This window comes from Symphalangus syndactylus, chromosome 20, assembly GCF_028878055.3.
Source record: "Symphalangus syndactylus isolate Jambi chromosome 20, NHGRI_mSymSyn1-v2.1_pri, whole genome shotgun sequence".
In the NCBI taxonomy this organism is placed as follows: domain Eukaryota; kingdom Metazoa; phylum Chordata; class Mammalia; order Primates; family Hylobatidae; genus Symphalangus; species Symphalangus syndactylus.
In genome coordinates this window covers 72,531,791-72,675,969 of record NC_072442.2, presented here as the reverse complement: position 1 = coordinate 72,675,969, position 144,179 = coordinate 72,531,791, and positions in this window count along the sequence as shown.

Here is a 144,179-nt window from a genome sequence, read left to right as displayed (position 1 = left end):
AGTTTCACACAATGCTTCTGTGTAGTTTATATTTGAATATATTCCTTTTTCAACTATTACGCTCTTAGCGCTCCGAATGTCCACTTGCATTTTCTACAGAAAGAGTGTTCAGAACGGCTCAATCAAAAGTATGGTTTTACTCTGTTAGTTCAATGCACAGATCCGAAAGAAGTTTCACAGAATGCTTCTGTGTAGTTTTTATTTGTAGATATTCTTTTTCCCAATATAGGCCTTTTAGCGGTCAGAATGTCCAATTGCAGTTTCTACAGAAAGAGTGTTTCACAACGGCTCCATCAAAAGTAAGGTTCAACTGAGTTAGTTGAATGCACAGAACTGAAAGAAGTTTCACAGAATGCTTCTGTGTAGTTTATAATTGAATATATTACTTTTTCCACTATTAACCTATTAGCGCTCCGAATGTCCACTTGCATTTTCTACAGAAAGAGTGTTCAGAACTGTGCAATCAAAAGTATGGTTTAGTTCTGTTAGCTGAATGCACATATCAGAAATAACTTTCACAAAATGCTGCTGTGTAGTTTTTATTTGAAGATATTATTTTTCCCAATATAGGCCTCTTATCGCTCAGAATGTCCAATTGCAGTTTCTACAGAAAGAGTGTTTCAGAACGGCTCAATCAAAAGTAAGGTTCAACTCTGTTAGTTGAATGCACAGAACAGAAAGAAGTTTCATACAATGCTTCTGTGAAGTTTATATTTGAACATATTACTTTTTCCATTATTACCCACTTAGCGCTCCGAATGTCCAGTTGCATTTTGTACAGACAGAGTGATTCAAATCTCCTCAATCAAAAGTATGGTTTAACTCTGTTAGCTGAATGCTCAGATGAGAAAGAAGTTTCACAGAATGCTTCTGTGTAGCTTACATTTGAATATATTCCTTTTTCCACGACTACCCTCTTAGCGCTCCAAATGTCCAGTTGCATTATCTACAGAAAGTGTGTTCAGAACTGCTCTATCAAAACTATGGTTTAACTCTGTTAGCTGAATGCATATATCAGAAAGAAGTCTCACAGAATGATTCTGTGTAGTTTATATTTGAACATAATATTTTTTCCAATATTACCCTCTTAGCGCTCCGAATCTCCACTTTCATTTTCTACAGAAAGAGTGTTTAGGAACGGCTCAATCAAAACTAAGGTTCAACTCCTTTAGTTGAATGCACAGAACAGAAAGAAGTTTCACAGAATGCTTCTGTGTAGTATTTAGTTGAAGATATTCCTTTTTCGAATATTACCCTCTTAGCGCTCTGAATTTCCACTGGCAGTTTCTACACAAAGAGTGTTTCAGAACTGCTCCTTCAAAAGTAAGGCTCAGCTCTGTTAGTTGAATGCAGAGAACAGAAAGGAGTTTCAGAGAGTGCTTCTGTGTAGTTTTTATTTGGAGATATTCCTTTTTCCACTATTACTATCTTAGCGCTCCGAAAGTCCACTTGCATTTTCTACAGAAAGAGTGTTTCAGAACGGCTCAATCAAAACTAAGGTTCAACACTTTTAGTTGAATGCACAGAAGAGAAAGAAGTTTCACAGAATGCTTCTGTGTAGTTTTTATTTGTAGATATTCTTTTTCCCAATATAGGCCTCTTAGCGCTCAGAATGTCCAATTGCATTTTCTACAGAAAGAGTGTTCCAGAACGGCTCAATCAAAAGCAAGGTTCAACTCAGTTAGTTGAATGCAAAGAACAGAAAGAAGTTTCACAGAATGTTTCTGTGTAGTTTATATTTGAATATATTGCTTTTTCCACTATTACCCTCTTAGCGCTACGAATGTCCACTTGCATTTTCTACAGAAAGAGGGTTCAGAACTGCGCAATCAAAAGTATGGTTTAACTCTGTTAGCTGAACGCACATATGAGAAATAAGTTTCACACAATGCTTCTGTGTAGTTTTTATTTGGATATATTATTTTTCCCAATATAGGCCTCTTAGGGCTCAGAATGTCCAATTGCAGTTTCTACAGAAAGAGTGTTTCAGAACGGCTAAATCAAAAGTAAGTTTCAACTCTGTTAGTTGAATGTACAGAACAGAAAGATGTTTCATACAATGCTTCTGTGTAGTTTATATTTGAACATATTCCTTTTTCCACTATTACCCACTTAGCGCTCTGAATGTCCAGTTGCATTTTCTACAGACAGAGTGTTTCAAAACTGCTCAGTCAAAAGTATGGTTTAACTCTGTTAGCTGAATGCTCAGATCAGAAAGAAGTTTCACAGAATGCTTCTGTGTAGTTTATATTTGAATATAATCCTTTTTCCACTACTACCCTCTTAGCGCTCCAAATGTCCAGTTGCATTTTCTACAGAAAGAGTGTTCAGAACTGCTCAATGAAAAGTATGGTTTAATTCTGTTAGCTGAATGCACAGATCAGAAAGAAGTTTCACAGAATGCTTCTGTGTAGTTTATATTTGAATATATTGCTTTTTCCAATATTACCCTCTTAGCGCTCCGAATGTCCACTTGCATTTTCTACAGAAAGAGTGTTCAGAACTGCGCAATAAAAAGTATGGTTTATCTCTGTTAGCTGAACGCACATATCAGAAATAAGTTTCACACACTGCTTCTGTGTAGTTTTTATTTGAATATATTATTTTTCCCAATATAGGCCTCTTAGGGCTCAGAATGTCCAATTGCAGTTTCTACAGAAAGAGTGTTTCAGAACGGCTAAATCAAAAGTAAGGTTCTACCCTGTTAGTTGAATGTACAGAACAGAAAGCTGTTTCATACTATGCTTCTGTGTAGTTTGTATTTGAACATATTACTTTTTCCACTATTAGCCACTTAGCGCTCCGAATGTCCAGTTGCATTTTCTACAGACAGAGTGTTTCAAAACTGCTCAGTCAAAACTATGGTTTAACTCTGTTAGCTGAATGCTCAGATCAGAAAGAAGTTTCACAGAATGCTTCTGTGTAGTTTATATTTGAATATATTCCTTTTTCCACTACTACCCTCTTAGCGCTGCAATTGTCCAGTTGCATTTTCTACAGAAAGAGTGTTCAGAACTGCTCAATGAAAAGTATGGTTTAATTCTGTTAGCTGAATGCACAGATCAGAAAGAAGTTTCACAGAATGATTCTGTGTAGTTTATATTTGAAGATATTACTTTTTCTAGTATTACCCTCTTAGCGCTCAGAATGTCCACTTGCATTTTCTTCAGAAAGAGTGTTCCGAACGGCTCAATCAAAAGTATGGTTTTACTCTATTAGTTGAATGCCCATATCAGAAATAAGTTTCACAGAATGCTTCTGTGTAGTTTTTATTTGAAGATATTCTTTTTCCCAATATAGGCCTCTTAGCGCTCAGAATGTCCAATTGCAATTTCTACAGAAAGAGTGTTTCAGAACGGCTGCATCAAAAGTAAGGTTCAACTCAGTTAGTTGAATGCAAAGAACAGAAAGAAGTTTCACAGAATGCTTCTGTGTAGTTTATATTTGAATATATCCCTTTTTCCACTACTACACTCTTAGCGCTCCAAATGTCCAGTTGCATTTTCTACAGAAAGAGTGATCAGAACTGCTCAATCAAAAGTATGGTTTAATTCTGTTAGCTGAATGCACAGATCAGAAAGAAGTTTCACAGAATGATTCTGTGTAGTTGATATTTGAAGATATTACTTTTTCCACTATTACACACTTACCGCTCAAAATGTCCAGTTGCATTTTCTACAGAAAGAGGGTTTCAGAACTGCTCAATCAAAAGTATGGTTTAACTCTGTAAGCTGAATGCACAGATCAGAAAGAAGTTTCACAGAATGCTTCTGTGTAGTGTTTATATGAAGTTATTCTTTTTACCAATATAGGCCTCTTAGCGCTCAGAATGTCCAATTGCAGTTTCTCTAGAAAGAGTGTTTCAGAACGGCTCAATCAAAATAAGGTTCACCTCTTTTAGTTGAATGCACACAACAGAAAGAAGTTTCACAGAATACTTCTGTGTAGTATTTAGTTGAAGATATTCCTTTTTTGACTATTACCCACTTAGCGCTCCGAATGTCCACTGGCAGTTTGTACACAAAGAGTGTTTCAGAACTGCACCTTCAAAAGTAAGGCTAAACTCTGTTAGTTGAATGCAGAGAACAGAAAGGAGTTTCAGAGAATGCTTCTGTGTAGTTTTTATTTGGAGATATTACTTTTTCCTCTATTACAATCTTAGCGCTCAGAATGTGCACTTGCATTTTCTACAGAACGAGTGTTTCATAACTGCTCAATCAAAAGTATGTTTTAGCTCTGTTAACTGAATGCACTGATCAGAAATAAGTTTCACAGAATGCTTCTGTGTAGTTTTCATTTGAAGATATTCTTTTTAACAATGTAGGCCTCTTAGCGCTTAGAAAGTCCAATTGCAGTTTCTACAGAAAGAGTGTTTCAGAACGGCTCAATAAAAAGTAAGTTTCAACTCTGTTAGTTGAATGCACAGAACAGAAAGAAGTTTCACACAATGCTTCTGTGTAGTTTATATTTGAATATATTCCTTTTTCAACTATTACGCTCTTAGCGCTCCGAATGTCCACTTGCATTTTCTACAGAAAGAGTGTTCAGAACGGCTCAATCAAAAGTATGGTTTTACTCTGTTAGTTCAATGCACAGATCCGAAAGAAGTTTCACAGAATGCTTCTGTGTAGTTTTTATTTGTAGATATTCTTTTTCCCAATATAGGCCTTTTAGCGGTCAGAATGTCCAATTGCAGTTTCTACAGAAAGAGTGTTTCACAACGGCTCCATCAAAAGTAAGGTTCAACTGAGTTAGTTGAATGCACAGAACTGAAAGAAGTTTCACAGAATGCTTCTGTGTAGTTTATAATTGAATATATTACTTTTTCCACTATTAACCTATTAGCGCTCCGAATGTCCACTTGCATTTTCTACAGAAAGAGTGTTCAGAACTGCGCAATCAAAAGTATGGTTTAGTTCTGTTAGCTGAATGCACATATCAGAAATAACTTTCACAAAATGCTGCTGTGTAGTTTTTATTTGAAGATATTATTTTTCCCAATATAGGCCTCTTATCGCTCAGAATGTCCAATTGCAGTTTCTACAGAAAGAGTGTTTCAGAACGGCTCAATCAAAAGTAAGGTTCAACTCTGTTAGTTGAATGCACAGAACAGAAAGAAGTTTCATACAATGCTTCTGTGAAGTTTATATTTGAACATATTACTTTTTCCATTATTACCCACTTAGCGCTCCGAATGTCCAGTTGCATTTTGTACAGACAGAGTGATTCAAATCTCCTCAATCAAAAGTATGGTTTAACTCTGTTAGCTGAATGCTCAGATGAGAAAGAAGTTTCACAGAATGCTTCTGTGTAGCTTACATTTGAATATATTCCTTTTTCCACGACTACCCTCTTAGCGCTCCAAATGTCCAGTTGCATTATCTACAGAAAGTGTGTTCAGAACTGCTCTATCAAAACTATGGTTTAACTCTGTTAGCTGAATGCATATATCAGAAAGAAGTCTCACAGAATGATTCTGTGTAGTTTATATTTGAACATAATATTTTTTCCAATATTACCCTCTTAGCGCTCCGAATCTCCACTTTCATTTTCTACAGAAAGAGTGTTTAGGAACGGCTCAATCAAAACTAAGGTTCAACTCTTTTAGTTGAATGCACAGAACAGAAAGAAGTTTCACAGAATGCTTCTGTGTAGTATTTAGTTGAAGATATTCCTTTTTCGAATATTACCCTCTTAGCGCTCTGAATTTCCACTGGCAGTTTCTACACAAAGAGTGTTTCAGAACTGCTCCTTCAAAAGTAAGGCTCAGCTCTGTTAGTTGAATGCAGAGAACAGAAAGGAGTTTCAGAGAGTGCTTCTGTGTAGTTTTTATTTGGAGATATTCCTTTTTCCACTATTACTATCTTAGCGCTCCGAAAGTCCACTTGCATTTTCTACAGAAAGAGTGTTTCAGAACGGCTCAATCAAAACTAAGGTTCAACACTTTTAGTTGAATGCACAGAAGAGAAAGAAGTTTCACAGAATGCTTCTGTGTAGTTTTTATTTGTAGATATTCTTTTTCCCAATATAGGCCTCTTAGCGCTCAGAATGTCCAATTGCATTTTCTACAGAAAGAGTGTTCCAGAACGGCTCAATCAAAAGCAAGGTTCAACTCAGTTAGTTGAATGCAAAGAACAGAAAGAAGTTTCACAGAATGTTTCTGTGTAGTTTATATTTGAATATATTGCTTTTTCCACTATTACCCTCTTAGCGCTCCGAATGTCCACTTGCATTTTCTACAGAAAGAGGGTTCAGAACTGCGCAATCAAAAGTATGGTTTAACTCTGTTAGCTGAACGCACATATGAGAAATAAGTTTCACACAATGCTTCTGTGTAGTTTTTATTTGGATATATTATTTTTCCCAATATAGGCCTCTTAGGGCTCAGAATGTCCAATTGCAGTTTCTACAGAAAGAGTGTTTCAGAACGGCTAAATCAAAAGTAAGTTTCAACTCTGTTAGTTGAATGTACAGAACAGAAAGATGTTTCATACAATGCTTCTGTGTAGTTTATATTTGAACATATTCCTTTTTCCACTATTACCCACTTAGCGCTCTGAATGTCCAGTTGCATTTTCTACAGACAGAGTGTTTCAAAACTGCTCAGTCAAAAGTATGGTTTAACTCTGTTAGCTGAATGCTCAGATCAGAAAGAAGTTTCACAGAATGCTTCTGTGTAGTTTATATTTGAATATAATCCTTTTTCCACTACTACCCTCTTAGCGCTCCAAATGTCCAGTTGCATTTTCTACAGAAAGAGTGTTCAGAACTGCTCAATGAAAAGTATGGTTTAATTCTGTTAGCTGAATGCACAGATCAGAAAGAAGTTTCACAGAATGATTCTGTGTAGTTTATATTTGAAGATATTACTTTTTCTAGTATTACCCTCTTAGCGCTCCGAATGTCCACTTGCATTTTCTACAGAAAGAGTGTTCAGAACGGCTCAATCAAAAGTATGGTTTTACTCTATTAGTTGAATGCCCATATCAGAAATAAGTTTCACAGAATGCTTCTGTGTAGTTTTTATTTGAAGATATTCTTTTTCCCAATATAGGCCTCTTAGCGCTCAGAATGTCCAATTGCAATTTCTACAGAAAGAGTGTTTCAGAACGGCTGCATCAAAAGTAAGGTTCAACTCAGTTAGTTGAATGCAAAGAACAGAAAGAAGTTTCACAGAATGCTTCTGTGTAGTTTATATTTGAATATATCCCTTTTTCCACTACTACACTCTTAGCGCTCCAAATGTCCAGTTGCATTTTCTACAGAAAGAGTGATCAGAACTGCTCAATCAAAAGTATGGTTTAATTCTGTTAGCTGAATGCACAGATCAGAAAGAAGTTTCACAGAATGATTCTGTGTAGTTGATATTTGAAGATATTACTTTTTCCACTATTACACACTTACCGCTCAAAATGTCCAGTTGCATTTTCTACAGAAAGAGGGTTTCAGAACTGCTCAATCAAAAGTATGGTTTAACTCTGTAAGCTGAATGCACAGATCAGAAAGAAGTTTCACAGAATGCTTCTGTGTAGTGTTTATATGAAGTTATTCTTTTTACCAATATAGGCCTCTTAGCGCTCAGAATGTCCAATTGCAGTTTCTCTAGAAAGAGTGTTTCAGAACGGCTCAATCAAAATAAGGTTCACCTCTTTTAGTTGAATGCACACAACAGAAAGAAGTTTCACAGAATACTTCTGTGTAGTATTTAGTTGAAGATATTCCTTTTTTGACTATTACCCACTTAGCGCTCCGAATGTCCACTGGCAGTTTGTACACAAAGAGTGTTTCAGAACTGCACCTTCAAAAGTAAGGCTAAACTCTGTTAGTTGAATGCAGAGAACAGAAAGGAGTTTCAGAGAATGCTTCTGTGTAGTTTTTATTTGGAGATATTACTTTTTCCTCTATTACAATCTTAGCGCTCAGAATGTGCACTTGCATTTTCTACAGAACGAGTGTTTCATAACTGCTCAATCAAAAGTATGTTTTAGCTCTGTTAACTGAATGCACTGATCAGAAATAAGTTTCACAGAATGCTTCTGTGTAGTTTTCATTTGAAGATATTCTTTTTAACAATGTAGGCCTCTTAGCGCTTAGAAAGTCCAATTGCAGTTTCTACAGAAAGAGTGTTTCAGAACGGCTCAATAAAAAGTAAGTTTCAACTCTGTTAGTTGAATGCACAGAACAGAAAGAAGTTTCACACAATGCTTCTGTGTAGTTTATATTTGAATATATTCCTTTTTCAACTATTACGCTCTTAGAGCTCCGAATGTCCACTTGCATTTTCTACAGAAAGAGTGTTCAGAACGGCTCAATCAAAAGTATGGTTTTACTCTGTTAGTTCAATGCACAGATCCGAAAGAAGTTTCACAGAATGCTTCTGTGTAGTTTTTATTTGTAGATATTCTTTTTCCCAATATAGGCCTTTTAGCGGTCAGAATGTCCAATTGCAGTTTCTACAGAAAGAGTGTTTCACAACGGCTCCATCAAAAGTAAGGTTCAACTGAGTTAGTTGAATGCACAGAACTGAAAGAAGTTTCACAGAATGCTTCTGTGTAGTTTATAATTGAATATATTACTTTTTCCACTATTAACCTATTAGCGCTCCGAATGTCCACTTGCATTTTCTACAGAAAGAGTGTTCAGAACTGCGCAATCAAAAGTATGGTTTAGTTCTGTTAGCTGAATGCACATATCAGAAATAACTTTCACAAAATGCTGCTGTGTAGTTTTTATTTGAAGATATTATTTTTCCCAATATAGGCCTCTTATCGCTCAGAATGTCCAATTGCAGTTTCTACAGAAAGAGTGTTTCAGAACGGCTCAATCAAAAGTAAGGTTCAACTCTGTTAGTTGAATGCACAGAACAGAAAGAAGTTTCATACAATGCTTCTGTGAAGTTTATATTTGAACATATTACTTTTTCCATTATTACCCACTTAGCGCTCCGAATGTCCAGTTGCATTTTGTACAGACAGAGTGATTCAAATCTCCTCAATCAAAAGTATGGTTTAACTCTGTTAGCTGAATGCTCAGATGAGAAAGAAGTTTCACAGAATGCTTCTGTGTAGCTTACATTTGAATATATTCCTTTTTCCACGACTACCCTCTTAGCGCTCCAAATGTCCAGTTGCATTATCTACAGAAAGTGTGTTCAGAACTGCTCTATCAAAACTATGGTTTAACTCTGTTAGCTGAATGCATATATCAGAAAGAAGTCTCACAGAATGATTCTGTGTAGTTTATATTTGAACATAATATTTTTTCCAATATTACCCTCTTAGCGCTCCGAATCTCCACTTTCATTTTCTACAGAAAGAGTGTTTAGGAACGGCTCAATCAAAACTAAGGTTCAACTCTTTTAGTTGAATGCACAGAACAGAAAGAAGTTTCACAGAATGCTTCTGTGTAGTATTTAGTTGAAGATATTCCTTTTTCGAATATTACCCTCTTAGCGCTCTGAATTTCCACTGGCAGTTTCTACACAAAGAGTGTTTCAGAACTGCTCCTTCAAAAGTAAGGCTCAGCTCTGTTAGTTGAATGCAGAGAACAGAAAGGAGTTTCAGAGAGTGCTTCTGTGTAGTTTTTATTTGGAGATATTCCTTTTTCCACTATTACTATCTTAGCGCTCCGAAAGTCCACTTGCATTTTCTACAGAAAGAGTGTTTCAGAACGGCTCAATCAAAACTAAGGTTCAACACTTTTAGTTGAATGCACAGAAGAGAAAGAAGTTTCACAGAATGCTTCTGTGTAGTTTTTATTTGTAGATATTCTTTTTCCCAATATAGGCCTCTTAGCGCTCAGAATGTCCAATTGCATTTTCTACAGAAAGAGTGTTCCAGAACGGCTCAATCAAAAGCAAGGTTCAACTCAGTTACTTGAATGCAGAGAACAGAAAGAAGTTTCACAGAATGCTTCTGTGTAGTTTATATTTGAATATATTGCTTTTTCCAATATTACCCTCTTAGCGCTCCGAATGTCCACTTGCATTTTCTACAGAAAGAGTGTTCAGAACTGCGCAATAAAAAGTATGGTTTATCTCTGTTAGCTGAACGCACATATCAGAAATAAGTTTCACACACTGCTTCTGTGTAGTTTTTATTTGAATATATTATTTTTCCCAATATAGGCCTCTTAGGGCTCAGAATGTCCAATTGCAGTTTCTACAGAAAGAGTGTTTCAGAACGGCTAAATCAAAAGTAAGGTTCTACCCTGTTAGTTGAATGTACAGAACAGAAAGCTGTTTCATACTATGCTTCTGTGTAGTTTGTATTTGAACATATTACTTTTTCCACTATTAGCCACTTAGCGCTCCGAATGTCCAGTTGCATTTTCTACAGACAGAGTGTTTCAAAACTGCTCAGTCAAAACTATGGTTTAACTCTGTTAGCTGAATGCTCAGATCAGAAAGAAGTTTCACAGAATGCTTCTGTGTAGTTTATATTTGAATATATTCCTTTTTCCACTACTACCCTCTTAGCGCTGCAATTGTCCAGTTGCATTTTCTACAGAAAGAGTGTTCAGAACTGCTCAATGAAAAGTATGGTTTAATTCTGTTAGCTGAATGCACAGATCAGAAAGAAGTTTCACAGAATGATTCTGTGTAGTTTATATTTGAAGATATTACTTTTTCTAGTATTACCCTCTTAGCGCTCAGAATGTCCACTTGCATTTTCTTCAGAAAGAGTGTTCCGAACGGCTCAATCAAAAGTAAGGTTTTACTCTATTAGTTGAATGCCTATATCAGAAATAAGTTTCACAGAATGCTTCTGTGTAGTTTTTATTTGAAGACATTCTTTTTCAAAATATAGGCCTCTTAGCGCTCAGAATGTCCAATTGCAGTTTCTACAGAAAGAGGTTTTCAGAACGGCTCCATCAAAAGTAAGGTTCAACTCAGTTAGTTGAATGCACAGAACAGAAAGAAGTTTCACAGAATGCTTCTGTGTAGTTTATATTTGAATATATTCCTTTTCCAGTATTACCGTCTTAGCGCTGCGAATATCCACTTTCATTTTCTAAAGAAAGAGTGTTTCAGAACGGCTCAATCAAAAGTATGCTTTAACTCTGTTAGCTGAATGCACAGATCAGAAAGAAGTTTCACAGAATGATTCTGTGTGGTTTATATTTGAAGATATTCCTTTCTCCACTATTACCCACTTAGCGCTCCAAATGTCCAGTAGCATTTTCTACAGAAAGTGTTTCAGAACTGCTCAATCCAAAGTATGGTTTAACACTGTTAGCTGAATGCACAGATCAGAAAGAAGTTTCACAGAATGCTTCTGTGTAGTGTTTATATGAAAATATTCTTTTTACCAATATAGGCCTCTTAGCGCTCAGAATGTCCAATTGCAGTTTCTACAGAAAGAGTGTTTCACAACGGCTCCATCAAAAGTAAGGTTCAACTCAGTTAATTGAATGCACAGAACAGAAAGGAGTTTCACAGAATGCTTCTGTGTAGTATTTAGTTGAAGATATTCCTTTATTGACTATTACCCACTTAGCGCTCCGAATGTCCACTGGCAGTTTCTACACAAAGAGTGTTTCAGAACTGTTCCTTCAAAAGTAAGGCTCAACTCTGTTAGTTGAATTCAGAGAACAGAAAGGATTTTCAGAGAATGCTTCTGTGTAGTTTTTATTTGGAGATATTCCTTTTTCCACTATTACTATCTTAGCGCTCCGAAGGTCCACTTATATTTTCTACACAAAGAGTGTTTCATAACTGCTCAATCAAAAGTATGGTTTAGCTCTGTTAACTGAATGCACATATCAGAAATATGTTTCACAGAATGCTTCTGTGTAGTTTTTATTTGAAGATATTCTTTTTAACAATGTAGGCCTCTTAGCGATTAGAAAGTCCAATTGCAGTTTCTACAGAAAGAGTGTTTCAGAACGTCTCAATCAAACGTAAGGTTCAACTCTGTTAGTTGAATGCACAGAACAGAAAGAAGTTTCACAGAATGCTTCTGTGTAGTTTATATTTGAATATATTCCTTTTTCAACTATTACCCTCTTAGCGCTCCGAATGTCCAATTGCATTTTCTACAGAAAGAGTGTTCAGAACGGCTCAATCAAAAGTTTGGTTTTACTCTGTTAGTTGAATGCACAGATCCGAAAGAAGTTTCACAGAATGCTTCTGTGTAGTTTTTTTTTGTAGATATTCTTTTTCCCAATATAGGCCTTTTAGCGGTCAGAATGTACAATTGCAGTTTCTACAGAAAGAGTGTTTCACAACGGCTCCATCAAAAGTAAGGTTCAACTCAGTTAGTTGAATGCATAGAACAGAAAGAAGTTTCACAGAATGCTTCTGTGTAGTTCATAATTGAATATATTCCTTTTTCCACTATTACCGTATTAGCGCTCCGAATGTCCACTTGCATTTTCTACAGAAAGAGTGTTCAGAACTGTGCAATCAAAAGTATGGTTTAACTCTGTTAGCTGAATGCACATATCAGAAATAAGTTTCACACAATGCTGCTGTGTATTTTTTATTTGAAGATATTATTATTCCCTATATAGGCCTCTTAGAGCTGAGAATGTCTAATTGCAGATTCTACAGAAAGAGTGTTTCAGAACGGCTCAATCAAAAGTAAGGTTCAACTCTGTTAGTTGAATGCACAGAACAGAAGGAAGTTTCATACAATGCTTCTGTGTTGTTTATATTTGAACATATTCCTTTTTCCATTATTACCCACTTAGCCCTCCGAATGTCCAGTTGCATTTTCTACAGTCAGAGTGTTTCAAATCTCCTCAATCAAAAGTATGGTTTAACTCTGTTAGCGGAATGCTCAGATCAGAAAGAAGTTTCACAGAATGCTTCTGTGTAGCTTATATTTAAATATATTCCTTTTTCCACTACTACCCTCTTAGCGCTCCAAATTTCCAGTTGCATTTTCTACAGAAAGAGTGTTCAGAACTGCACTATCAAAACTATGGTTTAACTCTGTTAGCTGAATGCACATATCAGAAAGAAGTTTCACAGAATGATTCTGTGTAGTTTATATTTGAAGATAATCCTTTTTCCACTATTACCCTCTTAGCGCTCCGAATCTCCACTTTCATTTTCTACAGAAAGAGTGTTTCAGAACGGCTCAATCAAACTAAGGTTCAACTCTTTTAGTTGAATGCACAGAACAGAAAGAAGTTTCACAGAATGCTTCTGTGTAGTATTTAGTTGAAGATATTCCTTTTTCGACTATTACCCTCTTAGCGCTCTGAATTTCCACTGGCAGTTTCTACACAAAGAGTGTTTCAGAACTGCTCCTTCAAAAGTAAGGCTCAGCTCTGTTAGTTGAATGCAGAGAACAGAAAGGAGTTTCAGAGAATGCTTCTGTGTAGTTTTTATATGGAGATATTCCTTTTTCCACTATTACTAACTTAGCGCTACCAATGTCCACTTGCATTTTCTACAGAAAGAGTGTTTCAGAACGGCTCAATCAAAACTAAGGTTCAACACTTTTAGTTGAATGCACAGAACAGAAAGAAGTTTCACAGAATGCTTCTGTGTAGTTTTTATTTGTAGATATTATTTTTCCCAATATAGGCCTCTGAGCGCTCAAAATGTCCAATTGCATTTTCTACAGAAAGAGTGTTCCAGAACGGCTCAATCAAAAGCAAGGTTCAACTCAGTTAGTTGAATGCAGAGAACAGAAAGAAGTTTCACAGAATGCTTCTTTGTAGTTTATATTTGAGTATATTGCTTTTTCCACTATTACCCTCTTAGCGCTCCGAATTTCAACTTGCATTTTCTACAGAAAGATTGTTCAGAACTGCGCAATCAAAAGTATGGTTTAACTCTGTTAGCTGAATGCACATATCAGAAATAAGTTTCACACAATGCCTCTGTGTAGTTTTTATTTGAATATATTATTTTTCCCAATATAGGCCTCTTAGGGCTCAGAATGTCCAATTGCAGTTTCTACAGAAAGAGTGTTTCAGAACGGCTCAATCAAAAGTAAGTTTCAACTCTGTTAGTTGAATGTACAGAACAGAAAGATGTTTCATACAATGCTTCTGTGTAGTTTATATTTGAACATATTCCTTTTTCCACTATTACCCACTTAGCGCTCCGAATGTCCAGTTGCATTTTCTACAGACAGAGTGTTTCAAAACTGCTCAGTCAAAAGTATGGTTTAACTCTGTTAGCTGAATGCTCAGATCAGAAAGAAGTTTCACAGAATGCTTCCGTGTAGTTTATATTTGAATATATTCCTTTTTCCACTACTACCCTCTAATCGCTCCAAATGTCTAGTTGCATTTTCTACAGAAAGAGTGTTCAGAACTGCTCAATGAAATGTATGGTTTAATTCTGTTAGCTGAATGCACAGATCAGAAAGAAGTTTCACAGAATGATTCTGTGTAGTTTATATTTGAAGATATTACATTTTCTAGTATTACCCTCTTAGCACTCAGAATGTCCACTTGCATTTTCTACAGAAAGAGTGTTCAGAACGGCTCAATCAAAAGTATGGTTTTACTCTATTAGTTGAATGCCCATATCCGAAATAAGTTTCACAGAATGCTTCTGTGTAGTTTTTATTTGAAGATATTCTTTTTCAAAATATAGGCCTCTTAGCGCTCAGAATGTCCAATTGCAGTTTCTACCTAAAGAGCTTTTCAGAACGTCTCCATCAAAAGTAAGGTTCAACTCAGTTAGTTGAATGCACAGAACAGAAAGAAGTTTCACAGAATGCTTCTGTGTAGTTTATATTTGAATATATTCCTTTTCCAGTATTACCGTCTTAGCGCTGCGAATATCCACTTGCATTTTCTAAAGAAAGAGTGTTTCAGAACGGCTCAATCAAAAACAAGGTTCAACTCTGTTAGTTAAATGCACAGAAGAGAAATGAGTTTCATACAATGCTTCTGTGTAGTTTATATTTGAATATATTCCTTTTTCCACTACTACCCTCTTAGCGCTCCAAATGTCCAGTTGCATTTTCTACAGAAAGAGTGTTCAGAACTGCTCAATCAAAAGTATGCTTTAACTCTGTTAGCTGAATGCACAGATCAGAAAGAAGTTTCACAGAATGATTCTGTGTAGTTTATATTTGAAGACATTCCTTTTTCCACTATTACCCACTTAGCACTCCAAATGTCCAGTAGCATTTTCTACAGAAAGAGTGTTTCAGAACTGCTCAATATAAAGTATGGTTTAACTCTGTTAGCTGAGTGCACAGATCAGAAAGAAGTTTCACAGAATGCTTCTATGTAGTGTTTATGTGAAAATATTCTTGTTACCAATATAGGACTCTTAGCGCTCAGAATGTCCAATTGCAGTTTCTATAGAAAGAGTGTTTCAGAACGGCTCAATGAAAAGTAAGGTTCACCTTTTTTAGTTGAATGCACAGAACAGAAAGTAGTTTCACAGAATGCTTCTGTGTTGTATTTAGTTGAAGATATTCCTTTATTGACTATTACCCACTTAGCGCTCCGAATGTCCACTGGCAGTTTCTACACAAAGAGTGTTTCAGAACTGTTCCTTCAAAAGTAAGGCTCAACTCTATTAGTTGAATTCAGAGAACAGAAAGGAGTTTCAGAGAATGCTTCTGTGTGGTTTTTATTAGAAGATAATCCTTTTTCCCCTATTACAATCTTAGCGCTCCGAAGGTCCACTTATATTTTCTACACAAAGAGTGTTTCATAACTGCTCAATCAAAAGTATGGTTTAGCTCTGTTAACTGAATGCACATATCAGAAATATGTTTCACAGAATGCTTCTGTGTAGTTTTTATTTGAAGATATTCTTTTTAACAATGTAGGCCTCTTAGCGCTTAGAAAGTCCAATTGCAGTTTCTAAGAAATAGTGTTTCAGAACGGCTCAATCAAAAGTAAGGTTCAACTCTGTTAGTTGAATGCACAGAACAGAAAGAAGTTTCACAGAATGCTTCTGTGTAGTTTATATATGAATATATTCCTTTTTCAACTATTACGCTCTTAGCGCTCCGAATGTCCACTTGCATTTTCTACAGAAAGAGTGTTCAGAACGGCTCAATCAAAAGTATGGTTTTACTCTGTTAGTCGAATGCACAGATCCGAAAGAAGTTTCACAGAATGCTTCTGTGTAGTTTTTATTTGTAGATATTCTTTTTCCCAATATAGGCCTTTTAGCGGTCAGAATGTCCAATTGCAGTTTCTACAGAAAGAGTGTTTCACAACGGCTCCATTAAAAGTAAGGTTCAACTCAGTTAGTTGAATGCACAGAAGAGAAAGAAGTTTCACAGAATGCTTCTGTGTAGTTTATAATTGAATATATTCCTTTTTCCACTATTACCGTATTAGCGCTCCGAATGTCCACTTGCATTTTCTACAGAAAGAGTGTTCAGAACTGGGCAATCAAAAGTATGGTTTAACTCTGTTAGCTGAATGCACATATCAGAAATAAGTTTCACACAATGCTGCTGTGTAGTTTTTATTTGAGGATATTATTATTCCCAATATAGGCCTCTTAGAGCTGAGAATGTCCAATTGCAGTTTCTACAGAAAGAGTGTTTCAGAACGGCTCAATCAAAAGTAAGGTTCAACTCTGTTAGTTGAATGCACAGAACAGAAAGAAGTTTCATACAATGCTTCTGTGTTGTTTATATTTGAACATATTGCTTTTTCCATTATTACCCACTTAGCGCTCCGAATGTCCAGTTGCATTTTCTACAGTCAGAGTGTTTCAAATCTCCTCAATCAAAAGTATGGTTTAACTCTGTTAGCTGAATTCTCAGATCAGAAAGAAGTTTCACAGAATGCTTCTGTGTAGCTAATACTTGAATATATTCCTTTTTCCAATACTACCCTCTTAGCGCTCCGAATGTCCAGTTGCATTTTCTACAGAAAGAGTGTTCAGAACTGCACTATCAAAAGTATGGTTTAACTTTGTTAGCTGAATGCACATATCAGAAAGAAGTTTCACAGAATGATTCTGTGTAGTTTATATTTGAAGATAATCCTTTTTCCACTATTACCCTCTTAGCGCTCCGAATCTCCACTTTCATTTTCTACAGAAAGAGTGTTTCAGTACGGCTCAATCAAAACTGAGGTTCAAATCTTTTAGTTGAATGCACAGAACAGAAAGAAGTTTCACAGAATGCTTCTGTGTAGTATTTAGTTGAAGATATTCCTTTTTCGACTATTAACCTCTTAGCGCTCTGAATTTCCACTGGCAGTTTCTACACAAAGAGTGTTTCAGAACTGTTCCTTCAAAAGTAAGGCTCAACTCTGTTAGTTGAATTCAGAGAACAGAAAGGAGTTTCAGAGAATGCTTCTGTGTAGTTTTTATTTGGAGATATTCCTTTTTCCACTATTACTATCTTAGCGCTCCGAAGGTCCACTTATATTTTCTACACAAAGAGTGTTTCATAACTGCTCAATCAAAAGTATGGTTTAGCTCTGTTAACTGAATGCACATATCAGAAATATGTTTCACAGAATGCTTCTGTGTAGTTTTTATTTGAAGATATTCTTTTTAACAATGTAGGCCTCTTAGCGATTAGAAAGTCCAATTGCAGTTTCTACAGAAAGAATGTTTCAGAACGTCTCAATCAAACGTAAGGTTCAACTCTGTTAGTTGAATGCACAGAACAGAAAGAAGTTTCACAGAATGCTTCTGTGTAGTTTATATTTGAATATATTCCTTTTTCAACTATTACCCTCTTAGCGCTCCGAATGTCCAATTGCATTTTCTACAGAAAGAGTGTTCAGAACGGCTCAATCAAAAGTTTGGTTTTACTCTGTTAGTTGAATGCACAGATCCGAAAGAAGTTTCACAGAATGCTTCTGTGTAGTTTTTATTTGTAGATATTCTTTTTCCCAATATAGGCCTTTTAGCGGTCAGAATGTACAATTGCAGTTTCTACAGAAAGAGTGTTTCACAACGGCTCCATCAAAAGTAAGGTTCAACTCAGTTAGTTGAATGCATAGAACAGAAAGAAGTTTCACAGAATGCTTCTGTGTAGTTCATAATTGAATATATTCCTTTTTCCACTATTACCGTATTAGCGCTCCGAATGTCCACTTGCATTTTCTACAGAAAGAGTGTTCAGAACTGTGCAATCAAAAGTATGGTTTAACTCTGTTAGCTGAATGCACATATCAGAAATAAGTTTCACACAATGCTGCTGTGTAGTTTTTATTTGAAGATATTATTATTCCCTATATAGGCCTCTTAGAGCTGAGAATGTCTAATTGCAGATTCTACAGAAAGAGTGTTTCAGAACGGCTCAATCAAAAGTAAGGTTCAACTCTGTTAGTTGAATGCACAGAACAGAAGGAAGTTTCATACAATGCTTCTGTGTTGTTTATATTTGAACATATTCCTTTTTCCATTATTACCCACTTAGCCCTCCGAATGTCCAGTTGCATTTTCTACAGTCAGAGTGTTTCAAATCTCCTCAATCAAAAGTATGGTTTAACTCTGTTAGCGGAATGCTCAGATCAGAAAGAAGTTTCACAGAATGCTTCTGTGTAGCTTATATTTGAATATATTCCTTTTTCCACTACTACCCTCTTAGCGCTCCAAATTTCCAGTTGCATTTTCTACAGAAAGAGTGTTCAGAACTGCACTATCAAAACTATGGTTTAACTCTGTTAGCTGAATGCACATATCAGAAAGAAGTTTCACAGAATGATTCTGTGTAGTTTATATTTGAAGATAATCCTTTTTCCACTATTACCCTCTTAGCGCTCCGAATCTCCACTTTCATTTTCTACAGAAAGAGTGTTTCAGAACGGCTCAATCAAACTAAGGTTCAACTCTTTTAGTTGAATGCACAGAACAGAAAGAAGTTTCACAGAATGCTTCTGTGTAGTATTTAGTTGAAGATATTCCTTTTTCGACTATTACCCTCTTAGCGCTCTGAATTTCCACTGGCAGTTTCTACACAAAGAGTGTTTCAGAACTGCTCCTTCAAAAGTAAGGCTCAGCTCTGTTAGTTGAATGCAGAGAACAGAAAGGAGTTTCAGAGAATGCTTCTGTGTAGTTTTTATATGGAGATATTCCTTTTTCCACTATTACTAACTTAGCGCTACGAATGTCCACTTGCATTTTCTACAGAAAGAGTGTTTCAGAACGGCTCAATCAAAACTAAGGTTCAACACTTTTAGTTGAATGCACAGAACAGAAAGAAGTTTCACAGAATGCTTCTGTGTAGTTTTTATTTGTAGATATTATTTTTCCCAATATAGGCCTCTGAGCGCTCAGAATGTCCAATTGCATTTTCTACAGAAAGAGTGTTCCAGAACGGCTCAATCAAAAGCAAGGTTCAACTCAGTTAGTTGAATGCAGAGAACAGAAAGAAGTTTCACAGAATGCTTCTTTGTAGTTTATATTTGAGTATATTGCTTTTTCCACTATTACCCTCTTAGCGCTCCGAATTTCAACTTGCATTTTCTACAGAAAGAGTGTTCAGAACTGCGCAATCAAAAGTATGGTTTAGTTCTGTTAGCTGAATGCACATATCAGAAATAAGTTTCACACAATGCCTCTGTGTAGTTTTTATTTGAATATATTATTTTTCCCAATACAGGCCTCTTAGGGCTCAGAATGTCCAATTGCAGTTTCTACAGAAAGAGTGTTTCAGAACGGCTCAATCAAAAGTAAGTTTCAACTCTGTTAGTTGAATGTACAGAACAGAAAGATGTTTCATACAATGCTTCTGTGTAGTTTATATTTGAACATATTCCTTTTTCCACTATTACCCACTTAGCGCTCCGAATGTCCAGTTGCATTTTCTACAGACAGAGTGTTTCAAAACTGCTCAGTCAAAAGTATGGTTTAACTCTGTTAGCTGAATGCTCAGATCAGAAAGAAGTTTCACAGAATGCTTCCGTGTAGTTTATATTTGAATATATTCCTTTTTCCACTACTACCCTCTAATCGCTCCAAATGTCTAGTTGCATTTTCTACAGAAAGAGTGTTCAGAACTGCTCAATGAAAAGTATGGTTTAATTCTGTTAGCTGAATGCACAGATCAGAAAGAAGTTTCACAGAATGATTCTGTGTAGTTTATATTTGAAGATATTACTTTTTCTAGTATTACCCTCTTAGCGCTCAGAATGTCCACTTGCATTTTCTACAGAAAGAGTGTTCAGAACGGCTCAATCAAAAGTATGGTTTTACTCTATTAGTTGAATGCCCATATCCGAAATAAGTTTCACAGAATGCTTCTGTGTAGTTTTTATTTGAAGATATTCTTTTTCAAAATATAGGCCTCTTAGCGCTCAGAATGTCCAATTGCAGTTTCTACAGAAAGAGATTTTCAGAACGGCTCCATCAAAAGTAAGGTTCAACTCAGTTAGTTGAATGCACAGAACAGAAAGAAGTTTCACAGAATGCTTCTGTGTAGTTTATATTTGAATATATTCCTTTTCCAGTATTACCGTCTTAGCGCTGCGAATATCCACTTGCATTTTCTAAAGAAAGAGTGTTTCAGAACGGCTCAATCAAAAACAAGGTTCAACTCTGTTAGTTAAATGCACAGAAGAGAAATGAGTTTCATACAATGCTTCTGTGTAGTTTATATTTGAATATATTACTTTTTCCACTACTACCCTCTTAGCGCTCCAAATGTCCAGTTGCATTTTCTACAGAAAGAGTGTTCAGAACTGCTCAATCAAAAGTATGCTTTAACTCTGTTAGCTGAATGCACAGATCAGAAAGAAGTTTCACAGAATGATTCTGTGTAGTTTATATTTGAAGACATTCCTTTTTCCACTATTACCCACTTAGCGCTCCAAATGTCCAGTAGCATTTTCTACAGAAAGAGTGTTTCAGAACTGCTCAATCCAAAGTATGGTTTAACTCTGTTAGCTGAGTGCACAGATCAGAAAGAAGTTTCACAGAATGCTTCTATGTAGTGTTTATGTGAAAATATTCTTTTTACCAATATAGGACTCTTAGCGCTCAGAATGTCCAATTGCAGTTTCTATAGAAAGAGTGTTTCAGAACGGCTCAATGAAAAGTAAGGTTCACCTCTTTTAGTTGAATGCACAGAACAGAAAGTAGTTTCACAGAATGCTTCTGTGTTGTATTTAGTTGAAGATATTCCTTTATTGACTATTACCCACTTAGCGCTCCGAATGTCCACTGGCAGTTTCTACACAAAGAGTGTTTCAGAACTGTTCCTTCAAAAGTAAGGCTCAACTCTATTAGTTGAATTCAGAGAACAGAAAGGAGTTTCAGAGAATGCTTCTGTGTGGTTTTTATTAGAAGATAATCCTTTTTCCCCTATTACAATCTTAGCGCTCCGAAGGTCCACTTATATTTTCTACACAAAGAGTGTTTCATAACTGCTCAATCAAAAGTATGGTTTAGCTCTGTTAACTGAATGCACATATCAGAAATATGTTTCACAGAATGCTTCTGTGTAGTTTTTATTTGAAGATATTCTTTTTAACAATGTAGGCCTCTTAGCGCTTAGAAACTCCAATTGCAGTTTCTAAGAAAGAGTGTTTCAGAACGGCTCAATCAAAAGTAAGGTTCAAATCTGTTAGCTGAATGCTCAGATCAGAAAGAAATTTCACAGAATGCTTCCGTGTAGTTTATATTTGAATATATTCCTTTTTCCACTACTACACTCTTAGCGCTCCAAATGTCTAGTTGCATTTTCTACAGAAAGAGTGTTCAGAACTGCTCAATGAAAAGTATGGTTTAATTCTGTTAGCTGAATGCACAGATCAGAAAGAAGTTTCACAGAATGATTCTGTGTAGTTTATATTTGAAGATATTACTTTTTCTAGTATTACCCTCTTAGCGCTCAGAATGTCCACTTGCATTTTCTACAGAAAGAGTGTTCAGAACGGCTCAATCAAAAGTATGGTTTTACTCTATTAGTTGAATGCCCATATCAGAAGTAAGTTTCACAGAATGCTTCTGTGTAGTTTTTATTTGAAGATATTCTTTTTCAAAATATAGGCCTCTTAGCGCTCAGAATGTCCAATTGCAGTTTCTACAGAAAGAGCTTTTCAGAATGGCTCCATCAAAAGTAAGGTTCAACTCAGTTAGTTGAATGCACAGAACAGAAAGAAGTTTCACAGAATGCTTCTGTGTAGTTTATATTTGAATATATTCCTTTTCCAGTATTACCGTCTTAGCGCTGCGAATATCCACTTGCATTTTCTAAAGAAAGAGTGTTTCAGAACGGCTCAATCAAAAATAAGGTTCAACTCTGTTAGTTAAATGCACAGAAGAGAAAGGAGTTTCATACAATGCTTCTGTGTAGTTTATATTTTAATATATTACTTTTTCCACTACTACCCTCTTAGCGCTCCAAATGTCCAGTTGCATTTTCTACAGAAAGAGTGTTCAGAACTGCTCAATCAAAACTATGCTTTAACTGTGTTAGCTGAATGCACAGATCAGAAAGAAGTTTCACAGAATGATTCTGTGTAGTTTATATTTGAAGATATTCCTTTTTTCACTATTACCCACTTAGCGCTCCAAATGTCCAGTAACATTTTCAACAGAAAGAGTGTTTCAGAACTGCTCAATCAAAAGTATGGTTTAACTCTGTTAGCTGAATGCACAGATCAGAAAGAAGTTTCACAGAATGCTTCTGTGTAGTGTTTATATGAAAATATTCTTTTTACCAATATAGGCCTCTTAGCGCTCAGAATGTCCAATTGCAGTTTCTATAGAAAGAGTGTTTCAGAACGGCTCAATGAAAAGTAAGGTTCACCTCTTTTAGTTGAATGCACAGAACAGAAAGAAGTTTCACAGAATGCTTCTGTGTAGTACTTAGTTGAAGATATTCCTTTATTGAATATTACCCACTTAGCGCTCCGAATGTCCAATGGCAGTTTCTACACAAAGAGTGTTTCAGAACTGTTCCTTCAAAAGTAAGGCTTAACTCTGTTAGTTGAATTCAGAGAACAGAAAGGAGTTTCAGAGAACGCTTCTGTGTGGTTTTTATTTGGAGATATTCCTTTATCCTCTATTACAATCTTAGCGCTCCGAAGGTCCACTTGCATTTTCTACACAAAGAGTGTTTCATAACTGCTCAATCAAAAGTATGGTTTAGCTCTGTTAACTGAATGCACAGATCAGAAATAAGTTTCACAGAATGCTTCTGTGTAGTTTTTATTTGAAGATATTATTTTAACAATATAGGCCTCTTAGCGCTTAGAAAGTCCAATTGCAGTTTCTACAGAAAGAGTGTTTCAGAACGGCTCAATCAAAAGTAAGGTTCAACTCTGTTAGTTGAATGCACAGAACAGAAAGAAGTTTCATAGAATGCTTCTGTGTAGTTTATGTTTGAATATATTCCTTTTTCAACTATTACCCTCTTAGCGCTCCGAATCTCCACTTGCATTTTCTACAGAAAGGGTGTTCAGAACGGCTCAATCAAAAGTATGGTTTTACTCTGTTAGTTGAATGCACAGATCCGAAAGAAGTTTCACAGAATGCTTCAGTGTAGTTTTTATTTGTAGATATTCTTTTTCCCAATATAGGGCTTTTAGCGGTCAGAATGTCCAATTGCAGTTTCTACGGAAAGAGTGTTTCACAACGGCTCCATCAAAAGTAAGGTTAAACTCTGTTAGCTGAATGCTCAGATCAGAAAGAAGTTTCACAGAATGCTTCTGTGTAGTTTATATTTGAATATATTCCTTTTTCCACTACTACCCTCTTAGCGCTCCAAATGTCCAGTTGCATTTTCTACAGAAAGAGTGTTCAGATCTGCTCAATCAAAACTAAGGTTCAACTCTTTTAGTTGAATGCACAGAACAGAAAGAAGTTTCACAGAATGCTTCTGTGTAGTTTATAATTGAATATATTCCTCTTTAAACTATTACCGTATTAGCGCTCCGAATGTCCCCTTGCATTTTCTACAGAAAGAGTGTTCAGAACTGCGCAATGAAAAGTATCGTTTAACTCTGTTAGCTGAATGCACATATCAGAAATAAGTTTCACACAATGGTGCTATGTAGTTTTTATTTGAAGATATTATTTTTCCCAATATAGGCCTCTTAGAGCTCAGAATGCCCAATTGCAGTTTCTACAGAACGAGTGTTTCTGAACGGCTCAATGAAAAGTAAGGTTCAACTCTGTTAGTTGAATGCACAGAACAGAAAGAAGTTTCATACAATGCTTCTGTGTAGTTTATGTTTGAACATATTCTTTTTCCATTATTACCCACTTAGCGCTCTGAATGTCTAGTTGCATTTTCTACAGACAGAGTGTTTCAAATCTCCTCAATCAAAAGTATGGTTTAACTCTGATAGCTGAATGCTCAGATCAGAAAGAAGTTTCACAGAATGCTTCTGTGTAGCTTATATTTGAATATATTCCTTTTTCCACTACTACCCTCTTAGCGCTCCAAATGTCCAGTTGCATTTTCTACAGAAAGAGTGTTCAGAACTGCTCTATCAAAAGTATGGTTTAACTCTGTTAGCTGAATGCACATATCAGAAAGAAGTTTCACAGAATGATTCTGTGTAGTTTATATTTGAAGATAGTCCTTTTTCGACTATTACCCTCTTAGCTCTCCGAATCTCCACTTCCATTTTCTACAGAAAGAGTGTTTCAGAACGGCTCAATCAAAACTAAGGTTCAACTCTTTTAGTTGAATGCACAGAACAGAAAGCAGTTTCACAGAATGCTTCTGTGTAGTATTTAGTTGAAGATATTCCTTTTTCGACTATCACCCTCTTAGCGCTCTGAATTTCCACTGGCAATTTCTACAGAAAGAGTGTTTCAGAACGGCTCCATCAAAAGTAAGGCTCAGCTCTGTTAGTTGAATGCAGAGAAGAGAAAGGAGTTTCAGAGAATGCTTCTGTGTAGTTTTTATTTGGAGATATTCCTTTTTCCACTATTACTATCTTAGCGCTCCGAATGTCCACTTGTTTTTTCTACAGAAAGAGAGTTTCAGAACGGCTCAATCAAAACTAAGGTTCAACACTTTTAGTTGAATGCCCATATCAGAAATAAGTTTCACAGAATGCTTCTGTGTAGTTTTTATTTGTAGATATTCTTTTTCCCAATATAGGCCTCTTAGCGCTCAGAATGTCCAATTGCATTTTCTACAGAAAGAGTGTTCCAGAACGGCTTAATCAAAAGCAAGGTTCAACTCAGTTAGTTGAATGCAGAGGACAGAAAGAAGTTTCACAGAATGCTTCTGTGTAGTTTATATTTGAGTATATTGCTTTTTCCACTATTACCCTCTTAGCGCTCCGAATGTCAACTTGCATTTTCTACAGAAAGAGTGTTCAGAACTGCGCAATCAAAAGTATGGTTTAACTCTGTTAGCTGAATGCACATATCAGAAATAAGTTTCACACAATGCTTCTGTGTAGTTTTTATTTGAATATATCATTTTTCCCAATATGGGCCTCTTAGGGCTCAGAATGTCCAATTGCAGTTTCTACAGAAAGAGTGTTTCAGAACGGCTAAATCAAAAGTAAGGTTCAACTCTGTTAGTTGAATGTACAGAACAGAAAGATGTTTCATACAATGCTTCTGTGTAGTTTATATTTGAACATATTCCTTTTTCCACTATTACCCAATTAGCGCTCCGAATGTCCAGTTGCATTTTCTACAGACAGAGGGTTTCAAAACTTCTCAGTCAAAAGTATGGTTTAACTCTGTTAGCTGAATGCTCAGATCAGAAATAAGTTTCACAGAATGCTTCTGTGTAGTTTATATTTGAATATATTCCTTTTTCCACTACTACGCTCTTAGCGCTCCAAATGTCCAGTTGCATTTTCTACAGAAAGAGTGTTCAGAACTGCTCAATGAAAAGTATGGTTTAATTCTGTTAGCTGAAGCACAGATCAGAAAGAAGTTTCACAGAATGATTCTGTGTAGTTTATATTTGAAGATATTACTATTTCCAGTATTACCCTCTTAGAGCTCCCAATGTGCACTTGCATTTTCTACAGAAAGAGTGTTCAGAACGACTCAATCAACAGTATGGTTTTACTCTATTAGTTGAATGCCCATATCAGAACTAAGTTTCACAGAATGCTTCTGTGTAGTTTTTATTTGTAGATATTCTTTTTCCCAATATAGGCCTCTTAGCGCTCAGAATGTCCAATTGCAGTTTCTACAGAAAGAGTGTTTCAGAACGGCTCCATCAAAAGTAAGGTTCAACTCAGTTAGTTGAATGCACAGAACAGAAAGAAGTTTCACAGAATGCTTCTGTGTAGTTTATATTTGAATATATTCCTTTTCCAGTATTACCGTCTTGGGGCTCTGAATATCCACTTGCATTTTCTACAGAAAGAGTGCTTCAGAACGGCTCAATCAAAAATAAGGTTCAACTCTGTTAGTTGAATGCACAGAAGAGAAAGAAGTTTCATACAATGCTTCTGTGTAGTTTATATTTGAATATACTCCTTTTTCCACTACTACCCTCTTAGCGCTCCAAATGTCCAGTTGCATTTTCTACAGAAAGAGTGTTCAGAACTGCTCAATCAAAAGTATGGTTTAACTATGTTAGCTGAATGCACAGATCAGAAAGAAGTTTCACAGAATGATTCTGTGTAGTTTATATTTGAAGATATTCCTTTTTCCACTATTACCCACTTTGTGCTCCAAATGTCCAGTAGCATTTTCCACAGAAAGAGTGTTTCAGAACTGCGCAATCAAAAGTATGGTTTAACTCTGTTAGCTGAATGCACATATCAGAAATAAGTTTCACACAATGCTTCTGTGTAGTTTTTATTTGAATATATCATTTTTCCCAATATGGGCCTCTTAGGGCTCAGAATGTCCAATTGCAGTTTCTACAGAAAGAGTGTTTCAGAACGGCTAAATCAAAAGTAAGGTTCAACTCTGTTAGTTGAATGTACAGAACAGAAAGATGTTTCATACAATGCTTCTGTGTAGTTTATATTTGAACATATTCCTTTTTCCACTATTACCCAATTAGCGCTCCGAATGTCCAGTTGCATTTTCTACAGACAGAGTGTTTCAAAACTTCTCAGTCAAAAGTATGGTTTAACTCTGTTAGCTGAATGCTCAGATCAGAAATAAGTTTCACAGAATGCTTCTGTGTAGTTTATATTTGAATATATTCCTTTTTCCACTACTACGCTCTTAGCGCTCCAAATGTCCAGTTGCATTTTCTACAGAAAGAGTGTTCAGAACTGCTCAATGAAAAGTATGGTTTAATTCTGTTAGCTGAAGCACAGATCAGAAAGAAGTTTCACAGAATGATTCTGTGTAGTTTATATTTGAAGATATTACTATTTCCAGTATTACCCTCTTAGAGCTCCCAATGTGCACTTGCATTTTCTACAGAAAGAGTGTTCAGAACGACTCAATCAACAGTATGGTTTTACTCTATTAGTTGAATGCCCATATCAGAACTAAGTTTCACAGAATGCTTCTGTGTAGTTTTTATTTGTAGATATTCTTTTTCCCAATATAGGCCTCTTAGCGCTCAGAATGTCCAATTGCAGTTTCTACAGAAAGAGTGTTTCAGAACGGCTCCATCAAAAGTAAGGTTCAACTCAGTTAGTTGAATGCACAGAACAGAAAGAAGTTTCACAGAATGCTTCTGTGTAGTTTATATTTGAATATATTCCTTTTCCAGTATTACCGTCTTGGGGCTCTGAATATCCACTTGCATTTTCTACAGAAAGAGTGCTTCAGAACGGCTCAATCAAAAATAAGGTTCAACTCTGTTAGTTGAATGCACAGAAGAGAAAGAAGTTTCATACAATGCTTCTGTGTAGTTTATATTTGAATATACTCCTTTTTCCACTACTACCCTCTTAGCGCTCCAAATGTCCAGTTGCATTTTCTACAGAAAGAGTGTTCAGAACTGCTCAATCAAAAGTATGGTTTAACTATGTTAGCTGAATGCACAGATCAGAAAGAAGTTTCACAGAATGATTCTGTGTAGTTTATATTTGAAGATATTCCTTTTTCCACTATTACCCACTTTGTGCTCCAAATGTCCAGTAGCATTTTCCACAGAAAGAGTGTTTCAGAACTGCTCAATCAAAAGTATGGTTTAACTCTGTTAGCTGAATGCACAGATCAGAAAGAAGTTTCACAGAATGCTTCTGTGTAGTGTTTATATGAAAATATTATTTTTCCCAATATAGGCCTCTTAGCGCTCAGAATGTCCAATTGCAGTTTCTATAGAAAGAGTGTTTCAGAACGGCTCAATGAAAAGTAAGGTTCACCTCTTTTAGTTGAATGCACAGAACAGAAAGAAGTTTCACAGAATGCTTCTGTGTAGTATTTAGTTGAAGATATACTTTATTGACTATTACCCACGTAGCGATCCGAATGTCCACTGGCAGTTTCTACACAAAGAGTGTTTCAGAACTGCTCCTTCAAAAGTAAGGCTAAACTCTGTTAGTTGAATTCAGAGAAGAGAAAGGAAATTCAGAGAAGAGAAAGGAGTTTCAGAGAATGCTTCTGTGTGGTTTTTATTTGGAGATATTCCTTTTTCCTCTATTACAATCTTAGCGCTCCGAAGGTCCACTTGCATTTTCTACACAAAGAGTCTTTCATAACTGCTCAATCAAAAGTATGGTTTAGCTCTGTTAACTGAATGCACATAACAGAAATAAGTTTCACAGAATGCTTCTGTGTAGTTTTTATTTGAAGATATTCTTTTTAACAATGTAGGCCTCTTAGCGCTTAGAAAGTCCAATTGCAGTTTCTACAGAAAGAGTGTTTCAGAACGGCTCAATCAAAAGTAAGGTTCAACTCTGTTAGTTGAATGCACAGAACAGAAAGAAGTTTCACAGAATGCTTCTGTGTAGTTTATATTTGAATATATTCCTTTTTCAACTATTACCCTCTTAGCGCTCCGAATGTCCACTTGCATTTTCTACAGAAAGAGTGTTCAGAACGGCCCAATCAAAAGTATGGTTTTACTCTGTTAGTTGAATGCACAGATCCGAAAGAAGTTTCACAGAATGCTTCTGTGTAGTTTTTATTTGTAGATATTCTTTTTCCCAATATAGGCCTTTTAGCGGTCAGAATGTCCAATTGCAGTTTCTACAGAAAGAGTGTTTCACAACGGCTCCATCAAAAGTAAGGTTCAACTCAGTTAGTTGAATGCACAGAACAGGAAGAAGTTTCACAGAATGCTTCTGTGTAGTTTATAATTGAATATATTCCTTTTTCCACTATTACCGTTTTAGCTCTCCGAATGTCCACTTGCATTTTCTACAGAAAGAGTGTTCAGAACTGCTCTATCAAAAGTATGGTTTAACTCTGTTAGCTGAATGCACATATCAGAAAGAAGTTTCTCAGAATGATTCTGTGTAGTTTATATTTGAATATAATCCTTTTTCCACTATTTTCCTCTTAGCGCTACGAATCTCCACTTTCCTTTTCTACAGAAAGAGTGTTTCAGAACGGCTCAATCAAAACTAAGTTTCAACTCTTTTAGTTGAATGCACAGAACACAAAGCAGTTTCACAGAATGTTTCTGTGTAGTATTTAGTTGAAGATATTCCTTTTTCGAGTATTACCCTCTTAGCGCTCTGAATTTCCACCGGCAGTTTCTACACAAAGAGTGTTTCAGAACTGCTCCTTCAAAAGTAAGGCTCAGCTCTGTTAGTTGAATGCAGGGAACAGAAAGGAGTTTCAGAGAATGCTTCTGTGTAGTTTTTATTTGGAGATATTCCTTTTTTCACTATTACTATCTTAGCGCTCGGAATGTCCACTTGCATTTCCTACAGAAAGAGGGTTTCAGAACGGCTCAATCAAAACTAAGGTTCAACACTTTTAGTTGAATGCACAGAATAGAAAGAAGTTTCACAGAATGCTTCTGTGTAGTTTTTATTTGTAGATATTCTTTTTCCCAATACAGGCCTCTTAGCGCTCAGAATGTCCAATTGCATTTTCTACAGAAAGAGTGTTCCAGAACGGCTCAATCAAAAGCAAGGTTCAACTCATTTAGTTGAATGCAGAGAAAAGAAAGAAGTTGCACAGAATGCTTCTTTGTAGTTTATATTTGAGTATATTGCTTTTTCCAGTATTACCCTCTTAGCGCTCCGAATGTCCACTTGCATTTTCTACAGAAAGAGTGTTCAGAACTGCGCAATCAAAAGTATGGTTTAACTCTGTTAGCTGAATGCACATATCAGAAATAAGTTTCACAGAATGTTTCTGTGTAGTTTTAATTTGTAGATATTCTTTTTCCCAATATAGGCCTTTTAGCGGTCAGAATGTCCAATTGCAGTTTCTACAGAAACAGTGTTTCACAACGGCTAAATCAAAAGTAAGGTTCAACTCTGTTAGTTGAATGCACAGAACAGAAAGAAGTTTCATACAATGCTTCTGTGTAGTTTATATTTGAACATATTCCTTTTTCCACTATTACCCACTTAGGGCTCCGAATGTCCAGTTGCATTTTCTACAGACAGAGTGTTTCAAAACTGCTCAGTCAAAAGTATGGTTTAACTCTGTTAGCTGAATGCTCAGATCAGAAAGAAGTTTCACAGAATGCTTCTGTGTAGTTTATATTTGAATATATTCCTTTTTCCACTACTACCCTCTTAGCGCTCCAAATGTCCAGTTGCATTTTCTACAGAAAGAGTGTTCAGAACTGCTCAATGAAAAGTATGGTTTAATTCTGTTAGCTGAATGCAGAGAACAGAAAGAAGTTTCACAGAATGATTCTGTGTAGTTTATATTTGAAGATATTACTCTTTCCAGTATTACCGTCTTACAGCTCCCAATGTCCACTTGCATTTTCTACAGAAAGAGTGTTCAGAACTGCTCAATCAAAAGTGTGGTTTTACTCTATTAGTTGAATGCACATATCAGAAATAAGTTTCACAGAATGCTTCTGTGTAGTTTTTATTTGAAGATATTCTTTTTCCCAATATAGGCCTCTTAGCGCTCAGAATGTCCAATTGCAGTTTCTACAGAAAGAGTTTTTCAGAACGGCTCCATCAAAAGTAAGGTTCAACTCAGTTAGTTGAATGCACAGAACAGAAAGAAGTTTCACAGAATGCTTCTGTGTAGTTTATATTTCAATATATTCCTTATCCAGTATTACCGTCTTAGCGCTCCGAATATCCACTTGCATTTGCTACAGAAAGGGTGTTCAGAACGGCTCAATCAAAAGTATTTTTTTAATCTGTTAGTTGAATGCACAGATCCGAAAGAAGTTTCACAGAATGCTTCTGTGTAGTTTTTATTAGAAGATATTCTTTTACCCAATATAGGCCTCTTAGCGCTCAGAATGTCCAATTGCAGTTTCTACAGAAAGAGTTTTTCAGAACAGCTCCATCAAAAGTAAGGTTCAACTCTGTTAGTTGAATGCACAGAAGAGAAAGAAGTTTCATACAATGCTTCTGTGTAGTTTATATTTGAATATATTCCTTTTTCCACTACTACTCTTTTAGCGCTCCAAATGTCCAGTTGCATTTTCTACAGAAAGAGTGTTCAGATCGGCTCAATCAAAAGTATGGTTTAACTCTGTTAGCTGAATGCACAGATCAGAAAGAAGTTTCACAGAATGATTCTGTGTAGTTTATATTTGAAGATATTCCTTTTTCCACTATTACCCACTTAGCGCTCCAAATGTCCAGTAGCATTTTCTACAGAAAGAGTGTTTCAGAACTGCTCAATATAAAGTATGGTTTAACTCTGTTTGCTGAATGCACAGATCAGAAAGAAGTTTCACAGAATGCTTCCGTGTAGTGTTTATATGAAAATATTCTTTTTACCAATATAGGCCTCTTAGCGCTCAGAATGTCCAATTGCAGTTTCTATAGAAAGAGTGTTTCAGAACGGCTCAATGAAAAGTAAGGTTCACCTCTTTTAGTTGAATGCACAGAACAGAAAGAAGTTTCACAGAATGCTTCTGTGTAGTATTTAGTTGAAGATATTCCTTTATTGACTATTACCCACTTAGTGCTCCGAATGTCCACTGGCAGTTTCTACACAAAGAGTGTTTCAGAACTGTTCCTTCAAAAGTAAGGCTAAACTCTGTTAGTTGAATTCAGAGAACAGAAAGTAGTTTCAGAGAATGCTTCTGTGTGGTTTTTATTTATAGATAATCCTTTTTCCTCTATTACAATCTTAGCGCTCCGCAGGTCCACTTGCATTTTCTACACAAAGAGTGTTTCATAACTGCTCAATCAAAAGTATGGTTTAGCTCTGTTAACTGAATGCACATATCAGAAATAAGTTTCACAGAATGCTTCTGTGTAGTTTTTATTTGAAGATATTCTTTTTAACAATGTAGGCCTCTTAGCGCTTAGAAAGTCCAATTGCAGTTTCTACAGAAAGAGTTTTTCAGAACGGCTCCATCAAAAGTAAGGTTCAACTCTGTTAGTTGAATGCACAGAAGAGAAAGAAGTTTCATACAATGCTTCTGTGTAGTTTATATTTGAATATATTCCTTTTTCCACTACTACTCTTTTAGCGCTCCAAATGTCCAGTTGCATTTTCTACAGAAAGAGTGTTCAGATCGGCTCAATCAAAAGTATGGTTTAACTCTGTTAGCTGAATGCACAGATCAGAAAGAAGTTTCACAGAATGATTCCGTGTAGTTTATATTTGAAGATATTCCTTTTTCCACTATTACCCACTTAGCGCTCCAAATGTCCAGTAGCATTTTCTACAGATAGAGTGTTTCAGAACTGCTCAATATAAAGTATGGTTTAACTCTGTTTGCTGAATGCACAGATCAGAAAGAAGTTTCACAGAATGCTTCTGTGTAGTGTTTATATGAAAATATTCTTTTTACCAATATAGGCCTCTTAGCGCTCAGAATGTCCAATTGCAGTTTCTATAGAAAGAGTGTTTCAGAACGGCTCAATGAAAAGTAAGGTTCACCTCTTTTAGTTGAATGCACAGAACAGAAAGAAGTTTCACAGAATGCTTCTGTGTAGTATTTAGTTGAAGATATTCCTTTATTGACTATTACCCACTTAGTGCTCCGAATGTCCACTGGCAGTTTCTACACAAAGAGTGTTTCAGAACTGTTCCTTCAAAAGTAAGGCTAAACTCTGTTAGTTGAATTCAGAGAACAGAAAGGAGTTTCAGAGAATGCTTCTGTGTGGTTTTTATTTATAGATAATCCTTTTTCCTCTATTACAATCTTAGCGCTCCGCAGGTCCACTTGCATTTTCTACACAAAGAGTGTTTCATAACTGCTCAATCAAAAGTATGGTTTAGCTCTGTTAACTGAATGCACATATCAGAAATAAGTTTCACAGAATGCTTCTGTGTAGTTTTTATTTGAAGATATTCTTTTTAACAATGTAGGCCTCTTAGCGCTTAGAAAGTCCAATTGCAGTTTCTACAGAAAGTGTGTTTCAGAACGGCTCAATCAAAAGTAAGGTTCAACTCTGTTAGTTGAATGCACAGAACAGAAAGAAGTTTCACAGAATGCTTCTGTGTAGTTTATATTTGAATATATTCCTTTTTCAACTATTACCCTCTTAGCACTCCGAATGTCCACTTGCATTTTCTACAGAAAGAGTGTTCCAGAACGGCTCAATCAAAAGCAAGGTTCAACTCAGTTAGTTGAATGCAGAGAACAGAAGGAAGTTTCACAGAATGCTTCTGTGTAGTTTATATTTGAGTGTATTGCTTTTTCCACTATTACCCTCTTAGCGCTCCGAATGTCCACTTGCATTTTCTACAGAAAGAGTGTTCAGAACTGCGCAATCAAAAGTATGGTTTAACTCTGTTAGCTGAATGCACATATCAGAAATAAGTTTCACACAATGCTTCTGTGTAGTTTTTATTTGAATATATTATTTTTCCCAATATAGGCCTCTTTGGGCTCATAATGTCCAATTGCAGTTTCTACAGAAAGAGTGTCAGAACGGCTAAATCATAAATAAGGTTCAACCCTGTTAGTTGAATGTACAGAACAGAAAGTTGTTTCATACAATGCTTCTGTGTAGTTTATATTTGAACATATTCCTTTTTCCACTATTACCAACTTAGCGCTCCGAATGTCCAGTTGCATTTTCTACAGACAGAGTGTTTCAAAACTGCTCAGTCAAAAGTATGGTTTAACTCTGTTACCTGAATGCTCAGATCAGAAAGAAGTTTCACAGAATGCTTCTGTGTAGTTTATATTTGAATATATTCCTTTTTCCACTACTACGCTCTTAGCGCTCCAAATGTCCAGTTGCATTTTCAACAGAAAGAGTGTTCAGATCTGCTCAATCAAAAGTATGGTTTAACTCTGTTAGCTGAATGCACAGATCAGAAAGAAGTTTCACCGAATGATTCTGTGTAGTTTATGTTTGAAGACATTCCTTTTTCCACTATTACCCTCTTAGCGCTCCGAATCTACACTTGCATTTTCTACAAAAAGAGTGTTTCATAACTGCTCAATGAAAAATATGTTTTATCTCTGTTAACTGAATTTACAGATCAGAAATAAGTTGCACAGAATGCATCTGTGTAGTTTTTATTTGAAGATATTCTTTTTCCCAATATAGGCCTCTTAGCGCTCAGAATGTCCAATTGCAGTTTCTACAGAAAGAGTGTTTCAGAACCCCTCCATCAAAAGTAAGGTTCAACTCAGTTATTTGAATGCACAGAACAGAAAGAAGTTTCACAGAATGCTTCTGTGTAGTTTATATTTGAATATATTCCTTTTCCAGTATTACCGTCTTAGCGCTCCGAATATCCACTTGCATTTTCTACAGAAAGAGTGTTTCAGAACGGCTCAATCAAAAATAAGGTTCAACTCTGTTATTTGAATGCACAGAAGTGAAAGAAGTTTCATACAATGCTTCTGTGTAGTTTATATTTGAATATATTCCTTTTTCCACTACTACCCTTTTAGCGCTCCAAATGTCCAGTTGCATTTTCTACAGAAAGAGTGTTCAGAACTGCTCAATCAAAAGTATGGTTTAACTCTGTTAGCTGAATGCACAGATCAGAAATAAGTTTCACAGAATGATTCTGTGTAGTTGATATTTGAAGATATTCCTTTTTCCACTATTACCCACTTAGCGCTCCAAATGTCCTGTAGCATTTTCTACAGAAAGAGTTTTGCAGAACTGCTCAATGAAAAGTATGGTTTAACTCTGTTAGCTGAATGCACAGATCAGAAAGAAGTTTCACAGAATGCTTCTGTGTAGTGTTTATATGAAAATATTCTTTTTACCAATATAGGCCTCTTAGCGCTCAGAATGTCCAATTGCAGTTTCTATAGAAAGAGTGTTTCAGAACGGCTCAATGAAAAGTAAGGTTCACCTCTTTTAGTTGAATGCACAAAACAGTAAGAAGTTTCACAGAATGCTTCTGTGTAGTATTTAGTTGAAGATATCCCTTTATTGACTATTACACACTTAGCGCTCCGAATGTCCACAGGCAGTTTCTACACAAAGAGTGTTTCAGAACTGTTCCTTCAAAAGTAAGGCTAAACTCTGTTAGTTGAATTCAGAGAACAGAAAGAGTTTCAGAGAATGCTTCTGTGTGGTTTTTATTTGGAGATAATCTTTTTTCCTCTATAAAAATCTTAGCGCTCCGAAGGTCCACTTGCATTTTCTACACAAAGAATGTTTCATAACTGCTCAATCAAAAGTATGGTTTAGCTCTGTTAACTGAATACACATATCAGAAATAAGTTTCACAGAATGCTTCTGTGTAGTTTTTATTTGAAGATATTCTTTTTAACAATGTAGGCCTCTTAGCGATTAGAAAGTCCAATTGCAGTTTCTACAGAAAGAGTGTTTCAGAACGTCTCAATCAAACGTAAGGTTCAACTCTGTTAGTTGAATGCACAGAACAGAAAGAAGTTTCACAGAATGCTTCTGTGTAGTTTATATTTGAATATATTCCTTTTTCAACTATTACCGTATTAGCGCTCCGAATGTCCACTTGCATTTTCTACAGAAAGAGTGTTCAAAACTGCGCAATCAAAAGTATGGTTTAACTCTGTTAGCTGAATGCACAGATCTGAAATAAGTTTCACACAATGCTGCTGTGTAGTTTTTATTTGAAGATATTATTTTTCCCAATATAGGCCTCTTAGATCTCAGAATGTCCAATTGCTGTTTCTACAGAAAGAGTGTTTCAGAACGGCTCAATCAAAAGTAAGGTTCAACTCTGTTAGTTGAATGCACGGAACAGAAAGAAGTTTCATACAATGCTTCTGTGTAGTTTATATTGAACATATTCCTTTTTCCATTATTACCCACTTAGCGCTCCGAATGTCCAGTTGCATTTTCTACAGACAGAGTGTTTCAAATCTCCTCAATCAAAAGTATGGTTTAACTGTGTTAGCTGAATGCTCAGATCAGAAAGAAGTTTCACAGAATGCTTCTGTGTAGCTTATATTTGAATATATTCCTTTTTCCACTACTACCCTCTTAGCGCCTCAAATGTCCAGTTGCATTTTCTACAGAAAGAGTGTTCAGAACAGCTCTATCAAAAGTATGCTTTAACTCTGTTAGCTGAATGCACATATCAGAAAGAAGTTTCACAGAATGATTCTGTGTAGTTTATATTTGAAGATAATACTTTTTCCACTATTACCCTCTTAGCGCTCCGAATGTCCACTTGCATTTTCTACAGAAAGAGTGTTCAGAACGGCTCAATCAAAAGTATGGTTTTACTCTATTAGTTGAATGCCCATATCAGAAATAAGTTTCACAGAATGCTTCTGTGTAGTTTTTATTTGAAGATATTCTTTTTCCCAATATAGGCCTCTTAGCGCTCAGAATATCCAATTGCAGTTTCTACAGAAAGAGTGTTTCAGAACGGCTCCATCAAAAGTAAGGTTCAACTCAGTTAGTTGAATGCACAGAACAGAAAGAAGTTTCACAGAATGCTTATGTGTAGTTTATAGTTGAATATATTCTTTTTCCAGTATTACCGTCTTAGCGCTCCGAATATCCACTTGCATTTTCTACAGAAAGAGTGTTTCAGAACGGCTCAATCAAAAATAAGGTTCAACTCTGTTAGTTGAATGCACAGAACAGAAAGAAGTTTCATACAATGCTTCTGTGTAGTTTATATTTGAATATATTCCTTTTTCCACTACTACCCACTTAGCGCTCCAAATATCCAGTTGCATTTTCTACAGAAAGAGTGTTCAGAACTGCGCAATCAAAAGTATGGTTTAATTCAGTTAGCTGAATGCACAGATCAGAAATTAGTTTCACAGAATGATTCTGTGTAGTTTATACTTGAAGATATTCCTTTTTCCTTTATTACCCACTTAGCGCTCCAAATGTCCAGTTGCATTTTCTACAGAAAGAGTGTTTCAGAACTGCTCAATCAAAAGTATGGTTTAACTCTGTTAGCTGAATGCACAGATCAGAAACAAGTTTCACAGAATGCTTCTTTGTAGTGTTTATATGAAGATATTACTTTTTCCAGTATTACCCTCTTAGCGCTCCGAAGGTCCACTTGCATTATCTACAGAAGGAGTGTTCACAACGGCTAAATCAAAAGTATGGTTTTACTCTATTAGTTGAATGCCCATATCAGAAATAAGTTTCACAGAATGCTTCTGTGTAGTTTTTATTTGAAGATATTCCTTTTCCCAATATAGGCCTCTTAGCGCTCAGAATGTCCAATTGCAGTTTCTACAGAAAGAGTGTTTCAGAACGGCTCCATCAAAAGTAAGGTTCAACTCAGTTATTTGAATGCACAGAACAGAAAGAAGTTTCACAGAATGCTTCTGTGTAGTTTATATTTGAACATATTCCTTTTTCCACTATTACCCATTTAGCGCTCCAAATGTCCAGTAGCATTTTCTACAGAAAGAGTGTTTCAGAACTGCTCAATCAAAAGTATGGTTTAACTCTGTTAGCTGAATGCACAGATCAGAAAGAAGTTTAACAGAATGCTTCTGTGTAGTGTTTATATGAAAATATTCTTTTTACCAATATATGCCTCTTAGCGCTCAGAATGTCCAATTGCAGTTTCTATAGAAAGAGTGTTTCAGAACGGCTCAATGAAAAGTAAGGTTCACTTCTTTTAGTTGAATGCACAGAACAGAAAGAAGTTTCACAGAATGCTTCTGTGTAGTATTTAGTTGAAGATATTCCTTTATTGACTATTAGCCACTTAGCACTCCGAATGTCCACTGGCAGTTTCTACACAAAGAGTGTTTCAGAACTGTTCCTTCAAAAGTAAGGCTAAACTCTGTTAGTTGAATTCAGAGAACAGAAATGAGTTTCTGAGAATGCTTCTGTGTAGTTTTTATTTGGAGATATTCCTTTTTCCTCTATTACAATCTTAGCGCTCCGAAGGACCCCTTGCATTTTCTACACAAAGAGTGTTTCATAACTGCTCAATCAAAAGTATGGTTTAGATCTGTTAACTGAATGCACAGATCAGAGATAAGTTTCAGAGAATGCTTCTGTGTAGTTTTTATTTGGAGATATTCCTTTTTCCACTAATACAATCTTAGCGCTCCGAATGTCCAATTTCATTTTCTACAGAAAGAGAGTTTCAGAACGGCTCAATCAAAACAAAGGTTCAACACTTTTAGTTGAATGCACAGAACAGAAAAACTTTCACAGAATGCTTCTGTGTAGTTTTTATGTGTAGATATTCTTTTTCCCAATATAGGCCTCTTAGCGCTCAGAATGTCCAATTGCATTTTCTACAGAAAGAGAGTTTCAGAACGGCTCAATCAAAAGCAAGGTTTAACTCAGTTAGTTGAATGCAGAGATCAGAAAGAAGTTTCACAGAATGCTTCTGTGTAGTTTATATATGAATATATTGCTTTTTCCACTATTACCCTCTTAGCGCTCCGAATGTCCACTTGCATTTTCTACAGAAAGAGTGTTCAGAACTGTGCAATCAAATGTATGGTTTAACTCTGTTAGCTGAATGCACATATCACAAATAAGTTTCACACAATGCTTCTGTGTAATTTTTATTTGAATATATTTTTTTTCGCAATATAGGCCTCCTAGCGCTCAGAATGTCCAATTACAGTTTCTACAGAAACAGTGTTTAAGAACGGCTCAATCAAAAGTAAGGTTCAACTCTGTTAGTTGAATGTACAGAACACAAAGTTGTTTCACACAATGCTTCTGTGTAGTTTATATTTGAACATATTCCTTTTTCCACTATTACCCACTTAGCGCTACGAATGTCCAGTTGCATTTTCTACAGACAGAGTGTTTCAAAACTGCTCAATCAAAAGTATGGTTTAACTCTGTTAGCTGAATGCTCAGATCAGAAAAAGTTTCACAGAATGTTTCTCTGTAGTTTATATTTGAATATATTCTTTTTCAACTACTACCCTCTTAGCGCTCCAAATGTCCAGTTGCATTTTCTACAGAAAGAGTGTTCAGAACTGCTCAATCAAAAGTATGGTTTAACTCTGTTAGCTGAATGCACAGATCAGAAAGAAATTTCACAGAATGATTCTGTGTAGTTCATATTTCAAGATATTACTTTTTCCAGTATTACCCTCTTAGCGCTCCGAATGTCCACTTGCATTTTCTACAGAAAGAGTGTTCAGAACGGCTCAATCAAAAGTATCGTTTTACTCTATTAGTTGAATGAACATATCAGAAATAAGTTTCACAGAATGCTTCTGTGTAGTTTTTATTTGAAGATATTCTTTTTCCCAATATAGGCCCCTTAGCGCTCAGAATGTCCAATTGCAGTTTCTACAGAAAGAGTGTTTCAGAACGGCTCCATCAAAAGTAAAGTTCAACTCAGTTAGTTGAATGCACAGAACAGAAAGAAGTTTCACAGAATGCTTCTGTGTAGTTTATAGTTGAATATATTCTTTTTCCAGTATTACCGTCTTAGCGCTCCGAATATCCACTTGCATTTTCTACAGAAAGAGTGTTTCAGAACGGCTCAATCAAAAATAAGGTTCAACGCTGTTAGTTGAATGCACAGAACACAAAGAAGTTTCATACAATGCTTCTGTGTAGTTTATATTTGAATATATTCCTTTTTCCACTACTACCCACTTAGCGCTCCTAATATACATTTGCATTTTCTACAGAAAGAGTGTTTCAGAACTGCTCAATCAAAAGTATGGTTTAATTCTGTTAGCTGAATGTACAGATCAGAAATAAGTTTCACAGAATGATTCTGTGTAGTTTATATTTGAAGATATTCCTTTTTCCACTATTACCCACTTAGCGCTCCAAATGTCCAGTTGCATTTTCTACAGAAAGAGTGTTTCAGAACTGCTCAATCAAAAGTATGGTTTAACTCTGTTAGCTGAATGCACAGATCAGAAAGAAGTTTCACAGAATGCTTCTGTGTAGTGTTTATATGAAAATATTGTTTTTACCAATATATGCCTCTTAGCGCTCAGAATGTCCAATTGCAGTTTCTATAGAAAGAGTGTTTCAGAACGGCTCAATGAAAAGTAAGGTTCACTTCTTTTAGTTGAATGCACAGAACAGAAAGAAATTTCACAGAAGGCTTCTGTGTAGTATTTAGTTGAAGATATTCCTTTATTGACTATTACCCACTTAGCGCTCCGAATGTCCACTTGCAGTTTCTACACAAAGAGTGTTTCAGAACTGTTCCTTCAAAAGTAAGGCTAAACTCTGTTAGTTGAATTCCGAGAACAGAAAGGAGTTTCTGAGAATGCTTCTGTGTACTTTTTATTTGGAGATATTCCATTTTCCTCTATTACAATCTTAGCGCTCCGAAGGTCCCCTTGCATTTTCTACACAAAGAGTGTTTCATAACTGCTCAATCAAAAGTATGGTTTAGATCTGTTAACTGAATGCACAGATCAGAAATAAGTTTCAGAGAATGCTTCTGTGTAGTTTTTATTTGGAGATATTCCTTTTTCCACTAATACAATCTCAGCACTCCGAATGTCCACTTTCATTTTCTACAGAAAGAGTGTTTCAGAACGGCTCAATCAAAACAAAGGTTCAACACTTTTAGTTGAATGCACAGAACAGAAAAAGTTTCACAGAATGCTTCTATGTAGTTTTTATGTGTAGATAATCTTTTTCCCAATATAGGCCTCTTAGCGCTCAGAATGTCCAATTGCATTTTCTACAGAAAGAGAGTTTCAGAACGGCTCAATCAAAAGTAAGGTTCAGCTCTGTTAGTTGAATGCACAGAACAGAAAGAAGTTTCACAGAATGCTACTGTGTAGTTTATATTTGAATATATTCCTTTTTTCCACTATTACCCACTTAGCGCTCCGATTATCCACTTGCAGTTTCTACACAAAGATTGTTTCAGAACTGCTCTTCAAAAGTAAGGCTCAACTCTGTTAGTTGAATGCAGAGAACAGAAAGGAGATTCAGAGAATGCTTCCGTGTAGTTTTTATTTGGAGATATTCCTTTTTCCTCTGTTACAATCTTAGCGCTCCAAAGGTCCACTTGCATTTTCTACACAAAGAGTCTCATAACTGCTCAATCAAAAGTATGGTTTAGCTCTGTTAACTGAATGCACAGTTCAGAAATAAGTTTCACAGAATCCTTCTGTGTAGTTTTTATTTGTAGATATTCTTTTTCCCAATATAGGCCTTTTAGCGGTCAGAATGTCCAATTGCAATTTCTACAGAAAGAGTGTTTCACAACGGCTCCATCAAAAGTAAGGTTCAACTCAGTTAGTTGAATGCACAGAACAGAAAGAAGTTTCACAGAATGCTTCTGTGTAGTTTATAATTGAATATAATCCTTTTTCCACTATTACCGTATTAGCGCTCCGAATGTCCACTTGCATTTTCTACAGAAAGAGTGTTCAAAACTGCGCAATCAAAAGTATGGTTTAACTCTGTTAGCTGAATGCACAGATCAGAAATAAGTTTCACACAATGCTGCTGGGTAGTTTTTATTTGAAGATATTATTTTTCCCAATATAGGCCTCTTAGATCTCAGAATGTCCAATTGCTGTTTCTACAGAAAGAGTGTTTCAGAACGGCTCAATCAAAAGTAAGGTTCAACTCTGTTAGTTGAATGCACGGAACAGAAAGAAGTTTCATACAATGCTTCTGTGTAGTTTATATTGAACATATTCCTTTTTCCATTATTACCCACTTAGCGCTCCGAATGTCCAGTTGCATTTTCTACAGACAGAGTGTTTCAAATCTCCTCAATCAAAAGTATGGTTTAACTGTGTTAGCTGAATGCTCAGATCAGAAAGAAGTTTCACAGAATGCTTCTGTGTAGCTTATATTTGAATATATTCCTTTTTCCACTACTACCCTCTTAGCGCCTCAAATGTCCAGTTGCATTTTCTACAGAAAGAGTGTTCAGATCGGCTCAATCAAAAGTATGCTTTAACTCTGTTAGCTGAATGCACAGATCAGAAAGAAGTTTCACAGAATGATTCTGTGTAGTTTATATTTGTAGATAATCCTTTTTCCACTATTACCCTCTTAGCGCTCCGAAGGTCCACTTGCATTTTCTACAGAAAGAGTGTTCAGAACGGCTCAATCAAAAGTATGGTTTTACTCTATTAGTTGAATGCCCATATCAGAAATAAGTTTCACAGAATGCTTCTGTGTAGTTTTAATTTGAAGATATTCTTTTTCCCAATATAGGCCTCTTAGCGCTCAGAATATCCAATTGCAGTTTCTACAGAAAGAGTGTTTCAGAACGGCTCCATCAAAAGTAAGGTTCAACTCAGTTAGTTGAATGCACAGAACAGAAAGAAGTTTCACAGAATGCTTATGTGTAGTTTATAGTTGAATATATACTTTTTCAAGTATTGCCGTCTTAGCGCTCCGAATATCCACTTGCATTTTCAACAGAAAGAGTGTTTCAGAACGGCTCAATCAAAAATAAGGTTCAACTCTGTTAGTTGAATGCACAGAACAGAAAGAAGTTTCATACAATGCTTCTGTGTAGTTTATATTTGAATATATTCCTTTTTCCACTACTACCCACTTAGCGCTCCAAATATCCAGTTGCATTTTCTACTGAAAGAGTGTTCAGAACTGCGCAATCAAAAGTATGGTTTAATTCAGTTAGCTGAATGCACAGATCAGAAATTAGTTTCACAGAATGATTCTGTGTAGTTTATACTTTAAGATATTCCTTTTTCCTTTATTACCCACTTAGCGCTCCAAATGTCCAGTTGCATTTTCTACAGAAAGAGTGTTTCAGAACTGCTCAATCAAAAGTATGGTTTAACTCTGTTAGCTGAATGCACAGATCAGAAAAAAGTTTCACAGAATGCTTCTGTGTAGTGTTTATATGAAGATATTACTTTTTCCAGTATTACCCTCTTAGCGCTCCGAAGGTCCACTTGCATTATCTACAGAAGGAGTGTTCACAACGGCTCAATCAAAAGTATGGTTTTACTCTATTAGTTGAATGCCCATATCAGAAATAAGTTTCACAGAATGCTTCTGTGTAGTTTTTATTTGAAGATATTCCTTTTCCCAATATAGGCCTCTTAGCGCTCAGAATGTCCAATTGCAGTTTCTACAGAAAGAGTGTTTCAGAACGGCTCCATCAAAAGTAAGGTTCAACTCAGTTATTTGAATGCACAGAACAGAAAGAAGTTTCACAGAATGCTTCTGTGTAGTTTATATTTGAACATATTCCTTTTTCCACTATTACCCATTTAGCGCTCCAAATGTCCAGTAGCATTTTCTACAGAAAGAGTGTTTCAGAACTGCTCAATCAAAAGTATGGTTTAACTCTGTTAGCTGAATGCACAGATCAGAAAGAAGTTTAACAGAATGCTTCTGTGTAGTGTTTATATGAAAATATTCTTTTTACCAATATATGCCTCTTAGCGCTCAGAATGTCCAATTGCAGTTTCTATAGAAAGAGTGTTTCAGAACGGCTCAATGAAAAGTAAGGTTCACTTCTTTTAGTTGAATGCACAGAACAGAAAGAAGTTTCACAGAATGCTTCTGTGTAGTATTTAGTTGAAGATATTCCTTTATTGACTATTAGCCACTTAGCACTCCGAATGTCCACTGGCAGTTTCTACACAAAGAGTGTTTCAGAACTGTTCCTTCAAAAGTAAGGCTAAACTCTGTTAGTTGAATTCAGAGAACAGAAAGGAGTTTCTGAGAATGCTTCTGTGTAGTTTTTATTTGGAGATATTCCTTTTTCCTCTATTACAATCTTAGCGCTCCGAAGGACCCCTTGCATTTTCTACACAAAGAGTGTTTCATAACTGCTCAATCAAAAGTATGGTTTAGATCTGTTAACTGAATGCACAGATCAGAGATAAGTTTCAGAGAATGCTTCTGTGTAGTTTTTATTTGGAGATATTCCTTTTTCCACTAATACAATCTTAGCGCTCCGAATGTCCAATTTCATTTTCTACAGAAAGAGTGTTTCAAAACGGCTCAATCAAAACAAAGGTTCAACACTTTTAGTTGAATGCACAGAACAGAAAAACTTTCACAGAATGCTTCTGTGTAGTTTTTATGTGTAGATATTCTTTTTCCCAATATAGGCCTCTTAGCGCTCAGAATGTCCAATTGCATTTTCTACAGAAAGAGAGTTTCAGAACGGCTCAATCAAAAGCAAGGTTTAACTCAGTTAGTTGAATGCAGAGATCAGAAAGAAGTTTCACAGAATGCTTCTGTGTAGTTTATATATGAATATATTGCTTTTTCCACTATTACCCTCTTAGCGCTCCGAATGTCCACTTGCATTTTCTACAGAAAGAGTGTTCAGAACTGTGCAATCAAATGTATGGTTTAACTCTGTTAGCTGAATGCACATATCACAAATAAGTTTCACACAATGCTTCTGTGTAATTTTTATTTGAATATATTATTTTTCACAATATAGGCCTCCTAGCGCTCAGAATGTCCAATTACAGTTTCTACAGAAACAGTGTTTAAGAACGGCTCAATCAAAAGTAAGGTTCAACTCTGTTAGTTGAATGTACAGAACACAAAGTTGTTTCACACAATGCTTCTGTGTAGTTTATATTTGAACATATTCCTTTTTCCACTATTACCCACTTAGCGCTCCGAATGTCCAGTTGCATTTTCTACAGACAGAGTGTTTCAAAACTGCTCAATCAAAAGTATGGTTTAACTCTGTTAGCTGAATGCTCAGATCAGAAAAAGTTTCACAGAATGTTTCTCTGTAGTTTATATTTGAATATATTCTTTTTCAACTACTACCCTCTTAGCGCTCCAAATGTCCAGTTGCATTTTCTACAGAAAGAGTGTTCAGAACTGCTCAATCAAAAGTATGGTTTAACTCTGTTAGCTGAATGCACAGATCAGAAAGAAATTTCACAGAATGATTCTGTGTAGTTCATATTTCAAGATATTACTTTTTCCAGTATTACCCTCTTAGCGCTCCGAATGTCCACTTGCATTTTCTACAGAAAGAGTGTTCAGAACGGCTCAATCAAAAGTATCGTTTTACTCTATTAGTTGAATGAACATATCAGAAATAAGTTTCACAGAATGCTTCTGTGTAGTTTTTATTTGAAGATATTCTTTTTCCCAATATAGGCCCCTTAGCGCTCAGAATGTCCAATTGCAGTTTCTACAGAAAGAGTGTTTCAGAACGGCTCCATCAAAAGTAAAGTTCAACTCAGTTAGTTGAATGCACAGAACAGAAAGAAGTTTCACAGAATGCTTCTGTGTAGTTTATATTTGAATATATTCTTTTTCCAGTATTACCGTCTTAGCGCTCCGAATATCCACTTGCATTTTCTACAGAAAGAGTGTTTCAGAACGGCTCAATCAAAAATAAGGTTCAACGCTGTTAGTTGAATGCACAGAACACAAAGAAGTTTCATACAATGCTTCTGTGTAGTTTATATTTGAATATATTCCTTTTTCCACTACTACCCACTTAGCGCTCCTAATATACATTTGCATTTTCTACAGAAAGAGTGTTTCAGAACTGCTCAATCAAAAGTATGGTTTAATTCTGTTAGCTGAATGTACAGATCAGAAATAAGTTTCACAGAATGATTCTGTGTAGTTTATATTTGAAGATATTCCTTTTTCCACTATTACCCACTTAGCGCTCCAAATGTCCAGTTGCATTTTCTACAGAAAGAGTGTTTCAGAACTGCTCAATCAAAAGTATGGTTTAACTCTGTTAGCTGAATGCACAGATCAGAAAGAAGTTTAACAGAATGCTTCTGTGTAGTGTTTATATGAAAATATTCTTTTTACCAATATATGCCTCTTAGCGCTCAGAATGTCCAATTGCAGTTTCTATAGAAAGAGTGTTTCAGAACGGCTCAATGAAAAGTAAGGTTCACTTCTTTTAGTTGAATGCACAGAACAGAAAGAAGTTTCACAGAATGCTTCTGTGTAGTATTTAGTTGAAGATATTCCTTTATTGACTATTAGCCACTTAGCACTCCGAATGTCCACTGGCAGTTTCTACACAAAGAGTGTTTCAGAACTGTTCCTTCAAAAGTAAGGCTAAACTCTGTTAGTTGAATTCAGAGAACAGAAAGGAGTTTCTGAGAATGCTTCTGTGTAGTTTTTATTTGGAGATATTCCTTTTTCCTCTATTACAATCTTAGCGCTCCGAAGGACCCCTTGCATTTTCTACACAAAGAGTGTTTCATAACTGCTCAATCAAAAGTATGGTTTAGATCTGTTAACTGAATGCACAGATCAGAGATAAGTTTCAGAGAATGCTTCTGTGTAGTTTTTATTTGGAGATATTCGTTTTTCCACTAATACAATCTTAGCGCTCCGAATGTCCAATTTCATTTTCTACAGAAAGAGTGTTTCAGAACGGCTCAATCAAAACAAAGGTTCAACACTTTTAGTTGAATGCACAGAACAGAAAAACTTTCACAGAATGCTTCTGTGTAGTTTTTATGTGTAGATATTCTTTTTCCCAATATAGGCCTCTTAGCGCTCAGAATGTCCAATTGTATTTTCTACAGAAAGAGAGTTTCAGAACGGCTCAATCAAAAGCAAGGTTTAACTCAGTTAGTTGAATGCAGAGATCAGAAAGAAGTTTCACAGAATGCTTCTGTGTAGTTTATATATGAATATATTGCTTTTTCCACTATTACCCTCTTAGCGCTCCGAATGTCCACTTGCATTTTCTACAGAAAGAGTGTTCAGAACTGTGCAATCAAATGTATGGTTTAACTCTGTTAGCTGAATGCACATATCACAAATAAGTTTCACACAATGCTTCTGTGTAATTTTTATTTGAATATATTATTTTTCGCAATATAGGCCTCCTAGCGCTCAGAATGTCCAATTACAGTTTCTACAGAAACAGTGTTTAAGAACGGCTCAATCAAAAGTAAGGTTCAACTCTGTTAGTTGAATGTACAGAACACAAAGTTGTTTCACACAATGCTTCTGTGTAGTTTATATTTGAACATATTCCTTTTTCCACTATTACCCACTTAGCGCTCCGAATGTCCAGTTGCATTTTCTACAGACAGAGTGTTTCAAAACTGCTCAATCAAAAGTATGGTTTAACTCTGTTAGCTGAATGCTCAGATCAGAAAAAGTTTCACAGAATGTTTCTCTGTAGTTTATATTTGAATATATTCTTTTTCAACTACTACCCTCTTAGCGCTCCAAATGTCCAGTTGCATTTTCTACAGAAAGAGTGTTCAGAACTGCTCAATCAAAAGTATGGTTTAACTCTGTTAGCTGAATGCACAGATCAGAAAGAAATTTCACAGAATGATTCTGTGTAGTTCATATTTCAAGATATTACTTTTTCCAGTATTACCCTCTTAGCGCTCCGAATGTCCACTTGCATTTTCTACAGAAAGAGTGTTCAGAACGGCTCAATCAAAAGTATCGTTTTACTCTATTAGTTGAATGAACATATCAGAAATAAGTTTCACAGAATGCTTCTGTGTAGTTTTTATTTGAAGATATTCTTTTTCCCAATATAGGCCCCTTAGCGCTCAGAATGTCCAATTGCAGTTTCTACAGAAAGAGTGTTTCAGAACGGCTCCATCAAAAGTAAAGTTCAACTCAGTTAGTTGAATGCACAGAACAGAAAGAAGTTTCACAGAATGCTTCTGTGTAGTTTATATTTGAATATATTCTTTTTCCAGTATTACCGTCTTAGCGCTCCGAATATCCACTTGCATTTTCTACAGAAAGAGTGTTTCAGAACGGCTCAATCAAAAATAAGGTTCAACGCTGTTAGTTGAATGCACAGAACACAAAGAAGTTTCATACAATGCTTCTGTGTAGTTTATATTTGAATATATTCCTTTTTCCACTACTACCCACTTAGCGCTCCTAATATACATTTGCATTTTCTACAGAAAGAGTGTTTCAGAACTGCTCAATCAAAAGTATGGTTTAATTCTGTTAGCTGAATGTACAGATCAGAAATAAGTTTCACAGAATGATTCTGTGTAGTTTATATTTGAAGATATTCCTTTTTCCACTATTACCCACTTAGCGCTCCAAATGTCCAGTTGCATTTTCTACAGAAAGAGTGTTTCAGAACTGCTCAATCAAAAGTATGGTTTAACTCTGTTAGCTGAATGCACAGATCAGAAAGAAGTTTCACAGAATGCTTCTGTGTAGTGTTTATATGAAAATATTGTTTTTACCAATATATGCCTCTTAGCGCTCAGAATGTCCAATTGCAGTTTCTATAGAAAGAGTGTTTCAGAACGGCTCAATGAAAAGAAGGTTCACTTCTTTTAGTTGAATGCAGAGAACAGAAAGAAATTTCACAGAAGGCTTCTGTGTAGTATTTAGTTGAAGATATTCCTTTATTGACTATTACCCACTTAGCGCTCCGAATGTCCACTTGCAGTTTCTACACAAAGATTGTTTCAGAACTTCTCCTTCAAAAGTAAGGCTCAACTCTGTTAGTTGAATGCAGAGAACAGAAAGGAGATTCAGAGAATGCTTCCGTGTAGTTTTTATTTGGAGATATTCCTTTTTCCTCTGTTACAATCTTAGCGCTCCAAAGGTCCACTTGCATTTTCTACACAAAGAGTCTCATAACTGCTCAATCAAAAGTATGGTTTAGCTCTGTTAACTGAATGCACAGTTCAGAAATAAGTTTCACAGAATGCTTCTGTGTAGTTTTATTTGAAGATATTCTATTTCCCAGTGTAGGCCTCTTAGCTCTCAGAATGTCCAATTGCAGTTAATACAGAAAGAGTGTTTCAGAACGGCTCAATCAAAAGTAAGGTTCAACTCTGTTAGTTGAATGCACAGAACAGAAAGAAGTTTCACAGAATGCTTCTGTGTAGTTTATAATTGAATATATTCCTTTTTCCACTATTACCGTATTAGCCCTCCGAATGTCCATTTGCATTTTCTACAGAAAGAGTGTTCAGAACTGCGCAATCAAAAGTATGGTTTAACTCTGTTAGCTGAATGCACATATCAGAAATAATTTTCACAAAATGCTGCTGTGTAGTTTTTATTTGAAGATATTATTTTTCCCAATATATGCCTCTTAGCGCTCAGAATATCCAGTTGCAGTTTCTACACAAAGAGTGATTCAGAACGGCTCCATCAAAAGTAAGGTTCAACTCTGTTAGTTGAATGCACAGAACATAAAGAAGTTTCATACAATGCTTCTGTGTAGTTTATATTTGATCATATTCCTTTTTCAATTATTACCCACTTAGCGCTCGGAATGTCCAGTTGCATTTTCTACAGACAGAGTGTTTCAAATCTCCTCAATCAAAAGTATGGTTTAACTCTGTTAGCTGAATGCTCAGATCAGAAAGAAGGTTCACAGAATGCTTCGGTGTAGCTTAAATTTGAATATATTCCTTTTTCCACTAATACCCTCTTAGCACTCCAAATGTCCAGTTGCATTTTCTACAGAAAGAGTGTTCAGAACTGCTCTATCAAAAGTATGGTTTAATTCTGTTAGCTGAATGCACACATCAGAAAGAAGTTTCACAGAATGATTCTGTGTAGTTTATATTTGAAGTTATTCCTTTTTCCACTATTACCCACTTAGCGCTCCAAATGTCCAGTTGCATTTTCTACAGAAAGAGTGTTTCAGAACTGCTCAATCAAAAGTATGGTTTAACTCTGTTAGCTGAATGCACAGATCAGAAAGAAGTTTCACAGAATGCTTCTGTGTAGTGTTTATATGAAGATATTCTTTTTACCAATATAGGCCTCTTAGCGCTCAGAATGTCCAATTGCAGTTTCTATAGAAAGAGTGTTTCAGAACGGCTCAATGAAAAGTAAGGTTCACCTCTTTTAGTTGAATGCACAGTACAGAAAGAAGTTTCACAGAATGCTTCTCTGTAGAATTTAGTTGAAGATATTAATTTTTGACTATTACCCACTTAGCGCTCCGAATATCCACTTCCAGTTTCTACACAAAGAGTGTTTCAGAACTGCTCCTTCAATAGTAAGGCTAAACTCTGTTAGTTGAATGCAGAGAACAGAAAGGGGTTTCAGAGAATGCTTCTGTGTAGTTTTTATTTGGAGATATTCCTTTTTCCTCTATTACAATCTTAGCGCTCCGAAGGTCCACTTGCATTTTCTACACAAAGAGTCTTTCATAACTGCTCAATCAACAGTATGGTTTAGCTCTGTTAACTAAATGCACAGATCAGAAATAAGTTTCACAGAATGCTTCTGTGTAGTTTTTATTTGAAGATATTCTTTTTCCCAATGTAGGCCTCTTAGCTCTCAGAATGTCCAATTGCAGTTACTACAGAAAGAGTGTTTCAGAACGGCTCAATCTAAAGTAAGTTTCAACACTGTTAGTTGAATGCACAGAACAGAAAGAAGTTTCATACAATGCTTCTGTGTAGTTTATATTTGAACATATTCCTTTTTCCATTATTACCCACTTAGCGCTCCGAATGTCCAGTTGCATTTTCTACAGACAGAGTGTTTCAAAACTGCTCAATCAAAAGCATGGTTTAACTCTGTTAGCTGAATGCTCAGATCAGAAATAAGTTTCACAGAATGCTTCTGTGTAGTTTATATTTGAAGATATTATTTTTCCCAATATAGGCCTCTTAGCGCTCAGAATGTCCAATTGCAGTTTCTACAGAAAGAGTGTTTCAGAACGGCTCAATCAAAAGTAAGTTTCAACTCTGTTAGTTGAATGCACAGAACAGAAAGAAGTTTCATACAATGCTTCTGTGTAGTTTATATTTGAACATATTCCTTTTTCCATTATTACCCACTTAGCGCTCCGAATGTCCAATTGCATTTTCTATAGACAGAGTGTTTCAAAACTGCTCAATCAAAAGTATGGTTAAACTCTGTAAGCTGAATGCTCAGATCAGAAAGAAGTTTCACAGAACGCTTCTGTGTAGTTTATATTGAATATATACCTTTTTCCACTACTACCCTCTTAGCGCTCCAAATGTCCAATTGCATTTTCTACAGAAAGAGTGTTCAGAACTGCTCAATCAAAAGTATGTTTTAACTCTGTTAGGTGAATGCACAGATCGAAAGTAGTTTCACAGAATGATTCTGTGTAGTTTATATTTGAAGATATTCCTTTTTCCACTATTACCCTCTTAGCGCTCCGAATCTCCACTTTCATTTTCTACAGAAAGAGTGTTTCAGAACGGCTCATTCAAAACTAACGTTCAACTCTTTTAGTTGAATACACGGAACGGAAAGAAGTTTCACAGAATGCTTCTGTGTAGTTTTAATGTGTAGATATTCTTTTTCCCAATATAGGCCTCTTAGCGCTCAGAATGTCCAATTGCATTTTCTACAGAAAGAGTGTTTCAGAACGGCTCAATCAAAAGCAAGGTTTATCTCAGTTAGTTGAATGCAGAGATCAGAAAGAAGTTTCACAGAATGCTTCTGTGTAGTTTATGTTTGAATATATTGCTTTTTCCACTATTACCCTCTTAGCGCTCCGAATCTCCAATTTCATTTTCTACAGAAAGAGCGTTTCAGAACGGCTCAATCAAAACTAAGGTTCAACTCTTTTAGTTGAATGCACAGAACAGAAAGAAGTTTCACAGAATGCTTCTGTGTGGTATTTAGTTGAAGATATTCCTTTTTCGACTATTACCGTCTTAGCGCTCCGAATGTCCACTGGCAGTTCCTACACAAAGAGTGTTTCAGAACTGCTCCTTCAAAAGTAAGGTTCAGCTCTGTTAGTTGAATGCAGAGAACAGAAAGGAGTTTCAGAGAATGCTTCTGTGTAGTTTTTATTTGGAGACATTCCTTTTTCCACTATTACACCCTTAGCGCCCCGAATGTCCACTTGCATTTTCTACTGAAAGAGTGTTTCAGAACGGCTCAATCAAAACTAATGTTCAACACTTTTAGTTGAATGCACAGAACAGAAAGAAGTTTCACAGAATGCTTCTGTGTAGTTTTTATGTGTAGATATTCTTTTTCCCAATATAGGCCTCTTAGCGCTCAGAATGTCCAATTGCAGTTTATACAGAAAGAGCGTTTCAGAACGGCTCAATCAAATGTAAGGTTCAACTGTCTTAGTTGAATGCACAGAACAGAAAGAAGTTTCACAGAATGTTTCTGTGTAGTATTTAGTTGAAGATACTACTTTTTGGACTATTACCCACTTAGCGCTCCGAATATCCACTGGCAGTTTCTACACAAAGAGTGTTTCAGAACTGCTCCTTCAAAAGTAAGGCTCAACTGGGTTAGTTGAATGCGGAGAAGAGAAATGGGTTTCAGAGAATGCTTCTGTGCAGTTTTTAATTGGAGATATTCCTTTTTCCACTATTACAATCTTAGCGCTCCGAATGTCCACTTGCATTTTCTACAAAAAGAGTGTTTCATAACTGCTCAATCAAAAATATGTTTTAGCTCTGTTAACTGAATTTACAGATCAGAAATAAGTTTCACAGAATGCATCTGTGTAGTTTTTATTTGAAGATATTCATTTTCCCAATGTAGGCCTCTTAGCGCTTAGAATGTCCAATTGCAGTTTCTACAGAAAGAGAGTTTCAGAACGGCTCAATCAAAAGTAAGGTTCAACTCTGTTAGTTGAATGCACAGAACAGAAAGTAGTTTTATAGAATGCTACTGTGTAGTTTATATTTGAATATATTCCTTTTTCCACTATTACCCTCTTTGCGCTCCGAATGTCCACTTGCATTTTCTACGGAAAGAGTGTTCGGAACTGCGCAATCAAAAGTATGGTTTAACTCTGTTAGCTGAATGCACATATCAGAAATAAGTTTCACACAATGCTTCTGTGTAGTTTTTATTTGAAGATATTATTTTTCCCAATATAGGCCTCTTAGGGCTCAGAATGTCCAATTGCAGTTTCTACAGAAAGAGTGTTTCAGAAAGGCTCAATCAAAAGTAAGGTTCAACTCTGTTAGTTGAATGCACAGAACAGAAAGAAGTTTCATACAATGCTTCTGTGTAGTTTATATTTGAACATATTCTTTTTTCCACTATTACCCACTTAGCGCTACGAATATGCAGTTGCATTTTCTACAGACAGAGTGTTTCAAACTGCTCAATCAAACGTATGGTTTAACTCTGTTAGCTGAATGCTCAGATCAGAAAGAAGTTTCACAGAATGCTTCTGTGTAGTTTATATTTGAATATATTCCTTTTACCACTACTACCCTCTAAGCGCTCCAAATGTCCAGTTGCATTATCTACAGAAAGAGTGTTCAGATCTGCTCAATCAAAAGTATGGTTTAACTCTGTTAGCTGAATGCACAGATCAGAAAGAAGTTTCACAGAATGATTCTGTGTAGTTTATATTTGAAGACATTCCTTTTTCCACTATTACCCTCTTAGCGCTCCGAATCTCCACTTGCATTTTCTACAAAAAGAGTGTTTCATAACTGCTCAATCAAAAATATGTTTTATCTCTGTTAACTGAATTTATAGATCAGAAATAAGTTTCACAGAATGCATCTGTGTAGTTTTTATTTGAAGATATTCTTTTTCCCAATGTAGGCCTCTTAGCGCTTAGAATGTCCAATTGCAGTTTCTACAGAAAGAGTGTTTCAGAACGGCTCAATCAAAAGTAAGGTTCAACTCTGTTAGTTGAATGCACAGAACAGAAAGAAGTTTCACAGAATGCTACTGTGTAGTTTATATTTGAATATATTCCTTTTTCCACTATTACCCTCTTAGCGCTCCGAATGTCCACTTGCATTTTCTACAGAAAGAGTGTTCAGAACTGCGCAATCAAAAGTATGGTTTAACTCTGTTAGCTTAATGAACATATCAGAAATAAGTTTCACAAAATGCTTCTGTGTAGTTTTTATTTGAAGATATTATTTTTCCCAATATAGGCCTCTTAGCGCTCAGAATGTCCAATTGCAGTTTCTACAGAAAGAGTGTTTCAGAAAGGCTCAATCAAAAGTAAGGTTCAACTCTGTTAGTTGAATGCACAGAACAGAAAGAAGTTTCATACAATGCTTCTGTGTAGTTTATATTTGAACATATTCTTTTTTCCACTATTACCCACTTAGCGCTACGAATGTCCAGTTGCCTTTTCTACAGACAGAGTGTTTCAAAACTGCTCAATCAAAAGTATGGTTTAACTCTGTTAGCTGAATGCTCAGATCAGAAAGTAGTTTCACAGAATGCTTCTGTGTAGTTTATATTTGAATATATTCCTTTTTCCACTACTACTCTCTTAGCGCTCCAAATGTCCAGTTGCATTTTCTACAGAAAGAGAGTTCAGATCTGCTCAATCAAAAGTATGGTTTAACTCTGTTAGCTGAATGCACAGATCAGAAAGAAGTTTCACAGAATGATTCTGTGTAGTTTATATTTGGAGACATTCCTTTTTCCACTATTACCCTCTTAGCGCTCCGAATCTCCACTTGCATTTTCTACAGAAAGAGTGTTTCAGAACGGCTCAATCAAAACTAAGGTTCAACTCTTTTAGTTGAACAAACAGAACAGAAAGAAGTTGCACACAATTCTTCTGTGTAGTTTTTATTTGTAGACATTCTTTTTCCCAATATAGGCCTCTTAGCGCTCAGAATGTCCAATTGCAGTTTCTACAGAAAGAGTGTTTCAGAACGGCTCAATCAAAAGTAAGGTTCAACTCTGTTAGTTGAATGCACAGAACAGAAAGAATTTTCATACAATGCTTCTGTGTAGTTTATATTTGAGCATATTCTTTTTTCCACTATTTCCCCCTTAGCGCTACGAATGTCCAGTTGCATTTTCTACAGACAGAGTGTTTCAAAACTGCTCAATCAAAAGTATCGTTTAACTCTGTTAGCTGAATGCTCAGATCAGAAAGAAGTTTCACAGAATGCTTCTGTGTAGTTTATATTTGAATATATTCCTTTTTCCACTACTACGCTCTTAGCGCTCCAAATGTCCAGTTGCATTTTCTACAGAAAGAGTGTTCAGATCTCCTCAATCAAAAGTATGGTTTAACTCTGTTAGCTGAATGCACAGATCAGAAAGAAGTTTCACCGAATGATTCCGTGTAGTTTATATTTGAAGACATTCCTTTTTCCACTATTACCCTCTTAGCGCTCCGTATCTCCACTTGCATTTTCTACAAAAAGAGTGTTTCATAACTGCTCAATCAAAAATATGTTTTATCTCTGTTAACTGAATTTACAGATCAGAAATAAGTTTCACAGAATGCATCTGTGTAGTTTTTATTTGAAGATATTCTTTTTCCCAATGTAGGCCTCTTAGCGCTTAGCATGTCCAATTGCAGTTTCTACAGAAAGAGTGTTTCAGAACGGCTCAATCAAAAGTAAGGTTCAACTCTGTTAGTTGAATGCACAGAACAGAAAGAATTTTCACAGTATGCTACTGTGTAGTTTTTATTTGAATATATTCCTTTTTCCACTGTTACCCTCTTAGCGCTCCGAATGTCCACTTGCATTTTCTACAGAAAGAGTGTTCAGAACTGCGCAATGAAAAGTATGGTTTAACTCTGTTAGCTTAATGAACATATCAGAAATAAGTTTCACACAATGCTTCTGTGTAGTTTTTATTTGAAGATATTATTTTTCCCAATATAGGCCTCTTAGCGCTCAGAATGTCCAATTGCAGTTTCTACAGAAAGAGTGTTTCAGAAAGGCTCAATCAAAAGTGAGGTTCAACTCTGTTTGTTGAATGCACAGAACAGAAAGAAGTTTCATACAATGCTTCTGTGTAGTTTATATTTGAACATATTCTTTCTTCCACTATTACCCACTTAGCGCTACGAATGTCTAGTTGCATTTTCTACAGACAGAGTGTTTCAAAACTGCTCAATCAAAAGTATGGTTTATCTCTGTTAGCTGAATGCTCAGATCAGAAAGAAGTTTCACAGAATGCTTCTGTGTAGTTTATATTTGAATATATTCCTTTTTCCACTACTACTCTCTTAGCGCTCCAAATGTCCAGTTGCATTTTCTACAGAAAGAGTGTTCAGATCTGCTCAATCAAAAGTATGGTTTAACTCTGTTAGCTGAATGCACAGATCAGAAAGAAGTTTCACAGAATGATTCTGTGTAGTTTATATTTGGAGACATTCCTTTTTCCACTATTACCCTCTTAGCGCTCCGAATCTCCACTTGCATTTTCTACAGAAAGAGTGTTTCAGAACGGCTCAATCAAAACTAAGGTTCAACTCTTTTAGTTGAACAAACAGAACAGAAAGAAGTTTCACACAATTCTTCTGTGTAGTTTTTATTTGTAGACATTCTTTTTCCCAATATAGGCCTCTTAGCGCTCAGAATGTCCAATTGTAGTTTCTACAGAAAGAGTGTTTCAGAACGGCTCAATCAAAAGTAAGGTTCAACTCTGTTAGTTGAATGCACAGAACAGAAAGGAGTTTCATACAATGCTTCTGTGTAGTTTATATTTGAACATATTTTTTTTCCACTATTACCCACTTAGCGCTACGAATGTCCAGTTGCATTTTCTACAGACAGAGTGTTTCAAAACTGCTCAATCAAAAGTATGGTTTAACTCTGTTAGCTGAATGCTCAGATCAGAAAGAAGTTTCACATAATGCTTCTGTGTAGTTTTTATTTGAAGACATTTTTTTTCCCAATATAGGCCTCTTAGCGCTCAGAATGTCCAATTTCATGTTCTACAGAAAGAGTGTTTCAGAACGGGTCAATGAAAAGTAAGGTTCAACTCTGTTAGTTGAATGCACAGAAGAGAAAGAAGTTTCATACAATGCTTCTGTGTAGTTTATATTTGAACATATTTTTTTTCCACTATTACCCACTTAGCGCTACGAATGTCCAGTTGCATTTTCTACAGAGAGTGTGTTTCAAAACTGCTCAATCAAAAGTATGGTTTAACTCTGTTAGCTGAATGCTCAGATCAGAAAGAAGTTTCACAGAATGCTTCTGTGTAGTTTATATTTGAATATATTCCCTTTTCCACTACTACCCTCTTAGCGCTCCAAATGTCCAGTTGCATTTTCTACAGGAAGAGTGTTCAGATCTGCTCAATCAAAAGTATGGTTTAACTCTGTTAGCTGAATGCACAGATCAGAAAGATGTTCCACAGAATGATTCTGTGTAGTTTACATTTGAAGACATTCCTTTTTCCACTGTTACTCTCTTAGCGCTCCGAATCTCCTCTTGCATTTTCTACAGAAAGAGTGTTTCAGGACGGCTCAATCAAAACTAAGGTTCAACTCTTTTAGTTGAATGAACAGAACAGAAAGTAGTTTCACAGAATGCTTCTGTGTAGTTATTATTTGTAGATATTCTTTTTCCCAATATAGGCCTCTTAGTGCTCAGAATGTACAATTGCAGTTTCTACAGAAAGATTGCTTCAGAACGGCTCAATCAAAAGTAAGGTTCAACCCTGGTAGTTGAATGCACAGAACAGAAAGAAGTTTCACAGAATGCTTCTGTGTAGTTTATATTTGAATATATTCCTTTTTCCACTATTACCCTCTTAGCGCTCCGAATGTCCACTTGAATTTTCTACAGAAAGAGTGTTCTGAACTGCGCAATCAAAAGTATGGTTTAACTCTGTTAGCTGAATGCACATATCAGAAATAAGTTTCAAACAATGCTTCTGTGTAGTTTTTATTTGAAGATATTATTTTTCCCAATATAGGCCTCTTAGCGCTCAGAATGTCCAATTGCAGTTTATACACAAAGAGTGTTTTAGAACGGCTCAATCAAATGTAAGGTTCAACTGTCTTAGCTGAATGCACAGAACAGAAAGGAGTTTCACAGAATGCTTCTGTGTAGTATTTAGTTGAAGATACTACTTTTTGGACTATTACCCACTTAGCGCTCCGAATATCCACTGGCAGTTTCTACACAAAGAGTGTTTCAGAACTGCTCCTTCAAAAGTAAGGCTCAACTGGGTTAGTTGAATGCGGAGAACAGAAATGGGTTTCAGAGAATGCTTCTGTGCAGTTTTTAATTGGAGATATTCCTTTTTCCTCTATTACAATCTTAGCGCTCCGAATGTCCACTTGCATTTTCTACAAAAAGAGTGTTTCATAACTGCTCAATCAAAAATATGTTTTAGCTCTGTTAACTGAATTTACAGATCAGAAATAAGTTTCACAGAATGCATCTGTGTAGTTTTTATTTGAAGATATTCATTTTCCCAATGTAGGCCTCTTAGCGCTTAGAATGTCCAATTGCAGTTTCTACAGAAAGAGTGTTTCAGAACGGCTCAATCAAAAGTAAGGTTCAACTCTGTTAGTTGAATGCACAGAACAGAAAGTAGTTTTATAGAATGCTACTGTGTAGTTTATATTTGAATATATTCCTTTTTCCACTATTACCCTCTTTGCGCTCTGAATGTCCACTTGCATTTTCTACGGAAAGAGTGTTCGGAACTGCGCAATCAAAAGTATGGTTTAACTCTGTTAGCTGAATGCACATATCAGAAATAAGTTTCACACAATGCTTCTGTGTAGTTTTTATTTGAAGATATTATTTTTCCCAATATAGGCCTCTTAGGGCTCAGAATGTCCAATTGCAGTTTCTACAGAAAGAGTGTTTCAGAAAGGCTCAATCAAAAGTAAGGTTCAACTCTGTTAGTTGAATGCACAGAACAGAAAGAAGTTTCATACAATGCTTCTGTGTAGTTTATATTTGAACATATTCTTATTTCCACTATTACCCACTTAGCGCTACGAATGTCCAGTTGCATTTTCTACAGACAGAGGGTTTCAAACTGCTCAATCAAAAGTATGGTTTAACTCTGTTAGCTGAATGCTCAGATCAGAAAGAAGTTTCACAGAATGCTTCTGTGTAGTTTATATTTGAATATATTCCTTTTACCACTACTACCCTCTAAGCGCTCCAAATGTCCAGTTGCATTATCTACAGAAAGAGTGTTCAGATCTGCTCAATCAAAAGTATGGTTTAACTCTGTTAGCTGAATGCACAGATCAGAAAGAAGTTTCACAGAATGATTCTGTGTAGTTTATATTTGAAGACATTCCTTTTTCCACTATTACCCTCTTAGCGCTCCGAATCTCCACTTGTATTTTCTACAAAAAGAGTGTTTCATAACTGCTCAATCAAAAATATGTTTTATCTCTGTTAACTGAATTTACAGATCAGAAATAAGTTTCACAGAATGCATCTGTGTAGTTTTTATTTGAAGATATTCTTTTTCCCAATGTAGGCCTCTTAGCGCTTAGAATGTCCAATTGCAGTTTCTACAGAAAGAGTGTTTCAGAACGGCTCAATCAAAAGTAAGGTTCAACTCTGTTAGTTGAATGCACAGAACAGAAAGAATTTTCACAGAATGCTTCTGTGTAGTTTATATTTGAATATATTCCTTTTTCCACTATTACCCTCTTAGCGCTCCGAATGTCCACTTGCATTTTCTACAGAAAGAGTGTTCAGAACTGCGCAATCAAAAGTATGGTTTAACTCTGTTAGCTTAATGAACATATCAGAAATAAGTTTCACACAATGCTTCCGTGTAGTTTTTATTTGAAGATATTATTTTTCCCAATATAGGCCTCTTAGCGCTCAGAATGTCCAATTGCAGTTTCTACAGAAAGAGTGTTTCAGAAAGGCTCAATCAAAAGTAAGGTTCAACTCTGTTAGTTGAATGCACAGAACAGAAAGAAGTTTCATACAATGCTTCTGTGTAGTTTATATTTGAACATATTCTTTTTTCCACTATTACCCACTTAGCGCTACGAATATGCAGTTGCATTTTCTACAGACAGAGTGTTTCAAACTGCTCAATCAAAAGTATGGTTTAACTCTGTTAGCTGAATGCTCAGATCAGAAAGAAGTTTCACAGAATGCTTCTGTGTAGTTTATATTTGAATATATTCCTTTTACCACTACTACCCTCTAAGCGCTCCAAATGTCCAGTTGCATTATCTACAGAAAGAGTGTTCAGATCTGCTCAATCAAAAGTATGGTTTAACTCTGTTAGCTGAATGCACAGATCAGAAAGAAGTTTCACAGAATGATTCTGTGTAGTTTATATTTGAAGACATTCCTTTTTCCACTATTACCCTCTTAGCGCTCCGAATCTCCACTTGCATTTTCTACAAAAAGAGTGTTTCATAACTGCTCAATCAAAAATATGTTTTATCTCTGTTAACTGAATTTACAGATCAGAAATAAGTTTCACAAAATGCATCTGTGTAGTTTTTATTTGAAGATATTCTTTTTCCCAATGTAGGCTTCTTAGCGCTTAGAATGTCCAATTGCAGTTTCTACAGAAAGAGTGTTTCAGAACGGCTCAATCAAAAGTAAGGTTCAACTCTGTTAGTTGAATGCACAGAACAGAAAGAAGTTTCACAGAATGATTCTGTGTAGTTTATATTTGGAGACATTCCTTTTTCCACTACTACCCTCTTAGCGCTCCGAATCTCCACTTGCATTTTCTACAGAAAGAGTGTTTCAGAACGGCTCAATCAAAACTAAGGTTCAACTCTTTTAGTTGAAAAAACAGAACAGAAAGAAGTTTCACACAATTCTTCTGTGTAGTTTTTATTTGTAGACATTCTTTTTCCCAATATAGGCCTCTTAGCGCTCAGAATGTCCAATTGCAGTTTCTACAGAAAGAGTGTTTCAGAACGGCTCAATCAAAAGTAAGGTTCAACTCTGTTAGTTGAATGCACAGAACAGAAAGAAGTTTCATACAATGCTTCTGTGTAGTTTATATTTGAACATATTCTTTTTTCCACTATTACACACTTAGCGCTAGGAATGTCCAGTTGCATTTTCTACAGACAGAGTGTTTCAAAACTGCTCAATCAAAAGTATGGTTTAACTCTGTTAGCTGAATGCTCAGATCAGAAAGAAGTTTCACAGAATGCTTCTGTGTAGTTTATATTTGAATATATTGCTTTTTCCACTACTACGCTCTTAGCGCTCCAAATGTCCAGTTGCATTTTCTACAGAAAGAGTGTTCAGATCTGCTCAATCTAAAGTACGGTTTAACTCTGTTAGCTGAATGCACAGATCATAAAGGAGTTTCACCGAATGATTCTGTGTAGTTTATTTTTGAAGACATTCCTTTTTCCACTATTACCCTCTTAGCGCTCCGAATCTCCACTTGCATTTTCTACAAATAGAGTGTTTCATAACTGCTCAATCAAAAATATGTTTTATCTCTGTTAACTGAATTTACAGGTCAGAAATAAGTTTCACAGAATGCATCTGTGTAGTTTTTATTTGAAGATATTCTTTTTCCCAATGTAGGCCTCTTAGCGCTTAGCATGTCCAATTGCAGTTTCTACAGAAAGAGTGTTTCAGAACGGCTCAATCAAAAGTAAGGTTCAACTCTGTTAGTTGAATGCACAGAACAGAAAGAATTTTCACAGAATGCTACTGTGTAGTTTATATTTGAATATATTCCTTTTTCCACTATTACCCTCTTAGCGCTCCGAATGTCCACTTGCATTTTCTACAGAAAGAGTGTTCAGAACTGCGCAATCAAAAGTATCGTTTAACTCTGTTAGCTTAATGAACATATCAGAAATAAGTTTCACACAATGCTTCTGTGTAGTTTTTATTTGAAGATATTATTTTTCCCAATAGAGGCCTCTTAGCGCTCAGAATGTCCAATTGCAGTTTCTACAGAAAGAGTGTTTCAGAAAGGCTCAATCAAAAGTAAGGTTCAACTCTGTTAGTTGAATGCACAGAACAGAAAGAAGTTTCATACAATGCTTCTGTGTAGTTTATATTTGAACATATTCTTTATTCCACTATTACCCACTTAGCGCTACGAATGTCCAGTTGCATTTTCTACAGACAGAGTGTTTCAAAACTGCTCAATCAAAAGTATGGTTTAACTCTGTTAGCTGAATGCTCAGATCAGAAAGTAGTTTCACAGAATGCTTCTGTGTAGTTTATATTTGAATATATTCCTTTTTCCACTACTAGTCTCTTAGCGCTCCAAATGTCCAGTTGCATTTTCTACAGAAAGAGAGTTCAGATCTGCTCAATCAAAAGTATGGTTTAACTCTGTTAGCTGAATGCACAGATCAGAAAGAAGTTTCACAGAATGATTCTGTGTAGTTTATATTTGGAGACATTCCTTTTTCCACTATTACCCTCTTAGCGCTCCGAATCTCCACTTGCATTTTCTACAGAAAGAGTGTTGCAGAACGGCTCAATCAAAACTAAGGTTCAACTCTTTTAGTTGAACAAACAGAACAGAAAGAAGTTGCACACAATTCTTCTGTGTAGTTTTTATTTGTAGACATTCTTTTTCCCAATATAGGCCTCTTAGCGCTCAGAATGTCCAATTGCAGTTTCTACAGAAAGAGTGTTTCAGAACGGCTCAATCAAAAGTAAGGTTCAACTCTGTTAGTTGAATGCACAGAACAGAAAGAAGTTTCATACAATGCTTCTGTGTAGTTTATATTAGAACATATTCTTTTTTCCACTATTACCCACTTAGCGCTAGGAATGTCCAGTTGCATTTTCTACAGACAGAGTGTTTCAAAACTGCTCAATCAAAAGTATGGTTTAACTCTGTTAGCTGAATGCTCAGATCAGAAAGAAGTTTCACAAAATGCTTCTGTGTAGTTTATATTTGAATATATTGCTTTTTCCACTACTACGCTCTTAGCGCTCCAAATGTCCAGTTGCATTTTCTACAGAAAGAGTGTTCAGATCTGCTCAATCAAAAGTATGGTTTAACTCTGTTAGCTGAATGCACAGATCAGAAAGAAGTTTCACCAAATGATTCTGTGTAGTTTATATTTGAAGACATTCCTTTTTCCACTATTACCCTCTTAGCGCTCCGAATCTCCACTTGCATTTTCTACAAAAAGAGTGTTTCATAACTGCTCAATCAAAAATATGTTTTATCTCTGTTAACTGAATTTACAGATCAGAAATAAGTTTCACAGAATGCATCTGTGTAGTTTTTATTTGAAGATATTCTTTTTCCCAATGTAGGCCTCTTAGCGCTTAGCATGTCCAATTGCAGTTTCTACAGAAAGAGTGTTTCAGAACGGCTCAATCAAAAGTATGGTTCAACTCTGTTAGTTGAATGCACAGAACAGAAAGAATTTTCACAGAATGCTACTGTGTAGTTTATATTTGAATATATTCCTTTTACCACTATTACCCTCTTAGCGCTCCGAATGTCCACTTGCATTTTCTACAGAAAGAGTGTTCAGAACTGCGCAATCAAAAGTATGGTTTAACTCTGTTAGCTTAATGAACTTATCAGAAATAAGTTTCACACAATGCTTCTGTGTAGTTTTTATTTGAAGATATTATTTTTCCCAATATAGGCCTCTTAGCGCTCAGAATGTCCAATTGCAGTTTCTACAGAAAGAGTGTTTCAGAAAGGCTCAATCAAAATTAAGGTTCAACTCTGTTAGTTGAATGCACAGAACAGAAAGAAGTTTCATACAATGCTTCTGTGTAGTTTATATTTGAACATATTCTTTTTTCCACTATTACCCACTTAGCGCTATGAATGTCCAGTTGCATTTTCTACAGACAGAGTGTTTCAAAACTGCTCAATCAAACGTATGGTTTAACTCTGTTAGCTGAATGCTCAGATCAGAAAGAAGGTTCACAGAATGCTTCTGTGTAGTTTATATTTGAATATATTACTTTTTCCACTACTACTCTCTTAGCGCTCCAAATGTCCAGTTGCATTTTCTACAGAAAGAGAGTTCAGATCTGCTCAATCAAAAGTACGGTTTAACTCTGTTAGCTGAATGCACAGATCATAAAGGAGTTTCACCGAATGATTCTGTGTAGTTTATTTTTGAAGACATTCCTTTTTCCACTATTACCCTCTTAGCGCTCCGAATCTCCACTTGCATTTTCTACAAAAAGAGTGTTTCATAACTGCTCAATCAAAAATATGTTTTATCTCTGTTAACTGAATTTACGGGTCAGAAATAAGTTTCACAGAATGCATCTGTGTAGTTTTTATTTGAAGATATTCTTTTTCCCAATGTAGGCCTCTTAGCGCTTAGCATGTCCAATTGCAGTTTCTACAGAAAGAGTGTTTCAGAACGGCTCAATCAAAAGTAAGGTTCAACTCTGTTAGTTGAATGCACAGAACAGAAAGAATTTTCACAGAATGCTACTGTGTAGTTTATATTTGAATATATTCCTTTTTCCACTATTACCCTCTTAGCGCTCCGAATGTCCACTTGCATTTTCTACAGAAAGAGTGTTCAGAACTGCGCAATCAAAAGTATCGTTTAACTCTGTTAGCTTAATGAACATATCAGAAATAAGTTTCACACAATGCTTCTGTGTAGTTTTTATTTGAAGATATTATTTTTCCCAATAGAGGCCTCTTAGCGCTCAGAATGTCCAATTGCAGTTTCTACAGAAAGAGTGTTTCAGAAAGGCTCAATCAAAAGTAAGGTTCAACTCTGTTAGTTGAATGCACAGAACAGAAAGAAGTTTCATACAATGCTTCTGTGTAGTTTATATTTGAACATATTCTTTATTCCACTATTACCCACTTAGCGCTACGAATGTCCAGTTGCATTTTCTACAGACAGAGTGTTTCAAAACTGCTCAATCAAAAGTATGGTTTAACTCTGTTAGCTGAATGCTCAGATCAGAAAGTAGTTTCACAGAATGCTTCTGTGTAGTTTATATTTGAATATATTCCTTTTTCCACTACTACTCTCTTAGCGCTCCAAATGTCCAGTTGCATTTTCTACAGAAAGAGAGTTCAGATCTGCTCAATCAAAAGTATGGTTTAACTCTGTTAGCTGAATGCACAGATCAGAAAGAAGTTTCACAGAATGATTCTGTGTAGTTTATATTTGGAGACATTCCTTTTTCCACTATTACCCTCTTAGCGCTCCGAATCTCCACTTGCATTTTCTACAGAAAGAGTGTTTCAGAACGGCTCAATCAAAACTAAGGTTCAACTCTTTTAGTTGAACAAACAGAACAGAAAGAAGTTGCACACAATTCTTCTGTGTAGTTTTTATTTGTAGACATTCTTTTTCCCAATATAGGCCTCTTAGCGCTCAGAATGTCCAATTGCAGTTTCTACAGAAAGAGTGTTTCAGAACGGCTCAATCAAAAGTAAGGTTCAACTCTGTTAGTTGAATGCACAGAACAGAAAGAATTTTCATACAATGCTTCTGTGTAGTTTATATTTGAGCATATTCTTTTTTCCACTATTTCCCCCTTAGCGCTACGAATGTCCAGTTGCATTTTCTACAGACAGAGTGTTTCAAAACTGCTCAATCAAAAGTATCGTTTAACTCTGTTAGCTGAATGCTCAGATCAGAAAGAAGTTTCACAGAATGCTTCTGTGTAGTTTATATTTGAATATATTCCTTTTTCCACTACTACGCTCTTAGCGCTCCAAATGTCCAGTTGCATTTTCTACAGAAAGAGTGTTCAGATCTCCTCAATCAAAAGTATGGTTTAACTCTGTTAGCTGAATGCACAGATCAGAAAGAAGTTTCACCGAATGATTCCGTGTAGTTTATATTTGAAGACATTCCTTTTTCCACTATTACCCTCTTAGCGCTCCGTATCTCCACTTGCATTTTCTACAAAAAGAGTGTTTCATAACTGCTCAATCAAAAATATGTTTTATCTCTGTTAACTGAATTTACAGATCAGAAATAAGTTTCACAGAATGCATCTGTGTAGTTTTTATTTGAAGATATTCTTTTTCCCAATGTAGGCCTCTTAGCGCTTAGCATGTCCAATTGCAGTTTCTACAGAAAGAGTGTTTCAGAACGGCTCAATCAAAAGTAAGGTTCAACTCTGTTAGTTGAATGCACAGAACAGAAAGAATTTTCACAGTATGCTACTGTGTAGTTTTTATTTGAATATATTCCTTTTTCCACTGTTACCCTCTTAGCGCTCCGAATGTCCACTTGCATTTTCTACAGAAAGAGTGTTCAGAACTGCGCAATGAAAAGTATGGTTTAACTCTGTTAGCTTAATGAACATATCAGAAATAAGTTTCACACAATGCTTCTGTGTAGTTTTTATTTGAAGATATTATTTTTCCCAATATAGGCCTCTTAGCGCTCAGAATGTCCAATTGCAGTTTCTACAGAAAGAGTGTTTCAGAAAGGCTCAATCAAAAGTGAGGTTCAACTCTGTTTGTTGAATGCACAGAACAGAAAGAAGTTTCATACAATGCTTCTGTGTAGTTTATATTTGAACATATTCTTTTTTCCACTATTACCCACTTAGCGCTACGAATATCTAGTTGTATTTTCTACAGACAGAGTGTTTCAAAACTGCTCAATCAAAAGTATGGTTTATCTCTGTTAGCTGAATGCTCAGATCAGAAAGAATTTTCACAGAATGCTTCTGTGTAGTTTATATTTGAATATATTCCTTTTTCCACTACTACTCTCTTAGCGCTCCAAATGTCCAGTTGCATTTTCTACAGAAAGAGTGTTCAGATCTGCTCAATCAAAAGTATGGTTTAACTCTGTTAGCTGAATGCACAGATCAGAAAGAAGTTTCACAGAATGATTCTGTGTAGTTTATATTTGGAGACATTCCTTTTTCCACTATTACCCTCTTAGCGCTCCGAATCTCCACTTGCATTTTCTACAGAAAGAGTGTTTCAGAACGGCTCAATCAAAACTAAGGTTCAACTCTTTTAGTTGAACAAACAGAACAGAAAGAAGTTTCACACAATTCTTCTGTGTAGTTTTTATTTGTAGACATTCTTTTTCCCAATATAGGCCTCTTAGCGCTCAGAATGTCCAATTGTAGTTTCTACAGAAAGAGTGTTTCAGAACGGCTCAATCAAAAGTAAGGTTCAACTCTGTTAGTTGAATGCACAGAACAGAAAGGAGTTTCATACAATGCTTCTGTGTAGTTTATATTTGAACATATTTTTTTTCCACTATTACCCACTTAGCGCTACGAATGTCCAGTTGCATTTTCTACAGACAGAATGTTTCAAAACTGCTCAATCAAAAGTATGGTTTAACTCTGTTAGCTGAATGCTCAGATCAGAAAGAAGTTTCACATAATGCTTCTGTGTAGTTTTTATTTGAAGATATTTTTTTTCCCAATATAGGCCTCTTAGCGCTCAGAATGTCCAATTTCAGGTTCTACAGAAAGAGTGTTTCAGAACGGGTCAATGAAAAGTAAGGTTCAACTCTGTTAGTTGAATGCACAGAACAGAAAGAAGTTTCATACAATGCTTCTGTGTAGTTTATATTTGAACATATTTTTTTTCCACTATTACCCACTTAGCGCTACGAATGTCCAGTTGCATTTTCTACAGAGAGTGTGTTTCAAAACTGCTCAATCAAAAGTATGGTTTAACTCTGTTAGCTGAATGCTCAGATCAGAAAGAAGTTTCACAGAATGCTTCTGTGTAGTTTATATTTGAATATATTCCCTTTTCCACTACTACCCTCTTAGCGCTCCAAATGTCCAGTTGCATTTTCTACAGGAAGAGTGTTCAGATCTGCTCAATCAAAAGTATGGTTTAACTCTGTTAGCTGAATGCACAGATCAGAAAGATGTTCCACAGAATGATTCTGTGTAGTTTACATTTGAAGACATTCCTTTTTCCACTGTTACTCTCTTAGCGCTCCGAATCTCCTCTTGCATTTTCTACAGAAAGAGTGTTTCAGGACGGCTCAATCAAAACTAAGGTTCAACTCTTTTAGTTGAATGAACAGAACAGAAAGTAGTTTCACAGAATGCTTCTGTGTAGTTATTATTTGTAGATATTCTTTTTCCCAATATAGGCCTCTTAGTGCTCAGAATGTACAATTGCAGTTTCTACAGAAAGATTGCTTCAGAACGGCTCAATCAAAAGTAAGGTTCAACCCTGGTAGTTGAATGCACAGAACAGAAAGAAGTTTCACAGAATGCTTCTGTGTAGTTTATATTTGAATATATTCCTTTTTCCACTATTACCCTCTTAGCGCTCCGAATGTCCACTTGAATTTTCTACAGAAAGAGTGTTCTGAACTGCGCAATCAAAAGTATGGTTTAACTCTGTTAGCTGAATGCACATATCAGAAATAAGTTTCAAACAATGCTTCTGTGTAGTTTTTATTTGAAGATATTATTTTTCCCAATATAGGCCTCTTAGCGCTCAGAATGTCCAATTGCAGTTTATACACAAAGAGTGTTTTAGAACGGCTCAATCAAATGTAAGGTTCAACTGTCTTAGCTGAATGCACAGAACAGAAAGGAGTTTCACAGAATGCTTCTGTGTAGTATTTAGTTGAAGATACTACTTTTTGGACTATTACCCACTTAGCGCTCCGAATATCCACTGGCAGTTTCTACACAAAGAGTGTTTCAGAACTGCTCCTTCAAAAGTAAGGCTCAACTGGGTTAGTTGAATGCGGAGAACAGAAATGGGTTTCAGAGAATGCTTCTGTGCAGTTTTTAATTGGAGATATTCCTTTTTCCTCTATTACAATCTTAGCGCTCCGAATGTCCACTTGCATTTTCTACAAAAAGAGTGTTTCATAACTGCTCAATCAAAAATATGTTTTAGCTCTGTTAACTGAATTTACAGATCAGAAATAAGTTTCACAGAATGCATCTGTGTAGTTTTTATTTGAAGATATTCATTTTCCCAATGTAGGCCTCTTAGCGCTTAGAATGTCCAATTGCAGTTTCTACAGAAAGAGTGTTTCAGAACGGCTCAATCAAAAGTAAGGTTCAACTCTGTTAGTTGAATGCACAGAACAGAAAGTAGTTTTATAGAATGCTACTGTGTAGTTTATATTTGAATATATTCCTTTTTCCACTATTACCCTCTTTGCGCTCTGAATGTCCACTTGCATTTTCTACGGAAAGAGTGTTCGGAACTGCGCAATCAAAAGTATGGTTTAACTCTGTTAGCTGAATGCACATATCAGAAATAAGTTTCACACAATGCTTCTGTGTAGTTTTTATTTGAAGATATTATTTTTCCCAATATAGGCCTCTTAGGGCTCAGAATGTCCAATTGCAGTTTCTACAGAAAGAGTGTTTCAGAAAGGCTCAATCAAAAGTAAGGTTCAACTCTGTTAGTTGAATGCACAGAACAGAAAGAAGTTTCATACAATGCTTCTGTGTAGTTTATATTTGAACATATTCTTATTTCCACTATTACCCACTTAGCGCTACGAATGTCCAGTTGCATTTTCTACAGACAGAGGGTTTCAAACTGCTCAATCAAAAGTATGGTTTAACTCTGTTAGCTGAATGCTCAGATCAGAAAGAAGTTTCACAGAATTCTTCTGTGTAGTTTATATTTGAATATATTCCTTTTACCACTACTACCCTCTAAGCGCTCCAAATGTCCAGTTGCATTATCTACAGAAAGAGTGTTCAGATCTGCTCAATCAAAAGTATGGTTTAACTCTGTTAGCTGAATGCACAGATCAGAAAGAAGTTTCACAGAATGATTCTGTGTAGTTTATATTTGAAGACATTCCTTTTTCCACTATTACCCTCTTAGCGATCCGAATCTCCACTTGTATTTTCTACAAAAAGAGTGTTTCATAACTGCTCAATCAAAAATATGTTTTATCTCTGTTAACTGAATTTACAGATCAGAAATAAGTTTCACAGAATGCATCTGTGTAGTTTTTATTTGAAGATATTCTTTTTCCCAATGTAGGCCTCTTAGCGCTTAGAATGTCCAATTGCAGTTTCTACAGAAAGAGTGTTTCAGAACGGCTCAATCAAAAGTAAGGTTCAACTCTGTTAGTTGAATGCACAGAACAGAAAGAATTTTCACAGAATGCTTCTGTGTAGTTTATATTTGAATATATTCCTTTTTCCACTATTACCCTCTTAGCGCTCCGAATGTCCACTTGCATTTTCTACAGAAAGAGTGTTCAGAACTGCGCAATCAAAAGTATGGTTTAACTCTGTTAGCTTAATGAACATATCAGAAATAAGTTTCACACAATGCTTCCGTGTAGTTTTTATTTGAAGATATTATTTTTCCCAATATAGGCCTCTTAGCGCTCAGAATGTCCAATTGCAGTTTCTACAGAAAGAGTGTTTCAGAAAGGCTCAATCAAAAGTAAGGTTCAACTCTGTTAGTTGAATGCACAGAAGAGAAAGAAGTTTCATACAATGCTTCTGTGTAGTTTATATTTGAACATATTCTTTTTTCCACTATTACCCACTTAGCGCTACGAATGTCCAGTTGCATTTTCTACAGACAGAGTGTTTCAAAACTGCTCAATCAAAAATATGGTTTAACTCTGTTAGCTGAATGCTCAGATCAGAAAGTAGTTTCACAGAATGTTTCTGTGTAGTTTATATTTGAATATATTCCTTTTTCCACTACTACTCTCTTAGCGCTCCAAATGTCCATTTGCATTTTCTACAGAAAGAGTGTTCAGATCTGCTGAATCAAAAGTATGGTTTAACTCTGTTAGCTGAATGCACAGATCAGAAAGAAGTTTCACAGAATGATTCTGTGTAGTTTATATTTGGAGACATTCCTTTTTCCACTACAACCCTCTTAGCGCTCCGAATCTCCACTTGCATTTTCTACAGAAAGAGTGTTTCAGAACGGCTCAATCAAAACTAAGCTTCAACTCTTTTAGTTGAACAAACAGAACAGAAAGAAGTTTCACACAATTCTTCTGTGTAGTTTTTATTTGTAGACATTCTTTTTCCCAATATAGGCCTCTTAGCGCTCAGAATGTCCAATTGCAGTTTCTACAGAAAGAGTGTTTCAGAACGGCTCAATCAAAAGTAAGGTTCAACTCTGTTAGTTGAATGCACAGAACAGAAAGAAGTTTCATACAATGCTTCTGTGTAGTTTATATTTGAACATATTCTTTTTTCCACTATTACCCACTTAGAGCTACGAATGTCCATTTGCATTTTCTACAGACAGAGTGTTTCAAAACTGCTCAATCAAAAGTATGGTTTAACTCTGTTAGCTGAATGCTCAGATCAGAAAGAAGTTTCACAGAATGCTTCTGTGTCGTTTTTATTTGAAGATATTCATTTTCCCAATGTAGGCCTCTTAGCGCTTAGAATGTCCAATTGCAGTTTCTACAGAAAGAGTGTTTCAGAACTTCTCAATCAAAAGTAAGGTTCAACTCTGTTAGTTGAATGCACAGAACAGAAAGTAGTTTTATAGAATGCTACTGTGTAGTTTATATTTGAATATATTCCTTTTTCCACTATTACCCTCTTTGCGCTCCGAATGTCCACTTGCATTTTCTACGGAAAGAGTGTTCGGAACTGCGCAATCAAAAGTATGGTTTAACTCTGTTAGCTGAATGCACATATCAGAAATAAGTTTCACACAATGCTTCTGTGTAGTTTTTATTTGAAGATATTATTTTTCCCAATATAGGCCTCTTAGGGCTCAGAATGTCCAATTGCAGTTTCTACAGAGTGTTTCAGAAAGGCTCAATCAAAAGTAAGGTTCAACTCTGTTAGTTGAATGCACAGAACAGAAAGAAGTTTCATACAATGCTTCTGTGTAGTTTATATTTGAACATATTCTTTTTTCCACTATTACCCACTTAGCGCTACGAATGTCCAGTTGCATTTTCTACAGACAGAGTGTTTCAAACTGCTCAATCAAATGTATGGTTTAACTCTGTTAGCTGAATGCTCAGATCAGAAAGAAGTTTCACAGAATGCTTCTGTGTAGTTTATATTTGAATATATTCCTTTTTCCACTACTACGCTCTTAGCGCTCCAAATGTCCAGTTGCATTTTCTACAGAAAGAGTGTTCAGATCTGTTCAATCAAAAGTATGGTTTAACTCTGTTAGCTGAATGCACAGATCAGAAAGAAGTTTCACCGAGTGATTCTGTGTAGTTTATATTTGAAGACATTCCTTTTTCCACTATTACCCTCTTAGCGCTCCGAATCTCCACTTGCATTTTCTACAAAAAGAGTGTTTCATAACTGCTCAATCAAAAATATGTTTTATCTCTGTTAACTGAATTTACAGATCAGAAATAAGTTTCACAGAATGCATCTGTGTAGTTTTTATTTGAAGATATTCTTTTTCCCAATGTAGGCCTCTTAGCGCTTAGAATGTCCAATTGCAGTTTCTACAGAAAGAGTGTTTCAGAACGGCTCAATCAAAAGTAAGGTTCAACTCTGTTAGTTGAATGCACAGAACAGAAAGAATTTTCACAGAATGCTACTGTGTAGTTTATATTTGATTATATTCCTTTTTCCACTATTACCCTCTTAGCGCTCCGAATGTCCACTTGCATTTTCTACAGAAAGTGTGTTCAGAACTGCGAAATCAAAAGTATGGTTTAACTCTGTTAGCTTAATGAACATATCAGAAATAAGTTTCACACAATGCTTCCGTGTAGTTTTTATTTGAAGATATTATTTTTCCCAATATAGGCCTCTTAGCGCTCAGAATGTCCAATTGCAGTTTCTACAGAAAGAGTGTTTCAGAAAGGCTCAATCAAAAGTAAGGTTCAACTCTGTTAGTTGAATGCACAGAACAGAAAGAAGTTTCATAAAATGTTTCTGTGTAGTTTATATTTGAACATATTCTTTTTTCCACTATTACCCACTTAGCGCTACGAATGTCCAGTTGCATTTTCTACACACAGAGTGCTTCAAAACTGCTGAATCAAAAGTATGGTTTAACTCTGTTAGCTGAATGCTCAGATCAGAAAGAAGTTTCACAGAATGCTTCTGTGTAGTTTATATTTGAATATATTCCTTTTTCCACTACTACGCTCTTAGAGCTCCAAATGTCCAGTTGTATTTTCTACAGAAAGAGTGTTCAGATCTGTTCAATCAAAAGTATGGTTTAACTCTGTTAGCTGAATGCACAGATCAGAAAGAAGTTTCACCGAGTGATTCTGTGTAGTTTATATTTGAAGACATTCCTTTTTCCACTATTACCCTCTTAGCGCTCCGAATCTCCACTTGCATTTTCTACAAAAAGAGTGTTTCATAACTGCTCAATCAAAAATATGTTTTATCTCTGTTAACTGAATTTACAGATCAGAAATAAGTTTCACAGAATGCCTATGTTTAGTTTTTATTTGAAGATATTCTTTTTCCCAATGTAGGCCTCTCAGCGCTTAGCATGTCCAATTGCAGTTTCTACAGAAAGAGTGTTTCAGAATGGCTCAATCAAAAGTATGGTTCAACACTGTTAGTTGAATGCACAGATCAGAAAGAATTTTCACAGAATGCTACTGTGTAGTTTATATTTGAATATATTCCTTTTTCCACAATTATCCTCTTAGCGCTCCGAATGTCCACTTGCATTTTCTACAGAAAGAGTGTTCAGAACTGCGCAATCAAAAGTATGGTTTAACTCTGTTAGCTTAATGAACATATCAGAAATAAGTTTCACACAATGCTTCTGTGTAGTTTTTATTTGAAGATATTATTTTTCCCAATATAGGCCTCTTAACGCTCAGAATGTCCAATTGCAGTTTCTACAGAAAGAGTGTTTCAGAAAGGCTCAATCAAAATTAAGGTTCAACTCTGTTATTTGAATGCACAGAACAGAAAGAAGTTTCGTACAATGCTTCTGTGTAGTTTATATTTGAACATATTCTTATTTCCACTATTACCCACTTAGCGCTATGAATGTCCAGTTGCATTTTCTACAGACAGAGTGTTTCAAAACTGCTCAATCAAAAGTATGGTTTAACTCTGGTAGCTGAATGCTCAGATCAGAAAGAAGTTTCACAGAATGCTTCTGTGTAGTTTATATTTGAATATATTCCTTTTTCCACTACTACTCTCTTAGCGCTCCAAATGTCCAGTTGCATTTTCTACAGAAAGAGAGTTCAGATCTGCTCAATCAAAAGTATGGTTTAACACTGTTAGCTGAATGCACAGATCAGAAAGAAGTTTCACAGAATGATTCTGTGTAGTTTATATTTGGAGACATTCCTTTTTCCACTATTACCCTCTTAGCGCTCCGAATCTCCACTTGCATTTTCTACAGAAAGAGTGTTTCAGAACGGCTCAATCAAAACTAAGGTTCAACTCTTTTAGTTGAACAAACAGAACAGAAAGAAGTTTCACACAATTCTTCTGTGTAGTTTTTATTTGTAGACATTCTTTTTCCCAATATAGGCCTCTTAGCGCTCAGAATGTCCAATTGCAGTTTCTACAGAAAGAGTGTTTCAGAACGGCTCAATCAAAAGTAAGGTTCAACTCTGTTAGTTGAATGCACAGAACAGAAAGAAGTTTCATACAATGCTTCTGTGTAGTTTATATTTGAGCATATTCTTTTTTCCACTATTACCCACTTAGCGCTACGAATGTCCAGTTGCATTTTCTAGAGACAGAGTGTTTCAAAACTGCTCAATCAAAAGTATCGTTTAACTCTGTTAGCTGAATGCTCAGATCAGAAAGAAGTTTCACAGAATGCTTCTGTGTAGTTTATATTTGAATATATTCCTTTTTCCACTACTACGCTCTTAGCGCTCCAAATGTCCAGTTGCATTTTCTACAGAAAGAGTGTTCAGATCTCCTCAATCAAAAGTATGGTTTAACTCTGTTAGCTGAATGCACAGATCAGAAAGAAGTTTCACCGAATGATTCCGTGTAGTTTATATTTGAAGACATTCCTTTTTCCACTATTACCCTCTTAGCGCTCCGTATCTCCACTTGCATTTTCTACAAAAAGAGTGTTTCATAACTGCTCAATCAAAAATATGTTTTATCTCTGTTAACTGAATTTACAGATCAGAAATAAGTTTCACAGAATGCATCTGTGTAGTTTTTATTTGAAGATATTCTTTTTCCCAATGTAGGCCTCTTAGCGCTTAGCATGTCCAATTGCAGTTTCTACAGAAAGAGTTTTCAGAACGGCTCAATCAAAAGTAAGGTTCAACTCTGTTAGTTGAATGCACAGAACAGAAAGAATTTTCACAGAATGCTACTGTGTAGTTTATATTTGAATATATTCCTTTCTCCACTGTTACCCTCTTAGCGCTCCGAATGTCCACTTGCATTTTCTACAGAAAGAGTGTTCAGAACTGCACAATCAAAAGTATGGTTTAACTCTGTTAGCTTAATGAACATTTCAGAAATAAGTTTCACACAATGCTTCTGTGTAGTTTTTATTTGAAGATATTATTTTTCCCAATATAGGCCTCTTAGCGCTCAGAATGTCCAATTGCAGTTTCTACAGAAAGAGTGTTTCAGAAAGGCTCAATCAAAAGTGAGGTTCAACTCTGTTTGTTGAATGCACAGAACAGAAAGAAGTTTCATAGAAAGCTTCTGTGTAGTTTATATTTGAACATATTCTTTTTTCCACTATTACCCACTTAGCGCTACGAATGTCCAGTTGCATTTTCTACAGACAGAGTGTTTCAGAACGGCTCAATCAAAAGTAAGGTTCAACTCTGTTAGTTGAATGCACAGAACAGAAAGTAGTTTTATAGAATGCTACTGTGTAGTTTATATTTGAATATATTCCTTTTTCCACTATTACCCTCTTTGCGCTCTGAATGTCCACTTGCATTTTCTACGGAAAGAGTGTTCGGAACTGCGTAATCAAAAGTATGGTTTAACTCTGTTAGCTGAATGCACATATCAGAAATAAGTTTCACACAATGCTTCTGTGTAGTTTTTATTTGAAGATATTATTTTTCCCAATATAGGCCTCTTAGGGCTCAGAATGTCCAATTGCAGTTTCTACAGAAAGAGTGTTTCAGAAAGGCTCAATCGAAAGTAAGGTTCAACTCTGTTAGTTGAATGCACAGAACAGAAAGAAGTTTCATACAATGCTTCTGTGTAGTTTATATTTGAACATATTCTTATTTCCACTATTACCCACTTAGCGCTACGAATGTCCAGTTGCATTTTCTACAGACAGAGGGTTTCAAACTGCTCAATCAAAAGTATGGTTTAAGTCTGTTAGCTGAATGCTCAGATCAGAAAGAAGTTTCACAGAATGCTTCTGTGTAGTTTATATTTGAATATATTCCTTTTACCACTACTACCCTCTAAGCGCTCCAAATGTCCAGTTGCATTATCTACAGAAAGAGTGTTCAGATCTGCTCAATCAAAAGTATGGTTTAACTCTGTTAGCTGAATGCACAGATCAGAAAGAAGTTTCACAGAATGATTCTGTGTAGTTTATATTTGAAGACATTCCTTTTTCCACTATTACCCTCTTAGCGCTCCGAATCTCCACTTGCATTTTCTACAAAAAGAGTGTTTCATAACTGCTCAATCAAAAATATGTTTTATCTCTGTTAACTGAATTTACAGATCAGAAATAAGTTTCACAGAATGCATCTGTGTAGTTTTTATTTGAAGATATTCTTTTTCCCAATGTAGGCCTCTTAGCGCTTAGAATGTCCAATTGCAGTTTCTACAGAAAGAGTGTTTCAGAACGGCTCAATCAAAAGTAAGGTTCAACTCTGTTAGTTGAATGCACAGAACAGAAAGAATTTTCACAGAATGCTTCTGTGTAGTTTATATTTGAATATATTCCTTTTTCCACTATTACCCTCTTAGCGCTCCGAATGTCCACTTGCATTTTCTACAGAAAGAGTGTTCAGAACTGCGCAATCAAAAGTATGGTTTAACTCTGTTAGCTTAATGAACATATCAGAAATAAGTTTCACACAATGCTTCCGTGTAGTTTTTATTTGAAGATATTATTTTTCCCAATATAGGCCTCTTAGCGCTCAGAATGTCCAATTGCAGTTTCTACAGAAAGAGTGTTTCAGAAAGGCTCAATCAAAAGTAAGGTTCAACTCTGTTAGTTGAATGCACAGAAGAGAAAGAAGTTTCATACAATGCTTCTGTGTAGTTTATATTTGAACATATTCTTTTTTCCACTATTACCCACTTAGCGCTACGAATATCCAGTTGCATTTTCTACAGACAGAGTGTTTCAAAACTGCTCAATCAAAAATATGGTTTAACTCTGTTAGCTGAATGCTCAGATCAGAAAGAAGTTTCACAGAATGCTTCTGTGTAGTTTATATTTGAATATATTCCTTTTTCCACTACTACTCTCTTAGCGCTCCAAATGTCCATTTGCATTTTCTACAGAAAGAGTGTTCAGATCTGCTGAATCAAAAGTATGGTTTAACTCTGTTAGCTGAATGCACAGATCAGAAAGAAGTTTCACAGAATGATTCTGTGTAGTTTATATTTGGAGACATTCCTTTTTCCAATACAACCCTCTTAGCGCTCCGAATCTCCACTTGCATTTTCTACAGAAAGAGTGTTTCAGAACGGCTCAATCAAAACTAAGGTTCAACTCTTTTAGTTGAACAAACAGAACAGAAAGAAGTTTCACACAATTCTTCTGTGTAGTTTTTATTTGTAGACATTCTTTTTCCCAATATAGGCCTCTTAGCGCTCAGAATGTCCAATTGTAGTTTCTACAGAAAGAGTGTTTCAGAACGGCTCAATCAAAAGTAAGGTTCAACTCTGTTAGTTGAATGCACAGAACAGAAAGGAGTTTCATACAATGCTTCTGTGTAGTTTATATTTGAACATATTTTTTTTCCACTATTACCCACTTAGCGCTACGAATGTCCAGTTGCATTTTCTACAGACAGAATGTTTCAAAACTGCTCAATCAAAAGTATGGTTTAACTCTGTTAGCTGAATGCTCAGATCAGAAAGAAGTTTCACATAATGCTTCTGTGTAGTTTTTATTTGAAGATATTTTTTTTCCCAATATAGGCCTCTTAGCGCTCAGAATGTCCAATTTCAGGTTCTACAGAAAGAGTGTTTCAGAACGGGTCAATGAAAAGTAAGGTTCAACTCTGTTAGTTGAATGCACAGAAGAGAAAGAAGTTTCATACAATGCTTCTGTGTAGTTTATATTTGAACATATTTTTTTTCCACTATTACCCACTTAGCGCTACGAATGTCCAGTTGCATTTTCTACAGAGAGTGTGTTTCAAAACTGATCAATCAAAAGTATGGTTTAACTCTGTTAGCTGAATGCTCAGATCAGAAAGAAGTTTCACAGAATGCTTCTGTGTAGTTTATATTTGAATATATTCCCTTTTCCACTACTACCCTCTTAGCGCTCCAAATGTCCAGTTGCATTTTCTACAGGAAGAGTGTTCAGATCTGCTCAATCAAAAGTATGGTTTAACTCTGTTAGCTGAATGCACAGATCAGAAAGATGTTTCACAGAATGATTCTGTGTAGTTTACATTTGAAGACATTCCTTTTTCCACTGTTACTCTCTTAGCGCTCCGAATCTCCTCTTGCATTTTCTACAGAAAGAGTGTTTCAGGACGGCTCAATCAAAACTAAGGTTCAACTCTTTTAGTTGAATGAACAGAACAGAAAGTAGTTTCACAGAATGCTTCTGTGTAGTTATTATTTGTAGATATTCTTTTTCCCAATATAGGCCTCTTAGTGCTCAGAATGTACAATTGCAGTTTCTACAGAAAGATTGCTTCAGAACGGCTCAATCAAAAGTAAGGTTCAACCCTGGTAGTTGAATGCACAGAACAGAAAGAAGTTTCACAGAATGCTTCTGTGTAGTTTATATTTGAATATATTCCTTTTTCCACTATTACCCTCTTAGCGCTCCGAATGTCCACTTGAATTTTCTACAGAAAGAGTGTTCTGAACTGCGCAATCAAAAGTATGGTTTAACTCTGTTAGCTGAATGCACATATCAGAAATAAGTTTCAAACAATGCTTCTGTGTAGTTTTTATTTGAAGATATTATTTTTCCCAATATAGGCCTCTTAGCGCTCAGAATGTCCAATTGCAGTTTATACACAAAGAGTGTTTCAGAAAGGCTCAATCAAAAGTAAGGTTCAACTCTGTTAGTTGAATGCACAGAACAGAAAGAAGTTTCATACAATGCTTCTGTGTAGTTTATATTTGAACATATTCTTTATTCCACTATTACCCACTTAGCGCTACGAATGTCCAGTTGCATTTTCTACAGACAGAGTGTTTCAAAACTGCTCAATCAAAAGTATGGTTTAACTCTGTTAGCTGAATGCTCAGATCAGAAAGTAGTTTCACAGAATGCTTCTGTGTAGTTTATATTTGAATATATTCCTTTTTCCACTACTACTCTCTTAGCGCTCCAAATGTCCAGTTGCATTTTCTACAGAAAGAGAGTTCAGATCTGCTCAATCAAAAGTATGGTTTAACTCTGTTAGCTGAATGCACAGATCAGAAAGAAGTTTCACAGAATGATTCTGTGTAGTTTATATTTGGAGACATTCCTTTTTCCACTATTACCCTCTTAGCGCTCCGAATCTCCACTTGCATTTTCTACAGAAAGAGTGTTTCAGAACGGCTCAATCAAAACTAAGGTTCAACTCTTTTAGTTGAACAAACAGAACAGAAAGAAGTTGCACACAATTCTTCTGTGTAGTTTTTATTTGTAGACATTCTTTTTCCCAATATAGGCCTCTTAGCGCTCAGAATGTCCAATTGCAGTTTCTACAGAAAGAGTGTTTCAGAACGGCTCAATCAAAAGTAAGGTTCAACTCTGTTAGTTGAATGCACAGAACAGAAAGAATTTTCATACAATGCTTCTGTGTAGTTTATATTTGAGCATATTCTTTTTTCCACTATTTCCCCCTTAGCGCTACGAATGTCCAGTTGCATTTTCTACAGACAGAGTGTTTCAAAACTGCTCAATCAAAAGTATCGTTTAACTCTGTTAGCTGAATGCTCAGATCAGAAAGAAGTTTCACAGAATGCTTCTGTGTAGTTTATATTTGAATATATTCCTTTTTCCACTACTACGCTCTTAGCGCTCCAAATGTCCAGTTGCATTTTCTACAGAAAGAGTGTTCAGATCTCCTCAATCAAAAGTATGGTTTAACTCTGTTAGCTGAATGCACAGATCAGAAAGAAGTTTCACCGAATGATTCCGTGTAGTTTATATTTGAAGACATTCCTTTTTCCACTATTACCCTCTTAGCGCTCCGTATCTCCACTTGCATTTTCTACAAAAAGAGTGTTTCATAACTGCTCAATCAAAAATATGTTTTATCTCTGTTAACTGAATTTACAGATCAGAAATAAGTTTCACAGAATGCATCTGTGTAGTTTTTATTTGAAGATATTCTTTTTCCCAATGTAGGCCTCTTAGCGCTTAGCATGTCCAATTGCAGTTTCTACAGAAAGAGTGTTTCAGAACGGCTCAATCAAAAGTAAGGTTCAACTCTGTTAGTTGAATGCACAGAACAGAAAGAATTTTCACAGTATGCTACTGTGTAGTTTTTATTTGAATATATTCCTTTTTCCACTGTTACCCTCTTAGCGCTCCGAATGTCCACTTGCATTTTCTACAGAAAGAGTGTTCAGAACTGCGCAATGAAAAGTATGGTTTAACTCTGTTAGCTTAATGAACATATCAGAAATAAGTTTCACACAATGCTTCTGTGTAGTTTTTATTTGAAGATATTATTTTTCCCAATATAGGCCTCTTAGCGCTCAGAATGTCCAATTGCAGTTTCTACAGAAAGAGTGTTTCAGAAAGGCTCAATCAAAAGTGAGGTTCAACTCTGTTTGTTGAATGCACAGAACAGAAAGAAGTTTCATACAATGCTTCTGTGTAGTTTATATTTGAACATATTCTTTTTTCCACTATTACCCACTTAGCGCTACGAATATCTAGTTGTATTTTCTACAGACAGAGTGTTTCAAAACTGCTCAATCAAAAGTATGGTTTATCTCTGTTAGCTGAATGCTCAGATCAGAAAGAATTTTCACAGAATGCTTCTGTGTAGTTTATATTTGAATATATTCCTTTTTCCACTACTACTCTCTTAGCGCTCCAAATGTCCAGTTGCATTTTCTACAGAAAGAGTGTTCAGATCTGCTCAATCAAAAGTATGGTTTAACTCTGTTAGCTGAATGCACAGATCAGAAAGAAGTTTCACAGAATGATTCTGTGTAGTTTATATTTGGAGACATTCCTTTTTCCACTATTACCCTCTTAGCGCTCCGAATCTCCACTTGCATTTTCTACAGAAAGAGTGTTTCAGAACGGCTCAATCAAAACTAAGGTTCAACTCTTTTAGTTGAACAAACAGAACAGAAAGAAGTTTCACACAATTCTTCTGTGTAGTTTTTATTTGTAGACATTCTTTTTCCCAATATAGGCCTCTTAGCGCTCAGAATGTCCAATTGTAGTTTCTACAGAAAGAGTGTTTCAGAACGGCTCAATCAAAAGTAAGGTTCAACTCTGTTAGTTGAATGCACAGAACAGAAAGGAGTTTCATACAATGCTTCTGTGTAGTTTATATTTGAACATATTTTTTTTCCACTATTACCCACTTAGCGCTACGAATGTCCAGTTGCATTTTCTACAGACAGAATGTTTCAAAACTGCTCAATCAAAAGTATGGTTTAACTCTGTTAGCTGAATGCTCAGATCAGAAAGAAGTTTCACATAATGCTTCTGTGTAGTTTTTATTTGAAGATATTTTTTTTCCCAATATAGGCCTCTTAGCGCTCAGAATGTCCAATTTCAGGTTCTACAGAAAGAGTGTTTCAGAACGGGTCAATGAAAAGTAAGGTTCAACTCTGTTAGTTGAATGCACAGAAGAGAAAGAAGTTTCATACAATGCTTCTGTGTAGTTTATATTTGAACATATTTTTTTTCCACTATTACCCACTTAGCGCTACGAATGTCCAGTTGCATTTTCTACAGAGAGTGTGTTTCAAAACTGATCAATCAAAAGTATGGTTTAACTCTGTTAGCTGAATGCTCAGATCAGAAAGAAGTTTCACAGAATGCTTCTGTGTAGTTTATATTTGAATATATTCCCTTTTCCACTACTACCCTCTTAGCGCTCCAAATGTCCAGTTGCATTTTCTACAGGAAGAGTGTTCAGATCTGCTCAATCAAAAGTATGGTTTAACTCTGTTAGCTGAATGCACAGATCAGAAAGATGTTTCACAGAATGATTCTGTGTAGTTTACATTTGAAGACATTCCTTTTTCCACTGTTACTCTCTTAGCGCTCCGAATCTCCTCTTGCATTTTCTACAGAAAGAGTGTTTCAGGACGGCTCAATCAAAACTAAGGTTCAACTCTTTTAGTTGAATGAACAGAACAGAAAGTAGTTTCACAGAATGCTTCTGTGTAGTTATTATTTGTAGATATTCTTTTTCCCAATATAGGCCTCTTAGTGCTCAGAATGTACAATTGCAGTTTCTACAGAAAGATTGCTTCAGAACGGCTCAATCAAAAGTAAGGTTCAACCCTGGTAGTTGAATGCACAGAACAGAAAGAAGTTTCACAGAATGCTTCTGTGTAGTTTATATTTGAATATATTCCTTTTTCCACTATTACCCTCTTAGCGCTCCGAATGTCCACTTGAATTTTCTACAGAAAGAGTGTTCTGAACTGCGCAATCAAAAGTATGGTTTAACTCTGTTAGCTGAATGCACATATCAGAAATAAGTTTCAAACAATGCTTCTGTGTAGTTTTTATTTGAAGATATTATTTTTCCCAATATAGGCCTCTTAGCGCTCAGAATGTCCAATTGCAGTTTATACACAAAGAGTGTTTTAGAACGGCTCAATCAAATGTAAGGTTCAACTGTCTTAGCTGAATGCACAGAACAGAAAGGAGTTTCACAGAATGCTTCTGTGTAGTATTTAGTTGAAGATACTACTTTTTGGACTATTACCCACTTAGCGCTCCGAATATCCACTGGCAGTTTCTACACAAAGAGTGTTTCAGAACTGCTCCTTCAAAAGTAAGGCTCAACTGGGTTAGTTGAATGCGGAGAACAGAAATGGGTTTCAGAGAATGCTTCTGTGCAGTTTTTAATTGGAGATATTCCTTTTTCCTCTATTACAATCTTAGCGCTCCGAATGTCCACTTGCATTTTCTACAAAAAGAGTGTTTCATAACTGCTCAATCAAAAATATGTTTTAGCTCTGTTAACTGAATTTACAGATCAGAAATAAGTTTCACAGAATGCATCTGTGTAGTTTTTATTTGAAGATATTCATTTTCCCAATGTAGGCCTCTTAGCGCTTAGAATGTCCAATTGCAGTTTCTACAGAAAGAGTGTTTCAGAACGGCTCAATCAAAAGTAAGGTTCAACTCTGTTAGTTGAATGCACAGAACAGAAAGTAGTTTTATAGAATGCTACTGTGTAGTTTATATTTGAATATATTCCTTTTTCCACTATTACCCTCTTTGCGCTCTGAATGTCCACTTGCATTTTCTACGGAAAGAGTGTTCGGAACTGCGCAATCAAAAGTATGGTTTAACTCTGTTAGCTGAATGCACATATCAGAAATAAGTTTCACACAATGCTTCTGTGTAGTTTTTATTTGAAGATATTATTTTTCCCAATATAGGCCTCTTAGGGCTCAGAATGTCCAATTGCAGTTTCTACAGAAAGAGTGTTTCAGAAAGGCTCAATCAAAAGTAAGGTTCAACTCTGTTAGTTGAATGCACAGAACAGAAAGAAGTTTCATACAATGCTTCTGTGTAGTTTATATTTGAACATATTCTTATTTCCACTATTACCCACTTAGCGCTACGAATGTCCAGTTGCATTTTCTACAGACAGAGGGTTTCAAACTGCTCAATCAAAAGTATGGTTTAACTCTGTTAGCTGAATGCTCAGATCAGAAAGAAGTTTCACAGAATTCTTCTGTGTAGTTTATATTTGAATATATTCCTTTTACCACTACTACCCTCTAAGCGCTCCAAATGTCCAGTTGCATTATCTACAGAAAGAGTGTTCAGATCTGCTCAATCAAAAGTATGGTTTAACTCTGTTAGCTGAATGCACAGATCAGAAAGAAGTTTCACAGAATGATTCTGTGTAGTTTATATTTGAAGACATTCCTTTTTCCACTATTACCCTCTTAGCGATCCGAATCTCCACTTGTATTTTCTACAAAAAGAGTGTTTCATAACTGCTCAATCAAAAATATGTTTTATCTCTGTTAACTGAATTTACAGATCAGAAATAAGTTTCACAGAATGCATCTGTGTAGTTTTTATTTGAAGATATTCTTTTTCCCAATGTAGGCCTCTTAGCGCTTAGAATGTCCAATTGCAGTTTCTACAGAAAGAGTGTTTCAGAACGGCTCAATCAAAAGTAAGGTTCAACTCTGTTAGTTGAATGCACAGAACAGAAAGAATTTTCACAGAATGCTTCTGTGTAGTTTATATTTGAATATATTCCTTTTTCCACTATTACCCTCTTAGCGCTCCGAATGTCCACTTGCATTTTCTACAGAAAGAGTGTTCAGAACTGCGCAATCAAAAGTATGGTTTAACTCTGTTAGCTTAATGAACATATCAGAAATAAGTTTCACACAATGCTTCCGTGTAGTTTTTATTTGAAGATATTATTTTTCCCAATATAGGCCTCTTAGCGCTCAGAATGTCCAATTGCAGTTTCTACAGAAAGAGTGTTTCAGAAAGGCTCAATCAAAAGTAAGGTTCAACTCTGTTAGTTGAATGCACAGAAGAGAAAGAAGTTTCATACAATGCTTCTGTGTAGTTTATATTTGAACATATTCTTTTTTCCACTATTACCCACTTAGCGCTACGAATGTCCAGTTGCATTTTCTACAGACAGAGTGTTTCAAAACTGCTCAATCAAAAATATGGTTTAACTCTGTTAGCTGAATGCTCAGATCAGAAAGTAGTTTCACAGAATGTTTCTGTGTAGTTTATATTTGAATATATTCCTTTTTCCACTACTACTCTCTTAGCGCTCCAAATGTCCATTTGCATTTTCTACAGAAAGAGTGTTCAGATCTGCTGAATCAAAAGTATGGTTTAACTCTGTTAGCTGAATGCACAGATCAGAAAGAAGTTTCACAGAATGATTCTGTGTAGTTTATATTTGGAGACATTCCTTTTTCCACTACAACCCTCTTAGCGCTCCGAATCTCCACTTGCATTTTCTACAGAAAGAGTGTTTCAGAACGGCTCAATCAAAACTAAGCTTCAACTCTTTTAGTTGAACAAACAGAACAGAAAGAAGTTTCACACAATTCTTCTGTGTAGTTTTTATTTGTAGACATTCTTTTTCCCAATATAGGCCTCTTAGCGCTCAGAATGTCCAATTGCAGTTTCTACAGAAAGAGTGTTTCAGAACGGCTCAATCAAAAGTAAGGTTCAACTCTGTTAGTTGAATGCACAGAACAGAAAGAAGTTTCATACAATGCTTCTGTGTAGTTTATATTTGAACATATTCTTTTTTCCACTATTACCCACTTAGAGCTACGAATGTCCATTTGCATTTTCTACAGACAGAGTGTTTCAAAACTGCTCAATCAAAAGTATGGTTTAACTCTGTTAGCTGAATGCTCAGATCAGAAAGAAGTTTCACAGAATGCTTCTGTGTCGTTTTTATTTGAAGATATTCATTTTCCCAATGTAGGCCTCTTAGCGCTTAGAATGTCCAATTGCAGTTTCTACAGAAAGAGTGTTTCAGAACTTCTCAATCAAAAGTAAGGTTCAACTCTGTTAGTTGAATGCACAGAACAGAAAGTAGTTTTATAGAATGCTACTGTGTAGTTTATATTTGAATATATTCCTTTTTCCACTATTACCCTCTTTGCGCTCCGAATGTCCACTTGCATTTTCTACGGAAAGAGTGTTCGGAACTGCGCAATCAAAAGTATGGTTTAACTCTGTTAGCTGAATGCACATATCAGAAATAAGTTTCACACAATGCTTCTGTGTAGTTTTTATTTGAAGATATTATTTTTCCCAATATAGGCCTCTTAGGGCTCAGAATGTCCAATTGCAGTTTCTACAGAGTGTTTCAGAAAGGCTCAATCAAAAGTAAGGTTCAACTCTGTTAGTTGAATGCACAGAACAGAAAGAAGTTTCATACAATGCTTCTGTGTAGTTTATATTTGAACATATTCTTTTTTCCACTATTACCCACTTAGCGCTACGAATGTCCAGTTGCATTTTCTACAGACAGAGTGTTTCAAACTGCTCAATCAAATGTATGGTTTAACTCTGTTAGCTGAATGCTCAGATCAGAAAGAAGTTTCACAGAATGCTTCTGTGTAGTTTATATTTGAATATATTCCTTTTTCCACTACTACGCTCTTAGCGCTCCAAATGTCCAGTTGCATTTTCTACAGAAAGAGTGTTCAGATCTGTTCAATCAAAAGTATGGTTTAACTCTGTTAGCTGAATGCACAGATCAGAAAGAAGTTTCACCGAGTGATTCTGTGTAGTTTATATTTGAAGACATTCCTTTTTCCACTATTACCCTCTTAGCGCTCCGAATCTCCACTTGCATTTTCTACAAAAAGAGTGTTTCATAACTGCTCAATCAAAAATATGTTTTATCTCTGTTAACTGAATTTACAGATCAGAAATAAGTTTCACAGAATGCATCTGTGTAGTTTTTATTTGAAGATATTCTTTTTCCCAATGTAGGCCTCTTAGCGCTTAGAATGTCCAATTGCAGTTTCTACAGAAAGAGTGTTTCAGAACGGCTCAATCAAAAGTAAGGTTCAACTCTGTTAGTTGAATGCACAGAACAGAAAGAATTTTCACAGAATGCTACTGTGTAGTTTATATTTGAATATATTCCTTTTTCCACTATTACCCTCTTAGCGCTCCGAATGTCCACTTGCATTTTCTACAGAAAGTGTGTTCAGAACTGCGAAATCAAAAGTATGGTTTAACTCTGTTAGCTTAATGAACATATCAGAAATAAGTTTCACACAATGCTTCCGTGTAGTTTTTATTTGAAGATATTATTTTTCCCAATATAGGCCTCTTAGCGCTCAGAATGTCCAATTGCAGTTTCTACAGAAAGAGTGTTTCAGAAAGGCTCAATCAAAAGTAAGGTTCAACTCTGTTAGTTGAATGCACAGAACAGAAAGAAGTTTCATAAAATGTTTCTGTGTAGTTTATATTTGAACATATTCTTTTTTCCACTATTACCCACTTAGCGCTACGAATGTCCAGTTGCATTTTCTACACACAGAGTGCTTCAAAACTGCTGAATCAAAAGTATGGTTTAACTCTGTTAGCTGAATGCTCAGATCAGAAAGAAGTTTCACAGAATGCTTCTGTGTAGTTTATATTTGAATATATTCCTTTTTCCACTACTACGCTCTTAGAGCTCCAAATGTCCAGTTGTATTTTCTACAGAAAGAGTGTTCAGATCTGTTCAATCAAAAGTATGGTTTAACTCTGTTAGCTGAATGCACAGATCAGAAAGAAGTTTCACCGAGTGATTCTGTGTAGTTTATATTTGAAGACATTCCTTTTTCCACTATTACCCTCTTAGCGCTCCGAATCTCCACTTGCATTTTCTACAAAAAGAGTGTTTCATAACTGCTCAATCAAAAATATGTTTTATCTCTGTTAACTGAATTTACAGATCAGAAATAAGTTTCACAGAATGCCTATGTTTAGTTTTTATTTGAAGATATTCTTTTTCCCAATGTAGGCCTCTCAGCGCTTAGCATGTCCAATTGCAGTTTCTACAGAAAGAGTGTTTCAGAATGGCTCAATCAAAAGTATGGTTCAACACTGTTAGTTGAATGCACAGATCAGAAAGAATTTTCACAGAATGCTACTGTGTAGTTTATATTTGAATATATTCCTTTTTCCACAATTATCCTCTTAGCGCTCCGAATGTCCACTTGCATTTTCTACAGAAAGAGTGTTCAGAACTGCGCAATCAAAAGTATGGTTTAACTCTGTTAGCTTAATGAACATATCAGAAATAAGTTTCACACAATGCTTCTGTGTAGTTTTTATTTGAAGATATTATTTTTCCCAATATAGGCCTCTTAGCGCTCAGAATGTCCAATTGCAGTTTCTACAGAAAGAGTGTTTCAGAAAGGCTCAATCAAAATTAAGGTTCAACTCTGTTATTTGAATGCACAGAACAGAAAGAAGTTTCGTACAATGCTTCTGTGTAGTTTATATTTGAACATATTCTTATTTCCACTATTACCCACTTAGCGCTATGAATGTCCAGTTGCATTTTCTACAGACAGAGTGTTTCAAAACTGCTCAATCAAAAGTATGGTTTAACTCTGGTAGCTGAATGCTCAGATCAGAAAGAAGTTTCACAGAATGCTTCTGTGTAGTTTATATTTGAATATATTCCTTTTTCCACTACTACTCTCTTAGCGCTCCAAATGTCCAGTTGCATTTTCTACAGAAAGAGAGTTCAGATCTGCTCAATCAAAAGTATGGTTTAACACTGTTAGCTGAATGCACAGATCAGAAAGAAGTTTCACAGAATGATTCTGTGTAGTTTATATTTGGAGACATTCCTTTTTCCACTATTACCCTCTTAGCGCTCCGAATCTCCACTTGCATTTTCTACAGAAAGAGTGTTTCAGAACGGCTCAATCAAAACTAAGGTTCAACTCTTTTAGTTGAACAAACAGAACAGAAAGAAGTTTCACACAATTCTTCTGTGTAGTTTTTATTTGTAGACATTCTTTTTCCCAATATAGGCCTCTTAGCGCTCAGAATGTCCAATTGCAGTTTCTACAGAAAGAGTGTTTCAGAACGGCTCAATCAAAAGTAAGGTTCAACTCTGTTAGTTGAATGCACAGAACAGAAAGAAGTTTCATACAATGCTTCTGTGTAGTTTATATTTGAGCATATTCTTTTTTCCACTATTACCCACTTAGCGCTACGAATGTCCAGTTGCATTTTCTAGAGACAGAGTGTTTCAAAACTGCTCAATCAAAAGTATCGTTTAACTCTGTTAGCTGAATGCTCAGATCAGAAAGAAGTTTCACAGAATGCTTCTGTGTAGTTTATATTTGAATATATTCCTTTTTCCACTACTACGCTCTTAGCGCTCCAAATGTCCAGTTGCATTTTCTACAGAAAGAGTGTTCAGATCTCCTCAATCAAAAGTATGGTTTAACTCTGTTAGCTGAATGCACAGATCAGAAAGAAGTTTCACCGAATGATTCCGTGTAGTTTATATTTGAAGACATTCCTTTTTCCACTATTACCCTCTTAGCGCTCCGTATCTCCACTTGCATTTTCTACAAAAAGAGTGTTTCATAACTGCTCAATCAAAAATATGTTTTATCTCTGTTAACTGAATTTACAGATCAGAAATAAGTTTCACAGAATGCATCTGTGTAGTTTTTATTTGAAGATATTCTTTTTCCCAATGTAGGCCTCTTAGCGCTTAGCATGTCCAATTGCAGTTTCTACAGAAAGAGTTTTCAGAACGGCTCAATCAAAAGTAAGGTTCAACTCTGTTAGTTGAATGCACAGAACAGAAAGAATTTTCACAGAATGCTACTGTGTAGTTTATATTTGAATATATTCCTTTCTCCACTGTTACCCTCTTAGCGCTCCGAATGTCCACTTGCATTTTCTACAGAAAGAGTGTTCAGAACTGCACAATCAAAAGTATGGTTTAACTCTGTTAGCTTAATGAACATTTCAGAAATAAGTTTCACACAATGCTTCTGTGTAGTTTTTATTTGAAGATATTATTTTTCCCAATATAGGCCTCTTAGCGCTCAGAATGTCCAATTGCAGTTTCTACAGAAAGAGTGTTTCAGAAAGGCTCAATCAAAAGTGAGGTTCAACTCTGTTTGTTGAATGCACAGAACAGAAAGAAGTTTCATAGAAAGCTTCTGTGTAGTTTATATTTGAACATATTCTTTTTTCCACTATTACCCACTTAGCGCTACGAATGTCCAGTTGCATTTTCTACAGACAGAGTGTTTCAGAACGGCTCAATCAAAAGTAAGGTTCAACTCTGTTAGTTGAATGCACAGAACAGAAAGTAGTTTTATAGAATGCTACTGTGTAGTTTATATTTGAATATATTCCTTTTTCCACTATTACCCTCTTTGCGCTCTGAATGTCCACTTGCATTTTCTACGGAAAGAGTGTTCGGAACTGCGCAATCAAAAGTATGGTTTAACTCTGTTAGCTGAATGCACATATCAGAAATAAGTTTCACACAATGCTTCTGTGTAGTTTTTATTTGAAGATATTATTTTTCCCAATATAGGCCTCTTAGGGCTCAGAATGTCCAATTGCAGTTTCTACAGAAAGAGTGTTTCAGAAAGGCTCAATCGAAAGTAAGGTTCAACTCTGTTAGTTGAATGCACAGAACAGAAAGAAGTTTCATACAATGCTTCTGTGTAGTTTATATTTGAACATATTCTTATTTCCACTATTACCCACTTAGCGCTACGAATGTCCAGTTGCATTTTCTACAGACAGAGGGTTTCAAACTGCTCAATCAAAAATATGGTTTAAGTCTGTTAGCTGAATGCTCAGATCAGAAAGAAGTTTCACAGAATGCTTCTGTGTAGTTTATATTTGAATATATTCCTTTTACCACTACTACCCTCTAAGCGCTCCAAATGTCCAGTTGCATTATCTACAGAAAGAGTGTTCAGATCTGCTCAATCAAAAGTATGGTTTAACTCTGTTAGCTGAATGCACAGATCAGAAAGAAGTTTCACAGAATGATTCTGTGTAGTTTATATTTGAAGACATTCCTTTTTCCACTATTACCCTCTTAGCGCTCCGAATCTCCACTTGCATTTTCTACAAAAAGAGTGTTTCATAACTGCTCAATCAAAAATATGTTTTATCTCTGTTAACTGAATTTACAGATCAGAAATAAGTTTCACAGAATGCATCTGTGTAGTTTTTATTTGAAGATATTCTTTTTCCCAATGTAGGCCTCTTAGCGCTTAGAATGTCCAATTGCAGTTTCTACAGAAAGAGTGTTTCAGAACGGCTCAATCAAAAGTAAGGTTCAACTCTGTTAGTTGAATGCACAGAACAGAAAGAATTTTCACAGAATGCTTCTGTGTAGTTTATATTTGAATATATTCCTTTTTCCACTATTACCCTCTTAGCGCTCCGAATGTCCACTTGCATTTTCTACAGAAAGAGTGTTCAGAACTGCGCAATCAAAAGTATGGTTTAACTCTGTTAGCTTAATGAACATATCAGAAATAAGTTTCACACAATGCTTCCGTGTAGTTTTTATTTGAAGATATTATTTTTCCCAATATAGGCCTCTTAGCGCTCAGAATGTCCAATTGCAGTTTCTACAGAAAGAGTGTTTCAGAAAGGCTCAATCAAAAGTAAGGTTCAACTCTGTTAGTTGAATGCACAGAAGAGAAAGAAGTTTCATACAATGCTTCTGTGTAGTTTATATTTGAACATATTCTTTTTTCCACTATTACCCACTTAGCGCTACGAATATCCAGTTGCATTTTCTACAGACAGAGTGTTTCAAAACTGCTCAATCAAAAATATGGTTTAACTCTGTTAGCTGAATGCTCAGATCAGAAAGAAGTTTCACAGAATGCTTCTGTGTAGTTTATATTTGAATATATTCCTTTTTCCACTACTACTCTCTTAGCGCTCCAAATGTCCATTTGCATTTTCTACAGAAAGAGTGTTCAGATCTGCTGAATCAAAAGTATGGTTTAACTCTGTTAGCTGAATGCACAGATCAGAAAGAAGTTTCACAGAATGATTCTGTGTAGTTTATATTTGGAGACATTCCTTTTTCCAATACAACCCTCTTAGCGCTCCGAATCTCCACTTGCATTTTCTACAGAAAGAGTGTTTCAGAACGGCTCAATCAAAACTAAGGTTCAACTCTTTTAGTTGAACAAACAGAACAGAAAGAAGTTTCACACAATTCTTCTGTGTAGTTTTTATTTGTAGACATTCTTTTTCCCAATATAGGCCTCTTAGCGCTCAGAATGTCCAATTGTAGTTTCTACAGAAAGAGTGTTTCAGAACGGCTCAATCAAAAGTAAGGTTCAACTCTGTTAGTTGAATGCACAGAACAGAAAGGAGTTTCATACAATGCTTCTGTGTAGTTTATATTTGAACATATTTTTTTTCCACTATTACCCACTTAGCGCTACGAATGTCCAGTTGCATTTTCTACAGACAGAATGTTTCAAAACTGCTCAATCAAAAGTATGGTTTAACTCTGTTAGCTGAATGCTCAGATCAGAAAGAAGTTTCACATAATGCTTCTGTGTAGTTTTTATTTGAAGATATTTTTTTTCCCAATATAGGCCTCTTAGCGCTCAGAATGTCCAATTTCAGGTTCTACAGAAAGAGTGTTTCAGAACGGGTCAATGAAAAGTAAGGTTCAACTCTGTTAGTTGAATGCACAGAAGAGAAAGAAGTTTCATACAATGCTTCTGTGTAGTTTATATTTGAACATATTTTTTTTCCACTATTACCCACTTAGCGCTACGAATGTCCAGTTGCATTTTCTACAGAGAGTGTGTTTCAAAACTGATCAATCAAAAGTATGGTTTAACTCTGTTAGCTGAATGCTCAGATCAGAAAGAAGTTTCACAGAATGCTTCTGTGTAGTTTATATTTGAATATATTCCCTTTTCCACTACTACCCTCTTAGCGCTCCAAATGTCCAGTTGCATTTTCTACAGGAAGAGTGTTCAGATCTGCTCAATCAAAAGTATGGTTTAACTCTGTTAGCTGAATGCACAGATCAGAAAGATGTTTCACAGAATGATTCTGTGTAGTTTACATTTGAAGACATTCCTTTTTCCACTGTTACTCTCTTAGCGCTCCGAATCTCCTCTTGCATTTTCTACAGAAAGAGTGTTTCAGGACGGCTCAATCAAAACTAAGGTTCAACTCTTTTAGTTGAATGAACAGAACAGAAAGTAGTTTCACAGAATGCTTCTGTGTAGTTATTATTTGTAGATATTCTTTTTCCCAATATAGGCCTCTTAGTGCTCAGAATGTACAATTGCAGTTTCTACAGAAAGATTGCTTCAGAACGGCTCAATCAAAAGTAAGGTTCAACCCTGGTAGTTGAATGCACAGAACAGAAAGAAGTTTCACAGAATGCTTCTGTGTAGTTTATATTTGAATATATTCCTTTTTCCACTATTACCCTCTTAGCGCTCCGAATGTCCACTTGAATTTTCTACAGAAAGAGTGTTCTGAACTGCGCAATCAAAAGTATGGTTTAACTCTGTTAGCTGAATGCACATATCAGAAATAAGTTTCAAACAATGCTTCTGTGTAGTTTTTATTTGAAGATATTATTTTTCCCAATATAGGCCTCTTAGCGCTCAGAATGTCCAATTGCAGTTTATACACAAAGAGTGTTTTAGAACGGCTCAATCAAATGTAAGGTTCAACTGTCTTAGCTGAATGCACAGAACAGAAAGGAGTTTCACAGAATGCTTCTGTGTAGTATTTAGTTGAAGATACTACTTTTTGGACTATTACCCACTTAGCGCTCCGAATATCCACTGGCAGTTTCTACACAAAGAGTGTTTCAGAACTGCTCCTTCAAAAGTAAGGCTCAACTGGGTTAGTTGAATGCGGAGAACAGAAATGGGTTTCAGAGAATGCTTCTGTGCAGTTTTTAATTGGAGATATTCCTTTTTCCTCTATTACAATCTTAGCGCTCCGAATGTCCACTTGCATTTTCTACAAAAAGAGTGTTTCATAACTGCTCAATCAAAAATATGTTTTAGCTCTGTTAACTGAATTTACAGATCAGAAATAAGTTTCACAGAATGCATCTGTGTAGTTTTTATTTGAAGATATTCATTTTCCCAATGTAGGCCTCTTAGCGCTTAGAATGTCCAATTGCAGTTTCTACAGAAAGAGTGTTTCAGAACGGCTCAATCAAAAGTAAGGTTCAACTCTGTTAGTTGAATGCACAGAACAGAAAGTAGTTTTATAGAATGCTACTGTGTAGTTTATATTTGAATATATTCCTTTTTCCACTATTACCCTCTTTGCGCTCTGAATGTCCACTTGCATTTTCTACGGAAAGAGTGTTCGGAACTGCGCAATCAAAAGTATGGTTTAACTCTGTTAGCTGAATGCACATATCAGAAATAAGTTTCACACAATGCTACTGTGTAGTTTTTATTTGAAGATATTATTTTTCCCAATATAGGCCTCTTAGGGCTCAGAATGTCCAATTGCAGTTTCTACAGAAAGAGTGTTTCAGAAAGGCTCAATCAAAAGTAAGGTTCAACTCTGTTAGTTGAATGCACAGAACAGAAAGAAGTTTCATACAATGCTTCTGTGTAGTTTATATTTGAACATATTCTTATTTCCACTATTACCCACTTAGCGCTACGAATGTCCAGTTGCATTTTCTACAGACAGAGGGTTTCAAACTGCTCAATCAAAAGTATGGTTTAACTCTGTTAGCTGAATGCTCAGATCAGAAAGAAGTTTCACAGAATTCTTCTGTGTAGTTTATATTTGAATATATTCCTTTTACCACTACTACCCTCTAAGCGCTCCAAATGTCCAGTTGCATTATCTACAGAAAGAGTGTTCAGATCTGCTCAATCAAAAGTATGGTTTAACTCTGTTAGCTGAATGCACAGATCAGAAAGAAGTTTCACAGAATGATTCTGTGTAGTTTATATTTGAAGACATTCCTTTTTCCACTATTACCCTCTTAGCGATCCGAATCTCCACTTGTATTTTCTACAAAAAGAGTGTTTCATAACTGCTCAATCAAAAATATGTTTTATCTCTGTTAACTGAATTTACAGATCAGAAATAAGTTTCACAGAATGCATCTGTGTAGTTTTTATTTGAAGATATTCTTTTTCCCAATGTAGGCCTCTTAGCGCTTAGAATGTCCAATTGCAGTTTCTACAGAAAGAGTGTTTCAGAACGGCTCAATCAAAAGTAAGGTTCAACTCTGTTAGTTGAATGCACAGAACAGAAAGAATTTTCACAGAATGCTTCTGTGTAGTTTATATTTGAATATATTCCTTTTTCCACTATTACCCTCTTAGCGCTCCGAATGTCCACTTGCATTTTCTACAGAAAGAGTGTTCAGAACTGCGCAATCAAAAGTATGGTTTAACTCTGTTAGCTTAATGAACATATCAGAAATAAGTTTCACACAATGCTTCCGTGTAGTTTTTATTTGAAGATATTATTTTTCCCAATATAGGCCTCTTAGCGCTCAGAATGTCCAATTGCAGTTTCTACAGAAAGAGTGTTTCAGAAAGGCTCAATCAAAAGTAAGGTTCAACTCTGTTAGTTGAATGCACAGAAGAGAAAGAAGTTTCATACAATGCTTCTGTGTAGTTTATATTTGAACATATTCTTTTTTCCACTATTACCCACTTAGCGCTACGAATGTCCAGTTGCATTTTCTACAGACAGAGTGTTTCAAAACTGCTCAATCAAAAATATGGTTTAACTCTGTTAGCTGAATGCTCAGATCAGAAAGTAGTTTCACAGAATGTTTCTGTGTAGTTTATATTTGAATATATTCCTTTTTCCACTACTACTCTCTTAGCGCTCCAAATGTCCATTTGCATTTTCTACAGAAAGAGTGTTCAGATCTGCTGAATCAAAAGTATGGTTTAACTCTGTTAGCTGAATGCACAGATCAGAAAGAAGTTTCACAGAATGATTCTGTGTAGTTTATATTTGGAGACATTCCTTTTTCCACTACAACCCTCTTAGCGCTCCGAATCTCCACTTGCATTTTCTACAGAAAGAGTGTTTCAGAACGGCTCAATCAAAACTAAGCTTCAACTCTTTTAGTTGAACAAACAGAACAGAAAGAAGTTTCACACAATTCTTCTGTGTAGTTTTTATTTGTAGACATTCTTTTTCCCAATATAGGCCTCTTAGCGCTCAGAATGTCCAATTGCAGTTTCTACAGAAAGAGTGTTTCAGAACGGCTCAATCAAAAGTAAGGTTCAACTCTGTTAGTTGAATGCACAGAACAGAAAGAAGTTTCATACAATGCTTCTGTGTAGTTTATATTTGAACATATTGTTTTTTCCACTATTACCCACTTAGCGCTACGAATGTCCATTTGCATTTTCTACAGACAGAGTGTTTCAAAACTGCTCAATCAAAAGTATGGTTTAACTCTGTTAGCTGAATGCTCAGATCAGAAAGAAGTTTCACAGAATGCTTCTGTGTCGTTTTTATTTGAAGATATTCATTTTCCCAATGTAGGCCTCTTAGCGCTTAGAATGTCCAATTGCAGTTTCTACAGAAAGAGTGTTTCAGAACTTCTCAATCAAAAGTAAGGTTCAACTCTGTTAGTTGAATGCACAGAACAGAAAGTAGTTTTATAGAATGCTACTGTGTAGTTTATATTTGAATATATTCCTTTTTCCACTATTACCCTCTTTGCGCTCCGAATGTCCACTTGCATTTTCTACGGAAAGAGTGTTCGGAACTGCGCAATCAAAAGTATGGTTTAACTCTGTTAGCTGAATGCACATATCAGAAATAAGTTTCACACAATGCTTCTGTGTAGTTTTTATTTGAAGATATTATTTTTCCCAATATAGGCCTCTTAGGGCTCAGAATGTCCAATTGCAGTTTCTACAGAGTGTTTCAGAAAGGCTCAATCAAAAGTAAGGTTCAACTCTGTTAGTTGAATGCACAGAACAGAAAGAAGTTTCATACAATGCTTCTGTGTAGTTTATATTTGAACATATTCTTTTTTCCACTATTACCCACTTAGCGCTACGAATGTCCAGTTGCATTTTCTACAGACAGAGTGTTTCAAACTGCTCAATCAAATGTATGGTTTAACTCTGTTAGCTGAATGCTCAGATCAGAAAGAAGTTTCACAGAATGCTTCTGTGTAGTTTATATTTGAATATATTCCTTTTTCCACTACTACGCTCTTAGCGCTCCAAATGTCCAGTTGCATTTTCTACAGAAAGAGTGTTCAGATCTGTTCAATCAAAAGTATGGTTTAACTCTGTTAGCTGAATGCACAGATCAGAAAGAAGTTTCACCGAGTGATTCTGTGTAGTTTATATTTGAAGACATTCCTTTTTCCACTATTACCCTCTTAGCGCTCCGAATCTCCACTTGCATTTTCTACAAAAAGAGTGTTTCATAACTGCTCAATCAAAAATATGTTTTATCTCTGTTAACTGAATTTACAGATCAGAAATAAGTTTCACAGAATGCATCTGTGTAGTTTTTATTTGAAGATATTCTTTTTCCCAATGTAGGCCTCTTAGCGCTTAGAATGTCCAATTGCAGTTTCTACAGAAAGAGTGTTTCAGAACGGCTCAATCAAAAGTAAGGTTCAACTCTGTTAGTTGAATGCACAGAACAGAAAGAATTTTCACAGAATGCTACTGTGTAGTTTATATTTGAATATATTCCTTTTTCCACTATTACCCTCTTAGCGCTCCGAATGTCCACTTGCATTTTCTACAGAAAGTGTGTTCAGAACTGCGAAATCAAAAGTATGGTTTAACTCTGTTAGCTTAATGAACATATCAGAAATAAGTTTCACACAATGCTTCCGTGTAGTTTTTATTTGAAGATATTATTTTTCCCAATATAGGCCTCTTAGCGCTCAGAATGTCCAATTGCAGTTTCTACAGAAAGAGTGTTTCAGAAAGGCTCAATCAAAAGTAAGGTTCAACTCTGTTAGTTGAATGCACAGAACAGAAAGAAGTTTCATAAAATGTTTCTGTGTAGTTTATATTTGAACATATTCTTTTTTCCACTATTACCCACTTAGCGCTACGAATGTCCAGTTGCATTTTCTACACACAGAGTGCTTCAAAACTGCTGAATCAAAAGTATGGTTTAACTCTGTTAGCTGAATGCTCAGATCAGAAAGAAGTTTCACAGAATGCTTCTGTGTAGTTTATATTTGAATATATTCCTTTTTCCACTACTACGCTCTTAGAGCTCCAAATGTCCAGTTGTATTTTCTACAGAAAGAGTGTTCAGATCTGTTCAATCAAAAGTATGGTTTAACTCTGTTAGCTGAATGCACAGATCAGAAAGAAGTTTCACCGAGTGATTCTGTGTAGTTTATATTTGAAGACATTCCTTTTTCCACTATTACCCTCTTAGCGCTCCGAATCTCCACTTGCATTTTCTACAAAAAGAGTGTTTCATAACTGCTCAATCAAAAATATGTTTTATCTCTGTTAACTGAATTTACAGATCAGAAATAAGTTTCACAGAATGCCTATGTTTAGTTTTTATTTGAAGATATTCTTTTTCCCAATGTAGGCCTCTCAGCGCTTAGCATGTCCAATTGCAGTTTCTACAGAAAGAGTGTTTCAGAATGGCTCAATCAAAAGTATGGTTCAACACTGTTAGTTGAATGCACAGATCAGAAAGAATTTTCACAGAATGCTACTGTGTAGTTTATATTTGAATATATTCCTTTTTCCACAATTATCCTCTTAGCGCTCCGAATGTCCACTTGCATTTTCTACAGAAAGAGTGTTCAGAACTGCGCAATCAAAAGTATGGTTTAACTCTGTTAGCTTAATGAACATATCAGAAATAAGTTTCACACAATGCTTCTGTGTAGTTTTTATTTGAAGATATTATTTTTCCCAATATAGGCCTCTTAGCGCTCAGAATGTCCAATTGCAGTTTCTACAGAAAGAGTGTTTCAGAAAGGCTCAATCAAAATTAAGGTTCAACTCTGTTATTTGAATGCACAGAACAGAAAGAAGTTTCGTACAATGCTTCTGTGTAGTTTATATTTGAACATATTCTTATTTCCACTATTACCCACTTAGCGCTATGAATGTCCAGTTGCATTTTCTACAGACAGAGTGTTTCAAAACTGCTCAATCAAAAGTATGGTTTAACTCTGTTAGCTGAATGCTCAGATCAGAAAGAAGTTTCACAGAATGCTTCTGTGTAGTTTATATTTGAATATATTCCTTTTTCCACTACTACTCTCTTAGCGCTCCAAATGTCCAGTTGCATTTTCTACAGAAAGAGAGTTCAGATCTGCTCAATCAAAAGTATGGTTTAACACTGTTAGCTGAATGCACAGATCAGAAAGAAGTTTCACAGAATGATTCTGTGTAGTTTATATTTGGAGACATTCCTTTTTCCACTATTACCCTCTTAGCGCTCCGAATCTCCACTTGCATTTTCTACAGAAAGAGTGTTTCAGAACGGCTCAATCAAAACTAAGGTTCAACTCTTTTAGTTGAACAAACAGAACAGAAAGAAGTTTCACACAATTCTTCTGTGTAGTTTTTATTTGTAGACATTCTTTTTCCCAATATAGGCCTCTTAGCGCTCAGAATGTCCAATTGCAGTTTCTACAGAAAGAGTGTTTCAGAACGGCTCAATCAAAAGTAAGGTTCAACTCTGTTAGTTGAATGCACAGAACAGAAAGAAGTTTCATACAATGCTTCTGTGTAGTTTATATTTGAGCATATTCTTTTTTCCACTATTACCCACTTAGCGCTACGAATGTCCAGTTGCATTTTCTAGAGACAGAGTGTTTCAAAACTGCTCAATCAAAAGTATCGTTTAACTCTGTTAGCTGAATGCTCAGATCAGAAAGAAGTTTCACAGAATGCTTCTGTGTAGTTTATATTTGAATATATTCCTTTTTCCACTACTACGCTCTTAGCGCTCCAAATGTCCAGTTGCATTTTCTACAGAAAGAGTGTTCAGATCTCCTCAATCAAAAGTATGGTTTAACTCTGTTAGCTGAATGCACAGATCAGAAAGAAGTTTCACCGAATGATTCCGTGTAGTTTATATTTGAAGACATTCCTTTTTCCACTATTACCCTCTTAGCGCTCCGTATCTCCACTTGCATTTTCTACAAAAAGAGTGTTTCATAACTGCTCAATCAAAAATATGTTTTATCTCTGTTAACTGAATTTACAGATCAGAAATAAGTTTCACAGAATGCATCTGTGTAGTTTTTATTTGAAGATATTCTTTTTCCCAATGTAGGCCTCTTAGCGCTTAGCATGTCCAATTGCAGTTTCTACAGAAAGAGTTTTCAGAACGGCTCAATCAAAAGTAAGGTTCAACTCTGTTAGTTGAATGCACAGAACAGAAAGAATTTTCACAGAATGCTACTGTGTAGTTTATATTTGAATATATTCCTTTCTCCACTGTTACCCTCTTAGCGCTCCGAATGTCCACTTGCATTTTCTACAGAAAGAGTGTTCAGAACTGCACAATCAAAAGTATGGTTTAACTCTGTTAGCTTAATGAACATTTCAGAAATAAGTTTCACACAATGCTTCTGTGTAGTTTTTATTTGAAGATATTATTTTTCCCAATATAGGCCTCTTAGCGCTCAGAATGTCCAATTGCAGTTTCTACAGAAAGAGTGTTTCAGAAAGGCTCAATCAAAAGTGAGGTTCAACTCTGTTTGTTGAATGCACAGAACAGAAAGAAGTTTCATAGAAAGCTTCTGTGTAGTTTATATTTGAACATATTCTTTTTTCCACTATTACCCACTTAGCGCTACGAATGTCCAGTTGCATTTTCTACAGACAGAGTGTTTCAGAACGGCTCAATCAAAAGTAAGGTTCAACTCTGTTAGTTGAATGCACAGAACAGAAAGTAGTTTTATAGAATGCTACTGTGTAGTTTATATTTGAATATATTCCTTTTTCCACTATTACCCTCTTTGCGCTCTGAATGTCCACTTGCATTTTCTACGGAAAGAGTGTTCGGAACTGCGCAATCAAAAGTATGGTTTAACTCTGTTAGCTGAATGCACATATCAGAAATAAGTTTCACACAATGCTTCTGTGTAGTTTTTATTTGAAGATATTATTTTTCCCAATATAGGCCTCTTAGGGCTCAGAATGTCCAATTGCAGTTTCTACAGAAAGAGTGTTTCAGAAAGGCTCAATCGAAAGTAAGGTTCAACTCTGTTAGTTGAATGCACAGAACAGAAAGAAGTTTCATACAATGCTTCTGTGTAGTTTATATTTGAACATATTCTTATTTCCACTATTACCCACTTAGCGCTACGAATGTCCAGTTGCATTTTCTACAGACAGAGGGTTTCAAACTGCTCAATCAAAAGTATGGTTTAAGTCTGTTAGCTGAATGCTCAGATCAGAAAGAAGTTTCACAGAATGCTTCTGTGTAGTTTATATTTGAATATATTCCTTTTACCACTACTACCCTCTAAGCGCTCCAAATGTCCAGTTGCATTATCTACAGAAAGAGTGTTCAGATCTGCTCAATCAAAAGTATGGTTTAACTCTGTTAGCTGAATGCACAGATCAGAAAGAAGTTTCACAGAATGATTCTGTGTAGTTTATATTTGAAGACATTCCTTTTTCCACTATTACCCTCTTAGCGCTCCGAATCTCCACTTGCATTTTCTACAAAAAGAGTGTTTCATAACTGCTCAATCAAAAATATGTTTTATCTCTGTTAACTGAATTTACAGATCAGAAATAAGTTTCACAGAATGCATCTGTGTAGTTTTTATTTGAAGATATTCTTTTTCCCAATGTAGGCCTCTTAGCGCTTAGAATGTCCAATTGCAGTTTCTACAGAAAGAGTGTTTCAGAACGGCTCAATCAAAAGTAAGGTTCAACTCTGTTAGTTGAATGCACAGAACAGAAAGAATTTTCACAGAATGCTTCTGTGTAGTTTATATTTGAATATATTCCTTTTTCCACTATTACCCTCTTAGCGCTCCGAATGTCCACTTGCATTTTCTACAGAAAGAGTGTTCAGAACTGCGCAATCAAAAGTATGGTTTAACTCTGTTAGCTTAATGAACATATCAGAAATAAGTTTCACACAATGCTTCCGTGTAGTTTTTATTTGAAGATATTATTTTTCCCAATATAGGCCTCTTAGCGCTCAGAATGTCCAATTGCAGTTTCTACAGAAAGAGTGTTTCAGAAAGGCTCAATCAAAAGTAAGGTTCAACTCTGTTAGTTGAATGCACAGAAGAGAAAGAAGTTTCATACAATGCTTCTGTGTAGTTTATATTTGAACATATTCTTTTTTCCACTATTACCCACTTAGCGCTACGAATATCCAGTTGCATTTTCTACAGACAGAGTGTTTCAAAACTGCTCAATCAAAAATATGGTTTAACTCTGTTAGCTGAATGCTCAGATCAGAAAGAAGTTTCACAGAATGCTTCTGTGTAGTTTATATTTGAATATATTCCTTTTTCCACTACTACTCTCTTAGCGCTCCAAATGTCCATTTGCATTTTCTACAGAAAGAGTGTTCAGATCTGCTGAATCAAAAGTATGGTTTAACTCTGTTAGCTGAATGCACAGATCAGAAAGAAGTTTCACAGAATGATTCTGTGTAGTTTATATTTGGAGACATTCCTTTTTCCACTACAACCCTCTTAGCGCTCCGAATCTCCACTTGCATTTTCTACAGAAAGAGTGTTTCAGAACGGCTCAATCAAAACTAAGGTTCAACTCTTTTAGTTGAACAAACAGAACAGAAAGAAGTTTCACACAATTCTTCTGTGTAGTTTTTATTTGTAGACATTCTTTTTCCCAATATAGGCCTCTTAGCGCTCAGAATGTCCAATTGCAGTTTCTACAGAAAGAGTGTTTCAGAACGGCTCAATCAAAAGTAAGGTTCAACTCTGTTAGTTGAATGCACAGAACAGAAAGAAGTTTCATACAATGCTTCTGTGTAGTTTATATTTGAACACATTCTTTTTTCCACTGTTACCCACTTAGCGCTACGAATGTCCAGTTGCATTTTCTACAGACAGAGTGTTTCAAAACTGCTCAATCAAAAGTATGGTTTAACTCTGTTAGCTGAATGCTCAGATCAGAAAGAAGTTTCACAGAATGCTTCTGTGTAGTTTTTATTTGAAGATATTCATTTTCCCAATGTAGGCCTCTTAGTTCTTAGAATGTCCAATTGCAGTTTCTACAGAAAGAGTGTTTCAGAACGGCTCAATCAAAAGTAAGGTTCAACTCTGTTAGGTGAATGCACAGAACAGAAAGTAGTTTTATAGAATGCTACTGTGTAGTTTATATTTGAATATATTCCTTTTTCCACTATTACCCTCTTTGCGCTCCGAATGTCCACTTGCATTTTCTACGGAAAGAGTGTTCGGAACTGCGCAATCAAAAGTATGGTTTAACTCTTTTAGCTGAATGCACATATCAGAAATAAGTTTCACACAATGCTTCTGTGTAGTTTTTATTTGAAGATATTATTTTTCCCAATATAGGCCTCTTAGGGCTCAGAATGTCCAATTGCAGTTTCTACAGAAAGAGTGTTTCAGAAAGGCTCAATCAAAAGTAAGGTTCAACTCTGTTAGTTGAATGCACAGAACAGAAAGAAGTTTCATACAATGCTTCTGTGTAGTTTATATTTGAATATATTCTTATTTCCACTATTACCCACTTAGCGCTACGAATGTCCAGTTGCATTTTCTACAGACAGAGGGTTTCAAACTGCTCAATCAAAAGTATGGTTTAACTCTGTTAGCTGAATGCTCAGATCAGAAAGAAGTTTCACAGAATGCTTCTGTGTAGTTTATATTTGAATATATTACTTTTACCACTACTACCCTCTAAGCGCTCCAAATGTCCAGTTGCATTATCTACAGAAAGAGTGTTCAGATCTGCTCAATCAAAAGTATGGTTTAACTCTGTTAGCTGAATGCACAGATCAGAAAGAAGTTTCACAGAATGATTCTGTGTAGTTTATATTTGAAGACATTCCTTTTTCCACTATTACCCTCTTAGCGCTCCGAATCTCCACTTGCATTTTCTACAAAAAGAGTGTTTCATAACTGCTCAATCAAAAATATGTTTTATCTCTGTTAACTGAATTTACAGATCAGAAATAAGTTTCACAGAATGCATCTGTGTAGTTTTTATTTGAAGATATTCTTTTTCCCAATGTAGGCCTCTTAGCGCTTAGAATGTCCAATTGCAGTTTCTACAGAAAGAGTGTTTCAGAACGGCTCAATCAAAAGTAAGGTTCAACTCTGTTAGTTGAATGCACAGAACAGAAAGAATTTTCACAGAATGCTTCTGTGTAGTTTATATTTGAATATATTCCTTTTTCCACTATTACCCTCTTAGCGCTCCGAATGTCCACTTGCATTTTCTACAGAAAGAGTGTTCAGAACTGCGCAATCAAAAGTATGGTTTAACTCTGTTAGCTTAATGAACATATCAGAAATAAGTTTCACACAATGCTTCCGTGTAGTTTTTATTTGAAGATATTATTTTTCCCAATATAGGCCTCTTAGCGCTCAGAATGTCCAATTGCAGTTTCTACAGAAAGAGTGTTTCAGAAAGGCTCAATCAAAAGTAAGGTTCAACTCTGTTAGTTGAATGCACAGAAGAGAAAGAAGTTTCATACAATGCTTCTGTGTAGTTTATATTTGAACATATTCTTTTTTCCACTATTACCCACTTAGCGCTACGAATGTCCAGTTGCATTTCCTACAGACAGAGTGTTTCAAAACTGCTCAATCAAAAATATGGTTTAACTCTGTTAGCTGAATGCTCAGATCAGAAAGAAGTTTCACAGAATGCTTCTGTGTAGTTTATATTTGAATATATTCCTTTTTCCACTACTACTCTCTTAGCGCTCCAAATGTCCATTTGCATTTTCTACAGAAAGAGTGTTCAGATCTGCTGAATCAAAAGTATGGTTTAACTCTGTTAGCTGAATGCACAGATCAGAAAGAAGTTTCACAGAATGATTCTGTGTAGTTTATATTTGGAGACATTCCTTTTTCCACTACAACCCTCTTAGCGCTCCGAATCTCCACTTGCATTTTCTACAGAAAGAGTGTTTCAGAACGGCTCAATCAAAACTAAGGTTCAACTCTTTTAGTTGAACAAACAGAACAGAAAGAAGTTTCACACAATTCTTCTGTGTAGTTTTTATTTGTAGACATTCTTTTACCCAATATAGGCCTCTTAGCGCTCAGAATGTCCAATTGCAGTTTCTACAGAAAGAGTGTTTCAGAACGGCTCAATCAAAAGTAAGGTTCAACTCTGTTATTTGAATGCACAGAACAGAAAGAAGTTTCATACAATGCTTCTGTGTAGTTTATATTTGAACATATTCTTTTTTCCACTATTACCCACTTAGCGCTACGAATGTCCAGTTGCATTTTCTACAGACAGAGTGTTTCAAAACTGCTCAATCAAAAGTATGGTTTAACTCTGTTAGCTGAATGCTCAGATCAGAAAGAAGTTTCACAGAATGCTTCTGTGTAGTTTTTATTTGAAGATATTCATTTTCCCAATGTAGGCCTCTTAGCGCTTAGAATGTCCAATTGCAGTTTCTACAGAAAGAGTGTTTCAGAACGGCTCAATCAAAAGTAAGGTACAACTCTGTTAGTTGAATGCACAGAACAGAAAGTAGTTTTATAGAATGCTATTGTGTAGTTTATATTTGAATATATTCCTTTTTCCACTATTACCCTCTTTGCGCTCCGAATGTCCACTTGCATTTTCTACGGAAAGAGTGTTCGGAACTGCGCAATCAAAGGTATGGTTTAACTCTGTTAGCTGAATGCACATATCAGAAATAATTTTCACACAATGCTTCTGTGTAGTTTTTATTTGAAGATATTATTTTTCCCAATATAGGCCTCTTAGGGCTCAGAATGTCCAATTGCAGTTTATACACAAAGAGTGTTTTAGAACGGCTCAATCAAATGTAAGGTTCAACTGTCTTAGCTGAATGCACAGAACAGAAAGGAGTTTCACAGAATGCTTCTGTGTAGTATTTAGTTGAAGATACTACTTTTTGGACTATTACCCACTTAGCGCTCCGAATATCCACTGGCAGTTTCTACACAAAGAGTGTTTCAGAACTGCTCCTTCAAAAGTAAGGCTCAACTGGGTTAGTTGAATGCGGAGAACAGAAATGGGTTTCAGAGAATGCTTCTGTGCAGTTTTTAATTGGAGATATTCCTTTTTCCTCTATTACAATCTTAGCGCTCCGAATGTCCACTTGCATTTTCTACAAAAAGAGTGTTTCATAACTGCTCAATCAAAAATATGTTTTAGCTCTGTTAACTGAATTTACAGATCAGAAATAAGTTTCACAGAATGCATCTGTGTAGTTTTTATTTGAAGATATTCATTTTCCCAATGTAGGCCTCTTAGCGCTTAGAATGTCCAATTGCAGTTTCTACAGAAAGAGTGTTTCAGAACGGCTCAATCAAAAGTAAGGTTCAACTCTGTTAGTTGAATGCACAGAACAGAAAGTAGTTTTATAGAATGCTACTGTGTAGTTTATATTTGAATATATTCCTTTTTCCACTATTACCCTCTTTGCGCTCTGAATGTCCACTTGCATTTTCTACGGAAAGAGTGTTCGGAACTGCGCAATCAAAAGTATGGTTTAACTCTGTTAGCTGAATGCACATATCAGAAATAAGTTTCACACAATGCTTCTGTGTAGTTTTTATTTGAAGATATTCTTTTTCCCAATATAGGCCTCTTAGCGCTCAGAATGTCCAATTGCAGTTTCTACAGAAAGAGTGTTTCAGAACGGCTCAATCAAAAGTAAGGTTCAACTCTGTTAGTTGAATGCACAGAACAGAAAGAAGTTTCATACAATGCTTCTGTGTAGTTTATATTTGAGCATATTCTTTTTTCCACTATTACCCCCTTAGCGCTACGAATGTCCAGTTGCATTTTCTACAGACAGAGTGTTTCAAAACTGCTCAATCAAAAGTATCGTTTAACTCTGTTAGCTGAATGCTCAGATCAGAAAGAAGTTTCACAGAATGCTTCTGTGTAGTTTATATTTGAATATATTCCTTTTTCCACTACTACGCTCTTAGCGCTCCAAATGTCCAGTTGCATTTTCTACAGAAAGAGTGTTCAGATCTCCTCAATCAAAAGTATGGTTTAACTCTGTTAGCTGAATGCACAGATCAGAAAGAAGTTTCACCGAATGATTCAGTGTAGTTTATATTTGAAGACATTCCTTTTTCCACTATTACCCTCTTAGCGCTCCGTATCTCCACTTGCATTTTCTACAAAAAGAGTGTTTCATAACTGCTCAATCAAAAATATGTTTTATCTCTGTTAACTGAATTTACAGATGAGAAATAAGTTTCACAGAATGCATCTGTGTAGTTTTTATTTGAAGATATTCTTTTTCCCAATGTAGGCCTCTTAGCGCTTAGCATGTCCAATTGCAGTTTCTACAGAAAGAGTTTTTCAGAACGGCTCAATCAAAAGTAAGGTTCAACTCTGTTAGTTGAATGCACAGAACAGAAAGAATTTTCACAGAATGCTACTGTGTAGTTTATATTTGAATATATTCCTTTCTCCACTGTTACCCTCTTAGCGCTCCGAATGTCCACTTGCATTTTCTACAGAAAGAGTGTTCAGAACTGCGCAATCAAAAGTATGGTTTAACTCTGTTAGCTTAATGAACATATCAGAAAGAAGTTTCACACAATGCTTCTGTGTAGTTTTTATTTGAAGATATTATTTATCCCAATATAGGCCTCTTAGCGCTCAGAATGTCCAATTGCAGTTTCTACAGAAAGAGTGTTTCAGAAAGGCTCAATCAAAAGTGAGGTTCAACTCTGTTTGTTGAATGCACAGAACAGAAAGAAGTTTCATACAAAGCTTCTGTGTAGTTTATATTTGAACATATTCTTTTTTCCACTATTACCCACTTAGCGCTACGAATGTCCAGTTGCATTTTCTACAGAGTGTTTCAAAACTGCTCAATCAAAATTATGGTTTAACTCTGTTAGCTGAATGCTCAGATCAGAAAGAAGTTTCACAGAATGCTTCTGTGTAGTTTATATTTGAATATATTCCTTTTTCCACTACTACTCTCTTAGCGCTCCAAATGTCCAGTTGCATATTCTACAGAAAGAGTGTTCAGATCTGCTCAATCAAAATTATGGTTTAACTCTGTTAGCTGAATGCACAGATCAGAAAGAAGTTTCACAGAGTGATTCTGTGTAGTTTATATATGGAGACATTCCTTTTTCCACTATTACCCTCTTAGCGCTCCGAATCTCCACTTGCATTTTCTACAGAAAGAGTGTTTCAGAACGGCTCAATCAAAACTAAGTTTCAACTCTTTTAGTTGAACAAACAGAACAGAAAGAAGTTTCACACAATTCTTCTGTGTAGTTTTTATTTGTAGACATTCTTTTTCCCAATATAGGCCTCTTAGCGCTCAGAATGTCCAATTGCAGTTTCTACAGAAAGAGTGTTTCAGAACGGCTCAATCAAAAGTAAGGTTCAACTCTGTTAGTTGAATGCACAGAACAGAAAGAAGTTTCATACAATGCTTCTGTGTAGTTTATATTTGAACATATTCTTTTTTCCACTATTACCCACTTAGCGCTACGAATGTCCAGTTGCATTTTCTACAGACAGAGTGTTTCAAAACTGCTCAATCAAAAGTATGGTTTAACTCTGTTAGCTGAATGCTCAGATCAGAAAGAAGTTTCACAGAATGCTTCTGTGTAGTTTATATTTGAATATATTCCTTTTTCCACTACTACGCTCTTAGCACTCCAAATGTCCAGTTGCATTCTCTACAGAAAGAGTGTTCAGATCTGCTCAATCAAAAGTATGGTTTAACTCTGTTAGCTGAATGCACAGATCAGAAAGAAGTTTCACCGAATGATTCTGTGTAGTTTATATTTGAAGACATTCCTTTTTCCACTATTACCCTCTTAGCGCTCCGAATCTCCACTTGCATTTTCTACAAAAAGAGTGTTTCATAACTGCTCAATCAAAAATATGTTTTATCTCTGTTAACTGAATTTACAGATCAGAAATAAGTTTCACAGAATGCATCTGTGTAGTTTTTATTTGAAGATATTCTTTTTCCCAATGTAGGCCTCTTAGCGCTTAGAATGTCCAATTGCAGTTTCTACAGAAAGAGTGTTTCAGAACGGCTCAATCAAAAGTAAGGTTCAACTCTGTTAGTTGAATGCACAGAACAGAAAGAATTTTCACAGAATGCTTCTGTGTAGTTTATATTTGAATATATTCCTTTTTCCACTATTACCCTCTTAGCGCTCCGAATGTCCACTTGCATTTTCTACAGAAAGAGTGTTCAGAACTGCGCAATCAAAAGTATGGTTTAACTCTGTTAGCTTAATGAACATATCAGAAATAAGTTTCACACAATGCTTCCGTGTAGTTTTTATTTGAAGATATTATTTTTCCCAATATAGGCCTCTTAGCGCTCAGAATGTCCAATTGCAGTTTCTACAGAAAGAGTGTTTCAGAAAGGCTCAATCAAAAGTAAGGTTCAACTCTGTTAGTTGAATGCACAGAAGAGAAAGAAGTTTCATACAATGCTTCTGTGTAGTTTATATTTGAACATATTCTTTTTTCCACTATTACCCAATTAGCGCTACGAATGTCCAGTTGCATTTTCTACAGACAGAGTGTTTCAAAACTGCTCAATCAAAAATATGTTTTAACTCTGTTAGCTGAATGCTCAGATCAGAAAGAAGTTTCACAGAATGCTTCTGTGTAGTTTATATTTGAATATATTCCTTTTTCCACTACTACTCTCTTAGCGCTCCAAATGTCCATTTGCATTTTCTACAGAAAGAGTGTTCAGATCTGCTGAATCAAAAGTATGTTTTAACTCTGTTAGCTGAATGCACAGATCAGAAAGAAGTTTCACAGAATGATTCTGTGTAGTTTATATTTGGAGACATTCCTTTTTCCACTACAACCCTCTTAGCGCTCCGAATCTCCACTTGCATTTTCTACAGAAAGAGTGTTTCAGAACGGCTCAATCAAAACTAAGGTTCAACTCTTTTAGTTGAACAAACAGAACAGAAAGAAGTTTCACACAATTCTTCTGTGTAGTTTTTATTTGTAGACATTCTTTTTCCCAATATAGGCCTCTTAGCGCTCAGAATGTCCAATTGCAGTTTCTACAGAAAGAGTGTTTCAGAACGGCTCAATCAAAAGTAAGGTTCAACTCTGTTAGTTGAATGCACAGAACAGAAAGAAGTTTCATACAATGCTTCTGTGTAGTTTATATTTGAACATATTCTTTTTTCCACTATTACCCACTTAGCGCTAAGAATGTCCAGTTGCATTTTCTACAGACAGAGTGTTTCAAAACTGCTCAATCAAAAGTATGGTTTAACTCTGTTAGCTGAATGCTCAGATCAGAAAGAAGTTTCACAGAATGCTTCTGTGTAGTTTTTATTTGAAGATATTCATTTTCCCAATGTAGGCCTCTTAGCGCTTAGAATGTCCAATTGCAGTTTCTACACAAAGAGTGTTTCAGAACGTCTCAATCAAAAGTAAGGTTCAACTCTGTTAGTTGAATGCACAGAACAGAAAGTAGTTTTATAGAATGCTACTGTGTAGTTTATATTTGAATATATTCCTTTTTCCACTATTACCCTCTTTGCGCTCCGAATGTCCACTTGCATTTTCTACGGAAAGTGTGTTCGGAACTGCGCAATCAAAAGTATGGTTTAACTCTGTTAGCTGAATGCACATATCAGAAATAAGTTTCACACAATGCTTCTGTGTAGTTTTTATTTGAAGATATTATTTTTCCCAATATAGGCCTCTTAGGGCTCAGAATGTCCAATTGCAGTTTCTACAGAGAGTTTCAGAAAGGCTCAATCAAAAGTAAGGTTCAACTCTGTTAGTTGAATGCACAGAACAGAAAGAAGTTTCATACAATGCTTCTGTGTAGTTTATATTTGAACATATTCTTTTTTCCACTATTACCCACTTAGCGCTACGAATGTCCAGTTGCATTTCCTACAGACAGAGTGTTTCAAAAGTGCTCAATCAAATGTATGGTTTAACTCTGTTAGCTGAATGCTCAGAACAGAAAGAAGTTTCACAGAATGCTTCTGTGTAGTTTACATTTGAATATATTCCTTTTTCCACTACTACGCTCTTAGCGCTCCAAATGTCCAGTTGCATTTTCTACACAAAGAGTGTTCAGATCTGCTCAATCAAAAGTATGGTTTAACTCTGTTAGCTGAATGCACAGATCAGAAAGAAGTTTCACCGAATGATTTTGTGTAGTTTATATTTGAAGACATTCCTTTTTCCACTATTACCCTCTTAGCGCTCCGAATCTCCACTTGCATTTTCTACAAAAAGAGTGTTTCATAACTGCTCAATCAAAAATATGTTTTATCTCTGTTAACTGAATTTACAGGTCAGAAATAAGTTTCACAGAATGCATCTGTGTAGTTTTTATTTGAAGATATTCTTTTTCCCAATGTAGGCCTCTTAGCGCTTAGCATGTCCAATTGCAGTTTCTACAGAAAGAGTGTTTCAGAACGGCTCAATCAAAAGTAAGGTTCAACTCTGTTAGTTGAATGCACAGAACAGAAAGAATTTTCACAGAATGCTACTGTGTAGTTTATATTTGAATATATTCCTTTTTCCACTATTACCCTCTTAGCGCCCCGAATGTCCACTTGCATTTTCTACAGAAAGAGTGTTCAGAACTGCGCAATCAAAAGTATGGTTTAACTCTGTTAGCTTAATGAACATATCAGAAATAAGTTTCACACAATGCTTCTGTGTAGTTTTTATTTGAAGATATTATTTTTCCCAATATAGGCCTCTTAGCGCTCAGAATGTCCAATTGCAGTTTCTACAGAAAGAGTGTTTCAGAAAGGCTCAATCAAAAGTAAGGTTCAACTCTGTTAGTTGAATGCACAGAACAGAAAGAAGATTCATACAATGCTTCTGTGTAGTTTATATTTGAACATATTCTTTTTTCCACTATTACCCACTTAGCGCTACGAATGTCCAGTTGCATTTTCTACAGACAGAGTGTTTCAAAACTGCTCAATCAAAAGTATGGTTTAACTCTGTTAGCTGAATGCTCAGATCAGAAAGAAGTTTCACAGAATGCTTCTGTGTAGTTTATATTTGAATATATTCCTTTTTCCACTACTACTCTCTTAGCGCTCCAAATGTCCAGTTGCATTTTCTACAGAAAGAGAGTTCAGATCTGCTCAATCAAAAGTATGGTTTAACTCTGTTAGCTGAATGCACAGATCAGAAAGAAGTTTCACAGAATGATTCTGTGTAGTTTATATTTGGAGACATTCCTTTTTCCACTATTACCCTCTTAGCGCTCCGAATCTCCACTTGCATTTTCTACAGAAAGAGTGTTTCAGAACGGCTCAATCAAAACTAAGGTTCAACTCTTTTAGTTGAACAAACAGAACAGAAAGAAGTTGCACACAATTCTTCTGTGTAGTTTTTATTTGTAGACATTCTTTTTCCCAATATAGGCCTCTTAGCGCTCAGAATGTCCAATTGCAGTTTCTACAGAAAGAGTGTTTCAGAACGGCTCAATCAAAAGTAAGGTTCAACTCTGTTAGTTGAATGCACAGAACAGAAAGAAGTTTCATACAATGCTTCTGTGTAGTTTATATTTGAGCATATTCTTTTTTCCACTATTACCCCCTTAGCGCTACGAATGTCCAGTTGCATTTTCTACAGACAGAGTGTTTCAAAACTGCTCAATCAAAAGTATCGTTTAACTCTGTTAGCTGAATGCTCAGATCAGAAAGAAGTTTCACAGAATGCTTCTGTGTAGTTTATATTTGAATATATTCCTTTTTCCACTACTACGCTCTTAGCGCTCCAAATGTCCAGTTGCATTTTCTACAGAAAGAGTGTTCAGATCTCCTCAATCAAAAGTATGGTTTAACTCTGTTAGCTGAATGCACAGATCAGAAAGAAGTTTCACCGAATGATTCAGTGTAGTTTATATTTGAAGACATTCCTTTTTCCACTATTACCCTCTTAGCGCTCCGAATCTCCACTTGCATTTTCTACAAAAAGAGTGTTTCATAACTGCTCAATCAAAAATATGTTTTATCTCTGTTAACTGAATTTACAGATCAGAAATAAGTTTCACAGAATGCATCTGTGTAGTTTTTATTTGAAGATATTCTTTTTCCCAATGTAGGCCTCTTAGCGCTTAGCATGTCCAATTGCAGTTTCTACAGAAAGAGTTTTTCAGAACGGCTCAATCAAAAGTAAGGTTCAACTCTGTTAGTTGAATGCACAGAACAGAAAGAATTTTCACAGAATGCTACTGTATGGTTTATATTTGAATATATTCCTTTCTCCACTGTTACCCTCTTAGCGCTCCGAATGTCCACTTGCATTTTCTACAGAAAGAGTGTTCAGAACTGCGCAATCAAAAGTATGGTTTAACTCTGTTAGCTTAATGAACATATCAGAAATAAGTTTCACACAATGCTTCTGTGTAGTTTTTATTTGAAGATATTATTTATCCCAATATAGGCCTCTTAGCGCTCAGAATGTCCAATTGCAGTTTCTACAGAAAGAGTGTTTCAGAAAGGCTCAATCAAAAGTGAGGTTCAACTCTGTTTGTTGAATGCACAGAACAGAAAGAAGTTTCATACAAAGCTTCTGTGTAGTTTATATTTGAACATATTCTTTTTTCCACTATTACCCACTTAGCGCTACGAATGTCCAGTTGCATTTTCTACAGAGTGTTTCAAAACTGCTCAATCAAAAGTATGGTTTAACTCTGTTAGCTGAATGCTCAGATCAGAAAGAAGTTTCACAGAATGCTTCTGTGTAGTTTATATTTGAATATATTCCTTTTTCCACTACTACTCTCTTAGCGCTCCAAATGTCCAGTTGCATATTCTACAGAAAGAGTGTTCAGATCTGCTCAATCAAAATTATGGTTTAACTCTGTTAGCTGAATGCACAGATCAGAAAGAAGTTTCACAGAGTGATTCTGTGTAGTTTATATATGGAGACATTCCTTTTTCCACTATTACCCTCTTAGCGCTCCGAATCTCCACTTGCATTTTCTACAGAAAGAGTGTTTCAGAACGGCTCAATCAAAACTAAGTTTCAACTCTTTTAGTTGAACAAACAGAACAGAAAGAAGTTTCACACAATTCTTCTGTGTAGTTTTTATTTGTAGACATTCTTTTTCCCAATATAGGCCTCTTAGCGCTCAGAATGTCCAATTGCAGTTTCTACAGAAAGAGTGTTTCAGAACGGCTCAATCAAAAGTAAGGTTCAACTCTGTTAGTTGAATGCACAGAACAGAAAGAAGTTTCATACAATGCTTCTGTGTAGTTTATATTTGAACATATTCTTTTTTCCACTATTACCCACTTAGCGCTACGAATGTCCAGTTGCATTTTCTACAGACAGAGTGTTTCAAAACTGCTCAATCAAAAGTATGGTTTAACTCTGTTAGCTGAATGCTCAGATCAGAAAGAAGTTTCACAGAATGCTTCTGTGTAGTTTATATTTGAATATATTCCTTTTTCCACTACTACGCTCTTAGCACTCCAAATGTCCAGTTGCATTCTCTACAGAAAGAGTGTTCAGATATGCTCAATCAAAAGTATGGTTTAACTCTGTTAGCTGAATGCACAGATCAGAAAGAAGTTTCACCGAATGATTCTGTGTAGTTTATATTTGAAGACATTCCTTTTTCCACTATTACCCTCTTAGCGCTCCGAATCTCCAATTGCATTTTCTACAAAAAGAGTGTTTCATAACTGCTCAATCAAAAATATGTTTTATCTCTGTTAACTGAATTTACAGATCAGAAATAAGTTTCACAGAATGCATCTGTGTAGTTTTTATTTGAAGATATTCTTTTTCCCAATGTAGGCCTCTTAGCGCTTAGCATGTCCAATTGCAGTTTCTACAGAAAGAGTTTTTCAGAACGGCTCAATCAAAAGTAAGGTTCAACTCTGTTAGTTGAATGCACAGAACAGAAAGAATTTTCACAGAATGCTACTGTGTAGTTTATATTTGAATATATTCCTTTCTCCACTGTTACCCTCTTAGCGCTCCGAATGTCCACTTGCATTTTCTACAGAAAGAGTGTTCAGAACTGCGCAATCAAAAGTATGGTTTAACTCTGTTAGCTTAATGAACATATCAGAAATAAGTTTCACACAATGCTTCTGTGTAGTTTTAATTTGAAGATATTATTTTTCCCAATATAGGCCTCTTAGCGCTCAGAATGTCCAATTGCAGTTTCTACAGAAAGAGTGTTTCAGAAAGGCTCAATCAAAAGTGAGGTTCAACTCTGTTTGTTGAATGCACAGAACAGAAAGAAGTTTCATACAAAGCTTCTGTGTAGTTTATATTTGAACATATTCTTTTTTCCACTATTACCCACTTAGCGCTACGAATGTCCAGTTGCATTTTCTACAGACAGAGTGTTTCAGAACGGCTCAATCAAAAGTAAGGTTCAACTCTGTTAGTTGAATGCACAGAACAGAAAGTAGTTTTATAGAATGCTACTGTGTAGTTTATATTTGAATATATTCCTTTTTCCACTATTACCCTCTTTGCGCTCTGAATGTCCACTTGCATTTTCTACGGAAAGAGTGTTCGGAACTGCGCAATCAAAAGTATGGTTTAACTCTGTTAGCTGAATGCACATATCAGAAATAAGTTTCACACAATGCTTCTGTGTAGTTTTTATTTGAAGATATTATTTTTCCCAATATAGGCCTCTTAGGGCTCAGAATGTCCAATTGCAGTTTCTACAGAAAGAGTGTTTCAGAAAGGCTCAATCGAAAGTAAGGTTCAACTCTGATAGTTGAATGCACAGAACAGAAAGAAGTTTCATACAATGCTTCTGTGTAGTTTATATTTGAACATATTCTTATTTCCACTATTACCCACTTAGCGCTACGAATGTCCAGTTGCATTTTCTACAGACAGAGGGTTTCAAACTGCTCAATCAAAAGTATGGTTTAAGTCTGTTAGCTGAATGCTCAGATCAGAAAGAAGTTTCACAGAATGCTTCTGTGTAGTTTATATTTGAATATATTCCTTTTACCACTACTACCCTCTAAGCCCTCCAAATGTCCAGTTGCATTATCTACAGAAAGAGTGTTCAGATCTGCTCAATCAAAAGTATGGTTTAACTCTGTTAGCTGAATGCACAGATCAGAAAGAAGTTTCACAGAATGATTCTGTGTAGTTTATATTTGAAGACATTCCTTTTTCCACTATTACCCTCTTAGCGCTCCGAATCTCCACTTGCATTTTCTACAAAAAGAGTGTTTCATAACTGCTCAATCAAAAATATGTTTTATCTCTGTTAACTGAATTTACAGATCAGAAATAAGTTTCACAGAATGCATCTGTGTAGTTTTTATTTGAAGATATTCTTTTTCCCAATGTAGGCCTCTTAGCGCTTAGAATGTCCAATTGCAGTTTCTACAGAAAGAGTGTTTCAGAACGGCTCAATCAAAAGTAAGGTTCAACTCTGTTAGTTGAATGCACAGAACAGAAAGAATTTTCACAGAATGCTTCTGTGTAGTTTATATTTGAATATATTCCTTTTTCCACTATTACCCTCTTAGCGCTCCGAATGTCCACTTGCATTTTCTACAGAAAGAGTGTTCAGAACTGCGCAATCAAAAGTATGGTTTAACTCTGTTAGCTTAATGAACATATCAGAAATAAGTTTCACACAATGCTTCCGTGTAGTTTTTATTTGAAGATATTATTTTTCCCAATATAGGCCTCTTAGCGCTCAGAATGTCCAATTGCAGTTTCTACAGAAAGAGTGTTTCAGAAAGGCTCAATCAAAAGTAAGGTTCAACTCTGTTAGTTGAATGCACAGAAGAGAAAGAAGTTTCATACAATGCTTCTGTGTAGTTTATATTTGAACATATTCTTTTTTCCACTATTACCCACTTAGCGCTACGAATATCCAGTTGCATTTTCTACAGACAGAGTGTTTCAAAACTGCTCAATCAAAAATATGGTTTAACTCTGTTAGCTGAATGCTCAGATCAGAAAGAAGTTTCACAGAATGCTTCTGTGTAGTTTATATTTGAATATATTCCTTTTTCCACTACTACTCTCTTAGCGCTCCAAATGTCCATTTGCATTTTCTACAGAATGAGTGTTCAGATCTGCTGAATCAAAAGTATGGTTTAACTCTGTTAGCTGAATGCACAGATCAGAAAGAAGTTTCACAGAATGATTCTGTGTAGTTTATATTTGGAGACATTCCTTTTTCCACTACAACCCTCTTAGCGCTCCGAATCTCCACTTGCATTTTCTACAGAAAGAGTGTTTCAGAACGGCTCAATCAAAACTAAGGTTCAACTCTTTTAGTTGAACAAACAGAACAGAAAGAAGTTTCACACAATTCTTCTCTGTAGTTTTTATTTGTAGACATTCTTTTTCCCAATATAGGCCTCTTAGCGCTCAGAATGTCCAATTGCAGTTTCTACAGAAAGAGTGTTTCAGAACGGCTCAATCAAAAGTAAGGTTCAACTCTGTTAGTTGAATGCACAGAACAGAAAGAAGTTTCATACAATGCTTCTGTGTAGTTTATATTTGAACATATTCTTTTTTCCACTGTTACCCACTTAGCGCTACGAATGTCCAGTTGCATTTTCTACAGACAGAGTGTTTCAAAACTGCTCAATCAAAAGTATGGTTTAACTCTGTTAGCTGAATGCTCAGATCAGAAAGAAGTTTCACAGAATGCTTCTGTGTAGTTTTTATTTGAAGATATTCATTTTCCCAATGTAGGCCTCTTAGTTCTTAGAATGTCCAATTGCAGTTTCTACAGAAAGAGTGTTTCAGAACGGCTCAATCAAAAGTAAGGTTCAACTCTGTTAGGTGAATGCACAGAACAGAAAGTAGTTTTATAGAATGCTACTGTGTAGTTTATATTTGAATATATTCCTTTTTCCACTATTACCCTCTTTGCGCTCCGAATGTCCACTTGCATTTTCTACGGAAAGAGTGTTCGGAACTGCGCAATCAAAAGTATGGTTTAACTCTTTTAGCTGAATGCACATATCAGAAATAAGTTTCACACAATGCTTCTGTGTAGTTTTTATTTGAAGATATTATTTTTCCCAATATAGGCCTCTTAGGGCTCAGAATGTCCAATTGCAGTTTCTACAGAAAGAGTGTTTCAGAAAGGCTCAATCAAAAGTAAGGTTCAACTCTGTTAGTTGAATGCACAGAACAGAAAGAAGTTTCATACAATGCTTCTGTGTAGTTTATATTTGAATATATTCTTATTTCCACTATTACCCACTTAGCGCTACGAATGTCCAGTTGCATTTTCTACAGACAGAGGGTTTCAAACTGCTCAATCAAAAGTATGGTTTAACTCTGTTAGCTGAATGCTCAGATCAGAAAGAATTTTCACAGAATGCTTCTGTGTAGTTTATATTTGAATATATTACTTTTACCACTACTACCCTCTAAGCGCTCCAAATGTCCAGTTGCATTATCTACAGAAAGAGTGTTCAGATCTGCTCAATCAAAAGTATGGTTTAACTCTGTTAGCTGAATGCACAGATCAGAAAGAAGTTTCACAGAATGATTCTGTGTAGTTTATATTTGAAGACATTCCTTTTTCCACTATTACCCTCTTAGCGCTCCGAATCTCCACTTGCATTTTCTACAAAAAGAGTGTTTCATAACTGCTCAATCAAAAATATGTTTTATCTCTGTTAACTGAATTTACAGATCAGAAATAAGTTTCACAGAATGCATCTGTGTAGTTTTTATTTGAAGATATTCTTTTTCCCAATGTAGGCCTCTTAGCGCTTAGAATGTCCAATTGCAGTTTCTACAGAAAGAGTGTTTCAGAACGGCTCAATCAAAAGTAAGGTTCAACTCTGTTAGTTGAATGCACAGAACAGAAAGAATTTTCACAGAATGCTTCTGTGTAGTTTATATTTGAATATATTCCTTTTTCCACTATTACCCTCTTAGCGCTCCGAATGTCCACTTGCATTTTCTACAGAAAGAGTGTTCAGAACTGCGCAATCAAAAGTATGGTTTAACTCTGTTATCTTAATGAACATATCAGAAATAAGTTTCACACAATGCTTCCGTGTAGTTTTTATTTGAAGATATTATTTTTCCCAATATAGGCCTCTTAGCGCTCAGAATGTCCAATTGCAGTTTCTACAGAAAGAGTGTTTCAGAAAGGCTCAATCAAAAGTAAGGTTCAACTCTGTTAGTTGAATGCACAGAAGAGAAAGAAGTTTCATACAATGCTTCTGTGTAGTTTATATTTGAACATATTCTTTTTTCCACTATTACCCACTTAGCGCTACGAATGTCCAGTTGCATTTCCTACAGACAGAGTGTTTCAAAACTGCTCAATCAAAAATATGGTTTAACTCTGTTAGCTGAATGCTCAGATCAGAAAGAAGTTTCACAGAATGCTTCTGTGTAGTTTATATTTGAATATATTCCTTTTTCCACTACTACTCTCTTAGCGCTCCAAATGTCCATTTGCATTTTCTACAGAAAGAGTGTTCAGATCTGCTGAATCAAAAGTATGGTTTAACTCTGTTAGCTGAATGCACAGATCAGAAAGAAGTTTCACAGAATGATTCTGTGTAGTTTATATTTGGAGACATTCCTTTTTCCACTACAACCCTCTTAGCGCTCCGAATCTCCACTTGCATTTTCTACAGAAAGAGTGTTTCAGAACGGCTCAATCAAAACTAAGGTTCAACTCTTTTAGTTGAACAAACAGAACAGAAAGAAGTTTCACACAATTCTTCTGTGTAGTTTTTATTTGTAGACATTCTTTTACCCAATATAGGCCTCTTAGCGCTCAGAATGTCCAATTGCAGTTTCTACAGAAAGAGTGTTTCAGAACGGCTCAATCAAAAGTAAGGTTCAACTCTGTTAGTTGAATGCACAGAACAGAAAGAAGTTTCATACAATGCTTCTGTGTAGTTTATATTTGGACATATTCTTTTTTCCACTATTACCCACTTAGCGCTACGAATGTCCAGTTGCATTTTCTACAGACAGAGTGTTTCAAAACTGCTCAATCAAAAGTATGGTTTAACTCTGTTAGCTGAATGCTCAGATCAGAAAGAAGTTTCACAGAATGCTTCTGTGTAGTTTTTATTTGAAGATATTCATTTTCCCAATGTAGGCGTCTTAGCGCTTAGAATGTCCAATTGCAGTTTCTACAGAAAGAGTGTTTCAGAACGGCTCAATCAAAAGTAAGGTACAACTCTGTTAGTTGAATGCACAGAACAGAAAGTAGTTTTATAGAATGCTACTGTGTAGTTTATATTTGAATATATTCCTTTTTCCACTATTACCCTCTTTGCGCTCCGAATGTCCACTTGCATTTTCTACGGAAAGAGTGTTCGGAACTGCGCAATCAAAGGTATGGTTTAACTCTGTTAGCTGAATGCACATATCAGAAATAATTTTCACACAATGCTTCTGTGTAGTTTTTATTTGAAGATATTATTTTTCCCAATATAGGCCTCTTAGGGCTCAGAATGTCCAATTGCAGTTTATACACAAAGAGTGTTTTAGAACGGCTCAATCAAATGTAAGGTTCAACTGTCTTAGCTGAATGCACAGAACAGAAAGGAGTTTCACAGAATGCTTCTGTGTAGTATTTAGTTGAAGATACTACTTTTTGGACTATTACCCACTTAGCGCTCCGAATATCCACTGGCAGTTTCTACACAAAGAGTGTTTCAGAACTGCTCCTTCAAAAGTAAGGCTCAACTGGGTTAGTTGAATGCGGAGAACAGAAATGGGTTTCAGAGAATGCTTCTGTGCAGTTTTTAATTGGAGATATTCCTTTTTCCTCTATTACAATCTTAGCGCTCCGAATGTCCACTTGCATTTTCTACAAAAAGAGTGTTTCATAACTGCTCAATCAAAAATATGTTTTAGCTCTGTTAACTGAATTTACAGATCAGAAATAAGTTTCACAGAATGCATCTGTGTAGTTTTTATTTGAAGATATTCATTTTCCCAATGTAGGCCTCTTAGCGCTTAGAATGTCCAATTGCAGTTTCTACAGAAAGAGTGTTTCAGAACGGCTCAATCAAAAGTAAGGTTCAACTCTGTTAGTTGAATGCACAGAACAGAAAGTAGTTTTATAGAATGCTACTGTGTAGTTTATATTTGAATATATTCCTTTTTCCACTATTACCCTCTTTGCGCTCCGAATGTCCACTTGCATTTTCTACGGAAAGAGTGTTCGGAACTGCGCAATCAAAAGTATGGTTTAACTCTGTTAGCTGAATGCACATATCAGAAATAAGTTTCACACAATGCTTCTGTGTAGTTTTTATTTGAAGATATTATTTTTCCCAATATAGGCCTCTTAGGGCTCAGAATGTCCAATTGCAGTTTCTACAGAAAGAGTGTTTCAGAAAGGCTCAATCAAAAGTAAGGTTCAACTCTGTTAGTTGAATGCACAGAACAGAAAGATGTTTCATACAATGCTTCTGTGTAGTTTATATTTGAACATATTCTTATTTCCACTATTACCCACTTAGCGCTACGAATGTCCAGTTGCATTTTCTACAGACAGAGGGTTTCAAACTACTCAATCAAAAGTATGGTTTAACTCTGTTAGCTGAATGCTCAGATCAGAAAGAAGTTTCACAGAATGCTTCTGTGTAGTTTATATTTGAATATATTACTTTTACCACTACTACCCTCTAAGCGCTCCAAATGTCCAGTTGCATTATCTACAGAAAGAGTGTTCAGATCTGCTCAATCAAAAGTATGGTTTAACTCTGTTAGCTGAATGCACAGATCAGAAAGAAGTTTCACAGAATGATTCTGTGTAGTTTATATTTGAAGACATTCCTTTTTCCACTATTACCCTCTTAGCGCTCCGAATCTCCACTTGCATTTTCTACAAAAAGAGTGTTTCATAACTGCTCAATCAAAAATATGTTTTATCTCTGTTAACTGAATTTACAGATCAGAAATAAGTTTCACAGAATGCATCTGTGTAGTTTTTATTTGAAGATATTCTTTTTCCCAATGTAGGCCTCTTAGCGCTTAGAATGTCCAATTGCAGTTTCTACAGAAAGAGTGTTTCAGAACGGCTCAATCAAAAGTAAGGTTCAACTCTGTTAGTTGAATGCACAGAACAGAAAGAATTTTCACAGAATGCTTCTGTGTAGTTTATATTTGAATATATTCCTTTTTCCACTATTACCCTCTTAGCGCTCCGAATGTCCACTTGCATTTTCTACAGAAAGAGTGTTCAGAACTGCGCAATCAAAAGTATGGTTTAACTCTGTTAGCTTAATGAACATATCAGAAATAAGTTTCACACAATGCTTCCGTGTAGTTTTTATTTGAAGATATTATTTTTCCCAATATAGGCCTCTTAGCGCTCAGAATGTCCAATTGCAGTTTCTACAGAAAGAGTGTTTCAGAAAGGCTCAATCAAAAGTAAGGTTCAACTCTGTTAGTTGAATGCACAGAAGAGAAAGAAGTTTCATACAATGCTTCTGTGTAGTTTATATTTGAACATATTCTTTTTTCCACTATTACCCAATTAGCGCTACGAATGTCCAGTTGCATTTTCTACAGACAGAGTGTTTCAAAACTGCTCAATCAAAAATATGTTTTAACTCTGTTAGCTGAATGCTCAGATCAGAAAGAAGTTTCACAGAATGCTTCTGTGTAGTTTATATTTGAATATATTCCTTTTTCCACTACTACTCTCTTAGCGCTCCAAATGTCCATTTGCATTTTCTACAGAAAGAGTGTTCAGATCTGCTGAATCAAAAGTATGTTTTAACTCTGTTAGCTGAATGCACAGATCAGAAAGAAGTTTCACAGAATGATTCTGTGTAGTTTATATTTGGAGACATTCCTTTTTCCACTACAACCCTCTTAGCGCTCCGAATCTCCACTTGCATTTTCTACAGAAAGAGTGTTTCAGAACGGCTCAATCAAAACTAAGGTTCAACTCTTTTAGTTGAACAAACAGAACAGAAAGAAGTTTCACACAATTCTTCTGTGTAGTTTTTATTTGTAGACATTCTTTTTCCCAATATAGGCCTCTTAGCGCTCAGAATGTCCAATTGCAGTTTCTACAGAAAGAGTGTTTCAGAACGGCTCAATCAAAAGTAAGGTTCAACTCTGTTAGTTGAATGCACAGAACAGAAAGAAGTTTCATACAATGCTTCTGTGTAGTTTATATTTGAACATATTCTTTTTTCCACTATTACCCACTTAGCGCTAAGAATGTCCAGTTGCATTTTCTACAGACAGAGTGTTTCAAAACTGCTCAATCAAAAGTATGGTTTAACTCTGTTAGCTGAATGCTCAGATCAGAAAGAAGTTTCACAGAATGCTTCTGTGTAGTTTTTATTTGAAGATATTCATTTTCCCAATGTAGGCCTCTTAGCGCTTAGAATGTCCAATTGCAGTTTCTACACAAAGAGTGTTTCAGAACGGCTCAATCAAAAGTAAGGTTCAACTCTGTTAGTTGAATGCACAGAACAGAAAGTAGTTTTATAGAATGCTACTGTGTAGTTTATATTTGAATATATTCCTTTTTCCACTATTACCCTCTTTGCGCTCCGAATGTCCACTTGCATTTTCTACGGAAAGTGTGTTCGGAACTGCGCAATCAAAAGTATGGTTTAACTCTGTTAGCTGAATGCACATATCAGAAATAAGTTTCACACAATGCTTCTGTGTAGTTTTTATTTGAAGATATTATTTTTCCCAATATAGGCCTCTTAGGGCTCAGAATGTCCAATTGCAGTTTCTACAGAGAGTTTCAGAAAGGCTCAATCAAAAGTAAGGTTCAACTCTGTTAGTTGAATGCACAGAACAGAAAGAAGTTTCATACAATGCTTCTGTGTAGTTTATATTTGAACATATTCTTTTTTCCACTATTACCCACTTAGCGCTACGAATGTCCAGTTGCATTTCCTACAGACAGAGTGTTTCAAAAGTGCTCAATCAAATGTATGGTTTAACTCTGTTAGCTGAATGCTCAGAACAGAAAGAAGTTTCACAGAATGCTTCTGTGTAGTTTACATTTGAATATATTCCTTTTTCCACTACTACGCTCTTAGCGCTCCAAATGTCCAGTTGCATTTTCTACACAAAGAGTGTTCAGATCTGCTCAATCAAAAGTATGGTTTAACTCTGTTAGCTGAATGCACAGATCAGAAAGAAGTTTCACCGAATGATTTTGTGTAGTTTATATTTGAAGACATTCCTTTTTCCACTATTACCCTCTTAGCGCTCCGAATCTCCACTTGCATTTTCTACAAAAAGAGTGTTTCATAACTGCTCAATCAAAAATATGTTTTATCTCTGTTAACTGAATTTACAGGTCAGAAATAAGTTTCACAGAATGCATCTGTGTAGTTTTTATTTGAAGATATTCTTTTTCCCAATGTAGGCCTCTTAGCGCTTAGCATGTCCAATTGCAGTTTCTACAGAAAGAGTGTTTCAGAACGGCTCAATCAAAAGTAAGGTTCAACTCTGTTAGTTGAATGCACAGAACAGAAAGAATTTTCACAGAATGCTACTGTGTAGTTTATATTTGAATATATTCCTTTTTCCACTATTACCCTCTTAGCGCTCCGAATGTCCACTTGCATTTTCTACAGAAAGAGTGTTCAGAACTGCGCAATCAAAAGTATGGTTTAACTCTGTTAGCTTAATGAACATATCAGAAATAAGTTTCACACAATGCTTCTGTGTAGTTTTTATTTGAAGATATTATTTTTCCCAATATAGGCCTCTTAGCGCTCAGAATGTCCAATTGCAGTTTCTACAGAAAGAGTGTTTCAGAAAGGCTCAATCAAAAGTAAGGTTCAACTCTGTTAGTTGAATGCACAGAACAGAAAGAAGATTCATACAATGCTTCTGTGTAGTTTATATTTGAACATATTCTTTTTTCCACTATTACCCACTTAGCGCTACGAATGTCCAGTTGCATTTTCTACAGACAGAGTGTTTCAAAACTGCTCAATCAAAAGTATGGTTTAACTCTGTTAGCTGAATGCTCAGATCAGAAAGAAGTTTCACAGAATGCTTCTGTGTAGTTTATATTTGAATATATTCCTTTTTCCACTACTACTCTCTTAGCGCTCCAAATGTCCAGTTGCATTTTCTACAGAAAGAGAGTTCAGATCTGCTCAATCAAAAGTATGGTTTAACTCTGTTAGCTGAATGCACAGATCAGAAAGAAGTTTCACAGAATGATTCTGTGTAGTTTATATTTGGAGACATTCCTTTTTCCACTATTACCCTCTTAGCGCTCCGAATCTCCACTTGCATTTTCTACAGAAAGAGTGTTTCAGAACGGCTCAATCAAAACTAAGGTTCAACTCTTTTAGTGGAACAAACAGAACAGAAAGAAGTTGCACACAATTCTTCTGTGTAGTTTTTATTTGTAGACATTCTTTTTCCCAATATAGGCCTCTTAGCGCTCAGAATGTCCAATTGCAGTTTCTACAGAAAGAGTGTTTCAGAACGGCTCAATCAAAAGTAAGGTTCAACTCTGTTAGTTGAATGCACAGAACAGAAAGAAGTTTCATACAATGCTTCTGTGTAGTTTATATTTGAGCATATTCTTTTTTCCACTATTACCCCCTTAGCGCTACGAATGTCCAGTTGCATTTTCTACAGACAGAGTGTTTCAAAACTGCTCAATCAAAAGTATCGTTTAACTCTGTTAGCTGAATGCTCAGATCAGAAAGAAGTTTCACAGAATGCTTCTGTGTAGTTTATATTTGAATATATTCCTTTTTCCACTACTACGCTCTTAGCGCTCCAAATGTCCAGTTGCATTTTCTACAGAAAGAGTGTTCAGATCTCCTCAATCAAAAGTATGGTTTAACTCTGTTAGCTGAATGCACAGATCAGAAAGAAGTTTCACCGAATGATTCAGTGTAGTTTATATTTGAAGACATTCCTTTTTCCACTATTACCCTCTTAGCGCTCCGTATCTCCACTTGCATTTTCTACAAAAAGAGTGTTTCATAACTGCTCAATCAAAAATATGTTTTATCTCTGTTAACTGAATTTACAGATCAGAAATAAGTTTCACAGAATGCATCTGTGTAGTTTTTATTTGAAGATATTCTTTTTCCCAATGTAGGCCTCTTAGCGCTTAGCATGTCCAATTGCAGTTTCTACAGAAAGAGTTTTTCAGAACGGCTCAATCAAAAGTAAGGTTCAACTCTGTTAGTTGAATGCACAGAACAGAAAGAATTTTCACAGAATGCTACTGTGTAGTTTATATTTGAATATATTCCTTTCTCCACTGTTACCCTCTTAGCGCTCCGAATGTCCACTTGCATTTTCTACAGAAAGAGTGTTCAGAACTGCGCAATCAAAAGTATGGTTTAACTCTGTTAGCTTAATGAACATATCAGAAATAAGTTTCACACAATGCTTCTGTGTAGTTTTTATTTGAAGATATTATTTATCCCAATATAGGCCTCTTAGCGCTCAGAATGTCCAATTGCAGTTTCTACAGAAAGAGTGTTTCAGAAAGGCTCAATCAAAAGTGAGGTTCAACTCTGTTTGTTGAATGCACAGAACAGAAAGAAGATTCATACAAAGCTTCTGTGTAGTTTATATTTGAACATATTCTTTTTTCCACTATTACCCACTTAGCGCTACGAATGTCCAGTTGCATTTTCTACAGAGTGTTTCAAAACTGCTCAATCAAAAGTATGGTTTAACTCTGTTAGCTGAATGCTCAGATCAGAAAGAAGTTTCACAGAATGCTTCTGTGTAGTTTATATTTGAATATATTCCTTTTTCCACTACTACTCTCTTAGCGCTCCAAATGTCCAGTTGCATATTCTACAGAAAGAGTGTTCAGATCTGCTCAATCAAAATTATGGTTTAACTCTGTTAGCTGAATGCACAGATCAGAAAGAAGTTTCACAGAGTGATTCTGTGTAGTTTATATATGGAGACATTCCTTTTTCCACTATTACCCTCTTAGCGCTCCGAATCTCCACTTGCATTTTCTACAGAAAGAGTGTTTCAGAACGGCTCAATCAAAACTAAGTTTCAACTCTTTTAGTTGAACAAACAGAACAGAAAGAAGTTTCACACAATTCTTCTGTGTAGTTTTTATTTGTAGACATTCTTTTTCCCAATATAGGCCTCTTAGCGCTCAGAATGTCCAATTGCAGTTTCTACAGAAAGAGTGTTTCAGAACGGCTCAATCAAAAGTAAGGTTCAACTCTGTTAGTTGAATGCACAGAACAGAAAGAAGTTTCATACAATGCTTCTGTGTAGTTTATATTTGAACATATTCTTTTTTCCACTATTACCCACTTAGCGCTACGAATGTCCAGTTGCATTTTCTACAGACAGAGTGTTTCAAAACTGCTCAATCAAAAGTATGGTTTAACTCTGTTAGCTGAATGCTCAGATCAGAAAGAAGTTTCACAGAATGCTTCTGTGTAGTTTATATTTGAATATATTCCTTTTTCCACTACTACGCTCTTAGCACTCCAAATGTCCAGTTGCATTCTCTACAGAAAGAGTGTTCAGATCTGCTCAATCAAAAGTATGGTTTAACTCTGTTAGCTGAATGCACAGATCAGAAAGAAGTTTCACCGAATGATTCTGTGTAGTTTATATTTGAAGACATTCCTTTTTCCACTATTACCCTCTTAGCGCTCCGAATCTCCACTTGCATTTTCTACAAAAAGAGTGTTTCATAACTGCTCAATCAAAAATATGTTTTATCTCTGTTAACTGAATTTACAGATCAGAAATAAGTTTCACAGAATGCATCTGTGTAGTTTTTATTTGAAGATATTCTTTTTCCCAATGTAGGCCTCTTAGCGCTTAGCATGTCCAATTGCAGTTTCTACAGAAAGAGTTTTTCAGAACGGCTCAATCAAAAGTAAGGTTCAACTCTGTTAGTTGAATGCACAGAACAGAAAGAATTTTCACAGAATGCTACTGTGTAGTTTATATTTGAATATATTCCTTTCTCCACTGTTACCCTCTTAGCGCTCCGAATGTCCACTTGCATTTTCTACAGAAAGAGTGTTCAGAACTGCGCAATCAAAAGTATGGTTTAACTCTGTTAGCTTAATGAACATATCAGAAATAAGTTTCACACAATGCTTCTGTGTAGTTTTAATTTGAAGATATTATTTTTCCCAATATAGGCCTCTTAGCGCTCAGAATGTCCAATTGCAGTTTCTACAGAAAGAGTGTTTCAGAAAGGCTCAATCAAAAGTGAGGTTCAACTCTGTTTGTTGAATGCACAGAACAGAAAGAAGTTTCATACAAAGCTTCTGTGTAGTTTATATTTGAACATATTCTTTTTTCCACTATTACCCACTTAGCGCTACGAATGTCCAGTTGCATTTTCTACAGAGTGTTTCAAAACTGCTCAATCAAAAGTATGGTTTAACTCTGTTAGCTGAATGCTCAGATCAGAAAGAAGTTTCACAGAATGCTTCTGTGTAGTTTATATTTGAATATATTCCTTTTTCCACTACTACTCTCTTAGCGCTCCAAATGTCCAGTTGCATATTCTACAGAAAGAGTGTTCAGATCTGCTCAATCAAAATTATGGTTTAACTCTGTTAGCTGAATGCACAGATCAGAAAGAAGTTTCACAGAGTGATTCTGTGTAGTTTATATATGGAGACATTCCTTTTTCCACTATTACCCTCTTAGCGCTCCGAATCTCCACTTGCATTTTCTACAGAAAGAGTGTTTCAGAACGGCTCAATCAAAACTAAGGTTCAACTCTTTTAGTTGAACAAACAGAACAGAAAGAAGTTTCACACAATTCTTCTGTGTAGTTTTTATTTGTAGACATTCTTTTTCCCAATATAGGCCACTTAGCGCTCAGAATGTCCAATTGCAGTTTCTACAGAAAGAGTGTTTCAGAACGGCTCAATCAAAAGTAAGGTTCAACTCTGTTAGTTGAATGCACAGAACAGAAAGAAGTTTCATACAATGCTTCTGTGTAGTTTATATTTGAACATATTCTTTTTTCCACTATAACCCACTTAGCGCTACGAATGTCCAGTTGCATTTTCTACAGACAGAGTGTTTCAAAACTGCTCAATCAAAAGTATGGTTTAACTCTGTTAGCTGAATGCTCAGATCAGAAAGAAGTTTCACAGAATGCTTCTGTGTAGTTTATATTTGAATATATTCCTTTTTCCACTACTACGCTCTTAGCACTCCAAATGTCCAGTTGCATTCTCTACAGAAAGAGTGTTCAGATCTGCTCAATCAAAAGTATGGTTTAAGTCTGTTAGCTGAATGCACAGATCAGAAAGAAGTTTCACCGAATGATTCTGTGTAGTTTATATTTGAAGACATTCCTTTTTCCACTATTACCCTCTTAGCGCTCCGAATCTCCACTTGCATTTTCTACAAAAAGAGTGTTTCATAACTGCTCAATCAAAAATATGTTTTATCTCTGTTAACTGAATTTACAGATCAGAAATAAGTTTCACAGAATGCATCTGTGTAGTTTTTATTTGAAGATATTCTTTTTCCCAAAGTAGGCCTCTTAGCGCTTAGCATGTCTAATTGCAGTTTCTACAGAAAGAGTGTTTCAGAATGGCTCAATCAAAAGTAAGGTTCAACTCTGTTAGTTGAATGCACAGAACAGAAAGGATTTTCACAGAATGCTACTGTGTAGTTTATATTTGAATATATTCCTTTTTCCACTATTACCCTCTTAGCGCTCCGAATGTCCACTTGCATTTTCTACAGAAAGAGTGTTCAGAACTGCGCAATCAAAAGTATGGTTTAACTCTGTTAGCTTAATGAACATATCAGAAATAAGTTTCACACAATGCTTCTGTGTAGTTTTTATTTGAAGATATTATTTTTCCCAATATAGGCCTCTTAGCGCTCAGAATGTCCAATTGCAGTTTCTACAGAAAGAGTGTTTCAGAAAGGCTCAATCAAAAGTAAGGTTCAACTCTGTTAGTTGAATGCACAGAACAGAAAGAAGATTCATACAATGCTTCTGTGTAGTTTATATTTGAACATATTCTTTTTTCCACTATTACCCACTTAGCGCTACGAATGTCCAGTTGCATTTTCTACAGACAGAGTGTTTCAAAACTGCTCAATCAAAAGTATGGTTTAACTCTGTTAGCTGAATGCTCAGATCAGAAAGAAGTTTCACAGAATGCTTCTGTGTAGTTTATATTTGAATATATTCCTTTTTCCACTACTACTCTCTTAGCGCTCCAAATGTCCAGTTGCATTTTCTACAGAAAGAGAGTTCAGATCTGCTCAATCAAAAGTATGGTTTAACTCTGTTAGCTGAATGCACAGATCAGAAAGAAGTTTCACAGAATGATTCTGTGTAGTTTATATTTGGAGACATTCCTTTTTCCACTATTACCCTCTTAGCGCTCCGAATCTCCACTTGCATTTTCTACAGAAAGAGTGTTTCAGAACGGCTCAATCAAAACTAAGGTTCAACTCTTTTAGTTGAACAAACAGAACAGAAAGAAGTTGCACACAATTCTTCTGTGTAGTTTTTATTTGTAGACATTCTTTTTCCCAATATAGGCCTCTTAGCGCTCAGAATGTCCAATTGCAGTTTCTACAGAAAGAGTGTTTCAGAACGGCTCAATCAAAAGTAAGGTTCAACTCTGTTAGTTGAATGCACAGAACAGAAAGAAGTTTCATACAATGCTTCTGTGTAGTTTATATTTGAGCATATTCTTTTTTCCACTATTACCCCCTTAGCGCTACGAATGTCCAGTTGCATTTTCTACAGACAGAGTGTTTCAAAACTGCTCAATCAAAAGTATCGTTTAACTCTGTTAGCTGAATGCTCAGATCAGAAAGAAGTTTCACAGAATGCTTCTGTGTAGTTTATATTTGAATATATTACTTTTTCCACTACTACGCTCTTAGCGCTCCAAATGTCCAGTTGCATTTTCTACAGAAAGAGTGTTCAGATCTCCTCAATCAAAAGTGTGGTTTAACTCTGTTAGCTGAATGCACAGATCAGAAAGAAGTTTCACCGAATGATTCCGTGTAGTTTATATTTGAAGACATTCCTTTTTCCACTATTACCCTCTTAGCGCTCCGTATCTCCACTTGCATTTTCTACAAAAAGAGTGTTTCATAACTGCTCAATCAAAAATATGTTTTATCTCTGTTAACTGAATTTACAGATCAGAAATAAGTTTCACAGAATGCATCTGTGTAGTTTTTATTTGAAGATATTCTTTTTCCCAATGTAGGCCTCTTAGCGCTTAGCATGTCCAATTGCAGTTTCTACAGAAAGAGTTTTTCAGAACGGCTCAATCAAAAGTAAGGTTCAACTCTGTTAGTTGAATGCACAGAACAGAAAGAATTTTCACAGAATGCTACTGTGTAGTTTATATTTGAATATATTCCTTTCTCCACTGTTACCCTCTTAGCGCTCCGAATGTCCACTTGCATTTTCTACAGAAAGAGTGTTCAGAACTGCGCAATCAAAAGTATGGTTTAACTCTGTTAGCTTAATGAACATATCAGAAATAAGTTTCACACAATGCTTCTGTGTAGTTTTTATTTGAAGATATTATTTTTCCCAATATAGGCCTCTTAGCGCTCAGAATGTCCAATTGCAGTTTCTACAAAAAGAGTGTTTCAGAAAGGCTCAATCAAAAGTGAGGTTCAACTCTGTTTGTTGAATGCACAGAACAGAAAGAAGTTTCATACAAAGCTTCTGTGTAGTTTATATTTGAACATATTCTTTTTTCCACTATTACCCACTTAGCGCTACGAATGTCCAGTTGCATTTTCTACAGAGTGTTTCAAAACTGCTCAATCAAAAGTATGGTTTAACTCTGTTAGCTGAATGCTCAGATCAGAAAGAAGTTTCACAGAATGCTTCTGTGTAGTTTATATTTGAATATATTCCTTTTTCCACTACTACTCTCTTAGCGCTCCAAATGTCCAGTTGCATATTCTACAGAAAGAGTGTTCAGATCTGCTCAATCAAAATTATGGTTTAACTCTGTTAGCTGAATGCACAGATCAGAAAGAAGTTTCACAGAATGATTCTGTGTAGTTTATATATGGAGACATTCCTTTTTCCACTATTACCCTCTTAGCGCTCCGAATCTCCACTTGCATTTTCTACAGAAAGAGTGTTTCAGAACGGCTCAATCAAAACTAAGGTTCAACTCTTTTAGTTGAACAAACAGAACAGAAAGAAGTTTCACACAATTCTTCTGTGTAGTTTTTATTTGTAGACATTCTTTTTCCCAATATAGGCCTCTTAGCGCTCAGAATGTCCAATTGCAGTTTCTACAGAAAGAGTGTTTCAGAACGGCTCAATCAAAAGTAAGGTTCAACTCTGTTAGTTGAATGCACAGAACAGAAAGAAGTTTCATACAATGCTTCTGTGTAGTTTATATTTGAACATATTATTTTTTCCACTATTACCCACTTAGCGCTACGAATGTCCAGTTGCATTTTCTACAGACAGAGTGTTTCAAAACTGCTCAATCAAATGTATGGTTTAACTCTGTTAGCTGAATGCTCAGATCAGAAAGAAGTTTCACAGAATGCTTCTGTGTAGTTTATATTTGAATATATGCCTTTTTCCACTACTACGCTCTTAGCACTCCAAATGTCCAGTTGCATTCTCTACAGAAAGAGTGTTCAGATCTGCTCAATCAAAAGTATGGTTTAATTCTGTTAGCTGAATGCACAGATCAGAAAGAAGTTTCACCGAATGATTCTGTGTAGTTTATATTTGAAGACATTCCTTTTTCCACTATTACCCTCTTAGCGCTCCGAATCTCCACTTGCATTTTCTACAAAAAGAGTGTTTCATAACTGCTCAATCAAAAATATGTTTTATCTCTGTTAACTGAATTTACAGATCAGAAATAAGTTTCACAGAATGCATCTGTGTAGTTTTTATTTGAAGATATTCTTTTTCCCAAAGTAGGCCTCTTAGCGCTTAGCATGTCCAATTGCAGTTTCTACAGAAAGAGTGTTTCAGAACGGCTCAATCAAAAGTAAGGTTCAACTCTGTTAGTTGAATGCACAGAACAGAAAGAATTTTCACAGAATGCTACTGTGTAGTTTATATTTGAATATATTCCTTTTTCCACTATTACCCTCTTAGCGCTCCGAATGCCCACTTGCATTTTCTACAGAAAGAGTGTTCAGAACTGCGCAATCAAAAGTATGGTTTAACTCTGTTAGCTTAATGAACATATCAGAAATAAGTTTCACACAATGCTTCTGTGTAGTTTTTATTTGAAGATATTATTTTTCCCAATAGAGGAATCTTAGCGCTCAGAATGTCCAATTGCAGTTTCTACAGAAAGAGTGTTTCAGAAAGGCTCAATCAAAAGTAAGGTTCAACTCTGTTATTTGAATGCACAGAACAGAAAGGAGTTTCATACAATGCTTCTGTGTAGTTTATATTTGAACATATTCTTTTTTCCACTATTACCCACTTAGCGCTACGAATGTCCAGTTGCATTTTCTACAGACAGAGTGTTTCAAAACTGCTCAATCAAAAGTATGGTTTAACTCTGTTAGCTGAATGCTCAGATCAGAAAGAAGTTTCACAGAATGCTTCTGTGTAGTTTATATTTGAATATATTCCTTTTTCTACTACTACTCTCTTAGCGCTCCAAATGTCCAGTTGCATTTTCTACAGAAAGAGAGTTCAGATCTGCTCAATCAAAAGTATGGTTTAACTCTGTTAGCTGAATGCACAGAGCAGAAAGAAGTTTCACAGAATGATTCTGTGTAGTTTATATTTGGAGACATTCCTTTTTCCACTATTACCCTCTTAGCGCTCCGAATCTCCACTTGCATTTTCTACAGAAAGAGTGTTTCAGAACGGCTCAATCAAAACTAAGGTTCAACTCTTTTAGTTGAACAAACAGAACAGAAAGAAGTTTCACACAATTCTTCTGTGTAGTTTTTATTTGTAGACATTCTTTTTCCCAATATAGGCCTCTTAGCGCTCAGAATGTCCAATTGCTGTTTCTACAGAAAGAGTGTTTCAGAACGGCTCAATCAAAAGTAAGGTTCAACTCTGTTAGTTGAATGCACAGAACAGAAAGAAGTTTCATACAATGCTTCTGTGTAGTTTATATTTGAACATATTCTTTTTTCCACTATTACCCACTTAGCGCTACGAATGTCCAGTTGCATTTTCTACAGACAGAGTGTTTCAAAACTGCTCAATCAAAAGTATGGTTTAACTCTGTTAGCTGAATGCTCAGATCAGAAAGAAGTTTCACAGAATGCTTCTGTGTAGTTTATATTTGAATATATTCCTTTTTCCACTACTACGCTCTTAGCGCTCCAAATGTCCAGTTGCATTTTCTACAGAAAGAGTGTTCAGATCTGCTCAATCAAAAGTATGGTTTAACTCTGTTAGCTGAATGCACAGATCAGAAAGAAGTTTCACCGAATGATTCTGTGTAGTTTATATTTGAAGACATTCCTTTTTCCACTATTAGCCTCTTAGCGCTCCGAATCTGCACTTGCATTTTCTACAAAAAGAGTGTTTCATAACTGCTCAATCAAAATATGTTTTATCTCTGTTAACTGAATTTACAGATCAGAAATAAGTTTCACAGAATGCATCTGTGTAGTTTTTATTTGAAGATATTCTTTTTCCCAATGTAGGCCTCTTAGCGCTTAGCATGTCCAATTGCAGTTTCTACAGAAAGAGTGTTTCAGAACGGCTCAATCAAAAGTAAGGTTCAACTCTGTTAGTTGAATGCACAGAACAGAAAGAATTTTCACAGAATGCTACTGTGTAGTTTATATTTGAATATATTCCTTTTTCCACTATGACCCTCTTAGCGCTCCGAATGTCCACTTGCATTTTCTACAGAAAGAGTGTTCAGAACTGCGCAATCAAAAGTATGGTTTAACTCTGTTAGCTTAAAGAACATATCAGAAATAAGTTTCACACAATGCTTCTGTGTAATTTTTATTTGAAGATATTATTTTTCCCAATATAGGCCTCTTAGCGCTCAGAATGTCCAATTGCAGTTTCTACAGAAAGAGTGTTTCAGAAAGGCTCAATCAAAAGTAAGGTTCAACTCTGTTAGTTGAATGCACAGAACAGAAAGAAGTTTCATACAATGATTCTGTGAAGTTTATATTTGAACATATTCTTTTTTCCACTATTACCCACTTAGCGCTACGAATGTCCAGTTGCATTTTCTACAGACAGAGTGTTTCAAAACTGCTCAATCAAAAGTATGGTTTAACTCTGTTAGCTGAATGCTCAGATCAGAAAGAAGTTTCACAGAATGCTTCTGTGTAGTTTATATTTGAATATATTCCTTTTTCCACTACTACTCTCTTAGCGCTCCAAATGTCCAGTTGCATTTTCTACAGAAAGAGAGTTCAGATCTGCTCAATCAAAAGTATGGTTTAACTCTGTTAGCTGAATGCACAGATCAGAAAGAAGTTTCACAGAATGATTCTGTGTAGTTTATATTTGGAGACATTCCTTTTTCCACTATTACCCTCTTAGCACTCCGAATCTCCACTTGCATTTTCTACAGAAAGAGTGTTTCAGAACGGCTCAATCAAAACTAAGGTTCAACTCTTTTAGTTGAACAAACAGAACAGAAAGAAGTTTCACACAATTCTTCTGTGTAGTTTTTATTTGTAGACATTCTTTTTCCCAATATAGGCCTCTTAGCGCTCAGAATGTCCAATTGCAGTTTCTACAGAAAGAGTGTTTCAGAACGGCTCAATCAAAAGTAAGGTTCAACTCTGTTAGTTGAATGCACAGAACAGAAAGAAGTTTCATACAATGCTTCTGTGTAGTTTATATTTGAACATATTCTTTTTTCCACTATTACCCACTTAGCCCTACGAATGTCTAGTTGCATTTTCTACAGACAGAGTGTTTCAAAACTGCTCAATCAAAAGTATGGTTTAACTCTGTTAGCTGAATGCTCAGATCAGAAAGAAGTTTCACAGAATGCTTCTGTGTAGTTTATATTTGAATATATTCCTTTTTCCACTACTACGCTCTTAGCACTCCAAATGTCCAGTTGCATTCTCTACAGAAAGAGTGTTCAGATCTGCTCAATCAAAAGTATGGTTTAACTCTGTTAGCTGAATGCACAGATCAGAAAGAAGTTTCACCGAATGATTCTGTGTAGTTTATATTTGAAGACATTCCTTTTTCCACTATTACCCTCTTAGCGCTCCGAATCTCCACTTGCATTTTCTACAAAAAGAGTGTTTCATAACTGCTCAATCAAAAATATGTTTTATCTCTGTTAACTGAATTTACAGATCAGAAATAAGTTTCACAGAATGCATCTGTGTAGTTTTTATTTGAAGATATTCTTTTTCCCAATGTAGGCCTCTTAGCGCTTAGCATGTCCAGTTGCAGTTTCTACAGAAAGAGTGTTTCAGAACGGCTCAATCAAAAGTAAGGTTCAACTCTGTTAGTTGAATGCACAGAACAGAAAGAATTTTCACAGAATGCTACTGTGTAGTTTATATTTGAATATATTCCTTTTTCCACTATTACCCTCTTAGCGCTCCGAATGCCCACTTGCATTTTCTACAGAAAGAGTGTTCAGAACTGCGCAATCAAAAGTATGGTTTAACTCTGTTAGCTTAATGAACATATCAGAAATAAGTTTCACACAATGCTTCTGTGTAGTTTTTATTTGAAGATATTATTTTTCCCAATAGAGGCCTCTTAGCGCTCAGAATGTCCAATTGCAGTTTCTACAGAAAGAGTGTTTCAGAAAGGCTCAATCAGAAGTAAGGTTCAACTCTGTTATTTGAATGCACAGAACAGAAAGTAGTTTCATACAATGCTTCTGTGTAGTTTATATTTGAACATATTCTTTTTTCCACTATTACCCACTTAGCGCTACGAATGTCCAGTTGCATTTTCTACAGACAGAGTGTTTCAAAACTGCTCAATCAAAAGTATGGTTTAACTCTGTTAGCTGAATGCTCAGATCAGAAAGAAGTTTCACAGAATGCTTCTGTGTAGTTTATATTTGAATATATTCCTTTTTCCACTACTACTCTCTTAGCACTCCAAATGTCCAGTTGCATTTTCTACAGAAAGAGAGTTCAGATCTGCTCAATCAAAAGTATGGTTTAACTCTGTTAGCTGAATGCACAGAGCAGAAAGAAGTTTCACAGAATGATTCTGTGTAGTTTATATTTGGAGACATTCCTTTTTCCACTATTACCCTCTTAGCGCTCCGAATCTCCGCTTGCAATTTCTACAGAAAGAGTGTTTCAGAACGGCTCAATCAAAACTAAGGTTCAACTCTTTTAGTTGAACAAACAGAACAGAAAGAAGTTTCACACAATTCTTCTGTGTAGTTTTTATTTGTAGACATTCTTTATCCCAATATAGGCCTCTTAGCGCTCAGAATGTCCAATTGCAGTTTCTACAGAAAGAGTGTTTCAGAACGGCTCAATCAAAAGTAAGGTTCAACTCTGTTAGTTGAATGCACAGAACAGAAAGAAGTTTCATACAATGCTTCTGTGTAGTTTATATTTGAACATATTCTTTTTTCCACTATTACCCACTTAGCGCTACGAATGTCCAGTTGCATTTTCTACAGACAGAGTGTTTCAAAACTGCTCAATCAAAAGTATGGTTTAACTCTGTTAGCTGAATGCTCAGATCAGAAAGAAGTTTCACAGAATGCTTCTGTGTAGTTTATATTTGAATATATTCCTTTTTCCACTACTACGCTCTTAGCGCTCCAAATGTCCAGTTGCATTTTCTACAGAAAGAGTGTTCAGATCTGCTCAATCAAAAGTATGGTTTAACTGTGTTAGCTGAATGCACAGATCAGAAAGAAGTTTCACCGAATGATTCTGTGTAGTTTATATTTGAAGACATTCCTTTTTCCACTATTACCCTCTTAGCGCTCCGAATCTCCACTTGCATTTTCTACAAAAAGAGTGTTTCATAACTGCTCAATCAAAAATATGTTTTATCTCTGTTAACTGAATTTACAGATCAGAAATAAGTTTCACAGAATGCATCTGTGTAGTTTTTATTTGAAGATATTCTTTTTCCCAATGTAGGCCTCTTAGCGCTTAGCATGTCCAATTGCAGTTTCTACAGAAAGAGTGTTTCAGAACGGCTCAATCAAAAGTAAGGTTCAACTCTGTTAGTTGAATGCACAGAACAGAAAGAATTTTCACAGAATGCTACTGTGTAGTTTATATTTGAATATATTCCTTTTTCCACTATTACCCTCTTAGCGCTCCGAATGCCCACTTGCATTTTCTACAGAAAGAGTGTTCAGAACTGCGCAATCAAAAGTATGGTTTAACTCTGTTAGCTTAATGAACATATCAGAAATAAGTTTCACACAATGCTTCTGTGTAATTTTTATTTGAAGATATTATTTTTCCCAATAGAGGCCTCTTAGCGCTCAGAATGTCCAATTGCAGTTTCTACAGAAAGAGTGTTTCAGAAAGGCTCAATCAAATGTAAGGTTCAACTCTGTTATTTGAATGCACAGAACAGAAAGAAGTTTCATACAATGCTTCTGTGTAGTTTATATTTGAACATATTCTTTTTTCCACTATTACCCACTTAGCGCTACGAATGTCCAGTTGCATTTTCTACAGACAGAGTGTTTCAAAACTGCTCAATCAAAAGTATGGTTTAACTCTGTTAGCTGAATGCTCAGATCAGAAAGAAGTTTCACAGAATGCTTCTGTGTAGTTTATATTTGAATATATTCCTTTTTCCACTACTACGCTCTTAGCACTCCAAATGTCCAGTTGCATTCTCTACAGAAAGAGTGTTCAGATCTGCTCAATCAAAAGTATGGTTTAACTCTGTTAGCTGAATGCACAGATCAGAAAGAAGTTTCACCGAATGATTCTGTGTAGTTTATATTTGAAGACATTCCTTTTTCCACTATTACCCTCTTAGCGCTCCGAATCTCCACTTGCATTTTCTACAAAAAGAGTGTTTCATAACTGCTCAATCAAAAATATGTTTTATCTCTGTTAACTGAATTTACAGATCAGAAATAAGTTTCACAGAATGCATCTGTGTAGTTTTTATTTGAAGATATTCTTTTTCCCAATGTAGGCCTCTTAGCGCTTAGCATGTCCAGTTGCAGTTTCTACAGAAAGAGTGTTTCAGAACGGCTCAATCAAAAGTAAGGTTCAACTCTGTTAGTTGAATGCACAGAACAGAAAGAATTTTCACAGAATGCTACTGTGTAGTTTATATTTGAATATATTCCTTTTTCCACTATTACCCTCTTAGCGCTCCGAATGCCCACTTGCATTTTCTACAGAAAGAGTGTTCAGAACTGCGCAATCAAAAGTATGGTTTAACTCTGTTAGCTTAATGAACATATCAGAAATAAGTTTCACACAATGCTTCTGTGTAGTTTTTATTTGAAGATATTATTTTTCCCAATAGAGGCCTCTTAGCGCTCAGAATGTCCAATTGCAGTTTCTACAGAAAGAGTGTTTCAGAAAGGCTCAATCAGAAGTAAGGTTCAACTCTGTTATTTGAATGCACAGAACAGAAAGTAGTTTCATACAATGCTTCTGTGTAGTTTATATTTGAACATATTCTTTTTTCCACTATTACCCACTTAGCGCTACGAATGTCCAGTTGCATTTTCTACAGACAGAGTGTTTCAAAACTGCTCAATCAAAAGTATGGTTTAACTCTGTTAGCTGAATGCTCAGATCAGAAAGAAGTTTCACAGAATGCTTCTGTGTAGTTTATATTTGAATATATTCCTTTTTCCACTACTACTCTCTTAGCACTCCAAATGTCCAGTTGCATTTTCTACAGAAAGAGAGTTCAGATCTGCTCAATCAAAAGTATGGTTTAACTCTGTTAGCTGAATGCACAGAGCAGAAAGAAGTTTCACAGAATGATTCTGTGTAGTTTATATTTGGAGACATTCCTTTTTCCACTATTACCCTCTTAGCGCTCCGAATCTCCGCTTGCAATTTCTACAGAAAGAGTGTTTCAGAACGGCTCAATCAAAACTAAGGTTCAACTCTTTTAGTTGAACAAACAGAACAGAAAGAAGTTTCACACAATTCTTCTGTGTAGTTTTTATTTGTAGACATTCTTTTTCCCAATATAGGCCTCTTAGCGCTCAGAATGTCCAATTGCAGTTTCTACAGAAAGAGTGTTTCAGAACGGCTCAATCAAAAGTAAGGTTCAACTCTGTTAGTTGAATGCACAGAACAGAAAGAAGTTTCATACAATGCTTCTGTGTAGTTTATATTTGAACATATTCTTTTTTCCACTATTACCCACTTAGCGCTACGAATGTCCAGTTGCATTTTCTACAGACAGAGTGTTTCAAAACTGCTCAATCAAAAGTATGGTTTAACTCTGTTAGCTGAATGCTCAGATCAGAAAGAAGTTTCACAGAATGCTTCTGTGTAGTTTATATTTGAATATATTCCTTTTTCCACTACTACGCTCTTAGCGCTCCAAATGTCCAGTTGCATTTTCTACAGAAAGAGTGTTCAGATCTGCTCAATCAAAAGTATGGTTTAACTGTGTTAGCTGAATGCACAGATCAGAAAGAAGTTTCACCGAATGATTCTGTGTAGTTTATATTTGAAGACATTCCTTTTTCCACTATTACCCTCTTAGCGCTCCGAATCTCCACTTGCATTTTCTACAAAAAGAGTGTTTCATAACTGCTCAATCAAAAATATGTTTTATCTCTGTTAACTGAATTTACAGATCAGAAATAAGTTTCACAGAATGCATCTGTGTAGTTTTTATTTGAAGATATTCTTTTTCCCAATGTAGGCCTCTTAGCGCTTAGCATGTCCAATTGCAGTTTCTACAGAAAGAGTGTTTCAGAACGGCTCAATCAAAAGTAAGGTTCAACTCTGTTAGTTGAATGCACAGAACAGAAAGAATTTTCACAGAATGCTACTGTGTAGTTTATATTTGAATATATTCCTTTTTCCACTATTACCCTCTTAGCGCTCCGAATGCCCACTTGCATTTTCTACAGAAAGAGTGTTCAGAACTGCGCAATCAAAAGTATGGTTTAACTCTGTTAGCTTAATGAACATATCAGAAATAAGTTTCACACAATGCTTCTGTGTAATTTTTATTTGAAGATATTATTTTTCCCAATAGAGGCCTCTTAGCGCTCAGAATGTCCAATTGCAGTTTCTACAGAAAGAGTGTTTCAGAAAGGCTCAATCAAATGTAAGGTTCAACTCTGTTATTTGAATGCACAGAACAGAAAGAAGTTTCATACAATGCTTCTGTGTAGTTTATATTTGAACATATTCTTTTTTCCACTATTACCCACTTAGCGCTACGAATGTCCAGTTGCATTTTCTACAGACAGAGTGTTTCAAAACTGCTGAATCAAAAGTATGGTTTAACTCTGTTAGCTGAATGCTCAGATCAGAAAGAAGTTTCACAGAATGCTTCTGTGTAGTTTATATTTGAATATATTCCTTTTTCCACTACTACTCTCTTAGCGCTCCAAATGTCCAGTTGCATTTTCTACAGAAAGAGAGTTCAGATCTGCTCAATCAAAAGTATGGTTTAACTCTGTTAGCTGAATGCACAGAGCAGAAAGAAGTTTCACAGAATGATTCTGTGTAGTTTATATTTGGAGACATTCCTTTTTCCACTATTACCCTCTTAGCGCTCCGAATCTCCACTTGCATTTTCTACAGAAAGAGTGTTTCAGAACGGCTCAATCAAAACTAAGGTTCAACTCTTTTAGTTGAACAAACAGAACAGAAAGAAGTTTCACACAATTCTTCTGTGTAGTTTTTATTTGTAGACATTCTTTTTCCCAATATAGGCCTCTTAGCGCTCAGAATGTCCAATTGCAGTTTCTACAGAAAGAGTGTTTAAGAACGGCTCAATCAAAAGTAAGGTTCAACTCTGTTTGTTGAATGCACAGAACAGAAAGAAGTTTCATACAATGCTTCTGTGTAGTTTATATTTGAACATATTCTTTTTTCCACTATTACCCACTTAGCGCTACGAATGTCCAGTTGCATTTTCTACAGACAGAGTGTTTCAAAACTGCTCAATCAAAAGTATGGTTTAACTCTGTTAGCTGAATGCTCAGATCAGAAAGAAGTTTCACAGAATGCTTCTGTGTAGTTTATATTTGAATATATTCCTTTTTCCACTACTACGCTCTTAGCACTCCAAATGTCCAGTTGCATTCTCTACAGAAAGAGAGTTCAGATCTGCTCAATCAAAAGTATGGTTTAACTCTGTTAGCTGAATGCACAGAGCAGAAAGAAGTTTCACAGAATGATTCTGTGTAGTTTATATTTGGAGACATTCCTTTTTCCACTATTACCCTCTTAGCGCTCCGAATCTCCGCTTGCAATTTCTACAGAAAGAGTGTTTCAGAACGGCTCAATCAAAACTAAGGTTCAACTCTTTTAGTTGAACAAACAGAACAGAAAGAAGTTTCACACAATTCTTCTGTGTAGTTTTTATTTGTAGACATTCTTTTTCCCAATATAGGCCTCTTAGCGCTCAGAATGTCCAATTGCAGTTTCTACAGAAAGAGTGTTTCAGAACGGCTCAATCAAAAGTAAGGTTCAACTCTGTTAGTTGAATGCACAGAACAGAAAGAAGTTTCATACAATGCTTCTGTGTAGTTTATATTTGAACATATTCTTTTTTCCACTATTACCCACTTAGCGCTCCGAATCTCCACTTGCATTTTCTACAAAAAGAGTGTTTCATAACTGCTCAATCAAAAATATGTTTTCTCTCTGTTAACTGAATTTACAGATCAGAAATAAGTTTCACAGAATGCATCTGGGTAGTTTTTATTTGAAGATATTCTTTTTCCCAATGTAGGCCTCTTAGCGCTTAGCATGTCCAATTGCAGTTTCTACAGAAAGAGTGTTTCAGAACGGCTCAATCAAAAGTAAGGTTCAACTCTGTTAGTTGAATGCACAGAACAGAAAGAATTTTCACAGAATGCTACTGTGTAGTTTATATTTGAATATATTCCTTTTTCCACTATTACCCTCTTAGCGCTCCGAATGCCCACTTGCATTTTCTACAGAAAGAGTGTTCAGAACTGCGCAATCAAAAGTATGGTTTAACTCTGTTAGCTTAATGAACATATCAGAAATAAGTTTCACACAATGCTTCTGTGTAGTTTTTATTTGAAGATATTATTTTTCCCAATAGAGGCCTCTTAGCGCTCAGAATGTCCAATTGCAGTTTCTACAGAAAGAGTGTTTCAGAAAGGCTCAATCAAAAGTAAGGTTCAACTCTGTTATTTGAATGCACAGAACAGAAAGAAGTTTTATACAATGCTTCTGTGTAGTTTATATTTGAACATATTCTTTTTTCCACTATTACCCACTTAGCGCTACGAATGTCCATTTGCATTATCTACAGACAGAGTGTTTCAAAACTGCTCAATCAAAAGTATGGTTTAACTCTGTTAGCTGAATGCTCAGATCAGAAAGAAGTTTCACAGAATGCTTCTGTGTAGTTTATATTTGAATATATTCCTTTTTCCACTACTACTCTCTTAGCGCTCCAAATGTCCTGTTGCATTTTCTACAGAAAGAGAGTTCAGATCTGCTCAATCAAAAGTATGGTTTAACTCTGTTAGCTGAATGCACAGAGCAGAAAGAAGTTTCACAGAATGATTCTGTGTAGTTTATATTTGGAGACATTCCTTTTTCCACTATTACCCTCTTAGCGCTCCGAATCTCCACTTGCATTTTCTACAGAAAGAGTGTTTCAGAACGGCTCAATCAAAACTAAGGTTCAACTCTTTTAGTTGAACAAACAGAACAGAAAGAAGTTTCACACAATTCTTCTGTGTAGTTTTTATTTGTAGACATTCTTTTTCCCAATATAGGCCTCTTAGCGCTCAGAATGTCCAATTGCTGTTTCTACAGAAAGAGTGTTTCAGAACGGCTCAATCAAAAGTAAGGTTCAACTCTGTTAGTTGAATGCACAGAACAGAAAGAAGTTTCATACAATGCTTCTGTGTAGTTTATATTTGAACATATTCTTTTTTCCACTATTACCCACTTAGCGCTACGAATGTCCAGTTGCATTTTCTACAGACAGAGTGTTTCAAAACTGCTCAATCAAAAGTATGGTTTAACTCTGTTAGCTGAATGCTCAGATCAGAAAGAAGTTTCACAGAATGCTTCTGTGTAGTTTATATTTGAATATATTCCTTTTTCCACTACTACGCTCTTAGCGCTAAAAATGTCCAGTTGCATTTTCTACAGAAAGAGTGTTCAGATCTGCTCAATCAAAAGTATGGTTTAACTCTGTTAGCTGAATGCTCAGATCAGAAAGAAGTTTCACAGAATGATTCTGTGTAGTTTATATTTGAAGACATTCCTTTTTCCACTATTACCCTCTTAGCGCTCCGAATCTCCACTTGCATTTTCTACAAAAAGAGTGTTTCATAACTGCTCAATCAAAATATGTTTTATCTCTGTTAACTGAATTTACAGATCAGAAATAAGTTTCACAGAATGCATCTGTGTAGTTTTTATTTGAAGATATTCTTTTTCCCAATGTAGGCCTCTTAGCGCTTAGCATGTCCAATTGCAGTTTCTACAGAAAGAGTGTTTCAGAACGGCTCAATCAAAAGTAAGGTTCAACTCTGTTAGTTGAATGCACAGAACAGAAAGAATTTTCACAGAATGCTACTGTGTAGT